At 43.1% G+C, this 121,896-nt stretch overlaps 3 protein-coding genes across 9 annotated transcripts; 2 read left to right on the top strand and 1 right to left on the bottom strand.

The window, feature by feature from the left end:
- The first annotated feature begins 3,580 nt into the window (after window positions 1-3,580).
- On the top strand, window positions 3,581-63,495 carry MIB2 (MIB E3 ubiquitin protein ligase 2). 3 transcript variants are annotated; one of them, XM_089534317.1, is made up of 19 exons: window positions 3,581-3,692; window positions 16,386-16,726; window positions 17,970-18,141; window positions 36,384-36,490; window positions 42,968-43,162; window positions 45,361-45,503; window positions 47,702-47,809; window positions 49,199-49,303; window positions 50,534-50,696; window positions 51,368-51,501; window positions 52,667-52,815; window positions 54,094-54,250; window positions 55,387-55,541; window positions 57,550-57,676; window positions 58,117-58,344; window positions 59,834-60,012; window positions 60,847-61,031; window positions 61,721-61,786; window positions 62,528-63,495. In XM_089534317.1, the coding sequence occupies exons 2-19, from the start codon at window positions 16,480-16,482 to the stop codon at window positions 62,770-62,772; spliced, it is 2,865 nt and encodes a 954-aa protein (XP_089390443.1). In that variant the 5' UTR covers window positions 3,581-3,692; window positions 16,386-16,479; the 3' UTR covers window positions 62,773-63,495. The 3 variants fall into 3 exon arrangements, with proteins under 3 accessions (XP_089390443.1, XP_089390445.1, XP_089390444.1); XM_089534318.1 differs by lacking the exons at window positions 3,581-3,692; window positions 16,386-16,726; window positions 17,970-18,141 and adding an exon at window positions 33,231-33,477 and having other exon boundaries at window positions 62,528-63,493; XM_089534319.1 differs by lacking the exons at window positions 3,581-3,692; window positions 16,386-16,726; window positions 36,384-36,490 and having other exon boundaries at window positions 18,010-18,141; window positions 62,528-63,493.
- Window positions 63,496-64,535: 1,040 nt separating this feature from the next.
- Window positions 64,536-85,201, top strand: MMP23B (matrix metallopeptidase 23B). Its single transcript, XM_089534325.1, has 8 exons — window positions 64,536-66,840; window positions 69,337-69,482; window positions 70,220-70,359; window positions 73,047-73,214; window positions 79,735-79,899; window positions 81,386-81,496; window positions 83,159-83,285; window positions 83,861-85,201. The coding sequence occupies exons 1-8, from the start codon at window positions 66,670-66,672 to the stop codon at window positions 84,033-84,035; spliced, it is 1,203 nt and encodes a 400-aa protein (XP_089390451.1). The 5' UTR covers window positions 64,536-66,669; the 3' UTR covers window positions 84,036-85,201.
- Window positions 85,202-89,607: 4,406 nt separating this feature from the next.
- On the bottom strand, window positions 89,608-116,327 carry LOC149307727 (cyclin-dependent kinase 11B). Of its 5 annotated transcripts, none has more exons than XM_089534321.1 (21): window positions 116,260-116,327; window positions 114,750-114,877; window positions 113,527-113,642; window positions 112,214-112,338; window positions 110,710-110,848; window positions 107,848-107,916; window positions 106,120-106,256; window positions 102,118-102,234; window positions 99,845-99,940; window positions 99,078-99,233; window positions 97,867-97,932; window positions 97,093-97,262; window positions 96,752-96,842; window positions 95,838-95,959; window positions 94,843-94,948; window positions 94,612-94,733; window positions 94,023-94,130; window positions 92,703-92,819; window positions 91,700-91,848; window positions 90,621-90,810; window positions 89,608-90,067 (listed from the first exon to the last, which is right to left on the bottom strand). In XM_089534321.1, the coding sequence occupies exons 2-21, from the start codon at window positions 114,858-114,860 to the stop codon at window positions 89,975-89,977; spliced, it is 2,400 nt and encodes a 799-aa protein (XP_089390447.1). In that variant the 5' UTR covers window positions 114,861-114,877; window positions 116,260-116,327; the 3' UTR covers window positions 89,608-89,974. The 5 variants fall into 5 exon arrangements, with proteins under 5 accessions (XP_089390447.1, XP_089390446.1, XP_089390450.1 ...); XM_089534320.1 differs by having other exon boundaries at window positions 97,093-97,268; XM_089534324.1 differs by lacking the exon at window positions 107,848-107,916.
- Window positions 116,328-121,896: the final 5,569 nt, after the last annotated feature.

Consider the following 121,896-nt stretch of genomic DNA (forward strand, 5'->3'; position numbering starts at 1 on the left):
CTTTTTCTGTAGCTCCTGTAGGTCCTCTGGGAAGAATTAACCCAGCCTAAGAAGACCAGACTGGCTGCGGCAACCCAGAGGGCCTTTTCATCTGCTGCTCCTGGGCTCCGGAACGACCTGCCAGAGGAGATCCATCAAATTACGACTCTTGAGGCCTTTAAAAAGGCTGTTAAGATGGATCTCTTCCAGCAGGCCTTTCCAGATTAACTGCCCTTCCACTGATATTGATAACCCTCCTTCCTTAGAGGTCTTCAAACAGAGGCTGGATGGTCATCTGTCAGTGGGGATGCTTTGATTGAGAGTTCCTGCATGGCAGAATGGGGTTGGACTGGATCAGGGCCCTTTTTGGGGTCTCTTCCAACTCTATTATTCTAACACCTGTCTTTCTACCCCAAGAAAGAGAGATGTCTTGCCTCTAATTACCTTTACTTTTAGCTAATTTCTAATTTTTTCCCCTTTATTAATGTTTTATATTGTTGTTTACTTTGTATTGTTATTGTTTTTAGTTTGCTGTTTTATGATTGGGAGGTGGCAGGGGCTGGGGATTATTTTGAAATGTATACTGTATTTTATTGTTATTTTTGTTTATTGTAACCTGCCTCGATCCACAGGGAGAGGCGGACTATAAATAAAATGTTTATTATTATATTATTATTATTATTATTATTATTATTATTATTTTATATCCCACCTTTCTCCCAATATAGGGACTCAAGGCGGTGAAAAATCACATTTTAACCAGATCTGCACTATGTATATGTAAATACATTTAAGTTGTGCATGTGATACTATAATCTGACGGTATAATTTCAATTTTGCTAGTTGTCACAAGGACATTCAGTAGGAATTACGCTTTATGAGTAACATTAGTGGAAAAAAGCATTACTAAGGATTTGGTATGGGGTAAAAGGGGAGGAGGTCAATGGGGGGGTGACACTATGAGTGATTGCAGCGGGTGACACCAATCCTAGGGACGCCACTGGTTCTTCAAATGGTCATCTGTGCCCACACAAACCTGCCTTGCCATCCACCCTTTCTTGTCCCTGTATATAACATGGCGGACTATATGAATGATGTAGCGGTAGGTTGTTGGGTTGGGACATGCGCATCACTTTTGTATGTTTTTAATTGTACTGTTCTTTTAAACTGTAAGATGCTCTGAGTTCCAGTGTTGGGGAAAAGGCAGGATCGTCATCATCATCACCGTCACATCATCATCATTTCTTTAAATCCACAGGCGCAACTAAAAGAGAAAGTAATTGTTTGGGTTATTATTGGCTACTATTCCTTCTTTTCACCATCAGATGTCTCTGTCTTCAAATATTTCCATATAGACTCCATATATTTGCTTGGCTGTATTAGATTCCTATCTCCAGCTTCAGTAGACTGACCTAGTCCTTATCAGTCTTAAAAGGTAAAAGACTCACTTCTCATACTTTTTATCTATCTATCTATCTATCTATCTATCTATCTATCTATCTATCTATCATCTATCTATCTATCTGTCTATTACATATTCTTCACTTTTGTTAACCATTTATGCCCCTTAACTCCTCAATTCTGACGTTAAAAGTCCCCAGTTTTTTGCTCCTAGTTAGAATTTATTTTTAAGGAGTCTCTTGATCACATAAAAAGTGTACGAAATCTCACCGTCAAATTCATAAAGGCTCCCTAAAGCTCAGCCTAATTGTGTCACCTAGTTAATAAAGTTGGATTCGCATCCTTCCATCCTCCAGAAGGCTTTAAAATGTGAGCGGAGCAACCTTTACAGCCTCAGTCTTCTCCATTGATGTGTCAAATGGGTTGCTTGCAGACATTTGTGGGTTATGCCCTTGGTCTCCTGTTAATCCAGATGCCATTTAGCCGGCCCAAACACCATTCCACAGGCAACTGCCGTGCCAAGCGTCCTTCCCTGTTGCATCCATTTCCAACCTGGGATCCCAAGCCAAGCTTTTTTGACCGCTCAGGGGTTTCTAAGGAGCCCCCTCCTTTTTGCAATAACAAAATAGAAAAGGACCACATGCCCTCAAGGGAAGTGCTACCTGATTTGCTGTGTAAGATTGCCAAAGTGAAAGCTGGAGAGAGTTGCTTGCTGTACCTTTAATATTTGTGTATTATATTTTCAACAGGTATTGCTTGCCATACAACCAGGTAACTATGAGGAACGACTTAGGGAGCTGGAGATGTTTAGCCTGGAGAAGAGAAGATTAAGAGGTGATATGATAGCCCTGTTTAAGTATTTGAAGGGGTGTCATATTGAGGAGGGAGCAAGCTTGTTTTCTGCTGCTCCAGAGACTAGGACCCAGAGCAATGGATGCAAGCTCCAGGAAAAGAGATTCCAGCTCAACATTAGGAGGAACATTCTGATAATAAGAGCTGTTTGACAGTGGAACACACTCCTTCCTCAGAGTGTCATGGAGTCTCCTTCCTTGGAGGTCTTTAAACAGAGGCTGGATGGCCATCTGTCAGTGGAGATGCTTTGATTGGGAGTTCCTGCATGGCAGAATGGGGTTGGACTGGATGGCCCTTGCAGTCTCTTCCAACTCTAGGATTCTATGAAATTCCCTCCTGAGTACCTTCCAACTGTCACAATTTGGCAGGGACCGTTCCAACTTATCCTCGGCCATCCCATTTTTCAGCTGCATTTCAAATGTCCTAGTTTCTCTCTCCTCCTCCTGCTTTGTCTGCTGCAAACTGACTCCAAAGTGCAAAGGTAGTTTGCACCCAGTTAACTCAGTAGAGAGGAGCGAGGAAGACAAGGGAAAGCCTTCTCCTTCCCAGTAGGCGCAGGGAAAAGCCAACTGCTGTACCTTCTGCTAGCTTGTGTGTTCTTTTGCCATCTTGACCATGCTCTGAAGTTGCTTGCCATACAAGTCCTACTTTTCATTGTGTCATGTAGATGTTGAATGCCATGGAGGACAGCCAAGGAGTCAAACAAGAGTCCCCCAGCAGCACCAGTTTCTTGGTTCGCCCCTTCAGGAAGGAATGACGCCAATGTAAACCAGTGGCAACGAAAGCTCCGGCTGCCAACTTGTTTCTTTCAGTGAGCCTCAAAGGCGCTACAAGACCCCTTCGCATGCTGATTCTAGACTAACATGGCTATATCTTTCAATAATAATAACAATAGTAACCAAATGCATCTGAGGAAGTAGCCCAAAGCCTACAAAAGCTGCTGCCAACTTCTTTCTTTCAGTGAGCCTCAAAGGCGCTACAAGAGATCTTCCCATCCCATATAAAACCTTTATTACAGTCAAAGAACTTAGTTTTAACACAACAGAAGCAATAAAAGTGCAAATGACTAGAGAGAGAACCTTCTCTAGATATGGAGATATATATAGTATGTGGACCTTAGACTTCTCTGCTCAAAGAAGCCCCAAGCACTTCCCTCCCTGCAATTCACGCTGCCTCCAGGCGGTGGCGCTGGAGGGAAGGAGGAGCGCTGGGAGCCAAAGAGCCCCGGGGGACGGTCGAGGGGCGTGGCTTGCGCTGGGCCCGGCGCGGTGCATTCTGGGAAAGGGAGTCTTTGCTCCGGAGGCTCGCCCGGCGAGGGGCGCCAAAGGCACTACGAGTCCCAGAGGCCCCTGCGCCCCGCGGGCTGGCCTTGGGAGCTGAAGGGAGCCGCCGCGGAGAGGGCGCCGGCTCTGAGGAGAAGGAGCGGCGGAGGGAAGGCAGCGCAGGCGAGAAACTTTGCAGTAAGTGGCGCGTTGCCTCCTGAAGGCCAGGGCCTGAGGGGCTTTTGAGGGGAGCGGGGTGGAAGGTGGGCTCCGTGGCCCTGCCTTGCCTCCACCTTCGCTCGGCTTAAGGGCACAGCAGCCCCGCGGATGGGGGAAATAACAACAACACCGTTCTTTTTACCTGTGGGAACGCCTCTCTAGGAATCTCTAGGTCCTCCAGGGCAACTCTATGGTCAGCATTGGCCGGCATTGATCATAGAGTTGCCCCGGAGGAGCTACAGATGCCTGGGGGAGTGTCCTCTCTAGGAATCTCTAGGACCTCCAGCGCAACTCTATGGTCGATCTTTGCCAACATTGACCATAGAGTTGCGCTGGAGGAATGACGAATGCCTAGCAAAGCCTTTTCTCTAGGAATCTCTAGGTCCTCCAGTTCCACTAAATCACTAAACGAAGCAAACAGAATGAAATGCAACAGGGGAAATGTAAGGCACCGCATTTAGGGCAGGGACACTTGGATTAAGGAGACTGTGTGAAAGGGATCTGGGAGTCCAAGTGGACCACAAGTTGAACGTGAGTCAACAGTGTGATGCGGCAGCTAACAAGGCCAATGCGATTCTGGGCTGTATTAATAGAAGGATAGTGTCTACATCAAGGGAAAGTATAGTGCCACTCTGTTCTGCTCTGGTCAGGCCCCACCTGGAATAACACTGTGTCCAGTTCTGGGCCCCACAATTTAAGAAGGATGTGGAGAAACTGGAGCCATGTGTCCAAAGGAGGGCAACTAAAATGGTGAAGGGTCTGGAAACCGTGAAGCCCTATGAGGAATGACTTAAGGAGCTGGGGATGTTTAGCTGGGGAAGAGAAGGTTAAGGGGTGATATGATAGCCCTGATTAAATACTTGAAGGGATGTCATATTGAGGAGGGAGCAAGCTTTTTTTCTGCTGCTCCAGTGAATAGGAAACACAGCAATGGATGCAAGCTCCAGGAAAAGAGATTCCAGCTCAACATTAGGAGGAACTTCCTGACAGTAAGGGCTGTTCGACAATGGAACAAACTCCTTCATAGTGTAGTGGAGTCACCTTCCTTGAAGGTCTTTAAACAGAAGCTGGGTGGCCATCTGTCAATGGGGATGCTTTGACTGAGATTTCCTGCATGGCAGAATGGGGTTGGACTGGATGGCCTTTGACTGATTCTATGACTTTTGGTTAAAGTTGAACATAGAATTGCTCTGAAGGACCTAGATCTTCGTAGAGGACATATTCATACAATCCGTGAATAATGAAATCAGCAAAAGTCAAAGCTACAAATGTGGAAGGATGAATGCCGTTTTTTAACCCGAGAGAATACCTCTCTAGGGATTTCTAGGTCCTCCAGTGCAACTCTGTGGTCAACATCTGCCAGGCTTTGGACCATAGAATTGTGTTGCAGGAACTAGAGATGCCCAGAGGAGTCTTTTCTCTGGGAATCTTTAGAGCCTCCAGTGCAACTCTATGGCCAACGTCTAGCAGGATTTCTCTGGAGGACTGAGAGATTCCTAGAAGAGCATATTCACCAAATCCACAAATAATCAAATCCGCAAAAGTCAAAGCCATAAATTTGGAGGGACGAGTGTAATGAAGTAAATAAAACTCTTCTCTTTACAGAAGGAGGGAACTGTGCATTTGATAAACAACTGTGTTAAGATAAGAAAAGAGCTATTTTATTGTCCAAATGCAGGTCTAGCTATATTGTTGTCTGGTTATGCAGTGCAGATACGGCTCATATTTAATATGGACGCTCTCATTTATTGCACCGTTTCATATGTGTTTGAGGCTAAGTTTCCACCGGATGCAACTTTCATGGTGTGAGAAAGCAAAGTGTTTGCACAAGCGGCGAGATCTGAGCTGGGATTTAGTGTGTTCTGGCATAGAGTTTCACTGTTCAAATGACATGTCGCTCGTGTTTTCTATCAGATAGCGATGTGCTGTGATCTCTATTAGGATCTGTCCCAAGAGGTTTCTTCTAACAAGTGTCCAGTTATAAGGGATGCCCCTTATTTCAGGGCCAGGAATCTTGTTCAATATAGGGCTGGCAGGGGTCCCTTATTATAAGAGATGCCCCATATTTAAGGGTTGAATGGTTTTTTCTTTGATATAAACTGAACAAGAACCCCCACCCTTATGATAGTTTTGGATTTGGGCCCTTCATGATGGTGGGGTTGGCCGTCCAACACATCTGGAAGGGGGGGAAAGGTATTGAAACTGTTAGCATTTATGACTCCTTTTACAATGTTGAAACAGCTGTGCTGAGAAATATATATACTTCCTAGGCAGAGATTAAAAATGTTCTATATAAATGATGAAGCCCTAAGAACCTTTAAGACAGTGATAGTCATTGAGCCCTCCTAGGATTCATAAAGGCTGCCTGCAATCTATCCTTGACACACTTACTGAAGAGTAAGTGGCATTGAACTCATGGAAGGCACTTGTATGTACACATTTCACCTATACAAGCCTACAAATCTAAGGGGGTTTTCACGATAATCGCCATAAGTAAGGGTTCACAATAGCAGCAACAACATACTGTATTTTGTCCACATTACTTCCAGAGATCAGCACTCTCCCCACGTTTTTCTGTTGAACATCATGGCAAAAGCTGGATCAATTGCTTCAAAAGAACAGGCTCTTTGCCCTCTTTTCATGCTTCAGTTGACAAACCTTTATCATGTACACTTTCTGTAGCGTTGCCAGTTACTTGCTGCTTGGTGTCACTGAAACTGAATCTTTTTGCTTTCTTTCCCCATTTTAATGAAGAGGATGTGAATGTTAGAAAGGGGGGAAGCGATGGCTCACTATCCAATTTGTTCTGCTTCTGAGCAGCTGCCATGCTCTGGGCCCCAGGCGCATCAGGACGGCTTAGGCTTAACATCCTCTGATCTGCTCTCTCCCCAGGATAGAGATGTGGGCCAGACAGGGAACCCAGGGAGTGAACGCAGATCTGTTCTCATAGCTTGAAGGAGAGAATTTGGATGTGTTGATGGGTGTTTCCAACTCCTTTGTCATATCAGTGAACCCGCATGCAAGACAGAGAAGGAATATGGTAATTCTGCACCATTGTAATTAATACCCTTCAAAATATCACAGATGAAAACCAAGACACGTGTGGCCAAGAAACGTCAGAGTGTGGTCAAGATGGCACCTTACTTAGGAAGAACGTAAAAGCAAAGAGAGATTGCATCTGTTAGCCTTTACTTGAACCTCCTGGCAGTGCAAGCTACCATTGTACTGAGAACATGATATCCAAGTTCTGAATGAATTGAGTGCAAGCTACCATTATACTTAGAACTTGGTTTGCAGCAGTTGAAGTAAGACGAAGACAAAGGGGGAAAGTAGGAGGAGGAGGGAGAAAGTGGGACATTTTAGAAGCAGCAGAAAAAATGGGTGGAGAAGATTAACTGGGATTATCCTGCCACATCAGGACAGTTGTGGGGTATGGCAATCTAATTCTGCCATGAGGAATGTGGGATATGTTGAGAAGCTGGAGCACCTCGAGACTAGGGCGACCAAAATAGTGACATGTCTGGAAACCATGCCCTATGAGCAGAGGCTTAGGTGCTGTGATTGTGTATTCCTGCATGCCAGAGGAAGACAGTGCCATACTTCTGCTGTGTATGTCTTGCCAAGAAAACCATATGAAAGGGTTGCCATAAGTCAAGGGACATAACAACACAACAAAATGATTAAGGCCTGTTACAGACTGCCAAAATAAAGCTGCTTTGGGTCTCTTTGGAGGTATGCTGTTTAAATGATGCATGCATCCTAAGAATCCGGAAGCTGCACCAAAGCTGCACTCCGGTGCTTAGGAATGGAACTCTGATTATTATAATTATCTACAAGAAGATGATAAAACCTTTTAGAGAGCAGCTGTAACTGGACACCTGTTCCATGAAGAGTGCAACGCACAGACTCAAGAACTATACCAGACCATCCCCTGGCCTCTTTATGTCATGATTTATTATCTGAACGCTTTACGGAGCTCTGTTCCTTCTCCCACCATCCTCACTACCTTGTCTTAATGCCAGACATCTGTTTGCAACTTCAGTTTATCAGTTTACTGCCTTTGTAACTACTCCAAACCAATTTTGGTGCCTGCGGAGAGCAGGTAACATTGGTCATTTCCCCATGCCCCTTGTTGATTATGCTGAAGCATGAGGAATTCGTTGGCAATCTGACCGACGTGGAATTCAATTGGGGCCAAAATAATTGACGACTTCGCATTTTTATTTTATTTGATCAAGGGCATGCCTTAGTTACAAGAGCGCAATGAGAAATGTTGGCCTGTTACAGACTGCCAAAATAAAGCTGCTTCGGGTCTCTTTGGAGGTATGCTATTTAAATGACGCATGGGTCCTAAGAGTCCGGAGGTTGCGCCAAAGCCACACTCCATTCCTAAGTACCGGAGTGCAGCTTTTGGTGCAGCTTCTGGATTCTTAGGATGCATGCATCATTTAAATAGCATACCTCCAAAGAGACCCGAAGCAGCTTTATTTTGGCCGTCTGTAACAGGTCGATGTTTCTTTGCTGTCTTATTCCTGTCCCCACCCTCCTGGATCTGGGAAGGATTGCTTTTCTGAGTTACTGCTTCCCTTGGGATCTGGCCCCTTGAGAAAGCTTTGTAACACAAACAAATCAACCAGGGCTGATACGGTGTAATGTTAATCCATGGGATGAAGTACTGTACATTCATATGACAGACTTTGCTTTGCCTTCCTGCATTGTTTTTGGGGTAGGAAATCCTCCAGGAATAGTGTAAGACAGGCTGAGTTAAAAAAATAAATGCTATTTGGTGGAGTGGATCCTAGGGAGAAGTGTATGTATGTCCATTGTGTGAATGAAAATATGCACACTAAACAAAGATCTTTGAGGTGGGAGCAAGCTTGTTTTCTGCTGCTCCACAGACTAGGACCCAGAGCAATGGATGTAAGCTACAGGGAAAGAGATTCCAACTCAATGTTGGGAAGAACGTCCTGAAAGTAAGGGCTGTTCAACAGTAGAAGAGACTCCCTTCGGAGTGTAGTGGAGTCTCCTTCTTTGGAGGTCTTTAAACAGTGGCTGGATGGCCATCTGTCAATGGGGATGCTTTCATTTAGATTTCCTGCATGGCAGAATGAGGTTGGATTGGATGGCCCTTGTGGTCTCTTCCAACTCTGTGATTCTATATACCACACCAAACAGGATGGGGAACATGCAGATATAAAGGGGGTCATAAGAGTAAAAAGTCTGAGAACTACTGAACTAGACAGCAGACAAGAAAAGGCAGCTGTAACAAGGTGGAAAGGACATAGACAGAAAAGAGAGGGTGCTAGACAGGTAAATGGTTCCAGACAAACACATGGGAAGGAGCTTGGGGACATTGGTATTCTCTCTCCCCTTTAAAAAGGAGAGGTGCAAAACCTTTGCTTCAGGTAACTTCAGCATTCTGTTCATTCTGCAAGTGCTGGTGTCCTTGCCAGCCGTGAAAGGCTAAAATTGCAAGCTCAGGGGTTGGCATTGTGAGTCAGAACTCTGTCACTTTCTCTCTTGTATTTCAAGGGGATTGCTTATTGGCAGTGAAAGGTGACCTCAGAGCTGCCCAGAGGGGTGCTTTCTTCTACACAGGGCAGGATTAAGGGAACAAAATGTGGAGATTATTGCTGAAACGAATGGGAATGTGGTGATAACCCAGCAAAAACCACCTTTAAAAAATAAAACAATTGGGGATGGAGCAAGCTTGTTTTCTGCTGCTCCAGAGAATAAATGCAAGCTACAGGAAAAGAGATTCCACCTTAACATTAGGAGGAACTTCTTGACAGTAAGGGCTGTTTGACAGTGGAACACACTTCCTCAATGGAGGATAGTCTAGTCTCCTTCTTTGGAGGTCTTTAAACAGAGGTTGGATGGCCATCTGTCAATGGGGATGCTTCGATTGAGAGTTCCTGCATGGCAGAATGCGGCTTGACTGGATGGCCCTTTTTGGGGTCTCTTCCAACTCTAGGATTCTGTAAGAATCCTTTAAAGTGTGTATAGTTGCCAGCTGTTTAAGGTTACTTCCCTTGTTTTTAATTATTTGATAGCATGGACTGGTTAAATGTTAACCTTCAGTAAGAATTCATGGTTTTGGTTTTCCAGTCTTAGTTTTAAGAAATGTTCATTTATACAACAACAGCACAGAATCTTTGAGCAGCCTGTGAATAATGGGTGAAAAGACCCATATAGCAGCCCAGGGTTTTATACAAGCTTAACTTGAAATCATTAAAAACTTACATTTTCTGCAAACTTTTTGTCAACCACATGTAGGCCTTATGGTTACTTTCTGACTTTCCCTCTTTAAGTGCCATTTCTCTGTCTTAGAAAACCCGAAAGTGACATTGTAGAGTAGGTTGTTATGATCTCCATAATGATATTGGGGGTGCTAAGGATACACTGCCTTGTATAAGGTTACTGAGGGCCAAATCCCAGACTCATTTACTTGAGATTAAGGCCCACTGTGTCCAGGCCATGAATGGTTTGAGCATTGGACTATGACTTTAGAAACCAGGGTTCAAATCCCCATTCCACCATGGATCCTGCAAGTCAACCTCTCTCAGACTTAGAGGAAGGCGAAGGTGCAAATCCCTCTACACTATCTTGCCAAGAAAGCCCCAAGATAGGTTCACCTTCTGGGCACCATATATCTGAGACAACTTGAAGGCACTCAACAACTCCTGCAAGGCAGAATGGGATTGGATTGGATGGCCTTGGGGTCTTGTCCAACTCTAGGATCTTATGTATTCTTACATGGCAGTTCAGGGTTGGACTCTTCCAACAGTACGATTCTATTATACTTTCAATCTATTATTCATAGGGCCATCAGAAGTCGAAGTAATCTTGACAGTAAATAGCTACAAGAAGCCCTATTAAGTTCAATGGGGTTTTCTTCTGATGTCCAGGCCTGCTTTGGTAGTGAGTTAGTGCAAACTAGGTTTGGCCTCTCAACTGCTGGGCTGATCCATGTTCTCTGTGTCCTTGATCTGACAGTGCCATGGGAGACACAGACGCTTTGCTGGAACATCTTCTGTCAGGCTGCCTCATGCTGCTTGCAGATTTAATACTGTCCAGACAAATGTCAGCTGGAGGCAACATGTTTTGTTTTGTTTTATTTTTAAATGTTACAATTGGAAGCTTAAAGCCTACCTTATATTCTCACAGTGGTACAGGATTCAATGGCCAGGGCACTCTGCATGCGGTCAGACCATCTTTCTTTGTCAGTGTCCCAGGGCTAAGGAAGCAGCAGGGGCATTCTACCTACAGCTTTTGGTGGGGGATCTCATTCTTTTGCACTAGTGTGCAGGTGGAGGAGGAGAGATGTGTTTAGGGTTTTCATCCCAAGGCCTTATTCTATGAACAGGCTTTAGGGGCAGACGAATCCCCTAGTAGGATGACAAATCAGCATAAAGACCCATGGTCACCTGTAAGCAGAAGGCAGGCCTCACCTTCTTGGGTCAGACTACTCCATTGACCATAATGTTAGTTTTTTTTTGGGGGGGGGGAGTTTACTGAAGCCTGATACAGACAGGCCAAAAAAAAGCTGCTTCGAGTCACTTTGGAGGTATGGTGTTTCAATGATACATGTGTCCTAAGAGTCCAGAAGCTGCACCAAAGCCACACTCCAGTCCTAAGGACTGGAGTGCAGCTTTGATGCAGCTTCCAGACTCTTAGGATGCATGCATCATTGAAACACCATACCTCCAAAGTGACCTGAAGCAGCTTTATTTTGGCCTGTCTGTATAGGGCCTGAAATATGTAGAACTGCTCTTCTTTTTTGTGGTGTAGGACTTATTTTTTCCATGTTATTTCTGCCTCTGATACTAAATTTTCTGGTAAAGAAATAATGCCCAGGAACACATCCCCTGTGTTAACTTAGGCATATTTGCAAATACACGAAGTGAAAGAAATTTTCCCTCCCCAGCCTTTTGCCATAGGTCCCTGAATGTTACAAAAGAGAAGAAATGGGGAACATGAAAACAGAAACCGAACAGGTGGCTTTATAAAGGGAGAAACAAAATTCCCAGCAGGCCCACGTTTGACAGCTTTGTTTGGCTAGTATGAAACAATTGCCATCCAACTGCTCAGCTTGCCTGCTAAGTACAATGTGTTTCCCATTGCCATCCACAGCAGTCTTGTGTTAGCAACAACACAATTTCACTGCAACGTGGGAATCCTAAACAAGGGACTAAGGGACTGGGACTTAACTCTTTGAGGTTTCTTACCTACAGCAAAGGTAAAACTTCTTCCTTTGGACTATTATTGGCAAGTTTTACCTATACAAAACCTAAAAGTTTTTCCCAGATTTAGATTTCTTGAGAAATTCAATGTTCTCTACATAATAAAGGGGCTGATGAAGAAGCCAGTGGCGCTTTGAAAGCTTGCATGGTGTACTTTGTGCTTTTTTGTTGACCCAGAAGTATTGCTGTGTTGTGGATTCTGTTGTAGCTGTGTGTGTGCGTGCACGTATCTGGGGGAAAAAAGAGGTACACTTTTCCCAAGTGTGAATAAGCACCATTTATTTAAGCAGTGACAACCAGGTTGTTCAAAATGTGCCTCTGAAACCATTCAATAAGAGGAAAAGCTTGGGCAGTTCCCACGTCTGTGCCCTCAGCTCAGTTACATAAAGGTTCCTTTGGCATTCAGGAGACATTGCCAGCAAGGCAAAAGGAGACATCGTCCGTTTTACAAATGTGCCTAAGCAAGATGTCAGCTGCCCAAGAGGATTCTGGGATTAGCTTGGGTAGAATTAAAAGATCAGCAGAGAATTTAGAGTCCCTTTGCCAACCTTCTTCCACCTCTCAAAGGCTCCACAACTGCAGTCAAACGTTGAATTATCCAACTTCATTCAGTTTTACACAAACCTGCTTAAAATGCATGCAAGTTTTATTGGACACATTCCTTTCTTTTGGGGTCAGAGTAGGATTTTTGAAACAGAGAGGAAGGCTAAGAATCCAACTCATGAATACAGTGGTTCAAAAAGGATGGTGAAAAACCTAATAAGGGCCTGTTACAGACTGCCAAAATAAAGCTGCTTCGGGTCTCTTTGGAGGTATGCTATTTAAATGATGCAAGGGTCCTAAGAGTCTGGAGGTTGCGCCAAAGCCACACTCCATTCCTAAGCACTGGAGGGCAGCTTTGGCGCAGCTTCCGGATTCTTAGGATGCATGCATCATTTAAACAGCATGCCTCCAAAGAGACCCAAAGCAGCTTTATTTTGGCAGTCTGTAACAGGCCAAGAACAGCTTTACTTTTGCACTGTTTTTTGCATTATGGTGTGCCAGTTCCTGGATATTACATCTTTAACAGAAATTGTGGGGCCCAAGGTACACGAAAGGGAGACAGGAAGAGAGTATCAGGGCTTCTGGGTACAAAAGAATCCTACTTCAAATCTTGGAGAGCTACTGCCAGTCAATAATGAGCTGGACTTGTAGTTTGATTCAATATAAGGCAGCTTGCTTTATTCTGTAGGGAGCACATGATTCTTTGTAAATGGCTGTGTTAATGGCATGGAAAAAGACATGTGTTTCAAATTTGCAGATGACACCAAATTAGGAGGACTAGCTAATGCCCCAGAGGGCAGAATCTGTATTCAAAATAGCTTTGATAAATTTGACAGCTGGGCCAAAACTAACAAAATGAATTTCAATAGAGATAAGGCACTATATATCTAGGCAAGAAAAGTGAAATGCACAAATATTGGATGGTTGGCACCTGGCTTGAAAACAGGACATGTGAAGAGGACATAAGGGTCTTAATAGTTCTTGTGGTCAACTGCCCTCAAGTCGACTTTGACCTCCAGTATCTCTATGAATGAGGCATCTCCAAGACACCCTGTCCTCAGTTGCTCTGCTCAAAGAGGCCGCGTCCTCTTCGATTAAGTCTATCCATCTGGTCCATGGTCTTCCAAAATGACAGCTGTAACTCACATATAAAAAAGGAACCATTCCCTGGGGAAAGGCAAGAGACAGAAGACATAATTTGTCCTAGAAGCATCAGCCTTTAGAGTGAGCAAAAACAGTTATTCCTGCTGGAATTTTGCAGCTGCTTTGGCACTGTTTTCCTTTGCTTCATCCTTTAGATCCTTTGTTATATGGCCCTATGTTTTACCCTCGGCCTATCCACAGGTCATATCAAAATCCATCATTTTACCACCTGTCCTCAACTTGTACCAGAGGTCAACATATAGTTGAGTATATATGGTATACCTTTGCACTAGGAGCTTCTCTAGATTTAGATACTGTCAGAACAAGTCTCCTTGATTTTGTCTCTGTTAAATATTTGGCATAAAATGAGAGTGTCCACCCCTAAGCCTTTCACAAATAAGAAAGGGCATGTTCTGCGATGTAACGAGAAAAGAACAGGGGATTTCTCAGCTGACGCCCAAATGCCAACTGCCCCTGAGCACAATACAGTAGCCGATCGTTCCTCCCAGCCCCATCCCAGACACAACTGACCGCCCCGCGACGTCAGGGACCATAATATGTGGGAACTTTTAGAAAGCAACACACTGCTCTTGTGCTATTTTAAACTACAAACTGTACATTTCATTTTGTTTCTGTTCTCTGATTCTTTCAGGCATTGGGAAAATAGCATAGCCCCTCTGGCCTTGCTTTTCCTAACTATGTCCAGCTTGTCTGTCCTCTCCTGACTCCCCCAAATAACTTGTCTGCTGATCCCTTTAATTGTGACTGACAGATTTAATCCCCTCAAGGCTGGGATTTTAATTGTTCTCTCCATTGAAAGGACCCCCCCAATTGCATAATCTGTTTTCCTGGAACATCTGACATGTGAACCAAGAAAGAGAGAGGGCAGATTAACTTTCCATCACCAGCTGTTTAGTTGGTATGCTTATTTCCCCCCCTCTTTGCCTCTCTTGTATGTGTGTACATGCAAGTAATTACGTACGTCTGTGTGTGTGTGCATCTTGTTGTGTGCCTTGGCAAGATTTGGTCAGAGCAGGTTTGCCTTTACCTTCTTCTGAAACTGTGGGAGTGTGACTTGCCGGAGGCTGAGTTGGGATTCAACCCTGGTCTCCAGAGTCTTAGTCCAGCACTCAAACCATTCTACCAGGCTGTCTCTCTCTCTCTGTAATAAATGAAGATGTGTGCATATATAATACATCACAATATATGATTCAACAATAAGCGATATAAATGTGATTGGCCTGTTTCAGACTGCTAAAATAAAGCTGCTTCGGGTCTCTTTGGAGGTATGCTGTTTAAATGATGCATGCATCCTAAGAATCTGGAAGCTGCACCAAAGCTGCACTCCAGTGCTTAGGAATGGAGTGTGGCTTTGGCGCGACCTCCGGACTCTTAGGACCCATGCATCATTTAAATAGCATACCTCCAAAGAGACCCAAAGCAGCTTTATTTTGGCAGTCTGTAACAGGCCCTAGAAAGGTATTCTCTCAGGTTAAAAAAGTACTCTTTATTTGCCGCTTTGTCACCCTCCACAGCCCAGGGAATGTGGAGGGCCCACTGTAGTGCTATGGTCGAAACTCGAAAGGCAAATTTGAATCAAGATTTCAAAATTAGGATGGTGAAACTGGTCCTGTAACCAGGCATTGAATGTAAATGCAATCGTGACTCTGATTTTTAAAAAAGAGACCCTGACCTTTCTAGTTCTATTTTTATCAAGACTGGTGCCTTGAATCAAAGGATTTCTGTGGCAACCACTTCTTACTGCTTTTAATTTATGACTTTCCTGCTTGTGTTTTAAAAAGCCTCCTTTTTTTGTTCTCCATTCATCACAGCCCAACCTTGACATTATTAAATGCTGCAGACGGTGTCTTTGAGCTGGCTTCTTGTGTCCTTTTTCTTAATGCAAACACAGCAAAGGAGTTTCCAGCGTATTTTTAATTCTGGTTTTGAGCTTTATCAGAAGTGGGAGGTGGGAGACTTTTTATTTGTCTTAAATAAAATATACCATCTGAATAATCTCCATTGTTTGAAGTTGCAGCAGAGATGTGTTTATGTACAAAATTCCTGATGCCAGGGGCATGGAACTTCAAAGTTAATCTTCTGAGGGCCACATGGCACCACTAGGCAAAGGCAAAGTTGCGTTGTGCCATCCCATCTTCTCTCTCTGGCCTCTTTTCTGTCTGCTACCCTTCTTTACCCCATCCCATGCCACTCCATTTTCCTCTCCTTCTTTCTCCACCCTCCTTCATCTTTCTTCCTTTCTTTCTCTTTATCAGTCTTGCCTGAAGTGCAGACACTTATAAAAATAGATTCTTTAGGATGCCTGTGTGTTGTAGTAGTTTGAATGTTGGTCTAGGGCTTCAGGAGGCCAGGATGTGTGTGTTCCCACCTTGAGCAAGTCACATTCTCTTAGCCTCAGAGGAAGGCCATGGCAAACTTCCTCTTAACAAATCTTGGAGAGAAAACCCATTGATAGGTTCACATCAGGGTTACCATAAGTCAGAAATGACTTGAAGGGACATGACAAACAAGAAATATTCTCGAGGACATAAGATTCTATGGCCTGCCTAAAATTTGAACCTCAACTTTGAGTACTGATGGCTTTATATATACCATTCTGTGCAAGGTTTCATATGTTTTTCAAAAGGTCTCTAGACCTTATGGTTATGATGGTGTCTTCTCAAGTATGTAAGCAATGCCTTTTCAGATCTCTTAATTCCTTCTTTCTGGATTTCCCCCCTAGTTAAATAGATAAACAGGTTTCATCAATGCCTCTCCGCCTTCTGTGTCATGAGCCTACCAGCCAGTGGTCAAGCTGAGGTTGCCTTTACTGGGCTATGGACTTGGACCCCTACGCAAGCATGCAGGTTGGAATGCGGGTGGTCCGTGGTATGGATTGGAAGTGGAGCAACCAGGACAACGGTGAAGGAAATGTTGGTACAGTGGTGGAGATTGGTCGGCAGGGCAGCCCGACAACACCAGATAAGACTGTGGTGGTCCAGTGGGATCATGGAACCCGCACAAATTATCGGACTGGATTCCAAGGGGCTTATGATCTTCTTTTGTACGATAACGCACAAATAGGTATGTTTGGTGTGTTGTTGCTTTTTCTAGTACAGGCACGAGCTATTGGCATCCACCTCTCCTGTTGCAGACTACAGATTATAGGCTCCCATGGGTGGGAAGGTAAATTCAAATTCTGTCTGAGGCCGAAAAGCAGTATGATGGTAAGCATGAGCTCTAGAGTAAAGATAGGATCATACACAGTGGAGGTGTATGAGGGCTGTGGAAGGTGGAAATCAGAAACAAGCAAATTCAACAAGGTAGCTGGATTCTGCAGAGATAGGACTTGTGCTGTTGCAGGAGCAGAAGGTCCAGAATTGAAGAATTAACTAGTTTGATCTCCAGAGGCCAACCTCAGACCAGCTGCAAACATTTCGAACCAGTTCTTGAAGGGATACCCCTGTTTTTAAGGACTTCTATGTTTTTAACAGATTCTCTTAGTACAGTTAAGGGCACTTGCATTTCTTTGCTCTTAACAATGGCCTGTTACAGACTGCCAAAATAAAGCTGCTTCGGGTCTCTTTGGAGGTATGCTGTTTAAATGATGCATGCATCCTAAGAATCTGGAAGCTGCACCAAAGCTGCCCTCCAGTGCTTAGGAATGGAGTGTGGCTTTGGCGCGACCTCCAGACTCTTAGGAACCATGCATCATTTAAATAGCATACCTCCAAAGAGACCCGAAGCAGCTTTATTTTGGCAGTCGGTAACAGGCCTATGTTTTTTTGCTGAACAGAGGCTGTGTCAGTACATATACATGTTCCTACTGGTCCTGATGCCTTCCTGATGTGGGTGGTTGTTCATACCCTTCTGCCTCCGTGAATGATGAGGTTCCTTGTAGAACCAATGTCTGCAGTTGCTACGGAGCTTGGTTTAGTGTCTCCTGGAGTTTATGGGGTAGCTATGGGAATGCTTAAGACATGGCAGTTCAAGTTGAGTTCTGCGTCAGAATTTGATTATGAAATTTTGGGGCTTCATCATCACAGGAAAATGTCTTACACTGAGTGAGACCATTGAATCAGATCATCAGTGTTTGCTCACCATGACCCATGACATGCTGGGTCAGATTGCTCCTGAGCATCCCTTCTCACAGAGTAGAGCCAAACCGTGATGGCAAGGAAAGAAGTGAGAAGGTGACTAGAGTAACATTGGCAAAACTGGGGAAAAGGCAGGAAATAACCAAACAAATAATTGATAACCATACATAGTTTAGGTGGCTCTTGTGCTCAAGGCATTGACATAAGTCTGTTTTCCCTCTCTCATTTAGGTGTCCGCCATCCCAATATCATCTGTGACTGTTGCAAAAAGCATGGGATCCGTGGGATGCGCTGGAAGTGCAAGATCTGTTTTGACTATGACCTGTGCATGCAGTGTTACATGAACAATAAGCATGACCTATCCCATGCCTTTGAGCGCTACGAAACTGCCCATTCACAGCCGTAAGTCTCCTAACTTGTTTGCCATCTGCAAACAAAACATCTTTTCTTTGGCAAGTGATAGCTAGGCCAGTAGAACCTGTGGTTTTTCTTATTTTAGAACAAGGGCCTTGACCTTTCAGATGTTATACAAGACATTATCATTGGCTGTGTTAAGAATGGATGATGGGAGTTGTATCCTAAAGCACCTGGAAATTTCCTTGCACTCCTTCCCTTCCTTTATATAAGGAATTGAGGTGTGTGAATGTGTGTGTTTAGGAAAAAACATGATTTGGATTTTTGATTGCAGGTTGACATGGATGTAAATGCTATTTTGATAAAATCTTTTAATGGGTTTAGTGTATTTATAAATTTATACACATTTGCTATTCTTGCTATAGACTGATTTGTGCTTTATTCTTCAGATGGGCTGATTTGATCATATGAAAAAGTTATAATTTTTGAGACATAGATGGATACATAAATCAAGCAAGCCACGATCATTGTTTATAATCCTGGTTTGTTTGCTAACTAGAGCTCAAAGACGTGCAGTGGAGAACTGTGGTTACTTTAAAACTGTAAGACAGATGCCACAAAAAATGTGGAGGCATATTAACCTTTACACACCATGTACAGGCTCATTTACATATCTCTCAAACGTGGTTTAGTGTTACACTTGAACTGACCTTTCATTCATTAGCAGACATTCTTGGCATCGAAGTCTTAAAATCCTATCATGTATGCCTGCACCATGTTTAGGTTTATCTCCCATGAGGGCGAGTAAGGGAGGAAAAGGAGAATGACATTTCTACTCATAGATTCTCAGTCTTTCACTGACCCATACTCCATTTCCCTCATTGTCTCATGTAGTAAGATAAATAAGAGGCTGGAATCTGAATTCTGTCACTCTTTCCATGTTTTGAAGCAGAGTCAGTTACTGCATTTATGAGATGGAACATAGACTGTTCCCCCCCCCCCCTTTTTTAAAAGAAAAAGACAGTGGACCAACATTGACATTGGCCCCATACAGACAGGCCAAAATAAAGCTGCTTCAGGCCACTTTGGAGGTATGCGGTTTAAATGATGCATGCGTCCTAAGAGTCTGGAAGCTACACAAAAGCTGTGCTCCAGTCCTTAGGACTGGATCGTGGCTTTGGCGTGGCTTCTGGACTCTTAGGACATATGCATTATTTAAACAGCATACCTCCAAAGTGGCCCGAAGCAGCTTTATTTTGGCCTGTCTGTATGGGGCCATTATTACCATTTGTATTGGCATGGGCTGTATATCTGTAGACCCTCAGTGGACATAGAAGCTTCCCTAGGTCTGATTACAAGTGGGCTGTAGAAATGTGGCCACAAGGAAAGAAAGGTCCGTTAAAAACGAGCAGGAAAGTACGTGCTCAGCACGTACTAGGGTTAGAAAGGGGCGTCTCTTCCCGACGCCCCTAACCCTAGTACGGACTGAGTCCGTATGAAATGGCGGCGACCGTTCCACACGGCCGCTGCCATCTTGATGTAGCGGATGTGCTGCGTCTGCACGTCACACCCCAGAAATGATGCCACGAGTGCGCGGTTCGGCACTTGCGGCATCTCTTCTGGGTCGAAGGAAGTGCAGTGTCCGGGAACCGCACCGTTTGGCTGCTGCGGTTCCTGGACGTTGCAACCAGTGGCAGCAGCAGACCGCCGCTTTTCAGCGGTCTGTAACCCGGAAAAGAGAAGTGGGGTGGCACATAAAGAGAGAGGACAGTAAGGAAGAAAGTGAAATTATGTAGAACATACAGAATGGGGGAAGAAATAGTGTGGCACAGAGAGAGGAAGAGGGAAATGGTGTGGAAGAGAAATAGAGTAGAATAGTGGGAGAGAGGTAGAGAGAAAAAGAGAGAGATATGGCATAGGAAAGAAAAAGAGGAAGAGAAATGGAGTGGGAGAAGAAAATTTTAGATTTTAGCGGATCTTGTTTTGGCTTTCTAAGACACCTTGGGTCCCACATTGGAAGAAAGACATCATATAAATGGAATAAAAGAAAGAAAGTAAACTTGGATGGATGGATGAAGTGAAAAAGAAATGATAAATGCTGAAGAAAGAAAAATTTGATCAGAAAATGGGACAGCAATGAAAGAAAGGAAGGGAAGATAAAGAAGAGAGAGAAAGAGAGAAGTGAAGTGACAGAAAGAAAGAAAATAATGGTGTACCATGGAGAGACCTATGCAATCCAGAATTGTTGGAAACTATACTCATTTACTTGCTATACCTGCACACATATGTTGTCCCCTCCTGCGCCCTTTCAGTTAACATCTTTATGTAGGAAATAGATTCCCTGACCATTGCCACAGAAGAAATGGCACAGTTTCAGTTTGTGGATTGATACCTTGTTTGCTGAGAGATTTTCTGGAGGTGGAGGTGAAAACAGCAGTAGGTGTCAAGGCTGTGCAGTTGGCTCAGTCCATCCAAGTTTTCCTTGGCAACGTAAATCATTAGCAGTTCAGTGTATGATCTGACCAGTTCAAATAACCAGACTAGGAAAAGTAGTACACATTCTCCTCTCCAAATGTATCACTCCCCACTGTCTGTCTATACAGATGTTCTGTTACCTGGAGAGAGTGTTAAAATACTACCACACTGCTAAGAGAAATTTGGCCTCAGGCGTCAAGCTATTCTTTTAAACACAATGTAAAGCACGTATCTTCTATGCAGATGGGTATTTAAACTTTCACTTGAATAATTGAGATGGCATGTAAATTGGGGTTGACAGAACAAGGCATCTCAGGGAAAGAGTCTTCATGTAACAGCTGCATTCAGATGTAATACTAAAGCTTGGTTGTTATGAGCAAGAACCAGCCTTCAGCTAGCTTTACTGGCTTCTCCACACTTTCTTCCTCTTCTACACTTCCAATATCACCAGAAGGAAGAGATCAGATTCTTTCTATTTTGTTTTAAATTGTTGCTGTTTGTTGATGTATGCCTTCAAGTTGCTTCCGAGTTATGAAGACCCTAACACAACCCTATCATGGAATTTTCTGGGGCTGAGAGTGTGTATGTCCAGTGGGGCCAGGCAGGGAATCACACCCTGGTCTCAAGAAACAACTACATCTCTCTGACTGTTTTAGATTAGCCTTAGTTTAATGTAGGGGTCGACATACTCAAGTGTAAGATACATCAAGTACAGGCCAGGCTCAAAGCAAGTTCCTCAAGTATAAAGATACATCAGTGAAGACCAACATGAGAATAACAGAGGCGGTTTATAGACCGCCCGTTTGGGGCGGCCTGTTCCCGCCCCTTTCCCCGCCGGTTCAGGGCCTCCGCTGCCAGAACAGCAGCCTCCGAGGCCCCGATCTGTCGCTTTCCAGGCCGCGGGGAAGTGGCAAAAGGCTGCTTCCCCGCGGCCTGGAAAGGGGTGTCCTTGGGGCTTCATGCCCCAAGGACACCCGACAGCGGTGGGGAGGAGGGGCCCCTTTCTCCTTTGCGTCGCTGGTGCAGCTGTCTAAAGGCTGTGCAAACCGCAGAAGGAGCTCCGTTTCAGAGCTCCTTCTGGCGCCGCGGAAAGGGCACTCTATGCACCCTGGTGCGGTGCCAGTATGTCACAACCGCGCTGCCTCGTTTGGAGGCGGTGCAGTGGTGATGTAGCAATGGTGGCCCCTGTGTGGAATGGGCGCCGCCATTTTGTATGGACTGGGTCCGTATTAGGGTTAGGGGCGTCCAGAAGGGACACCCCTTTCTAACCCTTATACGGACCCAGTCCGTACTTTATGCCCGTTTGTAATGGGCCAGAGTCTCTTAGAGATCTCTCACTCAGTGTAATCTGAAGCCATCTTCACACCAGTTAACAACATGGCAACCTCAAGCAGTCATGGGGGCAGTTTTTCAGCTCTCTGACCCACTGTGACTCATTGGGGCCCCCAAAAAACTTTTAAAAATGCAAACAGATGCCCAATTCAGTTTTTACAAATCTCCTTAAGGACGATGCAGGAGGATACTCTTCGCCTTCTCTGGATGCAAAATCACTGTACCAGGATGGAAAAATAATTTTTTTAACCAAAAATGTAGGTAGTCTAGAAGATGCATGCGATACAGGATTTCTATTTCTGGTATAGTGTGTTGTTTGGACCCTAAAGTATTTCTTTATTTGTTAATTTAATTAATTTATTTATTTCTATCCCACTTTTTCCCCAGTTAGGGACTCAAAGCGGCTCACATAAAATTTTAAAACACGTAATTAAAACTTCACCCAATACAAAATTTAAAATGAGATTAAACTATCAAAAATGAAAACCGGATTAGAACATACGTCATTGAACATACACACATGCACATACACACCACCACGACCGCAGCAATTACAGTGTATACCCATGTATCAGTCTAGAAATTGTAGTCAAAAAATGGACTGAAAAAACCTTGGTTGACTTATCCACGGCTCAATGCAAATATTGTACTTTAATTCTTATCAAAAAGGGAACCATGCCCTGGTGAAAGGTGAGAGCTTAATCTTTTCTCAGAGCACCTAAAAGAAGCATCAACCCCCTCTATTACCCCGTCCATCCAGCCTTTAAGGTGAGCACAAACAGTTACACCTATCAAAATCTTTAAAGATCTTTAGCATCATTTCCCCTTGATTCATCCTTACATCCTTTTTTACATGCCCCTAAGTTTTACCCTTGACTTATCCATGGGTCATATCAAAATCCATAATTTTGGCCTCCAGACCTGCCCTCATCTTATACACAAGGTCTGTTTTTTGCAGTTGCACAAGTTTCCATGGTGACTTTCAACTGCATGAATTGATGTGTGGTCATACATTGAATTTGCCTCACCATTTTATTCCTCCCTATATCCTTATGCCTCAAAGAAAAGGAAGTGTGACCTTTTATTTTAACCCACCCTCCAAAAAAACCCAGCTAAGCTTTAGATCTGAAACACATAACAAAGGGGGTTGGGGACCTGCAGGTGAGCTTTTATGGTAAAAGGTAGAGACTGTAACTAGGTTACCTACCCAACATACTCTTTCCTTTTCCCCCTATGTCATTTTGTAAATTGCAGAGGAGCTAACCATATGATCCCGCTGCACCAGGTTCTCGGTTCAGAAAGAAACTTCAAGATGACTAATATATGCTTTTAAAGATTTCCGCATGGGGCAGAACAGCTCTGCATTTATCTGGAGGTGGGAAAGAGGTTTTTCAGTACAGTTAGAAAATCCTTTCTAAAAAGCTGCTGTGCTGGAATAGTGGTTTCAGTGTATTACTGCAGACTTTCACAAGCTTTTTTGCTCTTAACCACTGTTTTTATTGTTTCAGTCTCCATGCTGGGAATGCTGGGTGAATGTGTCTGTTGATTTGGAGTATAGGCAGTTCTGCTCCAGTTCACTGTTGTCATCTTTCACTAGTAGTATGCTGTGTGGCAGTCAAATGTCTTTCAACTGTGTGCCATTTTAAGTCTCATTAATTTGGATGAGAAACATCAAACATGAGGCTGAATTTGGCCTTCCTTGGGAATCCAGGCGGCTCCCTTTCCCTGATGCCTATGCCTATGACAGGTGCCAAATGGAATACCTAATGTCCATCTTTCACAGGAGTGAGAACCTCCAATACTAGGGCATAATTTGGTCCATCTAGGGAGCCAGATCCAGCTGGCCTGGGGTTTTGCAGTTCATCAGCTGGCCATGACTAAAATGAGGCTCCTGTAATTTTGACATATGAGATGACATGACTCATTGGAAAAGACACTACTGTTCGGTAAAGTAAAAAAAAGTAGGAAAAGAGAAAGACCACACTTCATTTGGATTGATTCAATCAAGGATGCCACGACCCTGAGTTTGCAAGACCTTAACAGGGCAGTTGGCGCTTAGGGGTACTTTGTGGTCTGCCATAAGTTCATCAGCTGGTTTCCACTTTTTAACTAAGGGTTTCCCCCCTTCAAACCAGTCCAAATGCCTCTCCTGAGGCTTACTTGCAAATAAGAGCTTGAAGCTAAAAGATGCTGGTACTCTTTGATTCACCTTTTGATGCTGGTCCCGTTGTTGCTGCTATTTGTATCCCGCTTCCCCCCTAAATTAGGACTCCCATGAACCAATCCACCACCAAACTTTTCATACGTTGAATTGGTCCTCAGGCTAGTAGAAGCCACCCCATGTCTTTGGAGCTCTGCAAACAGGCAGTAGTGGGGAAGTTTGTAGGAGGAAGCCTGGAGTTCTGTTTCAGTGCCTGCTTAAGAGTACTGAATTTGAATGGTAGGGGAGCTACTGCGGGTGCCTGCAGCAACTGTGTGGTATGTTTGTCTTCTTACCAGAGGTTGTAAGTAGCTATACCTACATCAGGTGCAAGTTGGCCCTGTTGGAAGAGAAGGTCCAGGAGCTTAAGGCCTGTGTATCTACTCTTCAGCATATTAGGGAATATGAGGTGTTCTTAAACCTCCTGGAACCATGAGGTATTCTTGAGCAGACTGTCCAGGATGAGGAACATACAGGGGATGTCTCTGAGGAGAAGGTCAGTTCCCATACACAGGAGGTAGACGTTTGGAGGAATATGAAACATAGAAGTAGAAGCACCAGGGACCATTTTGTGAGTTTGGTGCTACAGAATTAATTCAGCTCTCTCTCTCTCTTTGGTGATGATCAAGGACAGCAAAAGAGCAACTGTGTCAGTCATCAGACAACACCTTAAAAAACCATAGGCAGCTAGGGGAAATGTCCCATGGTCTTAGATGTCTCTACAGTAATGCGCAGAGCATGGGAAATAAACAAGATGAACTCTTAACACAACAAAGCAATTATGATATAATAGGTATCACTGAAACCCAATGGGATTAGCTTCATGATTAGAATGTAGTAATCGAGGGGAGTATAACCTGTTTCCAAGAAAGAGACCAAACAGGAAAGGAGGAGGAGGGTTATTATATATTGGGATCTTTACACCTTTGAAGAGAGCCATGACTTAGAATCATAGCATCATAGAGCTGGAAGACATCACAAGGGTCATCCAGTCCAACCCACTGCTGTGTAGGAATACACAATAAAAGCAGCCCCAACAGATGTCCATCCAGCCTCGGTTTAAAACTTAAAACTTGGAAGCCAGGTTAAAAGCATCTTGGTAAAAATTAAGGGGGAGATAAACAACAGTGATGCAAATCTGTGGATCTGCTAAAGACCAAGTCACACTGAGGACTTGAATTATGCCTTCCTGGAAGAGATGACCAAACATATATTAATAATGAAAATTCCTTACTTGTCTTACAGACACATTTCATTGTTTCTAGGCAGTGGGAGAGGCAACAAGGGGGTCACCTATTTTGGAACTGGTCCTAGTCAACAAGATGACCTGGTTAATAAGGTGCAAGTGGCAGGATCCAAAATATCTGATCCCCTTCTTGCCTCTCCCACTGTCTGGACAATGAAATTTGTCTGTAGGACAAGCAAGGAATTTTGTTGGACCATATATTTTTGGCAGAGTTTGACTTCCAACAAATACCATGACAGCTGAAATATTTCGTTATTGATATATATATATCTCCCCTTCTGAATGTTAGGTCACGCCAGGCTAATTTTATCTCTTTTTTAAAATAGAGTTACAAGCTAGGTAGATGAAGGGAATGCTGTGGATGTAGCATATCTTGATTTCAGTAAGGTCTTTGACCAAGTCCTCCATAATATTCATGCAATCGAGGCAATAAACTATGTGCTAGACAATGCAACTGATGGGTGGATTTCTAATTGCTTGACTGACTGAACTCAGAGGGTGTTCTCCAAAGCCTCATCTTCATCCTGGAGAGGAGTGACCAGTGGGGTGCCAGAGGCTTCTGTCCTGGACTCAGTGCTATTCAACATACTTACAAATGACTTAGATGATAGAATAGAGGGCAAGCTTATGAAATTTGGATATGACAGCAAGTTAGGAGGAGTAGCTAAGGTTAAGAGGTGATATGGTTTGTTTAAATATTTGAAAGGATGTCATATTGAAAATGGGCCAAGCTTGTTTTCTTCTGCTCCAGAGATTAGGACAATGGATTCAAACCACAGGAAAAGAGAGTCTACCTCAACATTAGGAAAACTGTTCATCAGTAGTGTGATGGAGTCTCCTTCTTTGGAGATGTTTAGACCTTGTTAGGTCTTATGGTTGATTTGTGGTAGATTGGAGTTTCCTCAATTTCATTCCTTTTAAAATAGCAGCAACAACAAAAAATTTTGGGGGGGAGAGGAGAAGGGTCCTAACTTAGACAACCGAAACAAAAATGGGGAGTGAGTGGGAATAGCTCATGAATGAGACTTCATTTTTTAAACATACAAATTCCTTGGGTTAAGCATATTAAGATACTATTTGTTCCTTAATTCTAAGCAGACATTTGTTCCCATCCCTATGACTGTGTTTTGCCTCTGGCTTTGATTATACTTCACCATTAGAATAAAAACAATAAAGCCAATCCCAAAAGCCTTCAGGCTGTTAACCCCCCCCCCCCCCCCATGCAATAGACACCCATTTCCCAGTCCGAAGTGTTAAAATGTGGAGCGTTTCACTCCAGGTAGTATGATTCCTCTTTAAAAGAAGGCACATTCTATGCACATGCTTTTGCTGTATATAGATATAAAAAGAGAAGAATAATAACATTTTTTCCCAACCCAGAAGTAGACTTCTTGCTTTGAGGGAGGAGCTGTGCTGTGGTTTCCAGTCATAAGAGTGGAAAATTGGCCCCAGACCTACTGAAGTTGTGTGCCCTCCAGCTATCCCAATTTGTCCCAATTAATTTTCTGTTGAGCCACCTTTTCAGCCCCTTTTCATGTGTCCCAATTTCCCTCTCCTTCCCCACTTCCCTCTTTGTCCTCGGCTTACTTTAGTTGTTGCAAACTGACATCAAAGTGCAAAAGTAATTTGCTCTACTGAAATTATTATTAATATTAACTATTAACTCAATAGGGTGAGAGGAAGAGGGAGAAGGAGGAGGACTCTTGCTGTTTCCAGCAGGCTCAGGCCAAAGCAAACATCTGCAGCCTCTCCTAGCTTGTGTATTCTTCCTCATTAATAACTTTTTCCATTTTCACCACCCTGTTGTTGCTTGGCCATACAGGTTCTGGTTTTCATCTGTGAAAGGATGTGAAGCTGCCTTTGTTGTTGTCATCCACCCTCCAGTCGATCTTGACCCATGGAGACCCTGTAAATGAGACATCTCCAAGACTCCCTATGCTCCTCTGCTCTACTCAGGTCCTGCAAATTCATACCCATGACCTCCTTAATAGAGTCCATCCATCTAATATGTGGCCTTCCTCTCTTTCTGCTTCTCTCCAAAACTTCCCTGTCCAAAACTGCATGGGGAAAAGCAAACAAAAACCTTAAAGCATCTTCCTCCCCTTCCCTTTTTGTCTGAGTATCCTCTGTGTGAAAATAAATTCAGCACAGTTCAGCAGCTGGTTTCCAGCCCCCTTCCCTTCTGGCAGTACTTTCAGATAAATTACTTCATGTTAAATAACCATCAAGCCTCCAGGGAAACCATGCAGAGAGCTAGCTATAAAGTCTCATTTCGTCCAACATTAGGTGCCTCCAAGGTGAAAGAGCCTTGAAGGCCAGACTCTTCCTCCGCTTTGGGGGCAAAGATGTAGTAGATTATGGTCATAAATGAATTTACCCAAACTAGCTGCTGGGGGTGGGGTGGGGAAGGAAACTCTCTGCTCTTAACAAAACCTCAAAATTGCCTAAAATGCACATCTGTCAGCAGCCTTTTTTCCAACCACAATTGAATGGCTCGATCTGATCACTGTCAGATTTTGGAAATGGTGCTTTTCTGAGTATGAGCCCCACACTCGGTTCTCTGCCAAGATATCCAGTTCTGCATTACTGCTGTTCAGATATGGCTTCCTGCAGTGCTTGGACATACCGTAATTGCATGTAACTAATTGCTTGTAATCAGAACTTGCAAAAGTTATTTGGGGATCCAGCTCCCATCCTGGAGAAGGATTCCGGTAGTGATGGTTTTAACTTTAACAAGTGCTGTCATCACTCCTTTTGTGGTGTAACTAATTTCCCTTGCAAGATCAAACCCTGGTCTCCAGAGTTATAGCTCTGATTATAATATGACAAACAGCAGAAAGTACAATCAGAAGTAAAGAGAAAAAATAGCCCTTTACTTGTCAGTTTCACAATTATAAACAGTCATGTTAATGGGTTGCCTTTGACCGGTTCTTTGTGACCTTTACCAGGCAAATTCCATATTCATTTTGTTGGTATGTCTGATTGGTAGTCACTTCAGAGTACATTTGGACTTGCAAGCCCATCATCCCTGTGTGCAGCTCTTTGGGTCCATCAGGAAACTGAACCCCACGCTCTGGGTCATCATTTTTGGTTTGGCTCCACCTTCTGAGCTGCCATATACCTGTTTCGGCCACCTTATGAAGCACCATTTTGCACCAAAAATAGGCCCCACGGAGAGTTTTTAAAAGATATTTTTGGATTACAAGTCCCAGAATCCCCATATGATCTGAATGATTTGGGGGATTGTAATCCCCCAAAAGTAACCCTTCCAACCTTCCTCTCATAGGCTCAGAAAATTAGGGAAGTCATAATGCAAAAAAAATTGCTGCCTTGTTTTTAGGCAGGTAGAGTAGAGATCACATTTCTTCCTCTGATTTGTTCTGTTCCTCCAGTGGCAGCCAAAACCTATTTTCCCTTCATTTTATGACAGCTTTGCAGTTGTAGATGGAAGCTGGAAAACACCAAGTTCAGGTAGAAATCTCTCCAAGCAGAAAGCGCTTTTCTCTTCTCCCTCACTAGAACTTGGTTTGTCGGTGAAGATAATTGGGGGAATGGCAGCTCCGCTCTGGCTGTCGGTGTGAATCCCAAGCAGAAACATAGCAAGCGTTGCAGTTTGTGACAATTCTTGAATATGTGCCTGTAAGCTCTGGTCTTTTGTTTTGATTTTTGGCTTTGAAAAGCAACATCTAAAGCGACGGAGGCAAAAACCTTAGCTGGTGTGTGCCCCATTTGCCAAGAAGAATTGGCACACAGAGCGAAAACTAAGTGTTACGAGGTAGAGAGCTTTTTGTATGTATTTATCTTTGTTTTTATTTGCTGTCGACTTTGTCTTATGGTGGTTATGAATAAGAGACCTCCATACAATCGCAGAATCATAGAGTTGGAAGAGACCACAAGGGCCATCCAGTCCAACCCCCTGCCATGCAGGAACTCTCCATCAAAGCATCCCCATTGACAGATGGCTATCCAGCCTCTGTTTAAAGACCTCCAAGGAAGGAGAGTCCACTACACTCCAAGGAAGGAGTGTGTTCCACTGTTGAACAGCCCTTACTGTCAGGAAGGTCCTCCTAATGTTGAGCTGGAATCTCTTTTCCTGTAGCTTGCATCCATTGCTCCATTGGGTCCTAGTCTCTGGAGCAGCAGAAAATAAGCTTGCTCCCTCCTCAATATGACATCCCTTCAAATATTTAAACAGGGCTATCATATCACCTCTTAACCTTCTTTTCTCTAGGCAAAACATACCCAGCTCCCTAAGGCGTTCCTCATAGGGCATGGTTTCCAGACCCTTCACCATTTTGGTCGCCCTCCAGGATCCCTGGTATATATATCCCTGGTAAGATCCCTGTTTGAAAGCAAATAGCAACAACAACAAACTGTTTATGCCAGAAAGTAGTGCCCAATAGCCAAGGTATAACCTTGAACTGCACAATTGCATCTGACCAGCAGCCTGCTGACTGGGAAAGGCCAAAGAATGAAGCAAAGCAGAATAGCTGGAGCCAAGTGCCTCCTGGATTTTAATCTAATTTGAGTTGTTTTGCTTCCAAATACTGGATAACAACCAAGGCTATTAAGAGTGCTGTGTAACTATCCCTGGGGATGCATATAATCACTGCAATATTGCCTTTAATAACAATTTTAATTAAGATATTCATTTTCAGATCACTGCTGACCCAGAAATTCTGCCTCTCTTTAAATTTCTAGAGGGGCCTTTGGCTGGTTGAGGATTAGGAGGAAATTGCTGTACATAAAATGACACTTGCCCTCCAGGACAATGTTGATGCTAAGAAATGCCCGCAGCATCTTCTCCAAGCTTTGAATTCTTCTGTGCAATCTGTTCCCTACTTTATATAGAGACTCTGCTTGGACAAGGGAGAAAAATAAATGGTGGGGGATGGAATTTAAAAACCATCCAAATGCTGCACTCAGAATTTACCCTGCAGATGGAAGTCGGTTCTGCATACGTAGGCAAAAAGCATGTTCCCGTAAAGATTGGGTCTTTTGCCAACTGGAGTCCCGATTGATACAGTGAGTTGAATTTCAGCTCTTGTTTTTACTTTTTTACCTCCAGAAGTGTAATGGTAAACTGTGAAGTGCTCTGTGAAGCACTGATCATAAACATGATGCCTCCAAGAGGAGTCGCAAAATGTAGTCCAAGTGGAAGAGGATGCATATGTGTCTTATGTAAAGTTAATATATTATTGCTGGGGAAACCATTTCTCCCCCATCATTATTTTGGATATAATGTTGTTACCTACTGCTCATTGGTAATAAGTGACAGGGATCATTACTTTGAGAGGCTAAGGGGTAGGATAGACTAATAGCAGCTCTTGTAGCAATGGATAAATAGGCCTTGTTACTTGTTTGCACATTTTCACACCCACCCCTGGCTTAGATCTCCAAGGCATCCTACTAACTTCTTAGTAAGGTCAGCTGCTTTAGGTCCCATATTGGAAAGAGGAGGGGATATAAATAACATTAATCAATAAACAAGTTTTTTTATTTATTTGTTTGTTTATTTTCCCATCCCTCTTTTATTCCAATACTTCTTACTGACTTGGTAGCTTAGGAATTCCAGGGCTTCAGTTTCAGATCTTGAGCATGCAGATATAGAAGGGATCCACACTCGGAAAGGTTACGTGGGACTTGATTTTTGCACTGTAATTTCCAGAAGCATAGCTGGGATCCATAGCCATTAGCCAGAGGCTTCCTCACCAGAAAAAAATACTTGGGACAAGCAAACTAGAGAATTAGATCTCCCAAGGGGCATTCAGGGAGGTTACTGTACCACTGTCCCTACAAATGATATGCCAAAATCTTCTTCTATCATTACTAAATGGCTTGCTTTACTATTCAGAAATTTAACACAGAGCATGAGATAAGGCCAGTCCTAACAAACCAGTATTTGTCAAGTCCAGCAGTAAACCAAGTTCAGAAATTCAGGCTTCAGAAGTTCAAACTCAGTAAACCTGTATTCAGTAACTATAGGTCAACAGCAGAGATGTTCATTGTCAGAACTGTCATTCTGCGAATGTGGAAAAACCACGAATAACTCCTGTTTACCCCCATGGAAGCCAGTTAAAGGGGACAGGGGAAGAGGAATAGGTCCTCATGCTCCTCTTCTTCCCTTGCCCTCCCATCTCTTTAGCTGGCTCCCTGCCCCTTTCCCAGTGGGATAGCAGTCTTTTCCAGGCATCCCACCGGGAAAGATGCATGGGATCTATCCTTCTCCCCCTTTTCCCAGTGGGATAGCTGCCTGGATTCATATTAGGAGAGAGACTAGATATTAAATAAGCCAATAAACCTTTTGTTCAGTCTATTCCTCTACTTGCCGGTGTCCTTTTGGCCCTTGTGCGTGACGCAGAGCAGACATCTTTCAGGATTTCCTCTTGAGCTCTACTTGGAAGCTCCCCAGCTGGGCTTAGAGGGATTTGGGGCTTGTGTATCTCCTTGCTGAAGTGTGTTGTCTCTGTTAAGAATATAACCTGAGAGAGAGTTGCTGATGCCTGGGGGGGGGGGGGGGGGGAGGGATAGCCCAGCCTTGATATTTGTCAGAAGTGCCTTTTAGATACTAAACTGTTCATCTGAGTAGCTCAGTGTTGTCTTCTACAGTGGTTCATTTAGTGCTCCTTTGGATTGTGTGATAAACCAGAGTTCTTTGGGCGCTTTACAATACATTCAAAAATATAAACTGGAAACCATGTAAGAATAGCTAAAGATAGCACATAATACCACCCACATCAAAGTACCAGCAACGAGAATTCATGAACAGTACAATACATGTCAATAAAGTGGCAGAATAGAAGAGTGCCGAATCCTCAAAGCACCGAAAACAGTTCTTGGAATGTCTGGGACATTTTTAATAGTGTCATAGTCTGCTACTGAAGGTGGTAAAATCTATGTCAAAGACACCTCCCTGGCGTGGGGGTACCACCCCTGAAAAAGCTCTGTCTCTTTTAACTAGGTTGCATCCATACTGCAGAAATAATCCAGTTTGACACCACTAATTCCCAGGGCTCAGTGCTATGAAACTGTTGTTTTCTGAGACGTTTGGCTTTCTCTGTCAGAGAGCTGTGGTTCTATATTGCCACAATAAACTGCAGTTCCCCAAATTCCATAGCATTGAGCCCAGGTAGTTAAAGTGGTGCCAAACTGGATTATTTCTGCAGTGTGGATGCACCCCTACCTAGCTCATCTCATTTGGTGGAGACTGGAGACACAAGCAAAGGACTGCAGAGAACAGTCCTGGTAGGCAACCAAAGGAGGAGACAATCCCTCGAAGTCTTGAGTCAGGGATTTATTCCTATCTCTCTGTATCAGGGGGATTGAAACTAGAACCTTCTACTTTACAGGACTGCCATGAAAATAAGAGTGGCGGGAGAACCACATTTGTCACCCTGAACTACCTGAAAGTAGGGTGGGATAGAAACATAATTTCTGCACGTGGCAGAATGATAGGCAAAGCTTTGATCCTTATTTTCGTCATGCCAAATACACTCATTGCTGAAGACGGTCTCTTTTGCTGTCTTGTCATCCTGGTGCAAGAGGAGAGCTGCCTTCTTGGGTCATGTGTAGCGCTCCCCAGCTTGGGCCTTTTTGCATGAACAGTCTGAATGACAAAAAGCCCTTAAACAGCCCAGCCTGTGTACCAGTAAATCTGCCCCTTGTTCTCCTTGAGCACGTCTATCCGGCACGCCATCCTGCCCAGAGTGTCCATTAATTAATGAAAGCTGGGGCAAAAGGTTTATTTTAGTGCCAAAGTGGGCCGATAGGGCGCTCTCTCCCAGGTTGCATTAAGGGGTTTATCCAGCCAAGCTTCCACCGGCTGTCGCTGGGTATTAGAGACGGCCTACGTAAGGTGCTTGGAGTGTTGTGTGTTTTCTTTCCTCCACCCCTCCTGGATTCTGACATTTCGCTGTGGAGAGTGGCTGGCCTTGTCCAAGTAGGAGAAGACGGACAAGCTGCTTGGCTGGCCAGAGGATTCTCATGCGAGGAACATGTTGGGCTCAGTGTGAGGACCTTGACTGATCTGAGAACAGGGCAAAGGGGAGAAGCACCATTGGCGTCATCGCTTGAGCGTTATGGGCATTGGGAGTTGTTTCAACCGGACGGCAGATCCTGACTTCACCATTGTGTGGGTACAATGTAAAATGCTGTGACAAGTTAGTAGCTTTAGTTTGGTGGGGGCTGAGTTTCTTGAGAAGCAGCATTTTGCTCTTAGCTCTAGGCACCAAGTAAAATGAATGGGCTACGGACACATGAGGAAACGGGTAGAATTCAAAGATACAGCTGTGTTATTCTGTAGAATCAGAATATAGAGAGATTGTAGCACCTGTGAGACACACCGAAATAAAGAAGTTGGCAGCATGAGATTTTGTAGAGTGAAGTCTACTTCTTCATATGCATTGAGAGCATCTGAGGAAGTAGACTAAAGTCTACGAAAGCGTATGCTGCCAACTTCTTTATTTCTGGTAGTCTCAAAGGTGCTACAAGATCTCTTTACATAATGAGGAAACTGGCTTAGTTTTCATTTATTAATCTTGCACTTTAACAATACAGGATTTTTAATTACAAAGACGTTATTTTATCAGATATTCCATTTATAGATGGGGATCTTATAGGAAAACTAAGACAGAATGGGAGACTTTGGACATAATTCAGCATAGAAAGCTCCATTGTATGTCTGGTCATGTAACTTGACTGTGTGGCTCAGGGCTCTCTCTCTCTCTCTCTCTCTCTCTCTCTCTATATATATATATATATATACCTTTGTTTTTCCTTGGAAGAAAGAAGGGGAGTGGGTCGACTTAACTAGTTATTGGTTCCCTTTTCCCTGAGTGTTCATATCTCTAGTTTTTCCATTTTAGTAGTAGGCCATATCCTTTAGAGCCCTGACCACAAATATCAGATTTTCCTCCCTTTAAAAATTGGCAGACCCATGAAATCATTGTACTGTTTCTGGCAGCCCTTTAACAGACTGTGGAAATGTTACCTGTTGGACTACATCTCCCAGAATCCAACAGCCAGCATAGACACAGTTGTTCAAAAAACTTAACTTGCCCAAGCTTGACTTAGAACTAGAATTTTGCAGCCTAGTGTCCTCTGTATATGTGTTACTACAGTTCCCAGCATCCCTGCATCCCTTTCCCTTGCAGTCATAGTGGATGAGTGTGGCGGGAGCTGTGTCCCAGCATGCTTAGATAATGCATTGCGAAAGGCAGTGCATAAAGTAGTCCATAAAGGTAATTCATAAAGGATGACTTGGTCTATGTGACTCCTTCAGTGAGCTCTGGCAAAAAAAGGCAATTACAAGGTTTGTATCTTTAAGAGACTGGATATAAACCACTCTAATAAGTAATAAACCATTCTTACACCTCTTGCCTCTCAACACATCATTATCCAAGGCAATTTATTTAGTTTTAGTAAAACAAAGCAAAATACAGACTATACAGTGTCTATGTTTTGTAATGCTGCAGCAGCAAGAAACATTTTAATGCAATTTTGAAGAGTGTAAGGCACAACAAAAGTTTAAAAAACACTTATAAACCTGCAAATATATATATTTTAAGATCTCTGTCTAAAAATATGTCTGAATAGGCATCAAGCCAATCTCTCCCTGCAAGAACAGAGCATCCGAGCAACAGAGCTCTTTAAGATGCCCAGGCAGTTTGTCTATTTGTGGTTTTTTTTGTGTGTGTGTTTGTGTACTTTATTATTACTTATTTATGTGTGTATGTGCAACAGTCTTATTTAATCTCCTATCTTTGTCTTGACGCAGCATCCAGTACTTACTGTAACTAATTAACTGAACTATAATTAAATAATCAAACCATAATTAACTAATTGCGGTTACTTAATTTTAACACTTTTCTTATTTAAAAATGGCAATGACCCTTTGGGGTAGACTGCTCAGTTCCCCCTAAGAACTTGATGACTAACTAAGAATTTGAACCTGTGCCTCTTCAGAAAAGAAGCTATTTGTTCTCATTGCTTAGTACAGTATTTAAAAAGTACAATTGGCCCTCCTTATACACAGATTTTTTAATACACGGATTCAAGCATCCAGGGTTTGAAAATGTTCAAAAGAAGTATACATTTCAAATATCAAACCTTGATTTTCCATTTTTTATAAGGGACCCCATTTTGCGATGTCATTATATTTAATGGGACTTGAGCATCCATGGATTTTGTTATCCACGGGGGATCTTGGAACTAAACCCTAGCGTATAACAAGAATCCACTCTAATTCTTTGCTGTTAATCTTTTCATTTTTAAAGTAATTTATTGCATTGCTTTGTTGCTCTCTTACTGTGGCGCAATGGTTCAATGCCTGTAGTGCAGGCACTCACTCAAAGCCATAAGGTTGCAAGTTCAATACCAGAAAAGGGGCTCAAGCTTGACTCAGGCTTGCATCCTTTCAAGGAGGTTGCTAAAATGAGTACCCAGACTGGGAAAAAATCATCTCAATATGGCTTTTAAAAGTGTATTTTAAAAGTACATTTTAAAACAAACTGGAAAATGAATGGTCTCACTTGTCCTGACATTTCTGAAGTGTGACTTCATTATGCCATCCTTGCCCAGGAGAGTTCCTTGTTTCATATAGCTGTGTGTTTCATGCTGCATTTCTTTTGTGTTTCAACCGCTTTTACAATTGTTGTACATCAGTGTTTTTAATTTCACTGTTTATTTTTTGCAAAACTTTGCATTATGCCTTGTTTAACTCTATAGTCTGTTTTAACTTTTATTGTGAGCTCCCTGAAAGAACGGAGGGATATAAATACAACGTAATTTTAAAAATGATTCAAGTTCTGCTCCTGAGTCCTGGTCTGACAGTGCTTAGCCGGAATTATTGTTACTAAAGGCTGTTCTTGCTAAAGGAGAGATAGTGGATACAAAGGGGCTTTTAGTTGAAGAAATGTGGGGGGAAATTATCCTTTTTGGGCAGCTGTTTATATCATAATGCTCAGATCAGGATTTACCCTTCATGTACCACTTTTTGTGAGCAACCAAAGAAATGGTGTGGCTTTTTTCCCCTTGCAGAGTCACTGTGAGTCCACGGCAGAACTTGCCACGCATCACATTAAAGGGGACATTTCAGGGTGCGAAAGTGGTTCGGGGCCCCGACTGGGAATGGGGTAACCAAGACGGTAAGATCATTTCCCTTCTAAAATAAGTGTCTTACTGTAGTGTGCTTGGAGAGAGTCTTGAGTTTGTTCAAAGGGAAGGGAAGAGTTGATCCCTTGTGGCTTGAAAAGTGAATGGATGCCTTAGAAAAACATTTATTTGTTATAGATGATTCATGCATCTGTGACCCTTACTAAAACCTCAGAGCCAAACCTTGCAGTCCAAGGGATGAATTCTCACCAATGGTTAAAAAGAGACCTTTCCTTTTAAAAAAAGGAACATGTTCAGAGAAAATGTGTATTTCAGCCTTTGGGTAGAGTTGGCACAGACTGGAAGGGATGTGTATGCTATCCCCTGCCATGCAGGAATACGCAGCTAACGCTCTCTTGCACGATGGCCACCAAATCTGCTTAAAGGCCTCCAAAGAAGATGACTCTACCACCTTCTAAGGCAGTCAATTCCATTTCTAAACAGCTCTTAACATCATGTTTCTCCTATTGTTTAGGTAGAGTCTCTTTTCTTGTAATTTGAATCCATTCATTCCTCTCTCCATCTTGAAGTAGCAAGAAATGAGCTTGTTCCATCTTCTCTGTGACGTCCGTTTACACGTTTAAAGATAGGTATCATATCACCTCTCAGTCATCTCTTCTGGAAACTAAACATACCTACTTGTTCCTCATAAGGCTTGGTTTCTGGAACTTTTATGATCTTGGTCACTCTCCTTTGGACACATTCTAGTTTGTCAATATCCCTCTAGAACGGTGGTGCTTAGAACTAGACACAGTTGTCCAGGTCAGGTCTGACCAAAACAGAATCGAGGGGCACTGATACTTCCCTTGATCTGAACACTGTACTCTTGTTGGCACAACCTAGAACTACATTGGCTTTTTTGGCTCCTGCATCACATTGTTGGCTCACGTTTAGCTTCTAGTCCATTAAGACCCTAGATCATTTTCACATTAACTGCTGCCAAGCTGGGTGTTTTTGCCTTCAAGTCATTTCTGAATTCTGGTGATCCTAAAGTTAACCTCTAAAGGGGTTTTCTTGGCAAGATTTGTTCGCAGCGGGTTTGTCATTGCCTTCCTTTGAGGCTGAGAGCGTGTGACTTGCACTAGGTCACCCAGTAGGTTTCCATGGCCAAGCAGGGATTTGAACCCTGGTCCTCTGGAGCATGTCCATAGAAGAGTGACCAAAATGGTGAAGGATCTGGAAACAATGCCCTATGAAGAGAGGGAGCTGTGTATGTTTAGCCTCAAAAAGAAAAGGTTAAGAAGTGATATGATAGCCCTGTTTAATTATTTGAAGGAGTGTCATGTTGAGGATGGAGCAAAACACATAAAATTATTAATATCTTCATTCTTCTTACTCTCTTCTTTTCATCATATACTATCCATAATTCCACAAAGGTATAATACTGTGTAATGGTATGTTATACATTTATTGCAGTGAATATGTTGGTTTGTTATAATTGTATGTGGTGTGTTTTTGTTATAAGTGTTCAATACATATAACTATTAAAAACACAAAAAGCCTTGCCCATAAAACTGATGGCTTGTCTAAGGGTCGCCATAAGTTAGAAACAACTTGAAGGTGCACAACGACAGTAGCAGCAGCAGCCAGTTAGGAGAAAAACAGGATGTGGCTCAAATAAACCAAATAGATAAGGTTGCCTTGTAAAACTTGAGATGCCTTTTCCCCTGACTTGTTAAGGACATTGGGTCTTAAAGGGTACAGTTGCGTGTGACACTGTTATTACTGCCTTCCCCCAAATTGGAAGGCAGGAGATGTGACAGACTGGATGCAGTCACTGTGTCAGACAGGTTCCACTCTTGACCTTTTAAGCTCAGCGTGCCTCTTGGAGGATGTGGCTCTTCTTCCCTCTGCTTCTACCATCACTTTGGTTACCTTCCTCCTCCTCCTCCTGGGAACTTCCTTCTAATCATCAGGGTTTTATAGCAGCTGAAAGCCGCAAAGGTCAGGATCTGCAGATGGCGTGTGTAAGCCGTCTGAAACCCTTGAAGTGAAAACCTAGGTCAGTTTTATGCATTCGTTGTCCTTCTTGGGTAGCTTAAAAATACCTTTTGGTGGTTCATAGCCACTAATAATCTCTCAGCAAAAAGGCAGTTCTAATCAGCCTGTTTTCTTTGATTGCCAATTAAAAATTAAATCGACCAAAATCAGAATCTTGAGCCCTTTTTTCTTCCAAGGAGGTGAGGTGAGGGCAGGGCTGGATTATCAGTGGTACAATTGTAGCAAATGCTCCAGGGCCTTAGGAGCCCTATGCAGCCGCTGGAACCACAAGCTCACATGCGCATAGACACACATGCACCTTTGGTACTGTGATGCTGTCAAAGGAAAAATGCATCCCCTGTCTCATTTTCTCCAAGAGGTTATTCTTTTTACCACTCACTCCATGCTAATATTGCAGTGCCGTAGGAGCAAAGGGATGGGGGTGCATTAGCAGCAATAGCATGTTTCTTTATATACCACTTCCTACCACCTGAGCGGTCTCCAAGCCATTTACAGTTGTAAGCTAATTGGCCCCAGCAAGCTGGATACTCATTTTAGCAACCTTGGAAGGATGTTAGGCTGAATCGACCCTGAGCCCCTGGCTGGTATTGAACTCGCAACCTTGTGGTTTGTGAGTGAGTGGCTGCAGTACATGTATGTACCCAGGGGTCTTGTGCATTGGCATCGCTGCTGGGACTGGTTTTGGTCATTCCTCCTGGGACTCAAGCATCAGGGACTCTTGGAGATACTCCCTCTCTCCTCCAAGCCAAGGTTTTGTGGGTCTTGGGGCCTGGGCCTGAATCTTCAGGATGTGGTCCATCTTCCCTGAGGCTTAGGGCAAGGAATAAATCTCAGGGTGAACACAACCCTGAAAATAATGGTGGACCCCCATTGTTACAGACTGCTTTCGTGTGGCTACTGTATTCTCTCCTGAGACCTTGTCCTCCCTTTCCCCTTTGTTCTTGTTTGAGATACTTGTGTTTTTGTGCTTTTTAAAATTTGAATGATATGCGCTGACCAACTGTAGTTGATGTTTAATGTGCCATGTTTAATTATAGCATCAGGCACTCTTTCTAGGTGTTGGTAATCTCAGGCTTGGCAACCTTGCTTTGGGTCTGAAAGGGGGACTCACATGTGTGCACAAAAGGGGCTGTTTTTGGAACTGCTTCATGATCCCAACCAATTTGTTCCAACTTTGGGTAAGGAACCAGAAAAGGTTGAAATCCCTGCTGCCTGAAGTGTTCAGCAGCAGATGCAGCACTAAGGACCATCACCAGTGGTCATACTGAAGCAGGCGAACCCCATACAGACTGCCACATATAGGAAGGCGCCATCATGCTCATGTCTTGGGCTTCCTGTTGGCATCTGCCTGGTTCCTGTGGGAACAGAATGTTGTCCTGGCCATGTGTCTGTTAACTCATGGCTCTTAGGTTTTTGTGAGCTGGCATGCGTAAAATTTCACTGCTATTTATTGGACGCATCACCTTCTAACCTATCCCCCAATTCCATTTTAATCTTCAACACATGTAAAAGCCTATTGCATCCTTCTGCTGCCTGTTATTCCTTCACCATGAACAGATTCCTCATTGGTTGCAAGATATGTTTCTGCTTGAAAATCCTCTACTCAGCCTTGTCTTGATCCTATTCACTTTCTTCATGCACTAATAATTTCTAACAGGGGATGAATCTCCCCCAGGAAAATGGCTCTGATTTTGTTGAGTCCCAGTTCTGGGAAAAGAGAGGGCTGCAAATAATAATAATAATAATAATAATAATAATAATAATAATAATAGCAGCAGCCACCTTATTGTTGACTAGAAAAGCAGGAAGTGTGTGGAGGTCCATCTAAAATCTTGTGTGTCAGTCAGTGGACAGGTTTCTTTTAAAAATCTGCATATATATATATATATATATATATATACACACACACACACATTTAATTAAAATATGCTGCTAGAATGTGGCAACACAAGGAGACAAAGAGGAGTTTCATGTTCCCAAGATTCAATGCCAGCTGTATGCTGTTGAATCTGGTGGCTTATATCAGTTATTCTCATTAACCTTTGGTCAATGTCAGCTAGTGGCTTCCACATTGATATAGTGCCAGATCTACTCTGGAGCTATCCAAGGGTCTGAGCCCTATTTGTAAAATAGATTTCAGTATGCTGAATAGCTCCTTTAATGCTTGGACTAAAACCCAGAGCAGACACTTTTGTCTCTGTAATGCTATCTTTGTAACCTTTTTCTTGCATGGGAGGCTTGATTGGCCATCATCTATTCTCTTCTGGCAAGAAAGAGCTTTTTTTATTTAGACATTAAAAATTATTGTGGCAGAAAGAGATATACAATGGGGTATATCATGTTTTTATCTTTTTACTATACTTTACTGTGTTTTTAATTTTAATTTTGTGCTTTTAATTGGAAGTGTTTGTTCAATGCTTTCCAATTTTTTGTTTCAACTAGATTTTTAGTGTACTTTGTTCTTAACTGGTTACTTCTGAGCTGTCATCCATTTCAAATAGTCTGAATAGCATTGGCAACAGGCTCCCTGGGCTAAAGATGCTGCTGCTCTATGTCAGGTTGTTGAATGGAAAGACATCGTTGATCCGGGATTTGATCCTGGATGCGCATGCTAGCCTGGCTGGTATCACGGAGACCTGTCTGGATGAAGCTGCTGGTGGTGGGGGATCTCTCCCAGCTTTGTCCATGTAGGTTCTCCGTATAGCAGCAGGCGAGGCCTGGGAGGAGGTGAGGTGGAGTGGCAGTGGTCTATTGGGATTCTATCTCTCTTGCCAGGTGTGCAGTCCCACAGTCTGCTGGGTGTGAGTGCGTGTTTTTGAAAGGTGAGTGTCTGAATATCTGGGGCCACCAGTGCTGCAGGACACACTCTGGATCTGGCTCTCTGTTCGGGACAGGATGATGGTCTTCTGGGTGTGGAGGAACTCTCTGTAGTTCCATTCTCATGGATTGATCACAGCCTGATAAGGTTTAGACTCACTGGGATTCAGAGCCTCTACAAGGGTGGGGAGCTAATTAAGATGGTTTGCCCCAGAAGGCTTATGGATCTGGATGGATTCCTGATGACTTTTGAGGAGCTTCCTGTTGCCTTGGCAGGTGGTCCTGTCAAAGCCCTGGCTGATTTCTGGAATAGGGAAATGGCCAGGGCAGTGGACACAATTGCCCCTAAGTGTCCTCTCCCACAAAGTGGAGCCAGACTAACCCCCTGGTTCACCAGGAGCTGGCGATGATGAAACAAGTGGGATGGAGACTAGAGTGACAATGGTGGAAGACTCAGAGTGAGTCCGACCGAACACAGGCCAGAGCCCATTGGGGTCTATGTCATGGTGATTATTGTAGCAAAGAAATTATACTCTTCTGTCAGTATTGAGTATGCACAGTGTTATCCAGCAGAGCTATCTTGAGTGGTCAGGGGACTTTTACACTGTGGCCCACATGAAGGAAATAAAGAACACTCAACAGTTCACTGTGAAGAATTTGCAAGACACTTTGCTGACAAAATCACTTGGATCTGCTCTGGCTTGGATACTGTGGTCAAAACAGATCCAGTGGATGTAATATTGGCTCCTACTTGTCCTGTATTATTGGATAAGTTTCACTTGGTGCAACCTGAGAATGTGGACAGGATCCTTGGAGAAGTGAGGGCCACCACATACATACTGGACCCTTGCCCTTCCTGGCTCCTGAAAGCAGCTAGAAGGGGACTGGCCAAGTGGGTAAGGGGAGTGGTGAATGCCTCACTGCATCAAGGTAGATTTCCATCCTGCCTAAAGGAGGCTGCAGTGAAAAAGTCCTCCCTGGATCCCACCATCCTGGATAACTGCCATCCAGTCTCTAATATTCCGTTCCTGGGCAAGGTTCTGGGGCAGGTGTTGACCTCCGAGTTCCAGGGGTTTCTGGATGAGACGACTTTCTCTCGGTCCCACTACCATCCCAGGCTTGCTTGGTGAGGACTGAAGCTGGGAACTGTAGTTTTAAGGTTTGGGCAAAACGAGGAAAACAATTTCGTGGTTTAATCATGGCTGGCTGGTAGAGGCTGTGGGTGAGCGGGAAAGGTTTCTTGATTTACCAGGTACCAAAGTATCATGGCCCCAGTTGGCTCTATGATTTGTGTATTTTTCTGTTACTCTTAAAAAGCTCTATAACTCAGGAGCAGAGAAACACATGGACCTTCAAAATTTTGTTGGACTGCAAGTCTCATCAGTCCTTCAACTGTGACCAATAGTCAGATGTCCTGAGAGCTGCAATCCAGCCACATCTGAAAAGCCACAAGTAGTCTATCCCTGCTATAAAGGTGTGGTTTTATTTGAAGGTTAGCAGCCGTGTTAGAACTTCTGCATTGCTGTGTCACTATTCTAAGCATCACCAACACACTTCTCAAAAGGCATTTGGGGTTGAAGTCTGTAAACCTGAAGTCTGCATGAATGTATTTCTTTGTGACTTTGAGATCCTTTGTGGTTTCTCTCAAACAGATGGTGAAGGTAAAACCGGGCGAGTGGTTGACATCCGTGGCTGGGACGTGGAGACCGGACGGAGTGTGGCCAGCGTGACGTGGGCCGATGGCACTACAAATGTATATCGAGTGGGGCACAAAGGGAAAGTTGACCTGAAGTGCATTGCAGAAGCATCTGGGGGTTTTTACTACAAGGAGCATCTTCCTAAATTAGGTACACATGGGTCCATTTTTACTCATGGATTATACAATAAACTATTTGGGATGTAGCTTTAACTCAGGGATGAGTCAGTGGAATTAGCTTCCACTGTGAGAGAGGGGCTTTCCTGTGGCTGCTTCCAGGTTGTTAAATTCTGCCAAAGAACTATTATTTATTTATTTATTTATTTATTTATTTATTTATTTATTTATTTCTATTGCACTGTACATGTGTGAGGTGTCTTCCTCCGGTTCTTCTGGCAGCAAGCAAAGATTTTTTTATTCAGATGGGGCTTTGGGCACCTGACTGGCTGCTGAGAAAAAAATTTTAGTGTGTGCCAGGAGGTGTGCTGTACATTTTTGTTGTTTTGCTTTTAAATTGCTCTCAACAGTTTTAACATTATAATTTGTTGGAAAGTGTTTTAATACAGTGGCCATTGGTAGCCACTGGGTTTTGGTTCCAGGAAACCCCCTGGCTACCAAAACCGTTGGATGTTGAAATCCCATTAAACACAGTGGAGCAGTGAAATGGTGTCCCTTATATAAAATGCCAAAATCAAGGTTTGCTTTATATATAAAATATATCAAAAGCTAACCTTGATTTTGGCATTTTATATAAGGAATACCACACACACACACACACACACACACACACACACACACACACGGATGGTTGAATCCCTGGATAAAAAAAATTGTGGATATGGAGGGCTGACTATAATAATAATAATAATAATAATAATAATAATAATAAATATACACCAGGAGCCCTGGTGGCACAGTGGTTAAATGCCTGTACTGGCAGCCACTCACTCAAAAGCATACGGTTGCGAGTTCATAGAATCAAACAATCATAGAGTTGGAAGAGACCCCAAGGGCCATCCAGTCCAACCCCATTCTGCCATGCAGGAAATCCAAATCAAAGCATCCCTGACAGATGGCCATCCAGCCTCTGTTTAAAGACCTCTAAGGAAGGAGACTCCACTACACTCCAAGGGAGTTTGTTCCACTGTCGAACAGCCCTTACTGTCAGGAAAATCCTCCTAATGTTGAGATGGAATCTCTTTGTATCATCATGTATTATCCCACCACTCTGTCCTTGTGTTTGTGTGTGTGTGTGTGTGTGTTTTTAATAGATATTTTAATTGTACATGTTTAATCCTGTTTTAAGGGGGGAATTTGGGACATAATTTTGTAAATGTGGATTTTAATATGTTGTGAGCCGCTTTGATTGTCTTGTAACAGAAAAGCGGGATATAAATAAAAGTTTTATTTTATTATTTTCCTGGAGCCTGCATCCATTGTTCTGGGTCCTAGTCTCTGGAGCAGCAGAAAACAAGCTTGCTCCCTCCTCAATATGACATCCCTTCAAATGTTTAAAGAGGGCTATCATATCACCTCTTAACCTTCTCTTCTCCAGGCTAAACATCCCAGCTTCCTGAGTCGTTCCTCATAGGGCTTCATGGTTTCCAAACCTTTCACACATCCCAAACCACACCATACAAAATCCTTAGTAATGTTTTTGGTAATAATGTTACTCATAAATGGTCATTCCCATATATCACTGAATCTAATGGTAATAGTTTTGACATAAAAGAACTAACAAAATTAAAATTATATCTTTAAATCACAATATGTGCGCAGCCCAAATGTATTTCCATGTACATAGTTTCATGAAGTTAAAGTGAAAATTTGGTAAGCCTTGAATTTTCTAAAGACATTTTAAAAATAATAATACAAAGAATTTAAAAATTAATACAAGAACCTTCTCTGAACACATTTAAAGGAGAGAGAGAGAGAGAGAGAGAGAGAGAGAGAGAGAGAGAGATGGTTAGAACTTCATAGGCAGAACTGTTGTTCAAAAGTAGTTCTTCTGACCTTCTATGGCCTGTTACAGACTGCCAAAATAAAGCTGCTTCGGGTCTCTTTGGAGGTATGCTATTTAAATGATGCATGGGTCCTAAGAATCCGGAAGCTGCACCAAAGCTGCACTCCAGTCTTAGGAATGGAATGTGGCTTTGGCGCAACCTCCGGACTCTTAGGACCCATGCATCATTTAAATAGCATACCTCCAAAGAGACCCGAAGCAGCTTTTATTTTGGCAGTCTGTAACAGGCCAATGTTATGCTCTTTTTTTCACCTACTATATGTACTTCTGAAAGAAGATGATATCTTACTGTCTGTCTGTCTGTCACCCTGCCACCCACTTTGTAGGTAAACCGGCTGAGTTGCAGAAAAAGGAAAGTACAGACAGACACCCATTTCAGCACGGAGACAAGGTGAAATGCCTTCTGGACATTGACATCTTACGAGAGATGCAGGAAGGTCATGGGGGTTGGAACCCAAAAATGGCTGAGGTAGGAGCTAAATCCATGTTTTTGTCACCATGCTGTGTGGAAGATTGCTATGTTTGCATTCTGAGAAACAGTGGGACAAAGATGGCAAAACAAATCATACTGGCTATATGTTTCCATTTGTACCTCCTGGGTGGCCCTGTGAAGAACGGTGAAACTTGAGTAGAATCTGTGAAGTATGATCCAGGAGAGTTTCTTCTGCTCTTTACAAGCCTATCCAGCTTTGATGTTCTTTGAGGAAGGTCTCTTTCTTGGTCCCACTTCCATCAGAGTCCCATCTGCTGGAAACGTAAGACAGGGTCCTCTTGATGGCTGTTCTTAGACTCTTGAACCAAAGGATGTGAGGTTGGTTCCCTGTCTTTTGACTTTCTACTCCTAGGCAAAGACTTCTTCATTTAGACAAAGCCCTGGTATGTATTCTGATTCTGATTTGCATGTGAACAAGGTCCAAGCAGTTTTGTGTGGGCTACATCTTTTCCTGTTGTATTTTAAATCTTTTTAGTACAGTACTATGTCTTTTCTAGTGAGTCCTTTCCTCTCATGATATAGCCAAAATAAAACAACCTCAGCGTAGTCATCTGTTCTTTTATGGAAAGTTTGAGCCTGATCTCCTCCAGGACACATCCATTGGGCTTTTTAACAGTCCACAGTATTCTCAGCACTCTTCTCCAGCACCACATCTTTAGTATTTAACAATATATCTTGACACTTCAGGTTCTTGTCTAATTCCTTCATAGCTGCCCTTTCAAGTCTTAATCATCTTCTGATTCCTTGACTCCAGTTTCCACTCTGAACACAAGTATGGAAAATCTTGAACTATTTCAGTCTCTTCATCATCTGCTTTAAAATTATGTATATCGTCTGTGACCATAATTTTTGTTTTGTTTATGTACACATATAAACCTGTCTTTACGGTTTCTGCCTTGACCTGCTTCAGTAAACTTTCCATATCTTTGATATTTTGTGTCATCTGCTTAACTTAGACTGTTGATGTCCCTTCCTCCAATGTTCACACCTTCCTCCTCTGAGTCCAATCCTGCTTTTCATATGATGTTCTCAGCATACAGATTAAATAGATGTGATAGAATAAAGGCTTCTCTGATCCCCTTTCCAATTGGAAGCCATTCCATTTCTCTGTATACTGTCCTGACAGTAGTGTGTTTTCCCCAGTACAGACTATGCATCAGGACTAATAAATGTTGTAGTACACAACCGCTAGCGGTCAGCCTTGGGTGAGTGGAGACAGTCCAGGGCTTGAGATGCCAGCCCTTTCAGTTCAGTGGCTGAACATGTGGGATGATGCACACAGAGCTTGCTATGCTTGACATCAGAGACCTCTCATTTCAATGCTGGAAACAAGATAATACTGGTTTGATGTAGCAGGTTTTTAGTCTTCCTTATGTGATCATTGAAACAGATATTTTGGAGGTGAGCATTTCTCATGGTTGTGAGCATTTCTCATAGTTGTTAATTTTTCTGTAGTGGTTTGGTTATACAATTCTTGCTGTTTTGGATGTCCTGGTTGCAAGTGCTACTCCTTTTGCAGCCCAAACAGTGTGCATGGCACAGGCACACACAGTTTTTGGCAATCCTGAAATTTGCAGGGCTACAAAACATCATGAGGCAGGAACATTAATGTGGGCCAGTGCGTACAAAGGCTCTATCTTAGTAGTCCAGAGTGCTGGTTATGGGGAGGAGGGGGGTACAGAAATCTAGGGGCCCTTTCACACTATACAATTATAGCACTATGGTTCCACTTTAACAGCCATGGGGATATCCAATGGAATCTTGGGGTTTGTAGTTTGGTGGGCTACTAGAGAAGTTCTCTGGTTGAGAGTTCTGGATACTTCACAAAACTACAAATCCCAGGATTCCACAGGATGTTGCCATGACAATTAAAGTGAAATATAGTCCTATAATTGTGTGGTGTAAAAGGGCCTCAGAGGAAAGAGGAGAATGGAATGAAGCAGCTGGAATCCTGGAGTTCCACACCTTGCAAAGTGGCAATGTCCCCCCCGCCTCCACACACACACTTTTTAAAGTTACATTTAATATGACAAGTGTTGACAAGTAACTTGCAATTATTTTTGTCTTCAAAAGTCCCAAACTCTGATCGTATGTTAATGACACTGTGATATTTTAAAGTTGAAGTGCTTTGAATCTTGAGTTTAACTCCGTCTACTGGTTTTGATTCTCCAAAGTTCATTGGCCAAACGGGAACCGTGCACAGAATCACAGACAGAGGAGATGTGAGAGTCCAGTTCAACAGCGATACTCGGTGGACATTTCATCCTGGTGCTCTGACCAAGGTGAGTGCAAGAAACCCCTTGTGGAGTTTGGAAAAATAACACGAAGGGATGCATATATAACAAGTGACAATAACAGGTTACTTTGCTGACCCAGCAGGACCTGCCTCTTTTAGGAATACATGCATATCTCAGTGAATATTCAAGATCTGGCATTTGTTGACATTTGTATGCAATAGATGACAAGCCTCCCAAATAAGATGAATGTACAGAAAGAGAGATTTGAACAGTGAAACACTGATGGTGGCCTCAGCATAATGGTCTACGTTTGCTGACTGCTACCCCAAAAGTAGTAAGCAGAAGATGCCCATAAATGATACATAAAACAACTGCTCTAAGGAAGATGTTGGCTTTTTTTATTCTTTGTCTCTTTTTGTGTTGCAGCAAGCATAGTGTTAGAAGAGGTGTTCTATCCTGTGTAAAAGAAGAAGTGGAATGCCTCTTCTTTTTCCTTTAGTCGTTGTTTAAGATCAAAACATACATGGGGGAGGGAGTGTAAAGATCCCTACCTTTACCCATAGCTCAGTGATGGCAAACCTATGGCACGCGTGCCAGAGGTGGCACTCAGAGCCCTCTCCCAGCAGAGAGTTTGCCAGAGTTGGTTACTAGAAAGCCAGGGGGACACGGCACTTTGCAATAAATAAGTGGGTTTTGGATTGCAGTTTGGGCACTCAGACGCTAAAAGGTTCACCATCACTGCCATAGCTATTCAAGCAAAGTTCCACTTTAAAAAAAGCAAACTATTTAGGTTTGTTGGCATGATACTACATCCCAATAATTTTTTTTGGTTGCTTTGGGATCACTGTTACTTGAAACAGTTATGCATTTTGAAGCAATAACAAGGGATTTCTGGAGACATTTGGTTCTTTGCCTATACAAAATGACCAGATCTGCCATCTGTTTGAGTAATATATGGAGAGGAAATTGATTATCTGCCAAGTTTCGTACTACTAACAATGCAACAATGCATTTTCCCCACTTTTTCAATGCACACATTTTGGAATATTCTGATACAGTCGGCCCTTCTTATACACAGATTTTTTATACACTGATTTAAGCATACACGGTTTGAAAATGTTCCAAAAAAGTATAAATTTACCTTGATGTTCCATTTTTTATTAGGGACACCATTTTGCTATGTCATTATATTTAATGGGACTTGAGCATACACGGATTTTGTTATACACGGGGGATCTTGGAACCAAACCCCAGCGTATAACAAGGGTCCGCTGTACTTGCCATTTCCAACTTAAATCCAAGGCAGGTTTCATCCTTCTTTCCACACCCCGAAAGTTGAGGCTTAATAGATTTAACTGCTGAAGATACATCTTTCTGTTAATCCTTTTCCCTGTGCAAGAAATAAAAACAAATCTGGCTTTCTCTTTCTTGTAGCTCAACACATTTTGGGTTGATGATGTTGTCCGGGTGATAGATGATATGGAAACAATCAAGCAGTTGCAAGCTGGTCATGGAGAATGGACAGATGAGATGGCACCTGTGAGTGTGCTTCTATTCCAAGACAGTACAGTAGTTTAAATCATCCAATCTGTATTTTTTGGTGTGTTCTTAAATTGTAATGTGTGTTAGCAACTAATTTTTTTTAATAGGGCCTTGTTTGAAGCAGAGCCAGAAGCCAAGGGACTAATACTATTGGTTCTGCCCCACTGATTAACTACTTTCCAAGCTGAAAAAGGGCTGTTTAAACACATTCAGCGCACTGTGAACACCAAAGGAAGTTATTGGCAGAGCTCTTTGATGTATTAGGTACTTTGGCTACTTTCTCCCCAGTTGAGGCACAGATAAAGGGCTCTTTATCCCTCTGTAGAAATAGCAGTAGAAGCTCTGGCAGAGCCTTTGCTCCATTTAGAGGCTTTGGCCACTTTCGTCCCAGCTGAGCCGTGAGTAAAGGGCTCCTTAACCACATAGTGATAGTGCATAAGAAAACATTGACAGTACCTCTGTTGATGCCCATGCTAGGAGGAGGGAAAGAAGGTGTTACCCCTGGGACACTGGGTGAAGCAGTGGAGATCTATTTCTATGAACATTTCCCAGACTGTCTATCCAAAGTATTGATGTCTTTGGAGGCACGCTTATCACAGACTGGCCTCTGTTCAAATTTCTGATGTGGCCAGTATGGAAATAAGCAGGTTCACATATCTCCTTAGAAGTTTTCCATTGATTCCTTTTTAAGTGCCTGGCTTTTTAAAACAAAAAAACCAAAACAAGAAAGAAAGAAAGAAAGAAAGAAAGAAAGAAAGAAACCAAACACCCGAAGGCTTGCTGTCTTGCAATACAAGCCTTCTCCAACTGGGCATCCAGATATTTTTTACTACAGAACACATCATCCTTGGTCATTTGCTATGTGAACTGGTATTCATGGGGAGTTGCAAGCCAAAATAGCCTGGACAGTTCCACATCGATGAAGGTTGCTGTTTATTGAGTCTTGAAAATGTTATTTTTGAACTAAGAGGATTCCTTAGCCAGTAGGCTTTGTCCACAGAATTATGACCGAGGAGTGTGGAAAACTGGTAGGGAAGGGGAATGCAATGGTGTATCTTGAAAATACACATGTATGGCTGGCTCAATCCTTGAACACTAGTGTTCCATGTTGCGACATTTTGTTGAAAGTCACACATACCTACCTTTAGATCAGATTGTGTAAGAATGGCTAATGCATAGCTGTTGTCCCTCCTTCTGTGTGAAATGAATTTCTTTTTCCATTTGTAGACCCTGGGGCATATTGGCAAAGTGATCAAAGTTTTTGGAGATGGGGACTTGCGGGTGTCCTTCGCTGGCCAATCCTGGACTTTTAACCCTGCCTGCCTGACAGCCTATCAGAGAGAAGAGGATGCTAACCTCATGACTACCGAGGATGCCAAAGAATCCAAAAGTGAGGACCTCAAAAGCAAGCAGTGATCTGACTTAAAATATCCAGAAATAGTCCACCATCTAAGAAAGCAAAGCTGTTTTGCAGGTCTGCTTGTGAAGGATAGGAAAACCTTTAGTTCCTTACACAGGTCCTATAACCATACAGGGGTAACTGTTTTGGCCATTTAGCCAGTTAAAACAAAAATCCACCAAACAGTGATACCTTTACTGGCCAACCGAAATACACAACATATTTGCAACAAGTACAGTATATTGTGCATTTTGGTGGCCAATAAAGGTATCACTGTTCGGTGGATTTTTGTTTGAACAGAATAGTTTACATTATCAGACTGGTTAAAGACTGGAGAAGTCCTAGGAAGGAAAGGAATCTAAAAGGGGTAGAATGGTCAAAAGAAAAATGTTCAATAAAAGATGCAGAATAGACAATTGCATTGTAAAATTTTCTTCTGGAAAGAAGGACCAAGAAGCACGGATTTATATAAGATTCATTAGAGTCACAGACAAGAAACATAGTTCAAGACAGATACAGCTATTACTACTAGAAAATAGGCCACAGGTTTTGCTAGGCTACTCTAAACTGACATGTCTAAACAGAACTTGGGCTTGTAGCCCAAGCACAGTTTCATAGTGCTGGGGAAATTGAGCTGCAATCCTTGTTCTCCCCCCAAACAGGCACATTGCTCTCTGTGTTGGGAAGATTGCTCTCCCAAAAGATGGAATCAGACAACCCAGGCCGCTTGGTCATAGAGGCAGCACATGGAAATGTCTCCAAAGTTCGTGATCTGGTTCAGAAATACTCTGACAAGGCAAGTTGTTGTAACGATGGGGAACATTTTGTGTTATCTCTATTTGATCTTCATTCCTTTCTGGCCCTTTGGTGCATAAATGGTCTCTTTCAGCTGCTTGAGATTTTGAAGAATTAAAAGATAACACTGACAAATATAACATTTTTAATGCCAGTAACAAATAAAACAGTGACAGGTAGCTGACTGACCAGTTAGTTGGACATCAATACCAGGAAAGGTTCTAGAACAGATTATTAAATAGTCAGTCTGTGCACACTTAGAAAGGAATGCTGTCATTACACCGAGGCAGCATGGATTTCTGAAAAACAAATCATGCCAAACTAAGGAGAGTCTGTGAGGAGAGAGTGGAAGTTGAGCTGTGTTCGGGGGGAGAGGGCTCATCTTTGACTCTGCTGAGTTGCGGACTTACTTGGCAGCAGAGCTAGCAGCCAGTCACTCTATAGAACTGCTACTCCAATTTTACAAGCTTAGTGTCTGAGGGCCAGAGGCGTGTGCCTTACGCAGTTATATCATGAGACTTGGACAGGATAATTGCTAACAGACAAGGCTAATAGGCATTTTGTGTGGATGTTTAGCAGGGGAGTTCTTAAGGTGAGACCCTGAGTTCTCTTTCAGTCCCTACTTCAGATTAATGAAGATGACTTGAGAGGGTGCTGCTGCAGTCACTTGCAAAGCTGCAGTAGGTTTGTCTTCTTGCCAGAGGATGTGGGCAGCTACACCTGCAGCAAGTGCAAGTTGGTGGCCCTGTTAGAAGAGAAGGTCCACCAACTTGCAACTCCTATATCTACTTTTCAGCATATTAGGCCGCACGAGGTATTCTTGGACAGAGTAGAGCAAATTGTCCTGGATGAGGAACACACAGGGGATGTCTCTGAGAAGGGCAGTTCCCAAACACAGAAGGAATGTGATACATAGGAGTATAAGGACCAGGCGTCATTCTGAGACTTTGGAGCTGTATAACTGATTCAAAGCTCTCAGTTGTCAATGATGACGAGGGGCAACAAGAACAGCAGCAGTGTCAATTTTCAGTAGTTTGAATCCATTGCACCGTGTCCTAGTTTCTGGTTGGAAAGAATGTGAGTGGTGGTAGTAGTGGTGATGGTAGAGAAAATGACAGCAGTGTTTGACAGCTATTCATTTAAATGATACTAAATGTTCACAACAGGTTGATATAAAAAACCAGGGCAGGACAGCCTTGCAAGTGGCCTCTTACCTAGGCCAGGTGGAAGTGGTGAAGATCTTGTTGCAGGCTCACGCCAATATCAACCTGCGGGATGAAGAAGGAGACACAGCGCTTCATTATGCAGCATTTGGGTAGGTGAATCTTGAAGAGGCATAGCTCAGTAATGGAGCCTAGTCTTTGCATTCTGAAAGGCCACAAGTTCAGTTTCCAGCACATCAATTATGGCTGGAGAAAACTGCTGCATGAAGCTTTGCAGAGCATGAACAAATCAGGAAGGACAGTCTTAAACTAGATGGACCAGCGGTCTAATTCAGTATAGGGAAGCTTCTTGTGTTCCTATTTAAATCAGTCCTTTATAAGAACCACAAGGACTGGATTCTTTGTTTTTAAGGTAAGGATTGTAGCTCAGTGACAGAGCATGTTTTGTATGCAGATGGTTCAAGATTCAATTCCCAGCATCTCAAAGCAGGACTACTGAAATCCTGGAGAGCCACCTCCAAACAGTGTGAATGGTATTTTGCTAGGTAGACCAGTTGTCTAACTCAGTACAAGGCAGGTTCTTACATTTCTTTGAGAGCTTCTCTTCCTATATAAATGACTTTATTTCCTTATACTGTGTAAGTCTCTCTCCCCGGTGAAATCAAGAATTCCATTGTCCTTTATTCCCTACATTACAATCATCTGCTGTTTCATCATGATGCTGAGCACCAATGGAAAGCAGTATTGTACATACCAATATATACTGCCCTGAATTTTAACTGCTACATGGAAAAACGGCCCTGGTTCTATACTTTACCAGAAGAATTTTTTGGCCGATTGCTTTAACAGATTTCTGCTATCAAAGGAATGGCTAAGGCTTTGGAGAGTGGTATACTACATGGCTTAACTTTTGACACACAGAAATGTCACCTAGATTAATAACAAAGCATGAAAAGGAATTTTGGGGTGTTTGTACAAATTTCAGCTTTCTGGGTGATCTGAAAGTTCAGTCTGTTGAGGAATTTGTCTTTGCAAGGTCTGATGCAACATTGCACCACTTGGATTAACATACAAACTAGAATTTAGTTATCCACCAAATTTCCCAAAAGTTATGATGTAGTTGGCTCAAAAACAAGTATTATAATGCTTTCAAAATACATCTGAAAAGAGAAAATGTGTACTTAAATATAGTGCTGTTTAAGAGAGAGAGAGATTAATTTGTACGTGGGATAGAATCAGTTGAACCTGGCACCCCATCAGGGCTTTGGAAAGTTACTTTTCAGACTGTAGCTTCCAGTATTGCCCAGCAAACATGGCCCTCCTCATATCCACCACTGTTTTCTTTCCTTTATGAAAATTATTGCTTCTACATAACTAACATAATGGAATTTCAGTGGTTCATGTTTTCTTTTCAATGTCTTCATGCCCAGAAACCAAGCTGAGATTGCCAGTGTACTGGTCAGCAAAGGTGCCAATGCAGATCTTTTGAACAACTCCAAGTGTACAGCCCTGTACATTGCAGTCAACAAAGGCTTCACAGAGGTTGTGCAGGCCTTGTGTGAAAACAACAGCAACGTTAACCTGCCGGTAGGTCCTTAAAAATGTGTTTTGCAAGTTAAAGAGAGTTTTCTGTAGCACGACATTTGGCACACTCATGAATTATGTATGTTCCAAGCAACTACAGAAGTGACATCTAGAGATGTCACAGCTGCAAATTTTGTGACAGCCCATCATCTGCATAGCTTTTAAAAGGGGTGAGATGAGCTGATGGTAGAGGAGAGATGTTTATTGGCACAGCCTTCCATTGCAAGCACAAAGGAAGCTCCGGTAGACTACTGGCTGTGCTAGCTAGGGCTGTTGGGAGTTGCAGTACCACAACAACTAAAGGGCTACACAGTTCCTTTCCCTGCCTAGAGTAAACCCAAGGGACAAGTTATATATAATTATGGTATCAAACAGGTGTCTTTTCACTTGCCTGGTGCCATTCCTGAACAAAATTTCTGATATAGTGGAAGCGCTCAGAGATGGCACACTACCCAATAATAGCAGTGTGATTATATTTTCATGGTAATGACTGCATCCTGTTGAGTCCTAGAGTTTGTAGTTTGGTGAAACACTAGAGCTCTCAGGCTGAGAATTCTACATTCCCACCCACTTCCCTCCCAAACTACAAATCCCAGGATTCCCTAGGATGGAGCCATAAAGTAGAATGGTGCCATACTTGTGCAGTGTGAAAGGGTGCTTGTATTTCACTTTAAGTCAGTTCTCTCCATTACTGACTCATTTGGTTATCTAAGTTGGGAGGTAGGGGAGAATATAAGTGTTAATGAAGTTGATGTGTTCCTGGTCATTACTACTATTACAGACATTTTGGTACCAGGGGAAGAAATAGCATGGAAAGAATAGGGATAGGTTCCTATACCACAAAAAAGGAAGAGAAGCTTGAGCATTTTTCAGCAGACTTTTTATTCAGAACTAAAGATAAGCACTTGTGAAATGAAACTAAACCTTGCGGGTGGTTTTGCCCTTGCCTTTTTGCCTTTGGATTCTTGTACATGTGATCCCTAAAAAGTTGTCTCCCCATTCCTACATGAACCCCTTTATGTTATTACATCCCCACATATTTAATATGCAGGCATGGTGAGTGTTTGATATGCATGATAATACATATATTTCATCTTCACTGAATTTTGGATTATGTAACATTTAGCCTCTCCCCTCAGGATTCATACGGAGATACCCCTCTCCATTACGCCATCACTGCTGACTTCAAATGCATCATTGAAGCCCTCACTGAAGTCCCCAGCATTGATTTCACCATCCAGAACCGACAAGGGTTCAACCTGTTGCATCATTCTGCTCTAAAGGGGAACAAATTGTAAGAAATACATACATTTTACAAATTAAAAATCAGAGTGGAAGGGGGAATGAAGTGGCATCTTTTTCTCTAAGCAACACTTGTGTTTTGTTGTTTTGTCAAGCTTACTTTTCATAGTAGTTATTGCTGCCTTCTGGCTGGTTGAAGTTTTGTGATTTCGTAGAAGCTGAGTGATTTAACTGTTTAGGAGAAAACTATTAATATTAGAATGCTAACAGATAGAATCCCTGTATGGGAAGAGAGAAGTTGGTGAGTCTATAAGTAAAATTTCTCACATTTACAAAAGCATAAGACAAAATGGACTACCTGGCATTGGTTGCATTGTTACATTTAGCTGTGAGTGAGCTCCATTTGAGAGCCAGTGTGATTTAATGGTGTGAATGTTGGACTAAGACCCTGAATGCCTGCTCAGCCATGGAAATCTATTGGCCAAGTCATATTCTCTCAGCCTCAGAGGAAAGCAGTGGTAAACTTCCTTTGGCCCCATACAGACTGGCCAAAATAAAGCTGCTTTGAGTCACTTTGGAGGTATGGTGTTTCAATGATACATGTGTCCTAAGAGTCCAGAAGCCGTGCCAAAACCATCAGCCAGTCCTAAGGACTAGAGCACAGCTTTGGTGTAGCTTCTGGACTCTTAGTACGCATGCATCATTGAAACAGCATACCTCCAAAGTGACCCGAAGCAGCTTTATTTTGGCAGTCTGTATGGGGCCTTTGAATAGAAAAATAGAACACTAGTGAGCACACAAGCGAGCCTCACAAAGCTCAAGCAAACAAAACCGCCTTACTCCAAAACCTCACAGCTTTTACCCAACACATTTCCCCAAAAGACTCTGGGGCTGGGACTTGGGAGGTTTAGCATGACTGGATCAAACTCGCCTTATGCCGTCTCTTCCACCACAGCCATGCAAAGAACCCCTTTTGGTGTCACCTGTTAGCCGAGCTCTGTTCACCGAGCTATAGGGACTGGATCTGCAACTATATGCTAGTGGCTGCTAGCTCCTCCTCAGCCAGTTCTCTGACTCATTATATTTTGTCTACATGTGTTGAAAAAAACATAGAAAAATGTTTGCTAAAATTGTGATCATTTCCATAATGGCTCACAGGGGGGAAAAAGAACTTACATGAACATCTAGGAGGAAATGTATGTACAGGGGGATATTTAAATCAGAGGTATGGCATCTATAGCCCTTCACATGTTGTTGGTCTCCAAATTCCATCATCCCAGGCATTGGATCAGTGGTGAGAGATGATGGGGATTCTTATCCAGCAACATCTGGAAAGCCAGAGGCTATTACAAGGGACAGAAGAAGAATTAAGAGGGTCAGTGCCTGTGCTGAGAGGTTTTTCTATAGCCAAACATAGCATGTTGGCATTGTTGGTTTTCTTCTTCCTCTTCCATGTTTGGTTGATTGCATTTATAATTTGGAATCCCTAGAATGGGGCTCCTGGAGATAAAGTATCTGGCGATCCATATTTGTGGCCTATTAAACTAAAATGTTGTGCTGAGGAGTTACTTAAAAGATATGCAGAAACATCAGCTTCCCCTCTTGTAGAAACATATCTTTCCCTCTTGTCTTTGTTTTTAAATTCAGTGGTTCTGAACCTTTGGACCTCCAGATTCTTTGGACCTCCCAGAAGCCCTAGCTGATACAGCTTGGTGGTTAGAAATTCTGGGAATTGGAGTCAAAACATCTGGTGGGCCAAAATTTGAGAGCCACTGTTCTCATTCATGAGCACAGAAGCCAAAGATTTTAACTTCCCCTCCTGACCTTACTTTCAGTAAGGGATAGGCAACATTGTCTCCTGCCTCTCCCATTCCCTCTCCCTCTGTTTTTATGGCTGTCATCCTGAGTTTCCATCAGTACTCACCATTAAGAGAACATTAATGACTGCTGACTGGGCCTGTCTCTGTAAAGTATGTTAGCGCTGTGTGACAACTGGTGCTCAAGAGAGTCTCTTTTTTCGTTCTCCATTCACTCTGAACTTTTTGACCCCCTTCACCCAGAGCTGTCAAGAAGATCCTGGCAAGAGCCCGGCAATTGGTTGACACCAAGAAGGAAGATGGATTCACTGCACTACACCTTGCAGCTCTGAACAACCATAAAGAAGTTGCAGAGATCTTGATCAAAGAGGTAAACCTGAGGATGGGGTTTCTCTCTCTCACTTTGTGGAAGTGTGGGATTCAGTGTCAAAATGATCACCTCAAAAGCAAAGCTGTTTACGCTTTTTCTGTGATGCATTCAAGAAGACCTGTAGTTGCATGAAAGGATTCTCAGGTTTACACACACAACCAGGCCTGACAGGGTGTGTACTTCTTGTCATAGGAGGAGAAGGAAAGTTCAATTAATGGTGAAGAGAAACACCCCCATCCCTCACAGCAGACCTTAAGAAAGCTACTTTTTTAGACTTGAACTCCCAGATTACTCCACCAGATTGGTTACTGGCTGTGCTGGTTGAGGAATTTTGGATGTTCTAGTTCCAAAACATGACCTAATATTGATTGCCAATATGTTTGCATGTATGTCAACATCAATGTTGTTCTTCCACCCCACCCAAATCCTAATTTTTTCAGGGCCGTTGTGATGTCAACCTCAAGAACAACCGTAACCAGACACCCCTCCACCTAGCAGTCACACAGGGGCACACAGAAATGGTGCAGATCCTGGTGACTGAGGGTGCAGATGTCAATGCCGAAGACGAGGATGGTGACACTGCCATGCATATTGTCCTAGAGAGGGAGCACTTGATGTCTGTTATGGCTGAGCAACAGCAAGAAGGGGAAGAGAGCCTTTTTGCTAAGGTAAGAGAAAAAAACGGGCCATTCTGCTAGAGAAAGGTTTGGGAAACGATTAGCCTGAAAGACAAATTAAATCTGAGACGTTCTTGGGGACCACAGAAGGGAGAACAACATAAAGAAGCTGCAAAACTGTTCATACTGGGGCTATATGGGTGTTTATTGTGCAGTGAATATGGCAACTGTGGGATCCTGCAGTAAATATACTGTCATATATTTCCAATAAAAGGGGGCATGGCCAGTTTCTGTCTTTAGACATATGGCTGGCTTAAGACAATCAACCACTTAAAATAAAGGACAGATTGGTGCCCTCTCTCCATTCCACAGACAGAAGCTGACTTGCCTGGCATTTGAATCTTATTCAGCTTCTAAGCTCTGGTAGCAGTTCTGAACAATAAAAAAGTCAAAAGAAGACTAGAAAAAGAAACACAGAATTGAGATACAGTAACAAATTTCAATCCTTAAGAAAAACTATGAAGAGTGATAATGAGTTATTGGCACACTACATATATTAATACATGAGTAGTTACAACTACACATACAGCAAAATAAATGTTCTCAGAGAAGGTTTTGACTCTGCGGACGTTTGGTAAGCAGATATATTTCTTTCACATGGCACTACTAAGAACCCTGCTTCTTGACTGACCTGTTTGATCTTACACAACTCTTGGAAGAGTCATAGTGTGCCTCATCTTCTATCTTATTACATTCTGTCCCACTCTCAGAAATGTGTAACTGTACTTAAGTACCTGTGGCTTCAGTATCATTCCATCAGTGCATCTGAAGAAGTGGACTGATATACATGAAAGCTTAAATAAGTTAGTCTTAAACATGCTGCAAGATTCTCCACCTCACTTTTTTAACTAATTTTTATTCAATACTGGCAATGCAGTAAGCTAGTTAAGGATGCCCTGGGTAGTTTATGTGGCATATACATGTCTGTCCTGCAAGAAAAGGGAACAGGCTAGAGATCTGAATGGGCTGTAATTCAAAGGTAGAGCACAAAGCATGCTTTGCATGAAAAGGTTTAGTCTCCAGTCAGGTGGCAGTTGATTTTGTTCAATGTGAGACCCTGGAGTGCTTCTGCCAGAGTAGGAGCCCCGGGACAAACAAATCAGCAACCAGGTTCACATGATGTAAGGCAGCTTTCTGTGTACCCATGATGGTGAACCTCATTCTCTTACCCTTTTGAAAATCTGTTGAAAGAATCATAGGTTTGTGAGAGAGCACCTGCTTTACTCACAGAATCTCCCAGTCCCTCACGTCTTCAGTTAAAAGGATTGGGTGGGAAATGATGGAAATACCTTCACTTCAGACCTGGAGGGGTTAGTTTAAAAGCTCTAGGCCTGCCACATCCCCTCCATAACTGAAGTGGGAGAAGAGGAAGAGGAAGACAACATGATAATTTGCTATGATTGCCCATAGATTTGGGCTACTAGACTAGCTCTTGAGGTAGTGGAGTTTTGTGGCCTCTTAAAACAATTCACCATTTCAGCTCCAGGCTTCCGGTTTCCTTGGCAATCTTGAGCTTAACGTGGGGACTGCCATCGCATGCTACTTGGCACAAGAAGGGTCTGACATCAACTATGCCAACCACAGGGGCAAGTCCCCTCTTGACCTCGTCTCGGATGGAAGTATAGTACAGCTCATCAAAAACTTCTCCCAAAAATTCAGGTGGGTCAACTGCATTGTCTGTGGAGTGGACCTCTCCTTCTTCAGTCTTGGAAGCCAAAACATGTCCTTACTCAGATGGACCCATTCTTCTCTTTGTTGTAGAAACATACAATGCATGAAGTTTACTAAGGATTTAAAGTTCAGGTATGCTCCAAATGTGAAGGAGCATTGGCAAAGCAAGGCCTGATCCTCCATTTCAGGATTTCAGTACCCTTACCTGGTGACAGCAGGCAACTGAGAGCTTGGCACTTGGGGCTTTTTATGTTAAAGTGAATTCATTGCCCTAATTTATTAAAATTTTCAGTAATGATAAAACAGTTGTTCTTTTATTTATTAAAAGATCGTGTGTGAGTAAGAGTTAACATTATTTTGGCATTAATGGGCATTTCAGTGGGTCAGATGTGGCAAAATTTAAATGTAATCCCAACTAAAGTGAACCCATTGAAACACAGAGAATTTTGTTAATGTTGAATAGGTCCCACTTGTGTCAACAGTCTGTTCTAGTTGGGGTTAATATTGGATTTAGCCTATGAGCTAAATCCTATGAGCTTTTTGGCTGCTCAGGGATTCTGGGACTTGTAGTTTGAAAAACAACAACAACTTTCTTGATTTCATTATAAACATAATCCATTCAACAACATACACTGGCTTTAGACCAAAAGGACCTTCTAAGGAGCCAGGTCTGAATGTAGTAGATGAGTAATTTGCTAATGTTGGTGCAGTCATGGAAAAGACCTGGCTGCTAGCAAAGGCAACTCTTTCTCTCTATCTCTCATTCTTTTTCTCTCTCACACATACAATCTCTTCCCTTCCCCCCAATTTTGGTGCTTACAGAGAACGCCAAGACTCCTCGGATGGCTCCACAATGACATGCAGCCTGAGGCGAGTCCATGCAACTCCCAACACCATGACAAACCTCAGTGTGGCGAAGCTGGCAGCTCCTTCAGAGTGCCTGGTCTGCTCAGAGCTGGCACTGCTTGTTCTCTTCTTCCCTTGCCAGCACAGCATTGTGTGCGAAGGTATAACTGGTATATGACCTTCAGCCCTGGAGGTTATTGTTTTTCTTTCTCATTGAGACTTTTTGGGGGTTCGCTAATTGTACAGAGCTGTTGCTTGTCAAATGAAATAGTGTGAAGTTTAGCAACAGCCATAAGAGTATACCTGTACATAATATATTGCATCTGTAGGGTCAGGGAATGATACAGACTTATGTACCCACAATGATGCTGTCGTATGCCTTCATGGTGAGCATATGGGGTTTTCTCAGCAAGGTTTGTTCAGAGGGGCTTTTGTCTTTGCCTTCCTCTGAGGCTGAAAGAGGGTCAGCTAGTGGGTTTTCATGACTGAACAAGGATTTGAAGCCTGGTCTCCCAGAGTCCTAATCAAACAGAAATTTACACATTTAAATTTCCTTGTGGATGTACCAGCATCATTGTGAGTACATAAGTCTGTACTTCACCACATCACACTAGTTCCTCCACGGTACTTACACGTTTAAATTTCCTTGGCATTTAACATCAGAGAAGTACTCTTAGCAGCTTAAAAGATTACTTCTGTATTATGATCTCCTTTTGATCTATTTATAGGTTTGTGTTTCTTTCTTTTTTAATATAAAGACAATAAAATGTGTTGGGGAGAGAGAATAATAAATAAACGTCTGCTGGTTTCAACCATTTTTCTTCTTCTCTCCACTACCTCCCCTCCCCAGAGTGCTCCAGAAGGATGAAGAGATGTATCAAATGCCAAGTGACAATTACTAGGAAGTTAAAACAAGGTAAGTTGTGCTCTTGTTATCCCTGCCCTTTTGCACTCCAAAAGCTCAGAGTATTCATTGTGTTTGAGGAGAGTAAGTACTGATCAGCAGTGTAAGCACTGGATTTGCTCAAAGAGAATCCCAGGTTCAAACTCTGGCACCTAAAGAAAGAAGGTTCAGGTTGCAAGCGATGGAATGACTGCTCCAGAGATCCTGGGGAGCCCCAGCCAATCCATACTGGCTTCCAGGCAGGTTCAGAGCCAAAACAGTGCTGTTCCCTAGGGAAACTATGGTTTATGGTATGGAAAACTATTGACAATTAAAACAGACCCAACATGACTGCATTTTCCATGAGAGATTCCATCCGACTCTCAAAAGGTGCTGTGTAGATTAAGGGGTTACGTGATGACCACTCCTTTTTTTAATATCAGTTTGAGTGAGGTTGGTTTTTCTTTTTCAGGTGCTCACAGGGCGCTGTGCAGCATGTAGTAACCTTTTTGTCATTGAATGTCACCCTGTTATCAGCAATGTTGCTCAGGTCCTGCAAAGTCAATGTTGTGGCTCATTTATTGATTAGTTTGGCAGTCTCATGTCCATGTCACCAAAAGGGGGAAAAGAGGGTTAACCTGTTACAGGTGATTACATTGTGTGTACCGTATTGCTTGCAAGCTCTGGGAGTGCATGGCAACATTTTGTTGCAGGCCCCAATTACGCTAAACCTTCCAGGCCTAGGACTAAGTCCCTCCTTCTTCTCTTAAACAGATAGTTCAGAGGTGGAGTGCAGTCCTGGTTCAGAATCCACCGACCAACAGAAGCAGCTCATGGAGGACCTTCAGAACCGTTACCGGCAAATGGAGGAACGTATCACGTGTCCCATCTGTATTGACAACCAAATCAAACTGATCTTCCAGTGTGGACACGGATCATGCCATGAGTGCAGTGCTGCCCTGACCGTCTGCCCCATCTGCCGACAGACTATCCGGGACAGGATACAGATCTTTGTTTGAGGATGGACATTCACTGCTCTTCTCCACCACACTGCTAGCCTACACCCTTCAGAAATTGTCTTTCAGATTTAATTTTTGTTTTGTTGAGAATCATGGCAGGCCAAGTGTGTTTGTAGCGAAGGAGTGTGGGGGCTTAAGGTGACATGGTGGAAGCATAGCTTTAGCAGGGCCAATACTGCATTCTTCCTTTTCCCTTTTGGTAGCCCACAAGCAAGCTGCCCACCTGATACAACACTCAGAAGCCCATGGGACATTGGTTTGGGCATGGAAGCACCGCTGCCTTGGAGGCATTGGTGTGAGTTTGTTGTGTTTTTTTCTCCATAGCCTTATCCAGCTTCAAGAGGAGAGAAATACATTACCTTCAAAAGACAGCAGTGTTTCTTTCCGTTCCATGGAAAAGCAATATTCTTGCACTTTAAAAGGATGGGATGAGAATGAGGCTGCACTCTTCCAGTAGGAAAGGCGGGCCAAAGAAAGAGTGCGCATGCAGCAAAGATTTTGTGTTGGGCTTGGCATTACAATCCATGGATTTTATGGGCTGCATTTGGCCCCAAATGGTATAAGCAGAAGATGGACTCTGTCTATGTCTGTGTGAGTGAGAGAAAAAGGTGTATGTGTGAGTGGAAGACAGGGGTAGTAGTGTGCCTTTGAGGTAAAGTAGTGAATATATACTGGCAAAAATATAACATGGCAACAGAAGTATTCTTCTATCTGGTGGTAAAGTTTCTTTCTTTCTCATCTGCAGTATCTTCGTTCTTATCTCATAATAGCAAAGATAGATTTTGGTTTTCCAACAGGCAGATATATCAATATATAAGCTTCAATAAATTAAAAGCGGAGGGAACCCCCTGCTTGTATGTACACACCCTACACTGTGTATGCAAACAATACGCACCATACAGAAACATGAATTTAGCATTTTGTACCCCAGTGTATGGAAGAAAACTGAGAAGGCATTCAAGGCTGTGAGGAATATTTCCCCCCTTTTCGGTCCATCAAGAAATTGAACTGGACTCAGTTCTCCTTGAGAATCAGCCAAGCCAAATAGCCAGATGCAAGAACCACCTCCACACACACACACACACCGCTTCCCATTGGAAATGAAGGGGAGAATTAATAACAGTCTGTTGTGCTGCTTATGTAATACCATTTATTGTGGCTCTGTGTCAAAGCATGTAAACATGGCAAACCTTTAAAACACACACACACACACACACACACGAAGGATGGAGAAAAGTAAAGGCATGAGTCAGTTCAGGACAGGGCGGTCTGTCTTTCCTGCACACCCTCCGACTGTTCCAATCTGGCAGGGACAGTCTGGATTAAATCTCTCACCTTGCTTTTCCAGCTGCTTTTACAACTTTCTCTCTCCTCCTCTCACTTTCCCCCTTCATCCTTAGCTCACTTCAACTGCTGCAAATTGGGTTCAAAGTGCAAAAGTACAATTAGCCCTAGGTATCCGCCGGGGTTTGGTTCCAGGACCCCCAGTGGATACCAAAATCTATGGATGCTTGTCCCATCAAATACAATGGAGCAGTGAAATATATAGAATGCCAAAATCAGGGTTTGCTTATTGCTTATTGTGTATTATTTATATATTTTAAAAACATTTTCAAGCTGTGGATGCTTGAATCCATGATGCAGAGGGCCGACTGTAAGCACTCAACTCGGCGGGGAGGAGGAGGCAGAATCTTGCCCTTCCCAGCTGGCAATGTCAAAAGCAAACTGCTGCAGCCTCTCCTAGCATGTGTGTTATTCCTGATGAACAACCATGCTCTCTTGAAAACACACTGATGCTGCTTGGTCACTTGTGTCCTGTTTGACATCTGTAAAATGTTGGAGAGCATGGGGGGTAAGGAACTGTGGTTCTCCAGACGTGGCCTAAAACCCCGAATAGCCAGTGGAGCAGAACTATGATGCTGTAGTCAGAATATTTCTGGAGGGCCACAGCTACCCATCCTTGCTTTAAACAAACCTCCCTTCCTCAGCTACTGCGAAGCAGTATCCTTGTCACCAGTGTTGAAGTAAGATCCAGGAGCCAGCTCAGCTGGTTCAGAGCTTAGAAGAGTTACTTCCAAATATCAGTTTTTAAACTTTGACAGTGGTCACAGTGACAGGGAGATTCTTGGAGCTTCTATGCACAAAGGCAACCACCATCTTGTCTGCCACCTTGGGAGGTAAAATGTCTTGGCCTGGCACTGGTTTTACTATTGAAACCACCTTTCTCTGCTCTGGCATTTTTCAAAATGATAAAGCCTCAGAAAAAAAGGCACTCCTCTTCCTCTGATTTCTTCTCCCTTCCCCCTTTCCATCCCTGGCAGCTTTGCCTGCTGCCATAACAAGAGATGTTTTCTTTGGCCCTTTTAGATCCAGAGCAAACAGTGCACTTCTATTTGTATTAAAAAGGCAACAACCTCAAATAATCCTAGAGCTGCATATTAGTAAGCTTTTTGTCCACCGTGTTTCCAAGTACATGAGGAAATTGGACAGTACGCTTTCCAAGAAACTGGCTTGCCAATTTGAAACAAACTGGCCCACTCTAAGGATTGGCGAATGACCTTCTCCAACAGCAGTCCATTTCTCCCTTTGCAGCAAGATTGCTGTAGTTATTCTTTGCCGAGAAAATAGGATGGAGGAATCTCTTTTCTTGTAATTTGAAATCATTGGTTTAAGTCCTAGATTCTGGAGCAGCTGAAAACAAGTTTGCCCCATCTTCCACATCCCTTTAGATAAAGATGGCTATCATGTCACCTCTCAATGGCAGCATACCTCACATATTTGACACCTAGTGTGGATCATATTTAAAGATCCTCGCCCCAGCAACAAACATATTTTTAGTAAAAGTCAGAAAAAGAAAGCAGTAATAAATATAATAAAAATGTGTCGCACCCACTGGTCACTTCTGGCCCCTCTTTATCCTGGAGAGATGTGACCATTTGGGTCCAGTGCTATTCAACATTTTATCAGTGATTTGGATGAAAGTATAGAGGGCATACTTATGAAATTTGCAGATGGCACTAAATTGGGGAGAGTAGCTAATACCCCAGAGGACAGGAACAACATTCAAAAGTTTCCTTCTTTGGAGGTCTTTAAACAGAGGCTGGATGGCCATCTGTCAGGGATGCTTAGATTCAGAGTTCCTGCATGGCAGACTGGGGTTGGACTGGATGGTCCTTGAAGTCACTTCCAATTTTATGTGCTCAAACCACTGTTGACTTTTTATACCATCCTATATATGTTTCATTTGTACCACACTGGCTCTCTCTATCATCCTGTATTTGTGCATTTCATTTTTCCTGCCAACGCAAACCCTTCTCCCCATTTTTAAAAGCCAACCGCCGATCAAGTCTTTCCTAGCAGGAAATCTGCCCTTGTTGAAGCATTCAGAAGGGAAATTCTGAATCAGAGTTTTGTAATTCCACTCCCCTCTTCTCCTTTTTGGGGGGTCCTCCCTGCCCATCTTGGTTGTTGATTTGTGTTGTTGCATAAATCTGCAGATGTCCATATCCAGCTGCTGAAGCACAGCTGGCTGAACCGCATCCCTTCCATGATCCCAGCTGTTTCTCTCGGTCTGGCTTTCTCCTTCTCTCTCTCCCTCCCTGCTCCATTATAACGGAGAGTCTTAGTAATATGATACAGCTTGGCAAGGATTGATTTAAAAAAATGCTTGGCGTGTCAAACAGGGTTTTAATGTAAAGTCTCTCCAGTATTTTCCTTTTCTTTAAAAAAGCAAGAAAAAGGATTTGTGAGTTTCCAGCAAAGTTTGCTGCCGCCGCTGCAAACCCTGCAGCCCTATATTTAGAAGGATTACATCTCCTGCTTTCAAACAGGGTCTATTGCCTTTTTCTTTCTCTTCCCTTTTTCTTTTCAGTCGTATGGTTTCAATTAAAGAAAACGATGGAGCCTATTGGAAAGCTGTCGGGGTGCGTTTTTAATTTTTCTTTACTAGGCGATAGGCAGATAAATCCCAGTTATCGATGCATCCTGGGTTTCTTGTGCCTTTCCCCGTTCTTGGTCCTGCTTGCTGCTTTGGGTGACCTGCTTGGAACAGAAGCACAGAAAATGAAGGTAAGAAATGATGGGATCCCCATCTTCCACAATGTTGTTGTTTATTTGCATTTATATTATGCCTTTTCTCCAAAGATCTCACGATTCTCCTTCTTTTTGCAACCCTTGGGTCAGACAGATAACAAAAGTAACTGTCCCAGTGACCTTTTATGTGTCAATGAAGAATTTAACTTGGATCTCTCAAGTTCAGTGTTTGGGTTACAGAGCCACATCTGCTGTATCCCACAGTTCTTCTTCTATATTCCTGGGATTTTAGTGGTGTGTCCAGGTATGGGTGTGTTTATTTTACGGTTTCTAGCTCCAAATTCTCACCATTTGTACCAATGAATTTCAAAAGCAGCAATAAGAAGCAACATCAAGAAATAGCACTGAACAAACAGGGACAAATAGAAGCAAGCAATATCTTACATTTTGCACCTTTTTAACTTGTACACTGAATGTATTATACATAAAACTGGAGGAAGGATCAGCAACAGTTTAAGATTAGCAAAAAGTCAGAATGAGTTTTGAGGAAAGTCAAGAGAGAAAGTGCCAAAGCATTTTTATAGCTGAACATTAATAATGACCACTGATGATTTATCTCACTTTAAAGCAAACGAATAGTCAAAGTATAAAATATTTGTTCATACCTTAGTTCTATCGTTAATCAGAATGTCCATGGCTTTGTTTCCAATTTCTTGTGGAAGCTGGCAGTAAAATGAGTTAACTACTTCTATGAATGCAATTGCTCTAATGGATCTCTTCTAGTTCAGCGTAGCCATAAAATGTAGGCCTCTGCTGTTCATTTATGAACAGCTTGACAAATATTACTGCTGCAAAACTCCCTAAACCCAAAATACAAAGGCAGTAATTTTGAGATGAGCTCATGGCCCCACTATCTAAATTTGCTGTCCTAAGAACCAAGTGGAGAGACCCAAGGCAGGGGAGACTTGGCAACCTGCAATGGAGCCTTGTGTGCTTGGCACCATCAGCTGCGGGTTTCAATTAATTGGCCTTCTCTTTTCTGGCTCACTGTATTTCCCTGGAAAAATCGGGAAGACCAGGAGTTGGATCAGCTTCCAAGAGGCTTGTGTGTTGTGGCATCTGCTTAGCCCTGTTTAGACTGGGAAACTGGGAAAGACAAAGCAGCAAGCAAAAAGTCCTTTAAGTACACAACTGCTTAGACTATGGATAGCTCATGGCTTCTGGTCAAGGAGCATCCAGTAACAAATGGCTTCCCTCGGAGAGCAGAGAAATACTAAGTTTGGGGGAAGCTCTGCTCAGAAATCTTCTCCCTTCCTAAGTAACAAAATCTATTTATTTTTTAGCAAGTGCATTTCTATACCACTCATCAGTGCACTTAAGCACTCTCTAAGCGGTTTACAAAGTGTAAGCGAATTTCCCCCAACAATCTGAGTACTCATTTTAGTGACCCAAGAAAGGATGCAAGCCTGAGTCGAGCTTGAGCCCTTTTGCTGGCATTGAACTCGCAACCTTATGGTTTGTGAGCGAGTGGCTGCACTAGAGGCATTGAACCACTGCGCCACCAGGGCTCTTATTTGCTATAGTGTTTTTAATTGTTCCTGTTGTATACGTTCAAGCTGTTTCCGACTTGGAACTCTATTCTCCCAGAGTCATACCCGCATGGAATATCATGTCACGTCAACTTTATTGTTCATAGCAATAGGCCATCACTATTTTGTACAACATGGAATGCAGTCTTGGGAGTTCAGGAACAGCATAAAATAGGGATGGATAGAGTGGGTGTGATTATGGCCTAATTCCCATTTACACAAGATGTTTCCAATCCTAATTGACGGATAAAATCGAATTCCCAGCATGGTTCCCACAGCATTTGCTCCTATTGGATTTTCTGGGATGGAAGCAATTCAAAACAATCTGCTTGCGGTTCCCACTGACAAAAAAAAAATCAGTTTTATTTAAACCAGTTCCTGAGGCAGTTGGTTCCCATTGACAAAAGAATCCGTTCGAGTCATTTAAAACCAAATTATGAAACTGATTCTGATTCGGTTATGGTTCCCACTTACGATAATTCGGTTTTGAGGAAAAGGAGCGGAAAAAAATCAGTGTCTTTTTGACGCTTGTAAAATGGGCAAAAAAATGCCCCCTCTTTTCGGAATCGCTTTCTGCATTCGAATTAAATGGGAAACCTGCCTGTTTAACCCGCGTCGCGATCCAGTTTAAACGTTAATGGGAATTAGGCCTATGAATAGTGAGACAAGTACAGATTTAAATATAGACTTTTAGCAGTGACCATGCTTTCAGGCTCGCTTCCTGGAAACATGCCTAGTTGCTACTGGAAAGAGTTCAGCTCTTACAAAGCAATTGGGAAACGTTTTAGGGGGGAAATAAAGACAACTACCATGTAAGATTATTATTCCAGAAGGGAAAAAAACTGTTCCAAACTGGTAGGAACCAATGCTGGATAACTGGTGTAGAAGCAATGTGCTGAATGCTGTTCCAAAGTCTTGTAACCAACCTGTCTGCCTTTTTAAGGAAGCCACTGCACCTCCAAGTTTTCCTCCGGGCGTTCGCTCATCTCTTCATGGCCTCAACTTTCCTCCTCAGCCACATATCCGAAAGAGACGATACACACTGACACCGGGACAACTGAAATGGGACCATTTCAATCTCACGTACAAGTAAGGATGGGTTGGTGGGTTTTATGCTCTGTAGAGCTTGAAACTGCAAAATTCTCTAATGGTGCCACTCTATTCTGCTCTGGTCAGGCCCCACCTGGAATACTGTGACCAGTTCTGGGCACCACAATTCAAAAAGGTTGTTGAGAAATAAGTGTGTCCAAAGGAAGGCGACTAAAATGGTGAAGGGCCTGGAAACAATGCCCTATGAGGAATGACTTAGGGATCTGGGGGTGTTTAGCCTGGAGAAGAGAAGGTTAAGAGGGGATATGATAGCCCTGTTTAAATATTTGAAGGGATGTCATATTGAGGAGGGAGCAAGCTTGTTTTCTGCTGCTCCAGAGAACAGGACCAGGAACAATGGATGCAAGCTCCAGCAAAAGAGATTCCACCTCAACATTAGGAGGAACTTCCTGACTTTAAGAGCTGTTTCAGAGTGGAATATACTCCTTCCTCAGAGAGTGGTGGAGTCTCCTTCTTTGGAGGTTTTTAAACAGAAGCTGGATGGTCAAGTTGAGAATGTTTTGATTTAGATTTCCTGCATGGCAGGGGTTGGACTCAATGGCCCTTTGGTCTCTTCCAACTCTAGGATTCAGTGATTCTATTCTATGATTCTATGACCTTTTGAGGTCATATCTGAAGCAATTTTTAGTTGCAGATGGCTCCTAGTGCAAACAATTCTATGGTGGCTTTTAAAAATGTATAAATATATATATATTGTTCTCCTTACTCCTCTGCAGGATTCTGTCTTTTCCCAGAAACCTCATAAATGAGAGCCAGACAAGGAAGGGGCTGACTGCTGCTTTCCGCATGTGGAGTGATGTCTCTCCCTTCAGTTTCCGGGAGGTGCCGCCAAGCGTGGCCAGCGATCTCAAAATTGGTAGGGTTCCATTTTGCATTTCATTCAGACCCTCTGGAATAGGATCAGGAAGAAAACCATAATGTGGGGACACCCCAGAACAGCCCAGTTTGGGCTCAGCATAGTTAGGGGCTGCAGAAAGATCATTATGTCAGAGAAGAGGAATGAAGTGGAGTAACCTGGAAGAGGACATGGCTGGCTGAACTCCCTGGCCACCAATATCCAGTGCTACAAAATTTTTATTGCTGGGCCCATATTTCATTTTTTCACCTATAAAATTTTTTACCACTGCATTCTAGGAAAATTTGACTCTCTTTATGTGTTTAGAGCAAATCCTCCCCCTGGCCTTGCCTTTAGATCTACATGAACATATCATGGAGCCTTACTCCACGTAATACAGTGGGAGGTCAATAGGGGTGACACCATGCAATGCCACTGGTGGGAAAGTGGGTTGCTTCCCTGGATGGGATGTCAGTTAATGAAACCCTATATTACTTTTAACCCCCTCCCCCAGAGCAACTCTTGCACACACACACCCTTTTGGGGTTGTGCCCCACTCTTTGAGAACCACAGGTTTAGAGGGTTTCTATTTCTTTAGAGAGTTGAGCCCACCCAGCTTGGGAGAGCATTTGGCTGGAGATTCTTAAAATTGTAGTCCAGAAGGTTACTGGAGATGGGATAAGTATGGGATCGCTCCACCGTCCTTGTCCCTTCTTTGACTGCGATCCCACAAAAGGCTTTCAGATCGCAGCGCTATTGTCCCACGGTATTGCATTAACACAGACTCCTGTTAACAAAATGCCGAGCAATGCCCCTTCAATGCCAGGACAATGATGGGATCCACATGACATCCTTTGAAAGTCTTTTGCGCAATTGCAGTCAATCACGTTTTCTGGACAGAGTAATAAACGCAATGTCATATGAAAATCTTCTCACGACTGTGCTATAAGAATTGGGAAAGGACAGGACAAGGACCCCCCCCCCCCCCATGATAATGTGTCTCAAGATCTAATATTATTTTCATATGTGTTGTTGTTTCATGCCTTCAAGTTGTTTTTGACTTAGGGCAACCCTATCATGGTTGTGTAAGATGTGTCCAAAGAGGCTTTGCCAATGCCTTCCTCTGAGGCTGAGAGAATGTGACCTTGCCCAAGGTCCCCTGTGGGTTTCCATGACCAAGTGGGGATTCAAGCCTTGGCCTGCTGAAGTCCTAGTTCAGCACTACATCAGTGATTCCCAAACTTTGGTTCTCCTGATGTTCTGGACTTCATCTCCCAGAGTTTCCGACTATTGAGTAGGGCTTCTGAGAGTTGAGGTCCAAAATACCTGGAGGACCAAAGTTTGGGAACCACTGAACTACTTCACGCTGGCCCGCTACAGATTGTTGACTTGAAGAATTTTGCCCATGATTTCCTTTTCAGTTCTAGTCCACTTAGACAACCATATGTTTAGTGACAATGAAACTGGCTGCATACTAGCAGAACCACCTTTTAAAGTCTTTAAAACTGCATTTTTCTTTCCTCCTCCTCCCTACTTCCCTCCCTCCCCCTTTTTTGGATCAGTTAGATTTCTCCTTGGAGAAAATGAAGAGGAATGAGTTTCCATTACTGGCGTGATTATTATTAGAGCAAATGCTCTGTACATCTGGAGAACAGAATTTCTCCTTGGCTCACTTGTGAAATTTGTAACTTTTCCCAGACTGGCTGGTAGAAAGCAGGGCTTATGCATGAGCCAAACTGTATTGCTACATCTCTTCCTTGTTGCTAGATTGGTTGAAAAGAGGCCACAGAGCAAGAAGTCAGACTAGAGCATGAAGTCTTCTACAGGTGATGATATGGTGAAGATGACATCCATGGCATACAGCCACTTGCTGAGCTCTGACCATGTGCTAAGTAAAAAAAGGTGTGTGGGATAATACACATACCTCTAATCTAATGTTTCCCAAACTTTGGCCCTCCAGATGCTTTGGACTTCAACTCCCAGAAGCTGTAGCCAAGTTGGGCCAACAATAATGAATTATGGGAGATGAAGTCCAAAACATCTGGAGGGCCAAAGTTTGGGAAATACTGCAAGTCTAAGCCATTGAAGAATCAGTATAGTGTAAGTGAATTTATCCCTGCTTGGCCATGAAAACCCACTGGATGATCTTGGGCAAATCACACAGAGGAAGGCAAGGGCAACCCCCGTCTGAACAAACCGCTCCAAGAAAACCCCATGATAGGGTCGCCATAAGTCGGAAATGATTTGAAGGCACACAACAACACCACTGTTTCTTAAATGGTTCCTGCTGCAAGGAACAGTTTTCTTGGGAGAGCATCTTTGTTGTTCTGCTTTTTTGGGGGTGGTGGGGCTTCAAGTCTCTTCCAACCTATGATGACTCTAAGGCTGACCTATATTGTGGGATTTGGGGGAAGGGTAGATTTCTTCAAAGGAGGTCCACCATTGCGTTCCTCTGAGGTCGAAAGAGTGTGACTTGCCCAAAGCCACTCAGCAGGAATGTGAACCTTGGTCTTCCAGAATCCTAGTCCAACACTAAAACCACTGCAATGGTTCATAGAGCACCTTACTGAAAGGGCTGGGAATAGAAAAAAACAGCTTCTGACTCTGGAGCAATGTCTGGGGGGGTCTGCAAATTAAGATACTTGTCTTTCCATAGGTACTAAATAACCTTTCTTTTCCCTCTTCCTTCCCCCTGAAATATCTCCCAGGTTTCTATTCCATCAACCACACAGACTGCCTGGAGTCCCAGATCCATCATTGCTTTGATGGCACAACAGGGGAACTGGCACATGCCTTTTTCCCACAGACTGGTGAGATCCATTTCGATGACCACGAATACTGGATTGTAGGAGACACACGGTTCAGCTGGAAAAAGGGTAAATGAGCCACATCTGTAGACTCTGGGGGTCTGTGCCATCTTGAATACAGGTTGGCAAAGCTCCCGTGCTCTTTCTCTTGTGTAGACAGCAGTTCTACCAGAAGGAAGAGGAAGAAGAATGGAGTATCCAGTTGCGGCTGGTGGCTTCCATGATGTTGGGGGTAATAAATCCTCTTCAACTTTTGTTCCATACTTAGTAGCCCACCAATGATCTGAAACGATGGCCTGTTCCAGACTGCCAAAATAAAGCTGCTTCGGGTCTCTTTGGAGGCATGCTGTTTAAATGATGCATGCATCCTAAGAATCCAGAAGCTGTCCAAGGTGTATACAGTATCTAGCTTAAGTTAGTTCAGATTTAAGCATGGAGAGGATTCATTGCTCCATTGACAGGAAAGCCATCAGTTGCCATTGTGATTCTGGAGCAAAAATTGGTTTTCAGTGTGTCCTTTAAATAAAATAACCAAATTCCTAGCCCTTCCAGATTCAAAAACTCACTTTAAAATTGGTGAGCAATTAGAGTGAATCTCAGTTGCTGAATAAACTATTTCAGATGGCAGAGAAGAGAGTTTACTGTCTTTGCTCTTCCCTTCCTGACTTTGCATAAGTAGTGGAATACATTATGCAAACTACTTACTCAGTTTAAAGTATGAAGGTCACAGGATATTAGTTCTTCCTCCTCTTCTTCTTCTTCAGAACAGAATTCTTTTTTCTCAATGGTTTATGTAAATATTTAATAATCTCAGACATCCCCTAGTGTGCTAGACTAATAAAGTCTCATTAGTAACGCTAAGGCACTATTTAAAAACAGACTGTTTTTAAACGTCTAAGACTTTCTAAATGCATTCATATAAAGAAACACTTAGGCCTTAATTCTAATGGTTAGTTCCAACTATAGTGCTTGCTTGCTAAGGTGTGAAATGTTAACCTAGAAGGGTATAGCTGCATTTGCTTGCTGCTTGCTATTTACTAGTATTAATGTGTTATCCAGTACTGAGGAGAAATGATGGGGGATACAGTGGAGTTTTTATTGCTAGAGATTGTTGGTCACGTTCCTTTGAGGTTATTGAGCAGAAGGAAGGGAACTGAGTCCTTACTGAAAAGACCCAAGGTTACTTTTCTGGGAAAACAGGCAGGAGAAGAAAGGAAGGGGAAATCTTCATTGGAACTGGGAAGGAAAAAAATGTTATGCTTTTATAGCAAATCAGAAAGTAGCCCACCAATGTCTGAAATGGTGACCTGTTACAGACTGCCAAAATAAAGCTGCTTTGGGTCTCTTTGGAGGTATGCTGTTTAAATGATGCATGCATCTTAAGAATCCGGAAGCTGCACCAAAGCTGCACTCCAGTGCTTAGGAATGGAGTGTGGCTTTGGCGCAACCTCCGGACTCTTAAATAGATCATCATTTTAATAGCATACCTCCAAAGAGACCTGAAGCAGTTTTATTTTGACAGTCTGTAACAGGCCAGTATGTGCTTTAATTACACTTTACTGTACTGACAGCAACTGTCTCTGGCGCGCATGTCTAGTTGCTGAATATTGGTCTTCTGAGTTTTGCTACAGAACCCTGGATTTCTGAGCTAAGGGACTTGACATACAGTAGTCCAACTGAATAAATTGTTTCATGCTGTCTCACCCCATAGTTACATCCCATTGAGTCAAGAAACTCCTTACTTGTGCCTTAGAAGAGGACTCATATCTGAGTCTGCAAAATCAGTCACTCCCAGTAATTCTGCTTGCTGTTAGAGGCCTGCAGGACACATACTGGTAGGACATGAGTGGAACGTTTGTGTAATCATAGAATAGGAATAAACCTCAAGGGCAATCCAGTCCAATCCCATTCTGCCATGCAGGAACTTACAATCAAAGCATCCCTGACAAATGGCCATCCAGCCTCTGTTTAAAAACCTCCAAAGAAGGAGATTCCACCACTCTCCAAGAGAATGTCTTACACTGTCGAACAGCTCTAATTGTCAGGAAGGTCTTCCTAATGTTGAGCTGGAATCCCTTTTCCTGTAGCTTGCATCCATTGCTCTGTGTCCTATTCTCTGGAGCAGCAGAAAATAAGCTTGCTCCATCCTCAGTATGATCCTTTCAAATATTTAAACATGGCTATCATGTTAAACCTTCCCTTCCCCTAAGTCTCTCTGCATATGACTTGGTGGTTTCCAGACCCTCCTCCAGACACACAGCTTCTCAACATCCTTTTTTGAACTGTGGTGCCCAGAATTGGACACAGTCTTCCAGGTGAGGCATGACTGAAGTGGAATAGAGTGGTACTATGCCATGTTCCATCTTGTTAATATCTCCTTAAACTATGCCTCCATCCCTCCCTCTCTGTTTGGAGATTATCTCCCAATCTGGGCACAGGCTAAGACTATGTCTAAATGGGTGTTATTGCACAGCTCCGTGCCCAGATTGGAGGCATCCTGTACCCGATCAGGATGTCTCCTGTACTTAAGGGGGGGGGGGGGAATGATACTTTGCTGTCCATTGCTAAGCATGGGAGAAGTCCTGATCGGGTATAGGATGCTTCTAATCTGGGCACAGAGCTATGCGATAACATCCATTTATACACGGTCTCAGCCCATGCCCAGATTGGCGGAGGGGGGCGAGGGAAGCCATGCAATCATTTCCTTTCTCTCAATGTCTGGGCACTGAGGTGAGAGTTACTAGCTTCCTCTAAACCAGAAGGCATGCCTAAGTTCCTCCATGAAAGGAGGATCTGTACTTGATTTTAACAAAGGAAGGAGGGGGCGAAAAAAAGAAATGTTGCAGCACTTTTAAGTCTAACAAGTTTTTATTTTTGCATGAGTGTTCATGGATATAACCCCAGTTCTTCAGATGCAGTATTGACTGGTATTAAGGCTTCTGGTATAAAGCACATTCATACAGCTGTGGGAATGGGAGTGAATGTAATAGGGTCTGGAAGGCTGCAAATCATGTTCCTTGTCCTAAATTTTCAAAGGGCTGATACAGGTCTTTCAAATCTTTACAGTGGCCAGTTAGTGTGGCCATGTGAAAGTAAGCAATCTCTTTACCAAAAGTCTGTTTCCCTGGCTTCAAAACTCACTCTGAGAAGACCTTTTGTTATATGTGGAATAGCGAGGGCCCTTGTTTGAATATATGCAGGGTGCCATGAAGCCACTCTCTTTGTTCATACCTCTGCTAATGGAATGGAATTTGTGCAAATAATTCAGTTCAGCTGTTTCTCTGAGAAGTGATCTGTCCTCGGTTAGTGAGTTTTCCTGGGGTTGAGATAGATTAGATAACATTTTTGGTTCCTTCTGTCCTGCCAGATGACTGGAAAATGTCTCCAGAAATGTCAACAACTTGCTGAGGTTTGCTCATGGAATGCTTCAGAATCATGGGGTTATTTTCCAGCTCTGGGGTTGAGCAATTCAGTCTCCATCCGCTCTGCTGCGGTGCGACAACAAACACAGTTCCCAGAATTCCATAGCATTAAGTCATGGCAGTTAAAATGGGGTCAAACTGGATTATTTCTGTAGTGTGGATGCAGCCTCAGTGGAGTCAGACCATTGCATAGCATGGTGCAAAGGATGGCTTGTAGACCAGGGTGTCCATTTACACACTGGACCAGCATCCCAGCCATCCCCCAAAAGAGAACAAAACGTTGGCATAAAGTGTGCATGCACCAGTTTGTACTTGTTGTTGCTGTTGTGAGGTTTCAAGTCAGTGCTGACGTTTCACAATTTTGTCTTTGGCTTTTCTTGGCAAGCTTTATTCGGAGGGGGTTTGCCACTGCCTCCCTCTGAGGCTGCAAGGCTGTGACTTGTCCCAAGTCACCCGTGGGTTTTCAGGGTTAAGAGGAGATTTGAACTCATCCCCAAAGCTCTAAAACCACCACCATGTCATGCTTGTTAACTTATATATTCCCAAATGGGTGCAAGAGGAGACAGAGGAATACACTCCCTTGAAGCCAAGATGACAAAACTCAGGTTGTCATACTTTGGGCACATCATGGGAAGGTTTGAATCATTGGGGAAACAGTAATGCTAGGAAAGGTAGAGGGAAGTAGAAAGAGAGGGAGGCCACATGCAAGATGGATTGACTCTATTAAAGAGATCACTTTGAGTATGTGTTTTCAGGAGTTGAGCAGAGCAGTGGAGGATGGAGGGTCTTGGAGATGTCTCATCCGCAGGGCCACTATGGGTCCAGATCCACTCGAGGGCAGTTAACAACAACAAAACGTCTCATCTACTGTCGCTAGTTTATATATATAGATCAGAGCCTGGAAAACATACTCTCTGAAGACTACAACATCTAGAAATCTGCAGCACTGGCAGTACCATTGTCCAAAATAGTAATTTTTCCAAACTCTCACATAGATGTAAATTTAGAAGTCATTAGCCTGTTTTAAATATTGGTAACTACAGTGCATTGCAGGTATCGGCTCAGGCGCTGCTCTGATGAGTAACTCCGAGACCCATACTCCACTTATCAGGGTTCTTGAGCTTTTATACTTTGCCCGGACTGTCCTTCAAAGAGAGGACTGTCTTCTGTAGAGTTGGATAGATGACCACCTTAATCTAGACAGCTGTGCGGTCAAGCAGGAAAAGTCCATTTTAAAAAAGGATAAGAAAAGAAAAAGAAAAGCTGTTTACATTCTTGCTGCCTTCTGGCACCAGCCTTCCTACAAACGTGGCCATTTTGTGGGCAAGCCAAGGCGTCTGTCTCTCTTGTTAGGGACAGACTTGCTTTAAAAGGCTTTGATAAATACAAAATACTAAGGCTCTGGATAATGGTGAGCATAGCTTGGGAACGTTACTTTTATTTGGATGACAGCTCCCAGAATCTCTCCGTCTGGAAGAGTGGATTGGACTCTCCTTCTTTGGAGGTCTTTAGACAGAGGCTGGATGGCCATTTTCAGAGTGATTTAGCTGTGCATTTCTGCATGGACTGCATGGCCCTTGGGTCCCCTTCAATCTTTTTTAAAACATGGGAAAACTCATGCTATCGATATCCCTGGGCAAGCGGGGGGTTGGAAGTCCCTCCAAAAAAACCTAAGTGCATTCAGGATGCATGTGGACAACAGAGATTCAACCCAGATTCATCCTGGATTGTTTTCACTATCTGAATGGGAGTGAATGAACAATTATTTGTGTGATGCCAAGATACTGCTTAAGTCCTGACCACCACTACAGAGCAATGGAAAGATTCCTTAGCATAGGGCTTCAGGAGGGTTTCAATCCTTTTTCTTTGTTGCCCATTTGCATTTCTTCCTCATTTGGGAATACTGTAAGGCAGAGCATTTAGTGTGCTAAAATGTGACATCTTTGGCAAGGTTGGGTGCTTATCATGACAGGCAATTTATTTAACCTTGGATATAGAAGACCTTGCAAAAGTTGCATCTGTCTCCAGCCTGGTTGTGCTACACTACAACTCCCATTGTGCACAGCATTTTGGGATGGTGGGAACTGGAGGCAAAAGATGAGAGAAGACTGATGTAGAGTAATGTCTGCCTTTTGGGGTTTGGATACCTCCCTGCCCTCACCTCTGTGACCGAGTTGGTTACTGACTTCATCCCTTCAATTGCTCTTCGGAGCCAGAGAAATGAGACTGACTCATAAACTTAAGTTATGGGCTTCAGATGCAGCTTATGGTTTCCGAGTTTATGATGGGTTATTTTTCCTAGGCATTGTTCATAAAAAGACAGAGCTGTGAAATCACTGAAGGGGAATGCACTTAACCGTCAGGGTCTTTCCATGCCAGATTGGTCAAGCTCACAGCTGTGAAATGTGAAATGGATCCTTTGTCCCCAAATGTCTATCAAAATAATTGGGTTGATGGCTAGAAATGTCCGTTTTTTGAATTTTTTAGGGTTGGGTGTAAAGAAACCACAGATTTCACAACATCTCCACTGTGAGCCATGGAGGGGAAAATTTAGGGCTTTTTTTTAAAACAATGACATTTTGCAGGATTATGTTATATCTGATAGCTGCAGCAAGAATAATGATAGCTAAAAAGTGGAGGGAGAAAGAATGTCCATGTATTGAAGATTGGTTTGCAAAAATTCAAGAGATGATGGCAATGGAACTCCTGACAAATCTAATAAACAACAAATCACCGAATATGGAAGAAAAAGAGTGGCAACCTATCATGCAGTATTTGTATAAATATTGACTTTATGTATAGTGAAAACTACACTTCCCAGAATTCCATAACATTCCATAACATTGAGCCATGGCAAAGTGGTGTCAAACCAGATTATTTCTGCAGTGTAGATGCAGGCACAGTGTCTAGTGTGAATGGAGCCTGTGATACCTACATTGCAAGACTAGTTTTGTGTGACTCCTGGAACAGAATTTGACTTTACAGGGCTAATGCATCCTCTCCTACTAGTGTGTGTAGGTTAAATGTGTAAGGAGTAAGTGATGTGGAAAGCCTCTTCCTGAAACCCAGAAGAACTCCTGAAATTGTATATGGCAAAAGGGGTGTTTTGGCTTCCTTGCTACCTTAACATTGTGTCACTGATACAATATATCCCCTTTTTTCTCCAGGTGTTTGGCTTACGGACCTGGTCCATGTTGCCGCCCATGAAATCGGCCATGCCCTGGGCCTTATGCATTCCATGGACCCTAATGCCCTGATGCACCTCAACGCTACCTTGACTGGGAAAAACACCATTTCGCAGGATGAGATGTGGGGAATCTACAGGCTTTATGGTGAGTGAGAGCAGGTAGTGAATGGTAGGAAAAAAGAGACTTGAAAAATGATGTTTGGAAACTATGGCCCAGAACAGACTGCCAGTTTGCGGCGGTCTGGGGCCAATTTTAGGGGTTCAGAGCACGCAGCATCCGCACGTTCCAGAACCCTAACACATATGAATGGCAGCATCTTTACTTGGTGCTGTCTATACGTGGCGCACGTGCATGATGCAAGCATGGTGCCATGCCCGCACCTCTGGGCACCATGCTTGCGTCGTGGACGTGTCTCAGTGCGCCAACTGATGACATCATCCCTGCATGCCAAAAAGAACCCGTTTTTTCTGGGTTCTTTTTGGTCCGGAGGGATGCCGCACAGTTTGACTGCTGCCACGTCCCTCCGGAGGGAAACTGGGCGCCTTCAGCCCGGACTTTGAGACAGGCCTATGACTCCTAGAATCCCCCAGCTACATGAGTTTTAGTCCAAAAATAACTTTTTCAGGCTCTGAAATGTATTGTTAACTGTACCTATTGTTGATCTTTATACAAGGTGTGTTCTTTGCTGAACACATACAAATAGGTATGAGAGTTGAGTCTATAGCCCCTGGTATAACAAACTCACTAATGGCTCCTTCTAGTGTACAAAGTAAAAACCCTTGCTTATGCCTTCTGTTAGAGGACAGGTCTGAAGGATCCATAGTGTAGAGGGGACTCTTGGAAATATGGGGAGATGCATTAGGGGGAAAAGATGGGAGATCCATTGGGGTTCAGTTGCCTGTGTTGCATGAGCTTCCCTTCACAGAGAGACTTATGAGTTAATTCTTCCATCTGGTCTCTTCAAGGCAACATTTTTCTACATGCAAGACAACATTCATATTGTTTAGAATATAGGGATGGGGTGCAGGGTGGGGAGCAGAAATCAAACCTGCTTTTATTTGGAAACATTTGCGTTGATCTCCAAATTTAGTTCTCGACTTTGGGGCCAAAGCAGCAACTCTCTGCCCTCCCAGGAAATGGTTGAGGTTGAAGTTGGTGGAGCTTCAGCTTTGTATAGGAAGCCAACCCAAAACGTGGATTGTGTTTTCATTCCTTTTGGCTTTATGCTAAATCTGTCTTTTAAACATAGTATTTCATTTCACTTTTTGAAAAAGACTTCATTTTGTGAGAGCCAGTGTAGTGTTGTAAGATTGGACTACATCACTGAAGATCCCGGGGACCGGGATTTGAATTTCCATTTGGCGGTTTATCACACTGGGGCTAATTTCGGCATTAAAGAAAGATTAAAGCGTACTTAAAGCATCCCGCAAATAAAGCAAAAATGGCAAATGCACAAATGATATCTGGCTCCCTCCCTTGTGCAATTCAGTTTAAAGCCATCCTGGTCAGATTAGTGAGACTCCTAGCAAATACATTCCTTCCAAGTGCTTTGAGGTTGTAGAGAATTTTCAGCATGCTTAAGCCACTCGTCCTTTACTTATTCATGTTTCTTAAACATCTCTTATTTCAGGGTGTAAAGATAGACTCTTCATATGTCCGACGTGGTCTCGGAAGGGATACTGCAAGACACGAAGAAAGTTTATGAAAAAACACTGTCCGTACAGCTGCGACTTCTGTCTGAGTAATGTACATTCCATGTTTTTTGTATGCGCTTATATTTTAGCACTAGAGCAGTCATTCTTAACCTTTTAGTTAGCAGGGACCCCCCTTTAAACATCTTTTGTTGCTGCGGACACCCAAGACTTATCATTCATATTAGACTATAAGCCAATGGGTAAGCAAAGGGCATGCTTTAGGCCCAGAATTATGGAATTTGCTATGATCCATAGATATGTGAAAGTGAAACTTAAGCACAGCTTGCACAGTCATCTTTTCCTCCCTCTCTCAGTCAACCAGTAGTTTGGGGTGCTTTTGAGATTGTGGGCAGATACCTGAGATACACTGGGCCCTGTGTATTGGTGCACAAGGGACCTCTGTACATGAAAGTCAATAACTGTTCCCTTGAAGCCGGGGATCACAAAGCAGTGGAGATAATCAGACGGGGGACGAAACGTCCTTGTCCCATCCTTTTCTTGTCCTTATAGCATGATTGCGAGAAGATTTTTATACAATGCCTGGACATTATCCTGTCCAGAAGTCTACGATCGAGTGAAAGACTTTCAAACAACATTTCACAGATCCCGTCATTTTCCTGTCATTGAAGCGGCATTGCCTGGCATTTTGCATTAACGGGAGTCCGTGTTAATACAATGCCGCTTCAATGACGGGACAATAGCATTGCAATCTGAAAGCCTTTCACGGGATCACAGTCAAAGATAGGATAAGGATGGGGGAGCGATCCCGTTCTTATCCCGTCCCCGTGTACTAAATCTCCAGTGTCTAAAAAGGGACTTGTACATATGGTAGCCAACAACTCTGCTGACTTCCATGTGTACATATCCCTTTGTGGACAGTTTCTTTCCCTTGTGCTCTGACTGTAAACCTCCGCCAACAAACTCCTTGGTCTCTTTAGTATTTTCATTCTCTTCTTATAGGATCCTGACAAGTATTACAAGGACAACTAAACTCTTGGGTAAGGCTATGTCTGGAATGCCTTGCTATAGCCAAGAATGCTGTTAATCTTTTGGTAGAGAGAGAGAGAGAGCGCACAGTTGTAAACTCTTGTCATTTAGCCTCCCTAAATGTGTTGCCAAGTCTCACTAAGAGAAAGGAATTTTGGCAGGGTTGCGGAGAACAAGTAAATAATTCGGAAGAACATGCTTGTCACAGGATACCAAGGACTTTTCCAATCCCAAATTTACTCATGTGGTTACTTTCTTCCTAGATGTAGGTGCTATGGGACAACTCCAAAGCAGTACTACATCTTCAACAATGTGTTGATTTAAAAAACCCTGGCTTGAATAGACATTGTGATGACCAATATACCCAAAAGGGCCATTTCTGTTGTATCAGATGTATTCAGAGGTGTATTTCATTGTTGTTGTGTGCCTTCAAGTCACTTGTGACTTATGGCAACTGTAAGGCACACCCATCATGTTTTGTTTTTTGGAAGTCAAAACTGATGGCTATTGATTATTCAGAACTGAATATTCCAATTCCAATATTACAGAACTTAATTTAAAAGGTTGGATAAGAGAGTGTATAAAAGGAATCATCACATGAATGTCACTTCCTCCACATTGAAACTGCAAACAGAAGGAAATGATAAAATCAGAATCATGGCTTATAGCAAATCTGTAGCCCTCGGCTGATGATGTCCTTTCGCTTTGGCTTTCCGATGCAGAATTCCCTTTCCCAACGGTGGTCCCTACTCCGCCTCCCCCAAGGATGAAGACGAGGATTGTCCCCGAAGGCAGGAACGTCACCTTCCAATGCGGGCGGAAGATCATCCATAAAAAGGGCAAAGTCTAGTGAGTATTTTCTGTTAAGCAGCCTCAAATGTGTGCACTGGTGACCTTTGGGCTTGAAATGTATGTACCCATGCGGATGCACATGGTGAAAATGAGATTGAGGGAGGGAGAAATTTCATTATGAATGAAACAACATTGTTTAGGTGGCGGTGGTAACCTTTTATTGTATTTATCTACTCAATGTATATCCCATGTTTTCCCAATCTAATCTACCTATCACCGTAAAATAATTTATGAACATGTAAATGTGGATTGTGACATTGTGCAGCGCTCATATTCTCAGGAGGGAGGTAGAGATGTAGCTGTGTCTTTGGGACCATTGTTCCATGGGCACAAATGTCATGGGTCCCCAGGAGGTACGACAATTCAGTCGAAGGGCTGCTTATCGTATCAGGATGTAGCTATATCACTAGAAAGTTATGTGCAGGACCTCAGCTAAAAGCAAAGATCTCCAGAAGAACTAATGCAGTCCCTTAGCCTTCTATCATTGCCACCCCTGCCATAGAAGACCTTCTGTCTGGTGTCCATTAGTCCTTCTGGCTGACTTTCCACCATCTTTCTTTTTAACCATACAGTTGGTACAAAGAAAAGGAAATGCTGGAATATTCCTACCCAGGTTACCTCTCTCTGAATGATGACCACATGAGCATCATAGCCAATGCAATCAATGAAGGGACCTATACTTGCATTGTGAAGAAGAAGACGAAGATCCTGACCACATACTCCTGGCGAATCAGGTTGAAGCATTAGCATAGAACTGTTGTGAGTAACCTAGATGGTTCCACTCCATGATGGACTTCTTCCTCCTACTTGTTGGCATTTGTGTATTTTCTTTCAACATTGCATCTGTAACTGTGTCCCAGCATGACCAGTTTCCGTTGCTTGGCTAATGCATGAGGATGCTGGACCTTCCTCAGCCGAAAGGTACTCACTTCCAAAAGGAAATTGCTACAAAGTACAGTACAGGAAGACTTCACATACGATAAGATGCTTTGTGCACTCTATGCTTGTAGTCCTTAGATCTACCTTTCTTAATGTCACACATGATATTGGACTAAAATCCCCATTATGCCTGGGTATGCTGTCAGGGGATGATGAGCATCACATACTAATTTCTCCCTTGGGAAAGAGTGCATAGGCCAGAATTTGACACAGGACAATTGTTGGGTTTTCTTTATAAGCACAGGTTGCATTGAAACCAGGTACAAAGAAAGTGTGGCCACTGACTGATGCTGGATTACAGTTTCCATTCGCCCAAGTCTTAAGACTATGTCAACTAGGGAGCAACAACACAGGCAATGGGTGCTACAGTCCAACTGCCTTCAGGGGACATGTGTTTCTTACCCTGCCCTGAATTATCCCACACATTCTCATCCACTTCAGGTTATAAGTGCCAATGGGGCATATGAATGTAAGACAGGGAGATGGTACAGTACCATGTATGCCAGCCCCATATCTTACAGCCTATCTCTGCCTCAGAATTTGCTGGAATGGGAGAAGCATGTCTCTTCCCATAGCCTGTTTGGGTTTAGTATAGACCTACACACAGGTCTATCTATACACACATTTGTTGGTGAGGCTCTAGATTACAGAGCCACACCAACGCACAAGAGATGTACATATTTCTGCCCTTGGTGCTTCAATGCAATGGATAACTAACTCAAGGATGGGGAAAGAAGCCTGCAGAGACTGGCAGACTAGAGGCCCCTGCATTCATTCAGTGCCATTCAGCTTTGCTTAAAAAGAGGTTGAAGCCAGAGATGTGAAGTGTTTTGGACACTTGAAGTGCTCTCTCACTCTTAGGCGGCAGTGGTACCCTAATGTGCTTAATTTGACAAAAGATTGTACTGTGTGAGACACCGTCTCTTTGTGTCATCATTTTTGTTTCGTTTGTGTAACCACATTGGCAAATACAAAAAAATCACAATTTCTGTGTTGCATTTATTTATCAGTTGGTTCAAGCATCATTGAAATGCTCTTTTCAGCTTCTGGAAAGTTGTAGGGCACTTTATCCGCTAGGAATTTCACCAGTTGCTGTTCTCTTTGAATAAAGTGTTTCCCACTCTTCTCCTCCACCTTATTCTGGATTTTTCTCCCTTACGGAGCAATGCAAAATTACAGCGGCTATAAAGCCTTCTCAAAGAAACCAGAAGAACAAAATCAAAACAAGAGGATGTAATTAAGTTATGAAAGCAGCAACAAGAAGGCTCCCTGTTTCTGCTAACATTCTTGTGATCTATCATTACCCCACCCTCTTGGTTTTATGGAATCGGGCCTGTGTACTGAAACAGCTGGCACTACACAATCTGGGGGGAAATCATAGCCTTGGATTTGAACCCAGGCAGCAGGAAAGGCAGAAGATGAAACCTGGAATGTGAAAGCACTTGGGGTGGGATGTTGGCTTTGGTCTCAGCACAGACTGAGAAGGAAGATCCATACAGCTACAGTGATGGCGAACGTATGGCACGCGTGTCAGAGGTGGCACTCAGAGCTCTCTCTGTGGGCACACATGCTGTTGCCCTTGCACAGTGTTTGCCAGAGTTTCTTACTAGAAAGCCAGAGGGACGTGGCACTTTGCAATAAGTAAGTGGGGTCTGGGTTGCAGTTTGGGCACTCGGTCTGTAAAAGGTTCACCGTCACTGAGCTAGGAGATGCAGAGGTGAGTTAGAATTCACCGGGGAGCATTGTCTGTGATGCAGAACAATCAGAGATGTAGCCACTTTGGCCAGAAAAATGGGGGTCCAGAAAGTCTGGAGGGTTTGGATCATTGGAGCTGCAGTTTGCCCACTGCAGCTCCAAAACCAAGTTGACAACACGTTTAATCCTATTTGTGGCATACATGTATGTAACTGGTGGTTATGTGCATGTTGTCTTATGGCTAGAGAGCTACTGTACATACTCATGTATAAGTCTAGAAATTTAGGTCAAAAAACTGACCCCAAAAACTGAGTCGACTTATCCACAGGTGAATGTTAAGTACCGTATCTTAACTCTTATTTAAATGAAGGAACCATCCCCTGGTGAAAGGCAAGAGTATAATCTCTCCTAGAAGCACTGATCCCCTTTGCTCTCTCATCCATCCAGCCTTAAGACTGAGCACAAAGAGCGATGTCTACTGAAATTTTGTAAGTCCTTTGACATTCTTTTATTTTGCTTTGCTTCATCCTTTAGATCATTTGCAATATGCCCCTAAATTTTACCCTCGACTTATCCAGGGTCATATCAAATTTGTTTAAAAAACACCTTTTATTTACAGTAATAACTTAACAAAATTCAATGGAACAAAATAAATTGTACAACTTGTCAGCATTCCTTAACAAAACATGCTATATACATATAAAAAGTGTAACCTCCATCGCTGGAAAGCTGTTCGTTTTTCCATGAGAGCAAGAGACCACAATTTGGTTGTGATCTGCCTCAATCCTTTGGGAGAAGCAGGATATTAATATTAATAATAATAGTAATTTCTCATATCAATATCCAAAGATAAATTGTATAGGATTTTCCATTTTTGAACAATCACATATGAACCATATAAAAATAATTATTTTGGTAATAATATTTTTGCTTTCTCCAATAAACAAGAGAATAAACCAAATGCTGTACCTATAGCATTGCAGTTTCTCCAACATTTATATAACTGAGTTTCAATGGATTACTATACCATTGATGGTATAAACCAGTGTTCATGTATTTTAGCTGAAACTGATTTTAATGGAGAAGCTTTTCCATAATGAGGACCACAAATCACTATATATATCACTAAGGCTAATTCTGTTTCTCAGATTATTATTGCAAATGTTGTCAATCAAGACAGAGTAAAGTTTTGAAGTCAATCTAGCAAAGCCAGAGCTGCTTCGAAATACCAGTGACACACAGATTTAGTTAATGAACAATTTATTCCAATTTTATATCAGGACGGGATATAAAATATAAAACTGGGTGCACTGGTATTCAGTACTATCTGAGCTCCCAACTTTTGTCGTTGGTTGTATGCCTTCAAGTTGTTTCTGACTCATGGCGACTCTTAAGGTGCCATGACAGGGTTTTCTTGGCAAGATTAGTTCAGAAGGGGTTTGACTCAAGAAAAGGCATAGGAAAAACCACAGAGTGGTACAATTTAGGGCACAAATTTGGACAACAGATTTCAATCTATCATCATACATACCCTTGCTGACAGTGGCATAGCCCACTATGATTTTATATATTGTGTGAGTCTGGGTATCTACAAATATGTAACACAAAAAGCTCCTCAATCTCATGACTTTTGCACCGTAAGCAAGTATAAGATATCTACACATCTTTCAATAGTGTACCAAAAGTAAAAATACTATGTAAAAATCACAGTGTTGTTTCTGAAATTCACAACTGTACAAAGGACATAAACTTCCTTCTGGTTTTGCTGTAGCAAAGAACTTCACAGCACACACTGATGCCAGAAGATAAAAAAGGAATACACTTTGTGAGGCTATGTGAAAATAGGAAAACGTTAAGCCCCTTGTAGTTGTTCCCACAGAGGAGAAATTTGGAGGTTCGCCATGAGGACAACCAAGACTCTAAAAGGTGTGGAACATTATGAGGAACAGATAAGGAAGCTGGTGGGTATGTTTAGCTTGCAGAAGAAGGTCAAGAGATTGAAGGTTTGAAGAAATGTCATGCGGAAGATGGAGCCAGATCCAAAATCCAGATGAAGATGGAACAAGCTTGTTTTCTCCTGACTACAACACAAACCACTGGGTTCAAATGAAATGAGATTCCACCTAAACGTTAGGAAGAACTTCCTAGTGGTTAATCTGTTTGACAGTGAACAGAGTACTCTACAAGGTACTGGATACACCTTCATTGGGTTTTTGAACAGAAAGCATTGGCCATCTTTTTTTGGCTGTGTACTTCTGCAGGGCAGTGAGTTGGACTAGAAGTCCCAAGGGATTCACCATCCTTTCAGTTCCCTTGAGGCTGCCTGTCTCCATAGAACAACTTGCAACACTACCATCCTAGCAAGTGTATTATCATTCCCACGAACACTGACTGACCACTGTAAACAAGGCTGCAGCACAGAGCACCAGTGGTTGGTGCCTATTGGGGCAAAGCAGCTAACAAACAGTAGGCCGAACCAGGGATAGGTAGGGCAACAGAAAGAACCAACAGTCACAACAAGAAGGGTTGGACTGGATGGCCCTTGCGGTCTCTTCCAACTCTATGATTCTATGATTCAAGAACATGAATGCAAAGCAGAGGATTTCGGTGGAGTGGTACACAGGAATTTGGTTGTACCTACATTTTTGTGCTCTGGCAAGCCATTACATAGAAGAGGCAGCCTGAGCCAAGAAATTTCAAGATCATGAGTGCAAAGCAGATGGTTGAGGGAGCTAATTTGGTGGATCCTGGTGAGTCCATATAATGAAAATCAATAAATAACTTCAAATATGAGCAATGAGGTAAGTATATTGATGTGGGTCAGTCCACTGTTTAAAACAAGGTATTTAAAACTGACCTTAAGATTCAGAACAGATCAAACCAGTTCTTTGTAGATCTCACAAAGGCAAGAGAATGCCTGGAAACCAAAACTGAACCAACAAGGAGAAAGAAAAAGAAAACAACCGATAGCTGAAATGCTGATTTGTAACTGTAAGACTGTATAAATGGAAGTTTAAACCACAATTGGGTAAAATAGGATAGACAACAAAGCATGGGAGTTAACAGTAATAGAAGGCGGGCAGATCCTGAATCTCTTTCTGTTGTCTGAACTGCAACTAGAAGGATTTAGTGGAATACTAGCAACCGGCAAGAATAGCCTGACAGAATTTCCTTTCTTCCTACATGACTCCCCCAATGTGTATATTTTAGAGATACATATAGTCTCATCTTGATTTCAATTTGCAGCAATTGGAATCAAGAAATAAAAACAGTTGAATTGCTTGGTACATCTCAGAGTGGGAGGATGCTGATTTAGTATGGGAATCATAGAATCAAAATTGTACATCGCCTAAAGGATTTGAAGAACATTCATGCTACAATTCACCTGAATTACCAGTCCACCTGTCATTGTGCACTTACATGGCTGCTTCTAATTCCCCCTTTTCTTGACTTCAGGGACCATCTGAAAAATGCCTCCGACATCCACCATCAATAATGGGATCCAACATATTTCTCAGAACACATGATTTCCGTAGGGTTTTTAAAGAAAAGCATAAGGCAATGAATTACTCCTTTGACAATGTTCAAGTTTTAGTGAGGGAGACAGACACACCTGTATCTCTTTGTATTTTCTGCCCCAACCTCTGTGCTAATGAAGGTAAGAGAATCGTCTTTAAACTGAGTAAACAATTAAAAATCAATTTGTTTTTATTCTACAAATGTACAAACAAAATCCCGACTAGAATATAAGTTTTAAATATAAACAAAAGGGGAGGGGAAAAACCCAGATCTAGAAATGTCCTTGAAGTTTTCTGGGATTTTGTTTTGTGCAGAGGACTTTGTGGCATTTCAGATTAATTCCAGTCCTTTAAATACTTGGCCCAGGAAAGAAATCTCTACTTACAGGCAACATTCTTCAAAGAAGAGTAAGAGTAGCAGATCCCTAGGGTGATAGAAGCAACACAAAAGCTTGCCAACAAATCCGGTGGAGAACCAAGTATTGGTTTTCTTCTTGCTTCCCCAAATCTGTCCTGTGAGGATCTGTCTTACATTCAAAATTTTAGACTGAAGCCAGGTCCAGCAGCTGATGCCCCTTGGTTTGTGGTAGTAAGGTGGAAGCCTGTATCTTTCAGGTCATCGTCGCCCTAGGAGGGGAAAAATGGACACCAATGTTAGCAGCACATTTGTGAACAAATGAATTCTGAGAACAGCAGCTTGGTGGATTGGACCAAGGACCAACCAGTCTTTCCCCAATCTCGCTTTCATCAGATCTGTTGGACTACAGCTCCCATTAGTGCAACCAGCAATAGCAGAGAACTCAGAAGAGTCATAGAATCAGAGTTGGAAGAGATCTCAAGGGCCATGAAGTCCAACCTCTTGCAAAGCACACCTGACAGATTGCCAACCAGCCTCAGTTAAAAAACCTCCGAAGGAGAAACCCCCCCCCCAATGTGAAGGGCTGACAACCTTTTATGAATGCATGGATTCCAATATGTTTTGGATTGTATTGGTTGTATTTTACACTTGATACACCTGTCCGGCTGTTATCCACCCAACCTCTTTTCAAAAAGGCAAAAGAAAGTCTATTCCAGTTAATGTGGTCACGAAACACTGTTTTCTGTTTTTAAGAGACACTGGACATAGTTAGGATTTTCCTCCCCAAACATTCTCAACTTGGCTGACTGTAAGAGCACTCACCAGCTGGCTGTATCCTAAGCCTCCTTCTGGAGGCCGTGGGCTTGTTCCACGTTTCACTCTTTGCTGTTCACTTTTCGCTGGCCATGTGGGGAACATGGAGGGGTCGATGGGCAGGGGCGTCTCTTGGAAATACTCGTGCTTCGCGCCATCTTCGGCAGTGATCCTTCTGCCTGGATAGTATGTCAGGAATCTAGAAATCAGCATAAAAACTAAAGTTAAAGAGCAGGGTGGGTGGAAACAGAGAAAGGTGCATTGCTGTGATTCAAAATTTACCCTGCAATACCAGGGGTTAAGCTGCTGACCCTATTTTACAAGCTGACGTCCCATTGAAAGTGCTCCCTCCACTTTTTAACCAGGACTGCAATCTATGCGCTTCTGATGGAAAAATTCTCATGTTTGAAGATTTGATCGTTGTACCGGAAAAAACAGTAAGGCAGCCTAAGGGAGAAAAGGCTAAGCAAGCATGAAGTCAGAGGCTGTCTAAGATGATTTGGTAAAAATGTTCACTTAGCAGAATTTCATACACTGCTTCATGCCCTGATGAAAAATGCTAATACAATGGCAACCACAGTTAAGTGACTGCAACCGCCTGTGCTCAAGCATTTAAGCGGGGCCAAAGCATCCTCTTGAGCCTAAAAAGCAGTGGGACATGGGCACAGCTACTGACTCTGATGGTGCCCTTGGGTTGAAGATCACAGAGAAACATCCTTATACCTGTGAAATCTTAGTCAAGAGACAGCCAATGGTTTAATAAAGATTGTGCGTCTAATAAAACTGACAACAAATTGTAATAATGACCCCAAATCATGCACCTAAAGGAGTGAGAAAAGTTTACCCCTTCAGCTCCCGTAGAAATGCCATTGCCATCAGCTTCAGCCAGCCTAATCAATGGCCAGGGATGATGGATGCTGCTGTCTGTATCTGGAGGTCCAAGGGCTCCCCAGATAACCTGGACTTCAAGGGTTACTGAATAAGGGCTGGAGCCTTACCCTAATGGCACAGTTTCCTTGCAAAACTAACCACATTTGCTCTCTAACACTACCACCACCACCACCACCACCACTACTACTACTACTCACTTATTCATCAGATCGAAGCCTTGGTCTGAAAGGAGTGCCCCAAACCGCTTGCGGAGGTTGTTGTATGGATATTCTGTGAATGTCATCTTCTTCACTGCTGGCAGTTCGTTGTATCCAGGCCAGATCTTTTCACTGGGGGTTCCCAAGTCCTTTCAACAGAAAAAAAGCTCTGTAAGGAAGCTGGGCTAAAACAGTTTAACACTTTCCTCCCCAATCCACTGGATAACTATTATTGATAATGAAAAAACTGAAATCAAGAGAGCAGAGAAAGAATAGATATAGTGTCCCTTTTTTATAAGCACAAAGCCACTGTAAATTCATGAAGTGGGAAGATTGATCCAAGGCACAAAAAGACGACTTGTCTTTGCCATCATAATGACCAGATTTCTGGGCTATAGCTTGTTTCACTGCTTCATCAAAACTGACTGACATCAAGTATTCTTGAGTACAAAACATTTGATTCCTCATATACTCACTGTCTCCTTAGAGCCTCAAATATCTGGGAGATACTCTCTTGCAAACCCCTGGTGAAAAGCATTCTTTTCACACACTTTTACAGTAGTATTCAGTTCTGCCATCCAATCGGAGAGCAAGATTCTGAAGTAGTAAGACAAAACATGAAGCACAGATTTTATTTTGGACTCACTGGTCACAATCTTAACAGTTACCCTGTGTGTTTTGCATGGCACTGAGGCCTTCGCATCCTCCCCAAATCCCCACAGATTACCTTACACTGTCAATATAAGTTGGACAACAGCAACATCTAGGTATTCACGTATCCCCAAAACCAGAGTTCCCAGCATAATGTAGACTGACCAGCAAGGGAAGGAAGCAAAGCAATTTACAGTCTGAGTGGGAAGAAAAGCATCTTGGATTTCCCAAAAGCCAAGCCTTGCCATTTTTAATTCCTCGGCGTTGGGAGTGAGGTATTCTTTTGACATTGCAAAGCAATCCTATAGTCATATAAACAACCACTGAGCAGGGGAAGCAATGAATGGCTTACCTTGAAAACTTTGTTAATTTGGTCTATCTCTGACTTCCCTGGAAACAGTGGCTTCTGAGTTAACAGCTCTCCAAATATACAGCCCACAGACCACATGTCAATAGCTGTGGAGTATTCCTAGAAAGGAAAAGAGGAGAAGGGAGCTTATTTAGCTGTTAAATTTGTGAGTGAATAGCTACTGTTGCATCTACATCACAGGGCATCCAGAATGACACGACAACTGCAGGATTAGTCCAATGGAAGCCCCAAACTGTGCATCATGAAAGGGAAAAGAAACATGCCTTCAAAAGCTAACACCAAGCTGGATAGCATTCATCTTCTAGGCCTGTTAGTTGCTGAATAGTTCAATTTCTGCCATTGCTGGGGATGGAAAGAGGGCTACAGCCAATGCTACAGTTGACAGATGCAGAGGATTCCAGAATCACTCTTGCTGCGCAGAAAACTTGGCCTCATCCTGGAGTCTATCATAGGCCTGTTACAGACTGCCAAAATAAAGCTGCTTCGGGTCTCTTTGGAGGTATGCTCTTTAAATGAATCCGGAAGCTGCGCCAAAGCTGCACTCCAGTGCTTAGGAATGGAGTGTGGCTTTGGCGTGACCTCCGGACTCTTAAGACCCATGCGTCATTTAAATAGCATACCTCCAACGAGACGCGAAGCAGTTTTATTTTGGCAATCTGTAACAGGCCATAGAATTGGAAGAGACCACAAGGGCTATCCAGTCCAACCTCTGCCATGCAGGAACTCTCAGTCAAAGCATGACTGAGAAAACCTGGGAAACAATATTAACAGGTCCATCCCAGTGGTGGTTTCAACTTTAAGTGAGTGGGGATGAATTGGGCAGCATGCCCTCAGTATTCACTCCCCGCATCCCACTACAGGATCTACTCTTCATGACTGTTCCAGTTTGTTCCCTGGAGCCCAATCCTTAACAACCACCCATATGGCAAGAGCAAGATAAGTGAAAGATGCTGCTCTGTGGTTTCATTCATCATCTTAAATAATATCCCATGATCATCATCTTTCATTGTTGTTGTTAACTGCAGACTTACGGCGGCCATATGAATTTGAGACCTCCGAGTCACACTATCCATCTGTAATGCAGTCTTCTTCTTTTCCTAATGTTACCTCTGCACCAGGCCTTTAAAATTATAAGACACTTTCCAACTTCCTAATAACGTTCTTTGTAACTTTCTAATAAGGATCCAACTAAATGTATGATATGCATTCAATCGGTTTAAAAAAAAAAGATTCAAAGGAGGAATGAAAAAATGCCTTAATAAAAGCATCCAGGATATGAGAGAAAGACTATAAGCGACCTACCTTGGCGCCGAGTAATAATTCAGGTGCCCTGTACCACAACGTAACGACAACAGGAGTGTATGGCTTCAGGGGTGATCCATATTCACGAGCCAATCCAAAATCTCCTACCTGAACCAAAGGAAAGTTTTTTAAATGTGGTTACATAAGCAACATAAGCCCTGGAATAAATACGTTCAGCTTTTCTGTGTGCCATCTTACAACTTGAAACTGGCAGTTCTTCAGTGGAATGTACTACTTGGTGTTGGGGACTAAGATACCGGCTAGAACTTCTTTGTGTGAGACTTGGATCAGGTTACACGCATCTTACTCAGGAGCACAACTATACTAGCCAGTCATCTAAAGCCATCGGAGACAAATTACAGCAGATAGGTTTCTCTGACAACTTCCTTTCTACCCAAGACTTTTCTAAGGCAAAAATTATTCTTGCTCACCAGGTTAAAGACATAGATAGGTAATATTATCATTATAGTATTTAGAGAGATCACAATTAAAAGGAAAGTTGGCCATGCAGAACGGAGGTAAAATTGTGAAGTGCCTGCTTGTCCTCCCACCCCTTGCTCCACTTCTAGAAAGGCAGACCAAGTCTTACTTTCAAAATGCCAGCATGGCTTAACAGCAGGTTGGAGGTTTTCAAATCCCGGTGAAGGATCCAGTTGTCATGAAGGTGTTTGACCCCCCGCAGCAGCTGAATCATCAAGGTCTTCACTTCACCTGAAATAAGAGCAACAAAGATCTGTAAAGAGTAGGGGAAAGTCAAGGTCCGCTTGCGCATTTTCATTCCATTAAGCCAAATATACTGGGAAACTGAGAGACGTCATACCTGGTAAAAATGGCTGTTTCATTGTCTCCATTAGGCTCTTGAGGTCATGTTCAACGTAATTCATTACAATGTAGATTTTGTCCATGTTACTTCCAACAACAATCTCCTGAAAATGAAGACAAGACATGGCAATGAACATATGCTCTTTTGTTGACCTATTACAGCAGCTGGGCAACCAGGAAAGCTTCCTTGACTCTACCCTCCATGTAAGAGACACAGCATGTAAGAGTGCCACCATGGGCCTTCCTAAACTTCTTTAGTGAGCATAGATTCTATGAACATTTCTGTAGCTCTTCCCAGATGCACGCTCACTAAAGAAGTTTAAGAAGGCCCATGGTGCCACTCTTACATGCTGTGTCTCTTACATGGAGGGTTCCTCCTGAAGGGCAGTGTGATGGAGTACCTTTAGAAACTGGCTAGTATGGGGAGAAAGGAAGCTTGATAGCTGGCTGTCTTGCAATGGACAGCACAGGAGTGAAACCCAGCCCAGCTGGTTTAGATGGGTAGGACTTCCTGACAAGAGGTGGAATTTAAAAACGCAGCCTGAGTTAGTTCAGTCAGTCTAATCTGGTCTGGATAATGGTTATAACTTAGAGAGAGAGCAGGATAAACAGTGGTTTAAAAGCCTGCTAAGTGTTTGACTTTTATGTACTCATACTAACTTTGAAGTTAACTCACACAATATACTTTATTTCTGTATGTTTCTCTCAGAGTGTAAAATGAACACTCTCAATAAAAGTAGTATCCCCTCAATTTTGAAACCTAAGTGCGTAGGATTTTAGACGCGCAGGGATCTTACATGCTTACAGACCTTCTGTTCCAGTACAAAGAAAACAATCAGACTTGACAACAAGAATGCATGAGGCGTCACGAATTATGCCACTGGGTCTAAGCCTTTGCTTCTTCCCACTCTTGTAACTACATGCAGGAAAACCTCCAAAGAGGAATGTAACTAGACACAAGGAAACAAGGAGATCAAGTGATGGTGACCTTACCCTGACAGTGACAATGTTTGGATGCTGAGCTTTCAGTATGGTGTTGATTTCCCGTAATGATGTAATAGGGAAGCCTTCTTTCTCCTTTTCCATCTTCAGTCGCTTCAGTGCCACAATTTCATCTGGAAAGAGTCATCAAAGTTATTTCTATCCCAGTGGTTAACCAAGATAGATCACAATTACTTCCAATTTCTGCATGGACTACTAAAAGGACAACGAAAAGGAAGATTCTAGCTTTTTTGAGAGAACAATGAAGATGGGATCAAATGGACAACTCTTACAGGCAGCTCAAGAACACTGGAGGTGAAAGAAGAGGCCCATGGCTTTCTGGACACCTGCACCTGGCCTTCAAAGATTTTAAGGGCCTCAAGCTGCTGAGCTTCCACTGCTGTGGGAGCATGATGTATGGCAAAAAATACTCCATAAGATGGAGACCAATTGTACTAATGCCACATGTACATTTTAGGAATGAACCGCAGCTCAAGATAAGAGCACTACCTTCACATGCTGACAGTCCCCATTAACCTCTTTAAGTAGAGCTGGAAGAAATCCCTGCCTACAACCCAGGAGAGATACTGCCAGTCAGTGAAAAGAATATTGATCTGACATGGTATAAAGCAGATTTTTTGTTCATTTGGTATACTAATAATTATTTTATTTTCTCATATCCCGCCTTTCTCTGAACATAGTGACTGAAAGCAGCTAAGGAAAAGGGCATAGCTCAGTGGTATACCACAGGCATTGTGCTCAGAGCTGATTCAACTCCAACTGGAATGTGCAGACAGTAGATAATGGGGGGAAATCCTTCTCTGCCTGAGACACTGGAGAAAGAGGAAGAGGTAGGTAATCCTAAACTAGTCTGATTTGGCCTAAGAAAAGGTTTCTAGGCTCTTAATGCTGTAAAGAGGCACAACCTGTTTTTTTGTCTTTTGCTCTGTACACGACTCCGTATGTTCCTTCCTCAATTCGATTCAAACACTGAAATTCTTCTACACTACGACAGCCCTAGAAAAGGGAAGAAGAGAAAATAAGAGATGGAACATATACACATTTCCTGCTACCCTCCATGCTCTCTCTTGGGAAATGGCTGTGGAGGGTTTGGTCTCTGAGAATACTGACTGGTGAAACCCAGCCACTGAGTGCCCCATTTCCCCCACCTCTAACAGACAGTGTTTGCCCAATACAGTCACTCTCATTGTGGAAAATTTTAAATGACAGTAATTTTTAAACAGGGATCTAAGACACTTCTCCTTACCTGAAGGGCAGGGAGATATTGGGGCAGCTCTTGCTTCAGCTCTATAAGCGACGACGCGGGTGAATCAGGAAGATAATCCCCTTCTGTCATTGTGTTGGACTGTGGGGTCCCATCTCCAGGCTCTTCATCCTCTCCTTCACTCCCTGCAGAATCCCGATCAAACCTTGACTCTGTAACTTCAAAGGTTAGAATCACATTGTGGAAGCCAGCGGTTGCTTTGGGATTGTCTTTGCCAAAGCTCACAAGCAAGACAAAGATCTACACCTTAGGATTTGATATTCTGTGTTATATTGCCTCTAACCAGGGAAGCTCTGTTTCTATGATATGGTTATTAGCTGACCCCACGTCTCTGAATGTGTTAAAAATCAGTGCCTTGGAGAAGCATTTCTCCTTTTGTCACCCACACTAAGTGAAGAAGTATTTCTCCTTTTGTTATCCCACCAGAGCAACCTTTATGCTCTGTCATAAATACACCCATGTGTTGCTATCACAAGAAGATGTCTTTTAACCATTTCCATGACAATACTGCTACTAGAACTGTTTCTAAAAGCCTATATCTGGATCCAACCCTTCTTTGGTTTGTTAAGCAGTCAAAAAAGAAAATGAAAAACCTGAGATGCCTGGAATTCTCAATACATTCTTCATAAAACCTTTTTAAAAAACCCAATGATTTAAGGCTCACTATGTCACAGAATCACCTTAGTTAGGTATAATAAATGTACTAAGGAGATGGAAGGTGCACTAAATAGCCAAATACAGCATATGTTATCTTACCAACTGGAATATGGTCTCCATTCTCCCTTTCCTCCTCTTCGCTCATTTCATCTTCACTCACCTCTTCTGTAAAACAAATGGAAAGACGGAGCTTCACAGAAAGAAATGTTCAGGGTAAAACCAAAATGTATCCTACATATAACACAGACTAAAGTAATGCGGTTATGATCTACAAGCCTGTAGTAGACTATGGGTAGTGGTGACAGTGTTATATTTCTGGATGCTTCCATGGAAAACAAACTTTGTCCCATCTGATAATCTAGAATGGTAAGAGTGAGGTATTCACAAGCTTTTAGCATACAAGGACTGTGCAATGTGTCTACATGCAGGATGTTTTAAATATGAGAACATTTATATTTACCCAGGAGTAAGCTCTGTTGAATAAAATGTGACTTTTTAAAAAGGATTTTTTGTTTTAGAAATCCAACTCCTTCATCTTCTGTCACTCTTGCTTCTCCTTCTAACCCATTTGTCTAACACTACACTGGCCTGGGAGTTTTAGAAAACAGTCTCTATAAGACAAGAAGTGTTTGGCTTGTAGTAATTCATACAACACTGTGTATACTGATAGCTCCATCTTATTTCTAATGCTCAGACTGTGTCCACTTCACAAATGGCATAGTCCATACACAAGAGGACAGTATCAGGAAACTATGGCCTGTTACAGACTGCCAAAATAAAGTGGCTTCGGGTCTCTTTGGAGGTATGCTCTTTAAATGATGCATGGGTCCTAAGAGTCCGGAGGTCGCGCAAAAGCCACACTCCATTCCTAAGCACTGGAGGGCAGCTTTGGTGCAGCTTCCAGATTCTTAGGATGCATGCATCATTTAAACAGCATACCTCCAAAGAGACCTGAAGCAGCTTTATTTTGGCAGTCTGTAACAGGCCTATGGAAAGCTTGCTTTGCAGAAGTAAAAAAAGTCCTTAGAACCCAACTTCCTTTGCATTGGAGATTCCTTGCCACAAATGGCTGAATGAAATCTGAGTAGGCACAAGACACTGATTGACTAATGGGAGAAAGAACTCAAAAAGAATGAAGGAATGGAATGGAATGGAGCAGCTGGAGTTTTACATAGACAACACTCTATGCGTCAATATTTTACTACAGGTTCCACTTGCAAATATATTTAATAATTATTAATCTTGAATATTAATAATTAATAACACAACAGAGCTTTTTCAGCAGGAAGATAGTCATGTTGACCACTCACCAGCTGACTGCTCAGACACTTCTTCAGAGTTGCTTCCTGTTTCTTCCTCCTCCTCCTCCTCTTCTTCTTCCTCCTCTTCTGACTCTTCACTACTGGACTCCTCCTCCTCTTCCTCTTCTTCCTCCTCCTCTTCTTCTGAACCAGATCCTGTTTCCCCTGCAACAGCAACGAGGATCTTTATTGGGGTGTGACAGAGCTGGATAAGCACATACACCCCTACACACCTTGACTGCTCCATGGGTTGGATGACATAAGGTTGCATGTGGCTAAGACTTTTAAAGTCATTTGGTCTAGGCCAACAATGTTCAAATTCTGGCCCTCCAGTTGTTTTGGACTTCAGCTCCCAGAAGCCTCAGCCACCTTGGCCAATGGTTTGGGATTCTGGGAGATGAAGGGAATTAGCACAGCTGCATATGGGCTAGAAAAAAGCCTTCAGGCTGCTATTACCAAGGTACTGAGCCCTACCCAGTTGGCACTCACTTGTTCCCCTGTTGAGAGGATGCAGGCCAGCCTAAGCACAAAGTACATGTGTGGCGGTGGGTGGGTAGAGTGTTCACTATTAACCTCTGCTCCCAATTAGAAGGTGAGCAAGGAATCTCCCTGCAGTAGCTGGGGTTTGAAGAAAGTCTGCCCTTGGATCTGTGCAGGCTTCCAGCCTCCCCACCTTGCAGAAAACAGATCTACACAGGAGAATGGCAAGAAACATTCTCCAGAATGGGTCTTGCTTGTTAAAGAAGAACAGTATCTTCCACACCGGTGGTATCTACCTGATGACGTTTCAGCCGAGCTGGTTTTTCTCTCACTGTCACTAATGTCCTGTAGATCTGAAAGTGGGTCTCTCTCTTCTGGCTTTTCCTCCTTCACTATGAAAGTCAGTGGGAGAGAAAACCCAATTAACAAAACAACAGTTACTATTGTTATATGAATTGTTATAGAATTGATTACAAATCCTTTCTTAATCATAAGAATGTTAGGGGGAACATATTGAGAGTGTCAGCCATATTAACATGCACACAGCTATTTAGCTTGGAGAAGGGCACATTAGAGGTGATGCATGACAGACATCCTCAAGCAGCTGAAGGGCCATTATGTCAAAGACAAACTAAGGCCCTGTACAGACAGGCCAAAATAAAGCTCCTTTGGTCACTTTGGAGGTATGCTGTTTAAATGATGGATGCATCCTATGAGTCCAGAAGCCATGCTAAACACACACTCCAATCCTAAGGACTGGAGCGTGGCTTTGGCGTGGCTTCCGGACTCTTAGGACGCATGCATCATTTAAACAGCATACCTCCAAAGTGACCCAAAGCAGCTTTATTTTGGCCTGTCTGTACAGGCTCTAAGCCTCTTTTCTGCTCATCCAAAGGGTAGGAACCTAATCAACTGATGCAAATTACAAAATAGGAGATTCCACATTAACATTAGAAAGAACTTCCTGATCACCAGAGATGTTCAATAATGAACCAAAGTGGTAGATTCTCCATCCAGAAAAAATCCCTGGGGTTTCATGTACAGTCTGCTGGCCACAGCTTCCCATCATTTGGTCATCAATTCAATAATAATGGAAATAGAAATACTGGACATTCCATCAGGCAAGGCTTTCCTTCTTCTAGAGAATGGCAGAGGAATAGTTCTAATGCCTATATATAATGACAGCAGCTAGCACAATGTGTGCTAGTGCAAAATGGTGTATTACTAATCTGGATTTTGGTTATCTGAAATACAGAGCTGGCAGATATATATCCCTTTCCAAAGGATTCAAACTCCTCCCAGGCATTTAGACACAATTACAGAATATAAGTGTGACGAGCTGACTACAAACCAGCCAATCAGAAGCCAGAGGCCCTAAGCCAATCAGGTGCTGGCTTTGGAATTTGAAGATCCCGTTTGGCAGTTGGGTTGAGTCAGTTGGGGTTAGGATGCTGAGAGAGGCAGTTGGGATTGGACAGTTTAGGGAACAGTTAAGTCCAAGAGAGGATTGGGTTCCAGGGGTTCCTGAGGGAAACGTCAGTTAGGGCTTGGGATCCGAAGAGTAAGGGTTCCAGGGATAGAGAAAGATGGGCCCCTTACAGACAGGCCAAAATATAGCTGCTTCGGGTCACTTTGGAAGTATGCTGTTTCAATTATGCATTCGTACTAAGAGTCCGGTAGCCGCGCCAAAGCCATGATCCAGTCCTAAAGACTATAGCGCAGCTTCCAGACTCTTCGTATGCATGCATCATTGAAACAGCATACCTCCAAGGTGACCCGAAGCAGCTTTATTTTGGCAGTCTGTAAGGGGCCTTGGTTAGGGGTCGAGTCTGAGTGGGAAAGGGCTCCCTACCATTATACTGCCAGGGCTCTAGGAAAGGGAGTGGCTGGAGTATAATATCCTGCGGGATAGTGTTAGCTTTGGGGACTGTTAGGTCTAAGGCCTGTTACAGACTGCCAAAATAAAGCTGCTTTGGGTCTCTTTGGAGGTATACTATTTAAATGATGCATGGGTCCTAAGAGTCTGGAGGTCGTGCCAAAGCCACACTCCATTCCTAAGCATAGGAGTGCAGCTTTGGTTCAGCTTCCGGATTCTTAGGGTGCATGCATCATTTAAACAGCATACCTCCAAAGAGACCCGAAGAGCTTTATTTTGGCAGTCTGTAACAGGCCTAAGTTTAAGAGAGGAATTAAATAAAAGGAGTGAGTGAATCTTAAGTAAAAGAAACTGGTGATTTAGATGAAGATTTATAAACCCAACGGTAACAGTAACGAAGTAGAGAGTACAAAGGCAACCAAGTAACACGTGCCTGAACTCACAGCTGTTTAATGCCATTTAGTTCAAGTTATATCTGTTCAACCCTTTGTTCAATAAAGTTCATATTTCGTTTTATCTAAAGGCTTGTCTGACATATATCTTATATCCACGCGACTATATTATATAATACCATGAACCTGCCACATAAGAAAGGGGGTTCGTTACGTAAATTGGTAGGCAACGGGGTGGAATAAGAAAACCCCATAGGACTGCCATAAGGTGAAGGAGTGGTGTCGTCACAATAAGTGCTACCTGTTTTCCTGATTTCTCCTTGTTCGAGCTTTTCTCTCTGTTGTCGCAAAGGGCTGCGGCTCCAAATCCTGACTTTCTCCCCATATTCTTCTCTTACTGTTCGATGATGTGCTGAAACTGGGAGAAACAAGGACTTTGTGAGTAGTGAACTGAAGGCTCTCTTTGGTCATCATTGGTGTCATACAAATACCAGAGGTCTGATCATTCTTCCTGCACATGAGAGCATAGCAACAAAGCCATTGCATTTTCAATCATCCTTCGCTGGAAAAAAAGTCATTTGATAAGCTGGCAAATGAGACTGGCAACAGAACATTACAGTGTGGTAAACTGTTGTCTAGGATTCTAGCAACTCCAAACTCTTCCAGCTATCAATAATTCTGGGATTCTCACGTTCGTGGCTGCTAAACACTTTCTGTTATCACTGGGTTACTTTGCAGTACTCCCTCAAACCATTTTAGAAGTACAGCAAACTTCAAGCTCTTCAAACATTGTTTTGTGTGCACATGATGCTATTTTAGTTATTTTATTTATATCCTATCTCTTCTCCAAGGTGGCATACATGGCTCTCTTCTATCAACCTTACTCTCAACAACTATCACCATGAAGCAGGTCGGGTTGAGGGAAGGTGGCCAGCCCAAAGTAAGTCAGTGAGTTTCATACCTGAGTGAGGACTTTAACGTAGTTAAGCCATTCCACAAGCAGCCTTAACTCTGAGAAAACATATCTCCCTATATGAATGTGAACAGGCCCTGAAATCCAGGCCCATCTTTCTGTCCCACCACCTTCAGAGATTCAGTTTATGGGAACACAAGAGAGGATCTTCTTAATGGCTGTCCTTAAGACTCTGGAACTCTCTTCCTAGGGAGGATAGATTGGCCTCCTTTGCTGTCTTCCATCAGACTGAAAAGACTTACTTATTCGGACAGCCTTTCAGAAAGGAAGGCTTTTAAGGAAATTGCTGTAATGAGAGGATGATATTGTACTGTTTTAACTTTTAAAAAAATTACTCTTAGCTTTAAATTGTTTTAATGGTTAAACAGTTTGATTTTGTTTTAATGCTGACTTTAAGCTTTAATTATAGTGAGTATCCCTTATCTGAAAATCCAAAATGTTCCAATATCCAAAATGTTTTTCATGAAGTCGTGACACCTTTGCTTTCAGATGGTTCAGGTACACAAACTTTGTTTCGTGTACAAAATTAAAACTATTGTATAAAATTACCTTGAGCCTATGCATATATATATCATTATGTATATATACAAATGATCCAAAGTTTTAAAAAATCTGAAATCCCAAACCATTTCTGGCCCCAAGCATTTCGGATCAGGGATATTCAACCTGTAAATCAATTTATATTTCTATCTTACCTGATTAGGAAAAAGGCAGGATATAAATAAAAATAACAACAATGATTTTGGAAATAAAGAGGGAATACTATTAAGGTGAGGAAATCTTTTTAAGACATACATTTAAAAACAATTATTAACATCCAACAACACCTTGCCTAACTGCAGGTCACAAAAATTACTAAGGCCTGTTACAGACTGCCAAAATAAAGCTGCTTTGGGTCTCTTTGGAGGTATTCTGTTTAAATGATGCATGCATCCTAAGAATCCGGAAGCTGCGCCAAAGCTGCCCTCCAGTGCTTAGGAATGGAGTGTGGCTTTGGCACGACCTCCGGACTCTTAGGACCCATGCATCATTTAAATAGCATACCTCCAAAGAGACCCAAAGCAGCTTTATTTTGGCAGTCTGTAACAGGCCTAAGTTCTTAGTATTGCCCCTTTACCTTCAGTCAGTGCAGCCTGAAGGTATGACAAAGTCCAATACTGAACACAAAGTAGGCTTTGTGTCAGAAACTAGGTGACAGGACAGGAATGACACCATTTAGGACAGGGGATGGCAACCACTGAAACTACCATAGTCCACACCAGTCTCATCCCTGCCCTTAAACATCAGCAGGCAATACATGCCCTTCTCCAACCTGGAAGTGAAGAGATGGTTATCTGATATGGGCGAAAGGGATGCATTTTCCAGGTCTGAATACTGTGAAATAGCATTTATTATATCCCGCTCTTCTATCAAGCAATGGAGGCTGGCGGGCATTGCTTCCTCATCACCCTTTCTTTTATATGCACAAACAACCTGATGAAGTAGGGCTAGAGATGGTAACTGGCTCAAGGTCTCCCAGGAAGCATAATAACATTTGATACTTTAACCCTAACGCTCATAATACGCCTAATCGCTGAGCATGTCAGAGGGCATGAGCTGTTGTCCAAAGCATCTTAATGGCACAAAGCTGAGGACGGTTTCTCTAACCATGGATCCCGATGATGGGAAAGTGAGGCATAGGATCTAAACATAGGAGATGCTCCTCTGGGAGTTATGCAGAGTAACTGACTAGAAGTATAAGATGTGAATAAACATGAAGAATGATGTACACAATTCAAATGTACCTAGCTTTTTATATACACCTATAACAAGGAAAAAAGTCACTTATATTTACACAAATGTTCAATGCAAATGAATTCATCATTATCTAAAAAGGAAAACTTTGTAATTTACACTGATTCATTTTGCACAAGATTAATGTCCAGAAATAAATCTCAGCCGATGCAAATGTGGTGCAAATAAACATGTTGGGAAGGGAATTATTGACAACTGATGTACATGAAATGGTAGCAGATGGAAGATCCTGGGCACTTTTCTTTCCATATCACCAAAAAAAGAGTATCTTCAGCTATGTAGCCAGCTATAGAACAAACAAGATAAAACTTACACATAAGACACACTGAAATGGAAACTGAAATTGGAATGAAATCCATACCCACGATTTCAAAATATATGGTACAGTCGCCGATTATGATGCCTATAACTCACTGACATAACATTCTCTCAAGACAAGATGCTAAGATGAATCAATGCAAATTCAAAAGATTAGATGTTTGTTTGTTTGTTTATATTCTGACATTTGCTCAAAATTGGGATACAAAGTGGCTTACAAATTAAAAAACAATGCAGCTAAAATTCATTTGCATTGTACTTATATGTGTAAATATAAGTGATTTTTCCTATATATGTGTATATAAAAAACTATACACACTTGTATTCTTTACGTTTATTCATATCTTACATCCGTTTTGTGATTAATGACTGTTAGTGTTAAGTCAGAGGCTTTTGTGGTTTTTGTTTGTTGTGTAGTTATGGAGAGCAACCACGACCAAAGTTATGGCAGTCATTTCTTTGGTCTAAACCGCCTCGATCAGGTGAGCCAGTAGATCCCCTAAATAACTCTTCCCAGATCTGGCCATGAAGGGCCACCCTGAAAGGGGACTAAATGTGGATTGCAGCTCCACTACTCTTTACCACTTCCTACACCAACTATGGCTCAGAGGAACTACAGTCCAACAACATAGGGCCACATGGTACCCATGCCTGTTGTAGGCAGTATTGAGTTGGCTGGACCAAACGAGTTGGTACAAGGTGCCCTCTTCTTTCAACACCCAGAGGATGCATCTGCTGATCCTTGGCAGGATGTACATCAGCCTTGAATTAACCGCTTATTTGGTTACCAGAGGCAACCTAGAATTCCATGCTCTTCTGCCAACCTGCTGGTTTCCATGGAAGCTATGGGAAAAGGGACGTTTCTCTAGGGCAGTGGTTCCCAACCTGTGGGTCGGGACCCCTTTGGGGGTAGTACGACCCTTTCACGGGGTCGCCTAAGATCATTGGAAAACACATATTTACATGTAGCAATGAAAATAATTGTATCGTTGGGGGTCACTACAACATGAGGAACTGTATTAAAGGGTCCTGGCATTAGGAAGGTTGAGAACCACTGCTCTAGGGCAAGATTACTATGCTTTTTTATGACTAGGCACTCCTGGGAGCTTATTTACAAGTTGCTGTAAGTATAAAATATGCACACACGCAACAACCAAGCCAGTGTTACTCAATCAAGCAAGGAAGCCATCACTCCCAGTTCTGGCCCCAGCAACTTACTCTCTCGTCTGGCCTCCCGTTCTTTCCGCCTTTCCTCTGCTCGCCTCTCCCGTTCTTTTATTTCCCGCTGCTCTTTCTGCTGTTCTCTCATTTTCCTCTCTCGCTCCCGCTTCCGCTCAAGCTGCTCCAGGCGATCCCTAGGGAGGTTTCATTGGCCTGTGTTATTTTTTAAAATATCATCGCTCGGTTTGCGATTGTGAGCATCTGGTGTTTTAGCACTATTCCTCTAAACTGGTTTGTGGCTTTACTTATACTTCAGGGTGTGAAACAGTTGCTTCAAGTACGGTATTTGTGCACAGAACAGGGTTTTGTGTTTTGTGCTTATCGTTGTTAACAGAAGAGAAGGGACAAATGGTCTAAAAAGGTTGTGTAAGCTAAAAACAATTCCGATCTTTTCCTTTGTACCTTCCAATAAATTGCAAGATTGGTTTGAACTTGGGAAGAGTATGGGCATTACTGTTTGAGAAAACCTGTCAGCCTTTCAAGCTTAAAATTTTGGCGAAAGTATTCATAATAACAGCATTTAGATGATCTAGTTCAGTGATGATGAACCTTTTTGAGGCCGAGTGCCCAAAGTGCAACCCAAAACCCACTTATTTATTGCAAAGTGCCATGTCCCTCTGGCTTTCTAGTAACAAACTCTGGCAAACTCTGTGCTGGGACGATGGCACATGTGCCCACAGAGAGGGCTCTGAGTGCCACCTCTGGCACGCATGCCATAAGTTCGCCATCACTGATCTAGTTTAATAAGCTGAGACAGGAATGAATGTTCTGCCCAAGAACACAGCCCTTTGCCTCCTTCTTCCAAGGAGGAAACAAACAAACTAGGTTTGGTTCCATTAACCATGCTTTCATTTGAACATGGTTTCTCATTTTATCTGAAGAGAAATAGGCGCAGAGCCAATAATCTAAGCATATGATTCCATTCACAGACTACACACATAAAATAACACAAAACATATCATCAAGGAAGCAATGTAAAGTAAAATGGCTACAATGTCCAGAATTTTTAAACAAGACACACTACGCAAATGAGACTCAATTTTAAGTACTTCTATTGTCTGTTAATCTAACATTAAATATTGAATAAATGAGAATCTAAAGAAATACAATCACCCTGAATTCCAACCTTTGTTTGAACAAAGAAACTGAAGTTATCACAGCTTCAGAAAAATTCAGGACATTAAACCATGGTTTAAAGTTGGCTTAATATTCTAGATTGTTCCAAAGCTAGTAACCATTTATCAGGTATGGCTGAACTAGAACTAAGTCAGTGATGATGAACCTTTTAGGGTCTGAGTGCCCAACCTGCAACTCAAAACCCACTTATTTATTGCAAAGTGCCATGTTCCTCTGGCTTTCTAGTAGCAAACACTGGTAAACTCTGTGCTGGGACGATGGCACATGTGCCCACAGAGAGGGCTCTGAGTGCCACCTCTGCCACACGTGCCAAAGGTTCGCCATCACTGTTCTAAGTCCATTTGCTAGTTGCAACTAGAGTAGACCATTCAGCCAGTGGAATTTACATGAATGTCAGCTGAACAACTTCCCAATGCTTCAATGGACTAGTCTAGTTGGGACAACCAAATTTAGTTTTAATGCTTAATTAGAAGTGTCCCAGTTTAATGGCATGTTGTGCAAAGGGAGAAGAAACATGGATGCAGGCATGTAGAAAATATACATTCATATCTCAACTTAAACACTGAGCTAACAAGTGTCCACACTCACCCAATGTAACAAAACGTCTTAGGATGTGTTTGTCCAAGGGATGCCTGAGCCAAAGCCAAAAGGTGCTGTCTGATTTTAAGAGATATTGTGAAATATTGTCAAGCAGAGTGGTTCTGTCACATGTAGCCAATGCTGCTTGGCAAAAACTCTGACAAGTGCAAGACGTAGCGCAAGTGCTTGAATGCAGAGCTGTCACCATTTGGCCCTCTATGACTTGAACTTTAATTCCCAGAAACCTCAACTACTGGCCATGCTGGCTGAGCTTCTGGGAGATGAAGTCTGAAACATACGGAGGACCAAAGATTCAAAACTACTGCTCTAGCGTCCATTTAGATCACTAGTCATATCCAGTTCTCTTCATTAGACTGACTTTAAAAAGAATCCTGTCTTTTAAAAATTGATCATTTTTTTACAAAAGGCTATATTATTATATTATGATTATTATTATTACTATCCAACCCTATTACTGAAACAACAATGACTGCTTTAACTTTAACAGTTTATTCGCAGTTGTTCATTGTTAGACCAAGTACCCAGTGTCAGTTACATCTTTTCAACCAATGCTATTTTATAGTACCAGAAACACCATTCAGAAACAAACTCTTCAATGAACATATGTTCAGCCAAAACAACTTGCTGAAGAACACTGGGTCAGGGAATGGTGAACTGCATGTCCCTTACCTGGCTGGTGTTTCCCCAATGCACTTGAACCAGATATATTTGGGAGGGATTGTTTCCCTGATGGTTTCAGGAGCAGGCAAGTGTGGCTCTCCAGCTGTTGTTAGACTGAAGTTTCTATCAAGGGTACTTCAGGCCAAAAACACATTCAGAAGGCCACGGTTGACCAGTCCTGGACTGCTGATAAAAACAACAGGGTTATTGCTATCTTGGGCCTATTACAGACTGCCAAAATAAAGCTGCTTCGGGTCTCTTTGGAGGTATGCTGTTTAAATGATGCATGGGTCTTAAGAATCCGGAAGCTGCACTCCAGTGCTTAGAAATGGAGTGTGGCTTTGGCGCAACCTCCAGACTCTTAGGACCCATGTATCATTTAAATAGCATACCTCCAAAGAGACCCGAAGCAGCTTTATTTTGGCAGTCTGTAACAGGCCTTAGTTTGGATATGAGCTTCTCATGCTGGCAACTCTTGGAGACAGGGCATCAACCCTGATTAACTTCATGTCCTTCTTCAATTCTGCTCTAATGAGAGGCTGAAAAATTTGGCCCTCTTTTAAGATGACAACTCCTGCAATTCACACCCAGCATAGCTCCAAGTTGGCGAACATTCTTGGAGCTAACTTCCAGCTCTGGCTTTAAACCTGTGTGAGTTATTTTGTGGACCTCCTGCTTACTTTTTGATCAAGGATCAGTCCCTAGCTTAGCTGCATCCAAGCCAAAGAACAAGAATTTCATTTAATTGTCCTAACAGTGGCTGCTGTTATCCAATACGTAAAGTAAAGCCTGCACTTTAAAAGTGAAGAGGAATAACAAAAAGAGGTTATTGTTATGGCTGGGAACAACAAAGAGTTCATTAGCCACATGTTTTGTAAATTATTTAAGTAATCTATCTGTCACCAGTATTTCAGTATTCGGTGACTATTTACTGATACTATAAAGTATCTCAAGTATCTGAAAAGACACTAATAACTAATGTTATCCAAAGCTTTCTCCAGTTGCAAGAGGGGAAGGCCAATATCTTTTATACTTTAGCACAGCAGAGGCAAAACAGCTTCACAAAATAAGGTGTGCTTTTTACTTTAAGCAACTGATGGCTTGCAAAATCTAGTGATGTGAAACGTTTGGAGTCCTACAGCATGCCAGCTGTAGACCCAGATTTGTAAACAGTCATTCATCTAGTCACCTGAGGATCTTCTGCAGGCAAGCAAGCTTTAAAAACCATTGCTTGAGAGATGTAGTCCCCCACCTCCAACAAAATTGCCTTTCCAAGCTATTGCTCTGGACTACTTTTCTGGATGTTCAGGCATACCATTTATATCCTATCATGTGATGAAACTCAAAGTATCTAACACTCAAGACTGTTGGTGCGCATCCATCTGGGCACAGAGGACACAAGACCTATGTCTAGTTGCCTTGAATACTGCCACAGCACCAGATATGTGTGGCCCAGTCAATAGCTCAAAAATACTGATCGCAATCTGGCTGTGGTTATGTCACTGATGTGAAATCTTTTTTTCTTGGCACCCCACTAACAACTCCCCCAACTTGAATTCATATTGAAACCAGGGACTCAGCTGAGACCATCAAGAACTCTGGAAAGATTATTCAGTAATATCATTTTTAAAATAGCTGTTACATCCACTGACCATCTTTTCTTTCAACTTGGCCAATTAAGCAAAATCTGTCTGATTTTCATCTTATTTTGCAGATGATGTGAGGAGCTATCCAAGGCCTTATATAACTCACCTGCAGTCCTACTCAAACCCATATTCAGGTACGTCCCTACCTTTATAATTTCACAAAGCATCACGAGTGTACTTTTCTAAGCCATCTTCTATAGTCCTAAAATCTAAAAACGTGCTTGCAAAAATAAGGTGAGATTCCTAAAAAACTAAACTCTGTATGCAATAGCATATTCTTCACCTCTTTTGGTAAAAGTGCAGCCTGTAAATATCACAGTTCTGTCCACACCTTCGGTTACATTTTAAAGCTAAACTGGCGTCTATTGTTAAGAAATTGTCACAGTTCTAAGAACCATACTCACTGACTCCAGACAGCTCCTTAAGGGCAAGTTATATAAGCAAAGAACTAAAGGACCTAACAAATGCAATTTCAAGAGATTAAGGAAAACCCCTCGGAAGCGGGTTCTGAGGAGGACATTTGGGAATGGGGAAGGGGATTTACCTCTCTCTCCGAGAATGCTCCCTAGCCATTTCCCTCCTTTTCTGCCTCTCCCATTCACGGCGGGCCTTATCCTGCTCTTCTCGGTGCCTTTTTCTACGTTCATGCTCGCGCTCCTTCTCTTTCACCCTAGCATGCTTCCCTAATAATAAAAATACAAAGAAAAGGCCAAACTGTTACCTCCCTTCCCAAACAGCATTCAGAGTCTGGGGGGGGAGCAAACAAAAACAAAACAGACCCATCTCTCACAACCTACAGACAGATTTTGGCCATGGCACACATCACACAGACTGAGGGGATAACTCTGTGAACACCAAGGAATGAAGTCAGAGTAAAGTGATCGCTTTTTGGGTATATTTGGGAGTACCCAAAGGCATCACACCTGATGATGATGAAGTACCTGATGGTACAATCTCTTCTAAAAATATAATATATTGCCTTGGAAGGTGATGGACTCTCTTTTGTTAGAGGATTAAAAACGTATACCGGGAGGCCACTATTGGGAATGCTGTAGCAGCAAATTCCCTGGACTAAAATACTGGCACTGGGCTAAAGAGACCCTTTCCAATTCCACAACTTCAAAGGTTTAGCCATGATGTGTGCAGCAACGCCAGCAGTTACTGTAACAATCTCTGCTGCATTCAGAAATTTGTGCACTTCTTTGTGACAGTGTAGCTAGTAAGATCAAAAAGGCTACAGTGGGCCCTTGCTTTATGCAGGGGATCCGATCCGAACCCCCCCCCCCCCCGCCATAAAGCAAAAAACATATAAGCATGAGCCCCATTATATCCAATGGGGCCATGCTTGCTGTGTTGCTGTGCACACGCCCCACAGCTGCGCGCACCATTCATGAGCCCCATTGGATATAATGGGGCTCGTGCTCACCGCATGGCAATATACACACATGCAGGGCACTTGCCCATTTCCCAGGCAGCTTCAGTGTATGCTGAAAGCTGCCTATAAGGAGCCCGCATATGGTGCGGGCTCACTGTACTACTGATACATGTTAAACAACCTTGAGTCTGTATTCTTGCTTGAAAGTGTAAGACATCCATTAATCACTCAGATCAAAATTAATCTGGAATTCTTTCCATGAATCTCAGTAGCAAGCAGGCACTAACTGACAAAACAGAAATTATTCAGTGGTCCAACATTGGATATTCTTTTTGGTTTTGTTTTAAAGGACAGCTTCCATTCATGGGCAGCCAAGGTGAGGTCTAAAGACCCACCAGCCCACATGACACAAGTATACAGACAAACTAGAATCATAGAATCGTAGAGTTGGAAGAGACCACTAGGGCCATCCAGTCCAACCCCCTGCCATGCATTCAGATCCCACGAAGGATCAATGGAAGGCAAAACATTTGGTGCAGAATGGGCAACCTCTGAGCATAGTATTCAGTCAGGGGGAGCAATCCCCCTCTCCAAATATTGCTCCACTGCTGCATAGAGAACAAGCCTTCTACTGGACACCAAGAAGAGAATGACCAGTTAAGACTCCAGGCACCTTCTGCTGAGTGGCTGCGATGCCGTCGCTTCTCTTTCCTTTTCTCGTCCTTCCGGTGATGGGCCTTCTCTTTCCGTGACATTTGCTGCGGGGGTTTGATAGCCAGGGAGTCATCCTCCTCTCCCCTAGAGAATGCAGAACAATGTGGAGGGGGAAACAGGAAAAGATGTTGTGGAAAGAGACAACCACCATTTTCTCATTATGGATGCTACCAACCTAGACAGAAGGGAATAATTCCAATGGTTTCTCCTCATTCCCCAATGAATTCCCCACTTCCAATGGAAATCAGTAGGATGGAAATGGCGCTGAAATTGGCTGGATGGAGCTCCCGGTCTGTACCTTCCCTTTAGAAAGTTTGAATCAGTCACATGAGAGTGGCAGAAGTTCTCCTGTTCAGGTTTCAACTAGATATCTCCTTAGATTTAACAATCCAGTGTAGGAAATGTGTTGCCCTCTATATATTGTTGGACCACAAATCCCATGTGGAAAGACAGTGGAAAGGCTATGGGATTACCAACTCAACATTGTATGTCCTTCATCTCCAATAGTACAGACTCTCAGATGTCAGCAGCTCCATAACATCTGTACTAGTCCACTTGGCCCAGCATTAATCATTTGCAATATGCTGAGAGCCCCAAAGTGAAAGTGACAAGGAAAGGGAAAAGCCAACTGTCTTTTAACAGGCAAAGAATGCAATGCCAAACTGAACTGGAAGCAAAGAGTTTAAAAAAGGAATGTGAGCATTCACAAGTGAGTAACCCACCCACAGAGGTACCAGAATTACTCTGTTCTTTTTGTTACAGACTGCCAAAATAAAGCTGTTTCGGGTCTCTTTGGAGGTATGCTCTTTAAATGATGCCTGGGTCCTAAGAGTCCGGAGGTCGCGCCAAAGCCGCACTCCATTCCTAAGCACTGGAGGGCAGCTTTGGTGCAGCTTCTGGATTCTTAGGATGCATGCATCATTTAAACAGCATACCTCCAAAGAGACCCGAAGCAGCTTTATTTTGGCAGTCTGTAACAGGCCTTAGTTCCATTAGCCATACTCCTTTGTCCCACAGAGGGACAGCGGAGTCCAGCCTGTTAGATCTGAATGGCTTCCATTCCAGATGGTCACTGCAAGAGCCACACAAGTTTCAGAACTGGTGGCCAAATACACCCCTCTCCTTCAGTGTGCTCTGTGGCATAATGCTGCAGGCAGGTACTTATGACACTTCCATATACATTCCTAAGGATGTGGGGCATATTGCTAGGAATTACAACTAAACCTGTGACAAAGATAAAATCTCAGCCAATCCCAAGAGCTGGTCTCTTACCGGTCTTCCATAGAGTCTTCCCTCCGGTAAGGTGAATTCCTGATAGTTATCTCCATGCGGTGATCTCTCAATTCTCCCTCTTCAAGGGAATCGCGCTTTGAATCCCGATCATCAGACTACAATGGTTTGGGAGAAAAAAACATATCCATTTGGGCTATTGGGGAATTGCACTCCTATAAGGACTATCTGATTCCTGCCTATTGGAGGAATGTATGGCCTGTTACAGACTGCCAAAATAAAGCTGCTTCGGGTCTCTTTGGAGGTACGCTGTTTAAATGACGCATGGGTCCTAAGAGTCCGGAGGTCGCGCCAAAGCCACACTCCATTCCTAAGCACTGGAGCGCAGCTTTGGTGCAGCTTCCGGATTCTTAGGATGCATGCATCATTTAAACAGCATGCCTCCAAAGAGACCCGAAGCAGCTTTATTTTGGCACTCTGTAACAGGCCTATGTTCTTCCCTTCACTACTGGGAAAAACACAACCAGGATAATTTAGGATGAGCTTCTTTTAGAAGAATCTTGTTCCGTGTAAGTATTTCAGGGCAGAGACATGGATAGAACGATGAAATAAGGTGGCAACACAATGTCTCCACCCTGCGCTGACATAAGACTAAATCAGGGTTTACTGTGACATGCAAAAACTGTAGCAAATTTGAGTTTATTCAGCGTATAGCCCCTCCTATTGAACAGGCAGAAGACAGTTTGGAAACTTTAGCTTCCATGTTGGCCTAATTATGGTTTGTTCAACCGAGATAAACTATTCATACTAGTCAAGTTTCATTTTAAACAAAGTTAATTCAATACATGGTTTTGAGAGTTTAATAAATGAACACACATATATCTATTGTCTGGACTAACAAAGGTACTAGGAAGATGACTAGAAGGAAAGACACATATGTTTGCATTCTAATTGCAGAAAGCTGTCCAGATTTTGGAACTTGTTATGCAGCACAATCTATATCTTGGCAACTCTGCAGCAAGTTCTACTGAGTTGAATGAGCTTTAATCCAGGTAAGTGTATACAGGACTGCAGCTTTCATCAAAGGGCAAAAATAAAGGCACATCAAGATAGCGTTCCACAGGTTTGAGTTTGCAGGACCCAAGCAAAGCTGTGGATGACAGAGAGGGACATGATAGATCTCTATCTAGTGACAGAGAGGAACAAGGGTAAAAGGAATGAAAACATCTTTATGTTCCTTATAGCCTTTAAAGTAGTAAACTTACATTTTTGAGGCGCTTTGTGTCTGCTTTCTCTTCTTGCTCTTTCCGGCGTTTCTTCTCCTGAAGAATTTCATCTAACGTTTTCACTTTCCAAGACTCCTTTTCATCACCCATTTGCGTTAAAAAAGGCACTAGGAAAGAACACAACTACTATTACTGAATGATATTGTGGATCATAACTGGTCATACTTGAATATTACATTTTGGCCAAGTCTAAGTGAGCCTGATGCCAAAAAGTAGGTGGAAGCTTCATTCCTCTCCAAACAAAGCAAGCAAATCAAATCTGGCTGACAGAGGGCTTTCACCTGCTTCAGTTGAAGGTGCTAGAGACAGAACTTGGCAATGCAAAAAGCTTTCTCCAAGCTATGGCTCCTTAGAGGGCTTTGCAAATTAGGCTGGGGGCTACATGAAATCAGTCTAAATAGTATTCTCCCCCCCCCCCCCAATTGGTACAAGATCCTAAGAGTCAAGAAGCTGTGGTCCAGTGCTTAGGACTGGAGCGTGGCTTTGGCACAGCTTCTGGACTCTTAGGACACATGCATCATTTAAACAGCATGCCTCCAAAGTGACCGGAAGCAGCTTTATTTTGGCCGGTCTGTATGGGACTATATCCTTCTTTTAAGAAGGTGCCAAAACTGACGCTTAGCACAGAATATACCAAGACTACTACTTCCTTAGAAACTGTGTTGCTCTGTGCCTCCAAGTAATCTTTGACTTGTGGCAACCTTATCACAGGGTTTTCTTGCCAAATGCCCCCTTCACTGGGGATGTTTAGCCTGGAGAAGAGAAGGGTAAGAGGTGATATGACAGCCCTGCTTAAGTATTTGAAGGGATGTCAAATTGAGGAAGGAGCAAGCTTGTTTTCTGCTGCTCCAGAGACTAGGACCCAACGGAGCAATGGATGCAAGCTCCAGGGAAAGAGATTCCAGCTCAACATTAGGAGGACCTTCCTGAGAGTAAGGGCTGTTTGAGAGTGGATCACACTCCTTCCTTGGAGGCCTTTAAGCAGAGGCTGGATGGCCATCTGTCAATGGGGAGGCTTTGACTGGGAGTTCCTGCATGGCAGAATAAAGGGGCTGGACTGGATCAAGGCCCTTTTGGGGTCTCTCCTAGCTCTATGATCCGACTAATCTAGAGTCAGCCATCTCGCATTCTCCAGTGATTCCCTATGAGCAGTAATTCCCAAGGCTTCCCTATGGGCCAGTATCCTCCAGTGGCTCCCTAGGGGCCAGCATGGCTTCCCAGAGGGCAAGGGCTGCCAGTTCTTTCAAAGTCACACCGACAGGGACCACCATTTCGAGAGGATCAAACGGGGGCAGATGCCTCCGGAGTCCCAGTGCGAACCACCCAGAGACCAGGCTGCTTGGCTAGGGCGCGCCTGCCCCTGTGCCTCCGCCGGAACCGAAGCCAGGCCCCGCAAAGGCCCTCCCTCCCTCCCTTCCTTCCCGGGGAAGCCCCGCTCCCTCCGCCCGAAAAGCGGCCGGAGGCCCTTCATTGGCGCCCCTCTTCCTACCTTCCACGACTCCCCTTGCCGCCCAGGAAGCACAGCGCCTGTAAAACGTGCCACTTCCGGCGCAGGAGTTTGACGTCACCCATGAGCAGGGGACGCGCTTCCGGCGGCGCGTGCGCAGAGAAAGTGCAGCGCGACGCATAGACTTTTTTTACAAGAACGATTCCGAGAAGGCGGAGTCGGTGCTTCCGGGTCTCTTGCTGGACTGCCGCCTTTCTTTGCCCTTTAATGTCCTCTTCACTGAGTTCTTCCTGGTCTCTTCTCCTGTGCCTTTAAGGCCTTCTCTGCTGCCTTCTTCCCCTGAGGAGGCTGAGAGAGTGTGACTTGGCCAAGCAGGATGCCAACCCTGGTCTCCACAGTCATAGCCTCCTGAGCATTTCCATAGACTCACACCTGTCTTATTGAACACCAGGGATAGGGCCCAAAAGTTACACACTGCAGAAATAACCCACTTTCAGGCCACTTTAACTGCCTCAGCTTAATAATGCTAGGGCATTCTGGGAAATGTACTTTTGTGAGAAGTTTCGCCTTCTCTGTCCGTGAATCAAAACTCCCAGGATTCCCTAGCACTGAGCCAGGGCAGTTAAAGCGGTTTCAAACTGGATTATTTCCGCAGTCTCAGAAAACGTACGCTGGAGGCTTCTTTCCTTTAGGCCGAACGAATAGCACTGCAGAAATAACCCAGTTTGACACCGCTTTAACTACACTACAATTCTGCGAACCTGTAATTTGTTTTGGGCCGCCAGAGCCCTCTGACAGAACTACAACTCCCAGAATTCCATAGCATTGATCCGTGTCAGTTGAAAGTGCTGTCAAACCCGCAGCGGTGCTGGTTTCTGACCTCTGCGTATGGCTGCGAAAGCTGGGCATCGAATGGAAAGGGTGCAAAGGGGCCTTTTATATTGCAAGCCACTTTGGGTCCCTTTTTGGGGCATCAAAATAAAATATATTATTATTATTATTATTATGTAATGTTTGTATCGTATTTAACATTGCATTGTTTTAATTAGGCTATTTTAATTTTTGGGAGCCAATGGGAAAATAGCATTAGTCCCCATAGACTCGGGTTTTATGATGTGGCTGATAATAAAGAGCATTCCTAATACCAGGGCGCCCTCTGGTGGCTACGCGGGGCACTGCAGCCTCTAGATTGATCCAGAGAGAGATGGGTAGATCGATCCAGAGGCATGGATCCCTCCCTCCTAGGGCTCACCTGAAAGGCCCATTGTGCAGCAAAACCTTATTATATATCATCCGTACAACTGAGCAGCAAAATGGCATTTTATTCTTTCTTTGTTTCCAGGGTTTATATTTATCCTCTATCCAGAAACACCTCAATATAGCTTCAGAAATAGTTAGAAATCTGTATAAACCACAAATTTGTATAAAAAGTATAAAATGGCACATCAAAACTAGTCAGAGCTGCCATGATTCTTAAGTGGTAAAAGTTTCAAAGGGATTGCAGACACATGCCTTGCATTTCTCCTCTAGCCAACATTGTTTGTCTAAAACTATTATTGCCTCGGCACAAAATTTGGCAACCTTTTATGTTATGTCAGGGTTCGTATCTGAGAGCAATAAGGAAATACAAAAAGCTTTGGAGCCGCCTGGTTGATCCCGAAGGATTGGAGAAATAATGTCAAGTCCCTAGTCTGTATGGATGGTGGCCTGATGGCACATGTGCGGCGCTGCATCCGTACATCAGGGCGCCGTACTTGCGTCATCGATGAGCCACAGTGTGCTAGTGGCACACTGATGGCGGCGCCCGTGTGTGCCAAAAAGAACCCACAGCTTAAGCCACGGGAGAATAAATGAATGGCATGTGGACCTGTGGCATGTGCTGCGCCAAATGCGGAAGCGTTCCTCCATTGCAGCCAATGGGGTTTGAGCATACATGTTTTTCCTGCCTATTTCGGAGCAAGAGATGGAATCAACCCATCTGTCCTTTCAATGGTATATGTATATATGCATGTATATTTGTGTGTGTGAAAGAAAGAGGGAATGCGGGAAGTTATGGGTATACATGAAAGCCCCAGTATTTCCAATGCGTCCCTATCACTGTAGTGAGTGCCACTGAAGAAAACAACACTGAATGGTAGAGCCTTGTATGGAAAAGGTTTTCCCTTGGCAAGCATTGTGTAGATGTTTGTGATGGAGTGGAAGGATTGGGAGGCGGAAGCATGCTACATCATCATCATCATCATCATCAAGTTTATTGCACTAGCCAAAGGCCACGACAACATGAGCTTATCAAAAAGCGTAAAACATTTAAAAGAAAAGGCAGAGAATACAAAGGACAAAACATGAGAATTGTCTCCACAAACCAATTCAGTATAGTTTTTTATGGCCCCAATGTCACATATCACCTCCTTGTGCTTTTCTACACAGCTTCCAGGACCAAGAGGAACATGCCCCCGTTCCCTACCAAGGCTCCCCTTTGGCATCACTGGAGGTGAGGCATACAGTTCCTCTGAAAAGGACCACTAGCAGGTCTACCCTGATAGCTTTGCTACCTCCACCAAGAAGGCATCGTCCTCCTCGGGGCACTTAGAGACCCCAGGGCACCTCTTCCATAGACCTTTTGGGTGGGAAATTCATTTCAGAGCAACCAGGGAGGCTGGACTAGTGAGCATTGGGCTTTTTCAGCTCACATCATAGTCTATTGTCAGAACTAGTCCTGGAGAGGCCAGGAAAGCAGCCTCTCCCATAGTAATAATAAAGGGGTCCTATGTCTTCTGACTTCCGTGAAAATTGGAATCAATTTCCAAGGCTTGTTACAGCAAATGCCAGTTACCAAATCCCCCCTCCCGATTTTTTCCATGACAGACAAAAGCAGGTTTCCATGATCTGTGCAAAGATTACAGCCCTTCCAACCATGAAAAGGCCATGGAGATTGCAGCTATAGTTGTCAAGAGGAATATGGACCTCTTTATCAATCACATACTGATATCATCAGAAGGATAGATGGATTGCTTCTCCTCCTTCTCTGACAAACAGCTTTCTAGGGCATTTGTAGACAGGAAGGATGGTCTTTTCCTCCCATCATTTTAGATGTTCAGAGTCTGGAGATAGCTGGGATGAGCTGGCTACCCCTGAGAGCAGTGAGGAGGAACACTGTCTTACTGAGCCGGTAAGCAAAGAGAGTCCTAATGACCCAGGCGTCGTCCTTCAGCGGTTATTGGGATCCAAATTCATTCTAAGCTTAAGAAGCCGAGCCTCCCTCCAGTCCATCTGCCTTGGTCCAGGTCTCAGAGGGAGAGAAGGACTCTCTGGATTTGGAGGATGTGCTCAAAGACCCAGGAGACAGGGAACAGCAGCAGGAACCCACAAAGCTAGCTTTCCAGATTCAAACTCAAACTTCACTAGCTCCACCAAGAAGGCATCGTCATTCCCAGGGCACTTAGAGTCCCCAGGGCCCCTGATAACAGAAGGCATCGCTCCATCACCTGTGCGAAGATTCCAGCCGTTCCAACCGTGAAAAGGTCATGGAGATTGCAAACATGGTTGCCGAGGGGGATATGACCGTCTTTGTGGACCACGAATTGGAGTCATTGGAAGGGTAGATGGACTGCTCCTCCTCCTCTGACAACCATCCCCGGGGTCCTCAGTATCCAGGTGACTTTTTACATTTCTCTTGTCAGAGTCTGTGATGACTTGATGACTGGCGTCCTCACCAGAGAGAATTGCAAGATGGACGAAGTGCTCCACCTGGTGCTACTACAACCTGACAGCAACTCACAAGACAGTTTTGTGAAGTGTGATGTAGATAAACTTGGATCTTCACCGGTGAGAAAGAGGGCAAAGACACATTTTCCTTCTTGTGACATACAACAAATCCCATTCTCATTTTTCTTTCTTTCCAGACGCATAAGGACTTGCACTGTTTGTGCAAAAGGTTATCTGGTTTCTGCCTGAGAATAAAGATCCATACGGCCAACACTATTGCCTGGAGGTATCTGGAGACCATGTTGGACCATTTCTTCAAATCTTCGGAAACATAGGTGGATTCCCTCCATGCGTCCCTATTTCCCTCTCAGGGGCTGGGAGTCCATTCTCTATCCTTCCTTTTCCCTAGGATCTGTGATGAGCTCATGTATGCTGTATTAGAGTCACCTGATTGCAACGTACCTAACTGCATGTATCAGTTCATGCGCCAAGCCAATGGAGGCTCCGTGGTAGAGGACAGTGAGGAACAACGTTTGGCCAAGGTAAGGGGCTGACCCTTGCATGATTCAGCCACAAGGTAGGAAATCCAAAGGGTCCCCATCTGCAGGTGGCCCTCCCTCTTTCTGGATTGTTTACAAGAGCGGTCCTCTTCTCTCCTCCCCAGCTGAAGGCGGTCAGAGCGATTGGTGTCATTGTCAGATATCTTAGCTACCTCCAGAGTTTGACTGCTGCTCTCTCCTTCTACCTGACCATGCTAACAAACATCCTGGTCAGCCAGTCCCAGTCTTTGAAGGCGGGGACCGGCAGCCGGTTTAAAAAATACGTGGCTCCAAGCTAAGTTGGTTAGAAGACAGGGCTGGGGCAGGAGTGGCCATTGGGGCTAGATCTAGGAATCCAGGCCCCTTAACTAACCATCTTTTCTGTCACCTCTCTCTGGCCTGGCTCTCTCTTTTCTGCAGAGAAGTAATTGATATCCTTGGAGTTCTGCTGTAGAGGCTGGACCTGCTACACGACATGAAGGACAAGGCCTGCCCCCCATGAACGCCCTTTCGCAGTGAGTTTCGGTTCCCTCTGTCTCTCTCACTATGTGTTAATTTTAGTTAATTGACCATAGAGTTGCACTGGAGGAGCTACAAAGGCCTCCACCAACACGCCAATTCCTAAATACATTAAGGTCCCTCTCTGAGCCTAAAAGGACCATCTTGTTCTGCAGTCAAGCCCCGACTAACAGTTCGCTCCGAGATTCAACCGTTCTCCAACTGCCAGTTTTAACTGCCAACCCAGCATTTTTAAAGTCCTTCCAGCCAGCATTCTATTGGCTGAATGAAGGCATCTAGTGCAAGGTTGGCTACATGGTGTGTCTTTTCACCACCATTTTTGAGGCTTGCACAGAGTGCTCCCTGTTTCACTTCCCAAGTGTCCTTCTCTCTTCAGGTGAAGGCAGTGAGAATCATTGGGAGAGTCTTAACGTTCATCCTGGATACGGAAAGGCTAAATGACTGGATTCCTGCTATCTCACTAACATTTTAGAGGGTCTCATATCTGATTTCCCCTTCTCCCCATCGTCTGTGTCAAGTATGTCTCCATGGTCTGTGCGAAGATTCCAGCCGTTCCAGCCGTGAAAAGGCCATGGAGATTGCAAACATGGTTGCCAAAGGGGATATGACCGTCTTTGTGGACCACGTATTGGAGTCATCGGAAAGGAAGATGGATGGATTCTTCTGCTCCTCACAAACACCCCTGGGGCCCTGAGCAGGAAGCCAGTAGCCAGGTGCTTTCTTCCCTTTCTGTTGTCAGAGTCTGCGATGACTTGATGACTGCGTCCTCACCAGTGAGAACTGCAAGATGGACGAAGTGGTCCGCTGGTGATGCTGCATATCTCACAGCAACCTTGCCATTCGCCAGATGAGATGCAGATCAAGGCCCAGGTAAGGATATCACACCATCACAAGGTCTGTTCTGATTCCCTGCAAG

Source organism: Sceloporus occidentalis, unplaced genomic scaffold (assembly GCF_023333645.1).
Source record: "Sceloporus occidentalis isolate IW3139 unplaced genomic scaffold, rSceOcc1.0.p SCAF_8, whole genome shotgun sequence".
NCBI classification, from domain to species: Eukaryota; Metazoa; Chordata; class Lepidosauria; order Squamata; family Phrynosomatidae; genus Sceloporus; species Sceloporus occidentalis.

Excerpts from the sequence above, each read along its gene's own strand:
- MIB2 (XM_089534317.1), top strand. The coding sequence starts at position 16,480 with ATGGACTTGGACCCCTACGCAAGCATGCAGGTTGGAATGCGGGTGGTC. Across the intron at positions 16,727-17,969 it reads GTACGATAACGCACAAATAG|GTGTCCGCCATCCCAATATC; the intron begins GTATGTTTGGTG and ends TCTCTCATTTAG. Across the intron at positions 36,491-42,967 it reads GGAATGGGGTAACCAAGACG|ATGGTGAAGGTAAAACCGGG; the intron begins GTAAGATCATTT and ends TCTCTCAAACAG.
- MMP23B (XM_089534325.1), top strand. The coding sequence starts at position 66,670 with ATGGAGCCTATTGGAAAGCTGTCGGGGTGCGTTTTTAATTTTTCTTTA. Across the intron at positions 79,900-81,385 it reads GGGAATCTACAGGCTTTATG|GGTGTAAAGATAGACTCTTC; the intron begins GTGAGTGAGAGC and ends CTCTTATTTCAG. Across the intron at positions 83,286-83,860 it reads CATAAAAAGGGCAAAGTCTA|TTGGTACAAAGAAAAGGAAA; the intron begins GTGAGTATTTTC and ends TTAACCATACAG.
- LOC149307727 (XM_089534320.1), bottom strand. The coding sequence starts at position 114,860 with ATGGGTGATGAAAAGGAGTCTTGGAAAGTGAAAACGTTAGATGAAATT. Across the intron at positions 107,917-110,709 it reads GAGCATTCTCGGAGAGAGAG|ACAGCACCTTTTGGCTTTGG; the intron begins GTAAATCCCCTT and ends TCTTAAAATCAG. Across the intron at positions 92,820-94,022 it reads AATTATTACTCGGCGCCAAG|GAATACTCCACAGCTATTGA; the intron begins GTAGGTCGCTTA and ends TTTCCTTTCTAG.